The 144,179-nt window shown below is 44.3% G+C and overlaps 4 protein-coding genes across 10 annotated transcripts in view; 2 read left to right on the forward strand and 2 right to left on the reverse strand.

Moving 5' to 3' along the window:
* The window catches only part of Tbce (Tubulin-binding cofactor E), a 34,535-nt gene extending 19,282 nt beyond the window's left edge, over window positions 1-15,253 (forward strand). For 2 of the 3 annotated variants that reach the window (XM_053795599.2, XM_053795600.2), the window contains exons 10-15: window positions 1-116; window positions 1,386-1,515; window positions 3,385-3,504; window positions 8,785-8,956; window positions 9,412-9,638; window positions 12,137-15,253. The exon at window positions 1-116 is cut by the window's left edge and continues 15 nt beyond it. In XM_053795599.2, coding sequence (XP_053651574.2) covers window positions 1-116; window positions 1,386-1,515; window positions 3,385-3,504; window positions 8,785-8,956; window positions 9,412-9,638; window positions 12,137-12,232 — 861 coding nt within the window. In that variant the 3' untranslated portion in view covers window positions 12,233-15,253. The remainder of the gene's footprint in view (window positions 117-1,385; window positions 1,516-3,384; window positions 3,505-8,784; window positions 8,957-9,411; window positions 9,639-12,136) is intronic. The other variant, XR_011394725.1, reaches the window with a different exon arrangement.
* Nt5b (5' nucleotidase B) overlaps window positions 1-20,008 on the reverse strand; it is a 226,901-nt gene extending 206,893 nt beyond the window's left edge. Inside the window, exon 1 of one of the 2 annotated variants that reach the window (XM_053795598.2) lies at window positions 19,777-20,008. In XM_053795598.2, the coding sequence (XP_053651573.2) occupies window positions 19,777-19,784 (8 nt within the window). In that variant the 5' untranslated portion in view covers window positions 19,785-20,008. The remainder of the gene's footprint in view (window positions 1-19,776) is intronic. The other variant, XM_070105030.1, reaches the window with a different exon arrangement.
* Window positions 20,009-61,644: 41,636 nt separating this feature from the next.
* On the reverse strand, window positions 61,645-113,931 carry Polr3F (RNA polymerase III subunit F). Of its 4 annotated transcripts, XM_070105044.1 has the most exons (10): window positions 113,890-113,906; window positions 87,870-87,952; window positions 83,377-83,423; window positions 80,228-80,345; window positions 78,741-78,842; window positions 74,674-74,844; window positions 71,411-71,538; window positions 68,679-68,802; window positions 65,399-65,569; window positions 61,645-63,668 (listed from the first exon to the last, which is right to left on the reverse strand). In XM_070105044.1, the coding sequence occupies exons 3-10, from the start codon at window positions 83,412-83,414 to the stop codon at window positions 63,591-63,593; spliced, it is 930 nt and encodes a 309-aa protein (XP_069961145.1). In that variant the 5' UTR covers window positions 83,415-83,423; window positions 87,870-87,952; window positions 113,890-113,906; the 3' UTR covers window positions 61,645-63,590. The 4 variants fall into 4 exon arrangements, with proteins under 4 accessions (XP_069961145.1, XP_069961144.1, XP_069961146.1 ...); XM_070105043.1 differs by lacking the exon at window positions 87,870-87,952 and having other exon boundaries at window positions 113,890-113,931; XM_070105045.1 differs by lacking the exons at window positions 87,870-87,952; window positions 113,890-113,906 and adding an exon at window positions 85,912-86,024 and having other exon boundaries at window positions 74,674-74,823.
* Arp6 (Actin-related protein 6) lies at window positions 86,991-100,319 on the forward strand. The gene is made up of 8 exons (XM_053795596.2): window positions 86,991-87,132; window positions 88,342-88,459; window positions 89,375-89,567; window positions 91,111-91,303; window positions 92,803-93,022; window positions 97,255-97,400; window positions 98,188-98,304; window positions 99,289-100,319. Exons 1-8 carry the CDS (start codon window positions 87,059-87,061, stop codon window positions 99,416-99,418), a joined length of 1,191 nt encoding a protein of 396 aa, XP_053651571.1. The 5' UTR covers window positions 86,991-87,058; the 3' UTR covers window positions 99,419-100,319.
* Window positions 113,932-144,179: the final 30,248 nt, after the last annotated feature.

The raw sequence follows: 144,179 nt of genomic DNA on the forward strand, positions 1-144,179 counted from the left end.
TTGAAAGAACTAGGGCCAATTCCCGATGGTCTGTTTGATTCTCTACAAGAGCTAGATATCGGCGCCAATCCTATTGTCTCTTGGGAAGATCTCTGCTGTTTGGGCTCACTTCCAAGGTTAGTGTCAGTTGTCTGGAAGTTATATATATATAGCACTCTGAAGGATGGGTGGAGACATTATATATATGTAGCACTCTGAAAGATGGGTGGAGATATGTTACAGTTTTTGAACTGTAGTATTGGCACACCTCTGGCAAGGCAGTGATGGAGTGATGATGAAAGTGTTTCTTCTTTTTCGGGTCGTCCTGCTTCGGTGGGAAACATTTGGCGTGTTAAACAAAATATGTAGTTCAATATAACTGATATACAAGTCAAATACATTTTGAATTCTTGTCAATATTGTTGTCTTGAGAATTGTACAATATTACAGTGCCTCTTCTCTTTGCCAGACATGAAGGATAAGTTCCACAAATACAGCGGTTGCAACAATTCATAGCCCTTTTGTATAATTAAGAAATCCTACTAAATAATCTATATCTATATCCATATCCAGCGCACGTGCGTGAGCGTGTTAGATAGTGAATGGAGACGAATGATACTTGGGACCTGACGATCTGTTGGAGTGTGAGCAGGGTAATATTTAGTGAAGGGATTCAGGGAAACCGGTTATTTTCATATAGTCGGACTTGAGTCCTGGAAATGGGAAGTACAATGCCTGCACTTTAAAGGAGGGGTTTGGGATATTGGCAGTTTGGAGGGATATGTTGTGTATCTTTATATGTGTATGCTTCTAAACTGTTGTATTCTGAGCACCTCTGCAAAAACAGTGATAATGTGTGAGTGTGGTGAAAGTGTTGAATGATGATGAAAGTATTTTCTTTTTGGGGATTTTCTTTCTTTTTTGGGTCACCCTGCCTCGGTGGGAGACTGCCGACTTGTTGAAAAAAAAAAAAAAAAAAAAAAAAATCTAGTTCTTAGACATTCAGGGGCACATGACTTTGTAAATGGTCCAAGTCAGACCAAAACATTGTCATAAGCTCCTCTCTCCTATGTGCAGGTTATTGTGTGTTGTTCCAGTCACGGCATTGTGCCTCTTTGTTCTTTAAGGGGCACGTAAGTTTCCCTGTCTTCTAATAACATGTTAATTTACTACTATAATCTACTTTGTCCACAATAGCTATAACATTTTCTTCGTCTGCTCTCCTGAAGTTAAGTCTGGGATCTTTCCGTAATCATGGTATGACTTAACAAATCTTTAAGCACAGTTTGGTTTCACAGGGAAACTTACTTGCCTCTTAACTTTGAATACAGAGAAGAGTATCCTACACCAAACACAATATTGATATACGGTTTGTCAATACTTGCATTTTAAAACTTTTCTTACAGACTCGAGAGCTTGAATGCAAACAGCTGCAAATTGATGGAAATCACATTCCCCTGTACGCCTGCAACAGAGAAAACCACAATGTTCCCAAGCCTCAAGCAGTTAACACTTGCTAACAACACTTTAGATACAGTAAGTTCTCTCTTGCTTTGAGTGATGAGTTTGTCTAATTTGTTTTTGATATAATTTGGTTGTATATTTTTTGTATTTCACTCATACCCGAAATGTCTCGCATAATAAGAGGCTTACTCTAGTTTATATATGTCAGTCACCCTAATTGTGTAATATACTGTACTCCACATTATAACAGTGTGTGTATATTGTTGTGTTGCATCCTTGCTCTCCCACTTGTCAAATGCACTATTTTTGCCTTTACGTCAATATTTCAACAGTTTTTATTTTGTATAGTCCTGAATATAATTCTATTTCCATTACATTTTGGCTTAATTTGATCAGGCTATTAGCAACATTAGCAAGACATTTCAGTTTTACCCACTCAAGAGTACATTCACGTATCATATCTGGCATTATGTAGGTATACGAGGGCCTGTTAGTATGGCTCTTGGGTTCCTGACGCTGTACGGTAAGCGAAAATCACTAGTGGGTGGAAAAGAGCAGTTTTTTCATCATTGAATGCATCTAAAACATCTGATAACATATTTACACTAATGTATATTAAGTGCTCAATACAGCTAGGCAAAAAAAAAAAAGATAAAAATTAAATAAATTCAGGAAGGCCACACTTACGCAGCACCTATTTTTGGTGTTCCATGTTTCTGTTGACTTTCAGTTGAACCATTGTTTATGATCGGTGTTTTTACTGCTGCACCATTGTTATCGCCATATTCATACAGCAGTTGCAACTGGCTCCATGTTTCTTACTGTATAAATGGGTCCATCCTGTACACAGTACATACGGTACTTACCTTAAAATATAGGCACTAGTTGCCCTTCCCATATGCAGCTGTTGTATGAAAACGGCAGAAAAGCGGCAAAAGCACTGAACTTAATGAACAATGACTCTGTTAAAAACCACAGACTGCAGGGCTGTCCTGTACTGTATATGGAGGACTGTCCTGTACTCTATATGGGGGGGCTGTCCTGTACTCTATATGGGGGGGCTGTCCTGTACTCTATATGGGGGGGCTGTCCTGTACTCTATATGGGGGGGCTGTCCTGTACTCTATATGGGGGGGCTGTCCTGTACTCTATATGGGGGGGCTGTCCTGTATGTACGGGGCCGTCCTGTATACAGCACTGATATTGCCTCAATTCTTGCCTTTCTTCATTATTTCCACATCATTGAGCAAATTAATTTTCTTCTTCTGTTGCATATATTACAAAATTATGCTGCGACAAGTATATTATTATTTTCTCTTAAACTATTCGGCTTTATTTTTAATAGTAATTTTTTTTTTAATCAAACCGGCCACATCCCACTGAGGCAGGGTGACCTAAAAAGAAAAAAACGAAAGTTTCTCTTTTTAAATTGAGTAATATATACAGGAGAGGGGGTTACTGGCCCCTTGCTCCTGGCATTTTAATCACCTCATACAACACGCATGGCTTATGGAGGAAGAATGGTGTTCCACTGTTCCACTTCGCCATGGAGATAAGAGGAAATAAGAACAAGAATTATTAAGAAAATAGAATTAGACCCAGAGGGGTGTGTGTATATATATATGCTTGTACATGCATGTGTAGTGTGACCAAAGCATAAGTAGAAGTAGCAAGATATATCTGCTATGCTGCTTGAGACAGGAAAAAAGTCACCAGCAATCCTACCATCATGTAAAACAATTACAGGCTTCCATAACACACTTGACTTGGCAGGATGCTAGTACCTCCCTGGGTGGGTGCTGTCTACTAACCTACTTCCTAGGTCTGTATAAATTACTAAATTTAAAAACTTTTTTCTTTTTAGGTCACCCTGCCTCAGCGGGATACTGCCAGTGTGTCGAAACAAAGAACGAACATTTAAAATATATATTTTTTTTTCAGTGGAAATGTACCGGAGAGCTGAACAAGTTGCCCAGCTTGGAAGATTTGGTTATCAGCTACGATGCAACGACTTCTCCGTTTTTCCAGGAGTTCACTTTTGCTCGGATTGCTAATCTTATGGTAATGTCTGTGTTCTTATAAGTGCTAAGGATTGCTAATCTTAAGGGAATGGAACAGACCTTTTAAGTGGTAAGGATTGTTAATCCTAAGGTATTGGTCTGACTGAACTGCATCTTGACTCAGGAAATCGTAATGACATGATTGCAAACAAACCATACCATACTGCATCTTGTCTTTATTTGAATCTTTGTGTGGTGTTCACATCTGTATTATTGGTATTTTTTAGTGTTTAATCTATGTTTTCTAGTGTTAAATACATCATCTTTCAACAAACTGGCTGTATCCCACCGAGGCATTTTATAGGTGTTAAATTTATTATACATCAAAGATACATATGACACCTGGGTGTAACACCTGGGTGTAACACCTGGGTATCTTTATTTGAGAGATGTTTCACTCTTCAGGAGTGAAACATCCACTCAAGATACACAAGTGTTGTTCACTTGTCTCATGCACCAGTACTGGGCCGAGATGAAAATGAAAATACATTTCGCTGCAGAGCTTACAATGTGTGGTTTACATATTATAAAATTAATTACCAAGAAGGCCACAAGCATGCCTAGGCATTTCGGGCAGACTAATACTAATTCTTACTCTATGTTGACACAGGTTATGGAGCTGTACGTTTTAATATACATAATTGCATACCGATATGAAAGTTAGGTATTTGAAGTGATTATCATTAACTAGACAATAATGAGGTAAAAACATATACAGTGGACCCCCGGTTAATCATAGTTTTTCATTCCAGATGTATGTTCAGGTGCCAGTACTGACCGAATTTGTTCCCATAAGGAATATTGTGAAGTAGAGTAGTCCATTTCAGACCCCCAAACATACATGTACAAATGCACTTACATAAATACACTTACATAATTGGTCGCATTGGGAGGTGATCGTTAAGCGGGGGTCCACTGTAACAGTATTACATTTAGTAATGGGAATGGTTTTATCTCAGCATGATACACTATTTCTATATCGATCTATATTGTTTCTATATTGGACACCTTGGGTAGACTTATATTATGGCATTGTTTCGGACTGTCTCCAAGGCGTAATAAAATAAATTGTATACTATATACTTTATTTTCAAGCACTGAATGTGACAATATTTTAAGTTCCTTCCTATGTAATTTTTAATAGTAAACAGTACAGTGGACCCCCGCTTTACGATCAGCTCTCAATGCGACCAATTATGTAAGTATTTATGTAAGTGTGTTTGTACATGTATGTTTGGGGGTCTGAAATGGACTAATCTAATTCACAATATTCCTTATGGGAACAAATTCGTTCAGTAATGGCACCTGAACATACTTCTGGAATGAAATAATATCATAAACCAGGGGTCCACTGTATTTTATAAGTTTTTTTTTTTCTGGCTTTGTGTTTTTTAGCACTAGTTATAGGTCAGTGCCCCGGGCAGCTACCCGGCTGGGCTGCTCCAATAATCCGGCTTTGTTATACGTATATCACAGCTGATTTTAGCCTTTTAAACCTGTTTAAATAGCACATTTTTTGGACTTTATAATATGGTGCAATTTTAAGTATGTGTACAGTGGAACCTAGATTTTCGTATGCCCCTAGTTTGTATGTAAAACTATAGTTTTTTTTTTTTTTTTTTTTCAACAAGTCGGCCGTCTCCCACCGAGGCAGGGTGACCCAAAAAAAAAAGAAAATACTTTCATCATCATTCAACACTTTCACCACACTCACACATAATCACTGTTTTTGCAGAGGTGCTCAGAATACAACAGTTTAGAAGCATATATGTATAAAGATACGCAACATATCCCTCCAAACTGCCAATATCCCAAACCCCTCCTTTAAAGTGCAGGCATTGTACTTCCCATTTCCAGGACTCGAGTCCGACTTTATAAAAAAAAACGGAAAAACTATAGTTATTCTCTATAAAATGTATTTTTTGTTAATATTTTTGGGTGTCTGGAATGGATTAATTGGATTTATATTATTTCTTATGGGAAATATTAACAAAAAATACATTTTATAGAGAATAACTATAGTTTTACATACAAACTAGGGCGTATGAAAACCCAGGTTGCCCATAGTTGAAAAAGCATCGAAAATTGAATTGCATGTACGTGAAAGACAGAGCCTTTTATACCAACAGTGGGTGTCCCACAAGGTTCTTGTCTTAGTCCAATTCTCTTCAACATTTGGTTGAGTAAGGTCATTCACATAGAGTTTAATGATACAATTATAACACAGTTTGCAGATGATGTTATCCATGTCGTCTCATCAACTCCGGTAACAGGAAAATGCAAGTATGAGAGTGTCATAGAAAAAACGAATATTGAACTTCGTCGAACATCTAATTGGGAAAAGAAATGGAGAATTACGACTAATCCTGACAAGGTCCTTGTTAGCACGATAGGATGTTTTGCATCAACCATTGAAGATAAAGGGGGTATCTCCATCAGAGGTACACCTGTAGCCATTAGAAACCCTAACAAGATCTTGGGATATGAAATAGACAGACTGCTCCACTCAACATCTCATGTAACTAAAAAGATCAACATAGCCAAAGCCGGTCTTAGCAGTCTCTTTTGATTCAATCAAGCCCCTCCACATGTCAAAAAACATCTATATAAAATGATAATAAGACCTATACTCGAATACCCATGTGTCCCAATGACATTAACAACAAAGACCAACATGCTACGGTTACAACGGGTCCAGAATAGAGCTCTTCGCTTCATTACGGGTACCAGGAGGAGAGAGAGTTAACCCTTTCAGGGTCCAAGGCCCAAATCTGGAGTCACGCACCAGTGTCCAAGAATTTTCAAAAAAAAATTTGTTATTTTTTCTTATGAAATCGTAGAGAATCTTTTTGTGAAGGTAATAAAACAAAAAGTACGAAATTTGGTGGAAAATTGACGAAATTATGCTCTCGCGAATTTTGATGTGTCAGCGATATTTACGAATCGGCGATTTTGCCGACTTTGACTCCCATTTTAGGCCAATTACATTATTCCAATCAACCAAATTCTTAGCTATTTCACTAGTATTACTTCTATTCTATCGATTGAGCACAAGAAATCGCCAAGTCAACTGATTCAACTACAAAATAAAGTGATCGGAAATTGTTAATTTGGCCAATTTAACACAAAGTTCAAAATATTCCAATTTCAAAATAGGGTCCAGAATGAATAATGTAGGCATTCCTGGCACTAAACTAACATTTCCTCTGTTCATTAGTTATGTTTTGAGGCTTTACAAATAAATTCCATTTTTATTTTTTATTCACATAATGAATTTTTATTCACACCAAAAAATAGAAGATTTACTGTTATGCAATACTGTAATAATTGTATAAATATCATCACCATATTTGTGAATGTATATTAGACCCACCAGCTGACGTGTATTAGACGTATGAGGTCGTTTGTTTACTCTTGAATATCGGCAAAAATTTAACATTTCTCCTACTTTGAGCTCAGTTTCAAGCCATTTCCAGTGCTAAAACCAATCAAAATCATCTCAATTTCTGTAATATGTCTTCCATTCTATCAAATGAGACCAAGAAATTGCAAATACAACTATAAAAAACATACGAAAAAACACTGCAAAGTTGCTGTTTTAATCGAAAAATCATGATTTCATTTTTTTTCTCTCATTATACACAGTGTGCTGCAGGATCTGTTTTATGTGGTGCACACATACCACATAGATGTATTCTCTCATATCTAGGCCCAAATGTACCACTCACAGTTTATCAGAGTGAGCTGAGCTCATGGCGTAGATCTACGGTTTGGACCCTGAACATAAAGCCGTAGATCTACGGGACGGACCCTGAAAGGGTTAAAATGGCAGATTTACACGTACAACAAGATATAACCGCTTTAAATGTATGCCTTGACACCCTGAAAAAGAAACAACTCTATACAATGCAAGAACTATACATGCCAGATAGAGAACATCCTCTACAAGTTGAAAATACCACGGATTATATCATCAATACTCCTCACAGGACTCAAAGAATGACTCTCCCACAGAGGGTCCGTCGTTTTATCCATAAAGATGATTACCATCGACCCATAATATTGAGCAACCTCCCTGATGAAGAAGATTGGGTAACACCAGAACCCTTCTATGTTTACTGAGAAAATCATCGCCCCCAATTAGGGAGACATCTTATATAACAATCTACTGTAAAAATTATGCTATATTTACTATGGTGGGACACCACCTGTAAGAAGACATTGTCAAGTAATTCTTTATAAACTGGCCAGGAAATTATTGCCTTCATTGTCGCTTAAATATCCGTTGTGCAATCGAAAAAAAAAAAAGGCAATTGCAACTTGTATATTTACTACCAATTCAGAGTCATGTACTTATATATCTGTTATATCTATGTGACTCTGATGGGTTAGCATTATACCCCTTTAAGAATATCTTATTATCTCACATACACTTTTTAAATTACACCAAAGTGGTTGGGCCACTTACCTTTTATATCCTACCTCTCTCCCCCCTCCCACCCTTTTCCAATATTTCTATCCTTACCCATCATTCTTCCTTACCCATCCTTCTTCCTTACCCATCTTACCAAAGCTCTGGTCATAAGAAGAAGAAGAAGAAAGACTTTTCACATCCTATTCAATTTTGGATGCAATTTTCCAATCGCATTTACAAAAAATTCACTTATATAGAGCTTTATAAAAAAGTTGACTGTCTTATGTCTTAGTATATTACTGATGTGTATAATACCCACAAGATGATAAATTAGACACTTTTAACATCTGGGTATCTTTATTATAGAGACGTTTTGTTGACCAGTGTCTTCGTTAATACAGTAGAGAAGACTGGAAAGGTAGAAGGTAAAGAATCCCTCAATCTAGCAGCAGGTGTCCAGTACCAGCCTTGATAAATCTCAAGATTCTTCAAGGCTTCAGTAATCAGATTTTTCAAGACTACAGTAATTAGATTCATCAAGACTGTGGTACTGAACACCTGTTGCTAGACTGAGGGACTGATTACCTTATCCTCTACCTTTCCAGTCTTCTCTATTGTACTGATAAAGCCACTGGTTTGCCAAACATCTACAGAATAAATACCCAGATGACTCATGAAATTGTAATGACATGATTGCAAACAAACCATACCATGGGTGGGGTTAGAACCCATGATCAGGGAATCTCAAAACTCCGGACTCTCCGATCGCGGGTTCTAACCCCACTCATGGTACGGTTTAGATATCTTAGTGTAGCTGCTCATAATGCTAAGTGCAGCAGCTTAATGCTTACAGGTGTATCATTATAGGTGCTAAATCGGGCACGAATAACGCTGAAGGAGAAGAGAGACTGCGAGTTGTTTTACCTGAAGTCCTTCAGTAACGAGTACTTCAGCAGCGGGGGCACCGAAGATGCCCGCACTGATCACCTCACTCAAGACTTCATCCAAAAGCATCCTATGTATGCCCAGCTTGTAAAAAGTAAGCAAAATAATTCTACAGAATCGAGAAATCAGTTTTATTTTAGAAAGGATAAAGCACAGTACTGTGACTGGAACAGTTTACAAATAACTCAAACTTAGGAGACTGAAACGTGACAACGTTTCAGTCTCTAAGTTCAATCTCATAGGTTGCATTCTCTTAAATGCAGGTTAACTGTGTACTGTTTTATTTTAGCAAGTTTTTTTTTTTTTACATCTCTCAGTATATTTATTCTCACACAAATCTTTCTCTTTCAAATATATATTTTATTTATTTTTTCTTTTGGTTCCAACCATTCAGGCAGGAACTACCATCCTGTCATGCAAATGTAAGATTAGGTTAGTAAGGTTTGTATTGTGTTGTGTTCCAGCTCATGGGCTGTCCATGGATGAGACCAGCAGCACTGTCTTATCATGTTTAATGTGTGTTATCTAGTTTAATGTGTTATGTTCCAGCTCATGGGCCACCCATGGATGAGACCAGCAGCAACAACCAGAAACATCAGAAACTAAAAGATCTCAAGATTGAGTTGAAGGTTGTCACCCCTGATCATCCCGAGAGAGAACCTTTTACCAAACCATTTTTGCCGACGACCAAGGTGGCAAAAGTAAAAATGATGCTTAAAAGGCATTTCAAAATCAATCCAGCAATTGCAGTGAGGCTCAGTTACTCTAGTGTGAAGGTAAACATGGGAATTGTTTTAAATAACAGTACCAAGGGACCATTCCATGGGGAATGGGGAAGAATCCTTCCTCCGTAAGCCATGCTTGTTGGGTCTCCTTGTAATTCATAAATTTATTGTGTATGAATCCTTTGAGACTGTATATATTTTTTCTTTCAACACACCGGCCATATCCCACCAAGGCAGGGTGACCTAAAAGGAAAAACGAAAGTTTTCCTTTTTTAAATTTAGTAATTTATACAGGAGAAGGTGCTAGTAACACCTATATACATTACTAAATGCCAGGAGCAAGGAACTAGTAACATCACATCCTGTATAAATTACTAAATGTAAAAAGATAGTACGTTGGTAGACAGCAGCCGCACAGGTACATACTACCGTACACAAATAACCCACACATAGAGAGAAGCTTACAACGACGTTTCGGTCCGACTTGGACCATTGTCAATGGTCCAAGTCGGACCGAAACGTCGTCGTAAGCTTCTCTCTTATGTGCGGGTTATTTGTGTATCGTTCCAGTCACGGTATTGTGCCTTTTTTTGTTATTTGTTACATACTACAGTCCTGCCAAGTGAGTGTAAAACGGAAGCCTGTAATTGTTTTACATGATTGTAGGATTGCTGGTGTCTTATTTTGTCTCAAACATGCAAGATTTCAGGTACATCTTGCTACTACTACTTACACTTAGGTCACATTACACATGCATGTACAAGCATATACAGCCTCTCCTCACTTAACAATGGAGTTCTATTCCTAATACTGCGTCGATAAACGAATTTGTCGCTAAATGAGGAGCATACTATAATGGTAGTGGGTTTGTGTCAACTATCTTTGATATTTCTTTAACATCACCTTTGCACTATTTATAACATTTCTGGTATATTTTTAAATGCTTGTACAGTAGTGTACTGTATATTGTAATAAACAGGATAGAGGAAATCAGCTCTAATACACATTATTTAGGCATGCACGCTGGTCAGAGAGCCCGTCGTAAGTCCGAGGCGTCGGTAAACGAGTATGTCGCTAAGTGAGGAGACGCTGTATATACACACCCCTTTGGGTTTTCTACTATTTTCTTACTAGTTCTTGTTTATTTCCTCTTATCTCCATGGAGAAGTGGAACAGAATTGTTCCACCATAAGTCATGCATGTCGTAAGAGGCGACTAAAATGCCAGGAGCAAGGGGCTAGTAACCCCGTTTTCTGTATACATTATTAAATTTATAAAGAGAAACTTTTATATTCCTTATTGGACCAGTTAGTTTAATATGTTTATTATGCACCCCATACCCATCCTGTGGGTGGTAGTCAAAAGATTACAGAGGTACATAATGGGTCCAGGGACTGGGCCTCAAAGTTTTGATAGTTTATTGGACCACCCCGCCTCGGTGGGATATGGCTGGTGCGTTGAAAGAAAGAAAAGCTTGGAGATTTTAGTTGTTTGTATGGAAGCTTTTGCACAAAATTACTAAGCTTCTTATCAGTTTAATGGTTTTGCAAAAATTTCATATGAATTGAGAGCAAATCTTCGTGAAAAAAAATTTCAGTGTATTAGAATTGTTACATGAAAGTACCATATACGTATGTACAAAAACATTTATTAGTAAACTAGAAACAATGGTATGTTCCACTTCATCCAACATTTACATACTGACTGGCAGTTTGTTCTGCCTATGTATTTTTTTAAGTTTTTAAACACGTCGGCCATCTCCTATTGAGACAGGGTGACCCAAAAGAGAAAAACACTTCATCATCATTCACACAATCACTGTCTTTGCAGAAGTGCCCAGATACGACAGCTTAGATGTCATATCTAAATTTGTCCCATATGAAATCATTATGAGTTTTTTGAAAGGAAATAATTCTGATAGAAAGAGGAATGATAAAGTTATCCTGTGTTTTTAAGGCATTTATATCCATTCTATATATTTTTTTAACATGCCGGCCGTCTCCCACCAAGGCAGGATGACCAAGCAAATAAGAAATGAAAGTTTTTTTTTTTTTTTTTTTACAGCCACCTCTTATGACACGCATGACTTACGAAGGATTCTTCTCCATTAACATGGCGACCAAAAATATCTTACACATACTCTTAATGAGGCTGTACCATTAACGTTTACAGTACAGCGATACCTCGAGTTACGAACTTAATTCGTTCCAGAAGGCTGTTCGAGTGCCGATACCGAATGAATTTGTTCCTATAAGTAATAATGGGAATTAGATTAGTCTGTTTCAGACCCCCAAAAATACACTTACAAAAGCATTTACAAAAATACACTTACATAATTGTTCGAGTTGGGAGCTGTTCGAAACTTGACGTACCACTGTGTTTTTAATATTGTGATTTTAGTTACTTATACACTACAGTACCTCTTAATTCTATATTTCTGCTGTTAAGGATTTTATTTGGTATAAACAATGCAACAAAAATAAAATTGACCAGGAAATTTATATATTAAAAATCAGTAAATATAATTAAATTTTCTCTTTGAATTTCAGGGTGGAAAGACGTTTGAAATTCCAATGGATAATGATATGCAAGAAATGGCGTACTATTCCATACGAACGGGAGATACACTACTACTTAGGTGGTAATATTAGCACCACCCCTTAACACTTAGGTGGCAGTATTAGCACTACCCCTTAACTATTAAGTGGTAACACTTGCCTCACCCCATTAACTTGGTCATGTTATGTATAAGCACTATCCAAATTTCACAAACTTAGCAACATGCAATGTATGGGGGGCAACATATGTAATGTTGAATATTGCAATAAAGTTCAGAATTATTATTGTTTTAAGACATATGGCTATGCATAAACAAAACTAATGACCAGAATACATGGCAGCACTGGCAAAACAGTGATGGAGTGAGTGATGGTAAATGCGTTTCTTCTTTTTGGGTGACCCTACCTCGGTGGGAGATAGCTAGTGTGTCGAAAAGAAAAATTTATATAAATTAGCATAAAGAATTATCTGATTCACATTTTCTTGGACTAGGATCTAGATTCATTTTTTTTTTCAAGATCTCATTATTTTTATTTTGTAATAAGACACATGTGCAACACGTAGGTACCTACGACACATGTGCAACACGTAGGTATCTACGACACGTGCAACACGTAGGTACCTACGACACATACACAGCAGGTAGGCATCTTGATTGTGAAACATTTGGCCTATACAGTAGGCTTCTTGCATTTCTACTTTGTATTCATTTCAGTTAGGCTGATTCCAGGCTTTATTTATGATAGTACAGTACGTATTTATCAATAAAGAGCTTTGCACATGGGGACTGCAGTCCCCATGGTGGTTTTGAGAGTCATGTACTGTGCTGTATTATACTGTGTACAGTACTGTAGTGTGTACAGTACTGTAGAGTGTACAGTATGTATGCTTAGGCATTGCCGTCATGGTTTAAGGTTGCTGCTTACCATAACCCCCTTCCCCACCCAAGTCATTTTCACATTCTGTATGGCGAATTTCAACATTATTCAGCTGATAAGTACTAAGGTTATGAATATTCCTGAGCTTCAGAACTTTGCATTTATCTACATTGAACTGCATCTGCCACTTTTCTGACCACGAATTGAGTTTGTCTGAATCCTCCTGCAGTTCCGTGACATCTATGTCTGAACCAGATGCTGCCTGTACACAGTACAGGCAGCAGCTGGATTCTCTTATTTACTAATACTCTTTAAAATTCAACCTTAAGAAAATCAAATAAGTCTATAATTTGTGACCAAAAAATTTGAATCCATGTGGTTAAAAAAAAAAAAAGAGAGAAATATATTTAAAATTTCTTTTTAAATAATTGAAAGCATCGAAACTATAGATCAATGTTTGTTATTATTTGGTTCAAAGTGCCTCGTCAGTAATGCAAAACATCAGAAGTCGGAAAAGTGCAAGTTAGGACCCACTAAATAATGATACATAATTATTCTGATGCTTGAGGTGTATACCTGGAGTATACTTGGAGAGGGTTTTGGGGGTCAATGCCCCCCATGGCCTGGTCTGTGACCAGGCCTCATGGTGGATCAGCCTGATCAGCCATGCTGTTACTGTTGGCCGCATGTAAGCCAACGTGTAATAAGACTTGAGAAGTGATCAGGGAAGAGGTCTGTAAAGCTACGACAATGGGGATATAACTCACAATCCACTAGAGAAGGAAAACTTCTCTTTACCATGAAGACTAACAACTTGCTTTGTAAGAGTCGACCCTTGTGGGTTTAGTGCTTAACTATGATTATAATTTGTAAGAGTTACGGCAAGAGATCATTAAGAGGATACATATCGTAAATATGTTTCCCCTCCGTAAGCCATGTGTGTCGTAAGAGGCGACTTACATGCTGGGAGTAGGGGGCTAGTAACCCTTTGGTATAAATTACCTTATGTAAAAGGAAAAACATACATTTTTCGTTTTTAGGTCACCGTGCCTCAGTGGGAGACAGCCAGCGAGTTGAAAAAAAAAATATTATCTTGAAGTTTTGCAGTTATGACAGAAAATAGATGTGTATATATTTTTGCATTGTAATTTTAACAACACTTGTCACTGACATAGCTCCAGTGTGTTTATTGTAAATGTTCACTGAAAGGTGTGTAAATATGTACCCGATACACGAGCACACTGCTCAGTGCTCGTGTGGAAAATGAAAACGAGGTATAGGCACAGTCGTGGACAGAATTGTAGTCACATACGCATTTACATAACTACTTGAGCTTATTCGGTACTCAGTAAAACTATGAACATGTATGACTCCTGTGGGTTTAGCACCTAATTGTTCTTCTTTCAACAAACTGACCATATCCCACCATAGCACTTAGTAACATGACTATTTGTCCCTGGCTCGGCATGTATGAGCAACACTCATTAACAAAATAGAACGTTTAAAAAAAATTTTAATCATTTATTGCTGAAAATTTCTTTAAACACAGTAATATAATTTATGCATACACTGTGTTGGGAGTATATAATATAAGAGCTGCCTTCTGTGTTGGAGGTATATAATGTAAGTCGTCTTCACCGGTAAGACTTGATACTCAGAGGTGTAGATCACTGCAGTAATACTTTTAGATAAGTAAACTGTGCCTGACATTGATATCTTATCTTTACTGATATCATTAAAGATAATTGTCGCCCATGTGTCTTATTCATCTAATTGCCAGTATTGTGTAACATTAATGTAATGATGTATACAGTGGACCCCCGGTTAACGATATTTTTTCACTCCAGAAGTATGTTCAGGTGCCAGTACTGACCGAATTTGTTCCCATAAGGAATATTGTGAAGTAGATTAGTCCATTTCAGACCCCCAAACATACACGTACAAACGCACTTACATAAATACACTTACATAATTGGTCGCATTGGGAGGTGATCGTTATGCGGGGGTCCACTGTATTTTAAACATGTCGGTCATATTCCACCGAGGCAGGGTGACCTAAAACGAAAAATGAAAGTTTTTATTTTTAAATTTAGTAAGTTATACAGGAGAAGGGGTTACTAGCCCCTTGCTCCCGGCATTTTAGTAGCCTCTCATGACTTTTTTCTTTTAACACATATGCTGTCTTCTACTGAGGCAGGGCGACCCAGAAAATAAACACTTTAACCATCATTCACACAATCACTGTCTTTGCAGAGGTGCCCAGATACAACAGTTCAGATGTTATTCCAAACAGCTAATATCAAACTCCTCCTTTAAAGTGCAGGCATTGTACTTCCCACCTCCAGGACTCAAGTCTGGCTAACCGGTTTCCCCGAATCCCTTCACAAAATATTACCCTGCTCACACCAACAGCTCGTCAAGTCCCAAAAACTATTAGTCTACATTCACTCCTATCTAACACATTCACACATGCCTGCTGTATGTCCAAACCTCTTTTACCCTCCCCTCCCTCCATCCTTTCCTAGGCCAACCCCTACCCCTCCTACAGATTTATATACCCTCCAAGTCATCTTATATTACTCCATCCTCTCTAAATGACCAAACCACCTCAACAACCTCTCCTCAGCTCTGAATAATACTTTTATTATTTCTGATCTATAGATCTGAACTTGTGCTCCAATTCATTCAAGTTGGACCTGAATGCCTTTCAGGGGTCCAGGGTCTGTATTGCCCCCTGCCCTCTCTATCCCTATTGGTCTGATATGACTCTTAACAAATTACAGTCTACCAAACTAAGTTTAGGTTTCTGGCCTTCTTGTCATCGATGCCGAGGTTGGGAGGCAACACACTCCCGTCTTCGCATCGGACACTTGTCTTACTTATGGGTATCTCATGGAGAGGTGCCCTGTTCCACTAAGAATTGTCAGGTTCCAATTTCAGTTTGCAGGCCACGGCGCCCTGTGGCCGGGTGGCTAAAGCTCTCGCTTCACATGGAGAAAATCCAGGTTTGATTCCCGGTCAGGGTAGAAACATTGGGTGTGTGTGTTTACACCAGTTGTCTATGTTCCCCATCAGTAAAATGGGTACCTGGGTGTTAGTGGACTGGTGTGGGTCACATCCTGGGACAAAACTGACTTAATTTGCCTGAAATGCTCTGCATAAAAGGCAGCTTTCTCTGTAGTAGTATGTCATTGATGTCAGCTATGGTCTGTATACCTTGTATATGCACTTCTAGAAATAAAGATATTATTATTCTGTTGGACTGTCCCGTCTTTCGAGCATGCAGAATTTACCTTGAACATTGTCACCACTCATACATCCTTACTTTATCTTCCCTCCTCGCTGACGACACCACCTTGATACAGACTCCCTCTTTGACTTTTTGACACCAACAGATTACACAAACTTGGATAATACTTCCTTTAGCACTCCACACAGCCCTTTCTAACTACCTCTGAAATCCTCTCCCGGTGGCCTGGTGGCTAAAGCTCCCGCTTCACACACGGAGGGCCCGGGTTCGATTCCCGGCAGGTGGAAACATTTCGACACGTTTCCTTACACCTGTTGTCCTGTTCACCTAGCAGCAAATAGGTACCTGGGTGTTAGTCGACTGGTGTGGGTGGCATCCTGGGGGACAAGATTGAGGACCACAATGGAAATAAGTTAGACAGTCCTCGATGACGCCCTGACTTTCTTGGGTTATCCTGGGTGGCTAACCCCCCGGGGTTAAAAATCCGAACGAAATCTTATCTTATCTTACTACTCTGTGCACCAACACCCCCTGCCCTGCAGCACTGTATGGCCCTGGTGGGTTTAGTGCTTCTTTTTGATTATAACATATCTAGAAAGTTTTTGATATAGATCAAGTTGATATTATTTTTGTCAAGTTAGCATTCCCCCAGGATGCCACCCACACCAGTTGCCTAACACCCAGGTACCTACTTACTGCTAGGTGAACATGGACAGCAGGTGTCTTAACATTTCCACTCATACTGGGGATCTAACCATGAACCTCAGTGTGTGAGTTGAGTGGGTAGCCCAGCCATGGGGATTCCATTTTCTTGGATTTACTTATTACCTCCCAATTCCCTTGGCACTGTATGGCCCTTATGGGTTTGGTGCTTTCCACTGTAATATTACATTCATAACTAAGTGCTGAAGCCACAAGGGTTCCTTTAAATGTACAATAGTATAAGCTTTAAATGCAAACTATTAAAGTTTCTGCTTCTGCTGTTTGCACACAAGTTACTATTTTCTTTAATACAAAATTCTCCAGTGTCTAACAAAAATGGAATCGTTTATCCTCAAAAATTGTCATTTCTGTAATGATATATTTCCTGTTTTCTATAATAAAAATGGAGTAGTTTACCCTCGAAAGTTGTCATTTTCTTTGCTATATTTCACATTTTCTATAATCCAAAAAATGTATTAGTTTACCCTCAATTTGCCATTTTCTTTAATGCTATGTTTCCCATTTTCTATAAACCAAAAATGTAATAGTTTCCCCTCAGAAACTTGACATTTTGTTTATTGCAAGATTATCCATTTTGTATAACAAACTGTAGCAGCTAGACATCAATATTCTGTTCTCTGTAATAATATCTATTTACTACAAGTACATGTACAAGGTGAGAGTCGCTTGTTATGCTGAGCATTTCGGGCAAATTAGGTCAGTTTTGTCCCAGGATGCTACCCACACCAGTCCACTAACACCCAGGTACCCATTTTACTGATGGGTGAAGATAGACAACCAGTGTAAGGGAACACGCCCAATGTTTCTACCCTCGCCGGGAATCGAACCCGGACTCTCACCATGTGACGTGAGAGCTTTTGCTGCCTGGCCACAGAGCACTGTAAGATTACAAAGTGCCTGGGGGGGGGATGTGGAAGGTATTCAGGTTTAATTCAGGAAACTGGAGCACAGATCCAATTCCCTAGATCAAGAGCCCGTCACCAGCATCAAGGAACCTCCCTTGACGGGTCTTTAATGTAAAAGTTATGATTTTCCATAATACAAAATAAAATGGTTGACCCTCAAATTAAGTCATTTTTTCTGAGAAATTAAGTCGTTTATGGGAGAAATTACGCAGGTAAATTTACAGGTAATATCCTAAATTAACATTTCAGGCCCATAATGGTGGATAAACTTTGGTACATCAGACAATTTACACTGATATTGATGTATCTCAGTGTCAAGTGGAACTCTAAGGTCACCTCACAATGTCCCACCTTCATGTCCACTTCCTTTATCACGTCTCACACACGTCTTAGGATCTTAAATTATTATTTCGACATATAATTCTTAAAATTTAAAAGTTTATGGCAGTAACACTGATTTGTAGATGAATGGTTCAGGGAACCGACATGTTGATAAATTAGACACATGTGCAACTCTTGGGTATCTTTATTGAGGAAACGTTTCGCCACACAGTGGCTTCATCAGTCCATACGTAGGAGAAACTTGAAGAACAGGAGGAGAATGAGGTAATCAGTCCCTCAACCTTGAGTCGATGTGGTCAGTCCATCAATCTTGAATAGAATTTTATTCAAGATTGATGGACTGAACACATCGACTCAAGGTTGAGGGACTGATTACCTCATTCTCCTCCTGTTCTTCAAGTTTCTCCTACGTATGGACTGATGAAGCCACTGTGTGGCGAAACGTTTCCTCAATAAAGATACCCAAGAGTTGCACATGTGTCTAATTAATCAGTAACACTGATAAATTATGCCTAGGATCCCAATGGAAATTTAAGGATCCCAATGGAAATTTGAGGATCCACTGGAAATTTAAGGATACCAGTGGAAATTTGAGGATCCCAGTGGAAATTTGAAGATCCCAGTGGAAATTTGAGGATCCCAGTGGAAATTTGAGGATCCCAGTGGAAATTTGAGGATCCCAGTGGAAATTTGAGGATCCCAGTGGAAATCTGTGGATCCACTGGAAATTTGAGGATCCACTGGAAATTTGAGGATCCACTGGAAATTTGAGGATCCCAGTGGAAATTTGAGGATCCCAGTGGAAATTTGAGGATCCCAGTGGAAATTTGAAGATCCCAATGGAAATTTGAGGATCCCAGTGGAAATTTGAGGATCCCAGTGGAAATTTGAGGATCCCAGTGGAAATTTGAGGATCCCAGTGGAAATCTGTGGATCCACTGGAAATTTGAGGATCCACTGGAAATTTGAGGATCCACTGGAAATTTGAGGATCCCAGTGGAAATTTGAGGATCCCAGTGGAAATCTGAGGATCCACTGGAAATTTGAGGATTCCAGTGGAAATTTAAGGATCCCAGTGAAAATTTAAGGATCCCAGTGAAAATTTAAGGATCCCAGTGGAAATTTAAGGATCCCAGTGGAAATTTAAGGATCCCAGTGGAAATTTAAGGATCCCAGTGGAAATTTAAGGATCCCAGTGGAAATAAGTCACTAACTTTTTTGGGATATCCCAGGTTGTCTACATATATTCTGCTATGTATGATAATCTATGTAACTATTTATGTATACCTGAATAAACTTGACCCGAGTTATTTGGGTAATTATATATAGATGTAAATCAGTATTCAATTAATAATATAAAGAACGTACTAGATTACTCACCAGATTAATATTTTGGTTGGTTGAAACAATGGTTATAATTACGACCATAATTTTTAAAGTGGTGGAGGGGTAAGCCAGTGGAAGGTCTCTGTCAGATGACCAAAACCTCCAGTTGTGGGTCATCATATATTCTGTTTCCTGACGAATCTTACCTATTCATACTGGCCAATATAGTTGATCTGAAGATTTGGCAGATTTCCAGATTCCTTGAGAGAGCTAAATCCACATCTGTCGACGGCCACCTGGGCTGTAATTGCTCAAATTCGGTTTTCCTTTTATGACCTCTTCGCTGGGGTCATATTAAGAACCGACACGACCAGTGGTCAACCCCACACACCTGTGTCACCAACACTGTCACCTGCCAGCTACACACCTGTGTCACCAACACTGTCACCTGCCAGCTACACACCTGTGTCACCAACACTGTCACCTGCCAGCTACACAACCTCTTCCCCCAACTCAGAGAGTATTCGCTGCCTGACCATGGTCGAGTGAGGTTGTGCGCTGCACCCCTCTGCTGTTCAGGCGAGCTACCTTGTATCAACATGGCGCTGAGTGTGAGGAGGCGCGTAAATACCATAGGTATTGAGCTGCTTCGTGGGGCGATTTCACCCTCTTCAGTGCAAGTCTTACTCCCAACAATCATTAGGGAGACCTATGGAATCCAGGACGATGAGGTGTATGGTGTAGCCCTGAATGGGGCTTATAGAATCTTCGTCAAACTGAATTCCACGTCCGTGTATGAGTCTTTGGTGACGAGGTTCCAAGACGTGAGTCTTGACGCTACTCCAGCTGTGAAGGTGCGTTTGATCGACGTATCTCGCCACTTTACGTGGGTTAAGATACGTAATGTCCCATTTGAGGCAGATGAGGCTGACATAAGGAGTGTTTTTGAGACATATGGAACCGTACATCTGGCACAAAAGGGCAAGTGGACGGCAGGTGCTTACATGGGACGTCCGGAGGGTACCTTTTCCCTGAAGATGACTCTGAGACATCCCATACCGTCTTACGTCGTGTTGGAGGACTTCAGGACGCAAGTTATGGTATCGTATGCCGGACAGAGACGTACGTGCAGAATATGTGGGGCGTACGACCATATGGCGGCAGAGTGCGTGAAGCTGAGGAGGGCGCCAGCGCAAACTGGTGAAGCACCAGTTACCAGCGTGATAGCTGTTGAGAGCCCAGTGCGCAAGCAAGGGCCTGGGCGCTTGTGGAGTGAAGAGGTGGAGGATTCCAAAGAGGAGAATGGCATGTGTGAGGTAAGCTGTGATGTAAAAGGATCTGTTACTACTCACAGGAAAAGTACAGAAGTGCAAGTGCAGGAGGAGGTGCAGGCTCTAGAGGAAGAGCTTCAGGAAGTGTTAAGGACATTGACACCGCCTGCAGTGGACGTTGTTCCTGAGCTGGTGAGAGACACGGCGGTGCCTGTAGAGGAATGTAAGGATAAAAAACATAGCAGGGTTGACGGGCCAACTAGTAAGAGAGAGTTGTCGCCGTGTGCTGTGGTACGGGGCGTGGTGGAGGTAGAGGTTCATCGTGAGGGAACCTCTGAAGATAACATGGAAGTGGAGGGCATCACGAGGAAGAGAGCGGCGGCGTCAGACTCAGATGATGTCCTGACGCCGGCGCAGAGGTCTGGGAGGAAGGAAGAGCAATGTCGAAGCAGTCACGATAAGAGGCATCGCAAAAAAGGGGGAGGGGTTGATGGTGTGAAGCCTTGTGCTGGCTCTGGGGCAGGAGGCCCTGGGATGAATGAAGAGAGGAGGAAGGGTTGGAAACTATAAAGAGGCCTTAGGTGTATGACTGTGAACGTAAATGGACTGTGTAATAGTGTGAAGAAGGAATGGTTTCGAATGTTTCTGTATAAATATAGGGTGGATGTAGTGTTCCTGCAAGAACACAATTTCAAGGAGGGAAGAGTGCTCGAGGTGGAGGGGTTTCAGGTCATGACTCTGCCATCTGCACGTCTGAAAGGTGGTGTGGGTATATTGATCAGGGAGGCAAGCCCGTTTGTGTTGCTAAGAAGTGAGGGGGGGGGGAGGGGGAAGAGTATTGCGCGTGGATGGGTGGTGGATGGGACAGCGGGTATCCTTTGTATGTGTGTATGCACCAGCGGAAAATGATGTGAGGGTAAAAAGGGATTTTGTATGTGAAGAACTAGTTTTCTTCTTACGTGGTTTACCTGCAGTGGCCATCGTTGGTGGCGACTGGAACTGCGTTATTAGGAGGGCTGACGTGGAACCAAAAGGGGCGGGGCACGTGTCGGCGGCCTTGCGAGATCTTTTGAGGGATATTCAGTTGCGGGATGCGGTTGGAGGAGGGGCGTGGGAGGTAGAGCACACTTTTGTAAGACGGGGTTACGCTGCTAGGTTGGATAGGCTGTATATATCTCAAGGGGTTGGGTTGACATTTTTCCGTACAATAGAAGTAGCTTATTCGGATCATCGGGCGGTAGTAGCAGAGGTGGCGTGGGAGTCACTAGCAGGTATATCTAGGGGATATTGGAAATTAAATACAAGTGTGTTAGGTGATGAGGAGGGGATAGAGGGATTTGCGACGCTGTGGGAGGGGTTACGTGCAGAGATAAAAGGGGTAGAGGATGTGGTGATGTGGTGGGATGGTGTGGCTAAAGAACGGATTAAGCAATATTACGTAAAGGAAGGGAAACGTATCAATTCTTTAAAATATGGGCTTGCTAACTATTTGGAGGATAGATTACGGGGTTGTTATGCGAGGGGGGCGGTGGCGGGCACTTATCCAATGGATGAAATTATGGCAATTAAAGGGAGGCTGCGTGAGGTACAGGATGAGAGGTTCCAAGCGGTGAGGGTACAGGCGGGGGTGGAAGAGGTGTTATGGGGCGATAGACCTTCATCGTGCGTATTGCGTAGGCAGAAACAAAGACAGCAGGCAATGACTATTCCATGGTTGGAGGTTCATGAATCGATAGGAGGGTACAGGGAGGGGCAGGTCATACAAGCTACGGAAGGAATGGGGGCGTTTGCTGACAAGTGGTATGAGAAGTACTGGCAACGAGAAGGGGTAGAGGATGGGGTTTTAGAACAGGTGTGTGGGAGTGTGGTATGTCAGTTGCGTAACAGTGATAGGGAAGCACTGGGTGGGGAAATAACTGAGGGGGAAATATGGAGGGCTTTAAGTGGAATGCGAAAGGGCAAAGCACCGGGAATTGATGGACTCCCGGCAGAGTTTTATCAGCAGCATTGGGAATTATTGAGGCATTTTCTGGTTAGGTTATTAAATTGCATGAAGGAGAGAGGTGAGCTGGGTGAGAAGCAGGCAACGGCTGTCGTTGTATTGGTACCGAAGGGTAAGGGGCAGCATACGCTTCGGGATTATCGGGCGATCTCGTTGTTATGCGCAGATTATAAATTGTTTGCGAAGATTTTGGGAAATCGGGTCAAGTGTGTGGTAGGGCGGGTAGTATCAAAAACTCAGTTTGGTTTGCCAGGGAGGTCTATGGTGGAGGGGCATGGGTTACTTAGGGATTTCGTGGAGGCAAAAGGGGGGGGGAGGGAGGGAGGTTTGGTGGCGCTCGATTGGCAAGGGGCATACGATAGAGTGGATCGGAAAGCATTGAAAGCCATCCTCAGGGGTCAGGGGTTTGGGGAAGAAATAGTGGGCTGGGTTGAGGCGTTGTATGGAGGTGCAATGGCGAGGGTACAGATTAATGGTCGATTGGGTGGGAAGATTGTAATGGGTAGGGGACTTAGGCAGGGGTGTCCTATGTCACAAGTATTGTTTGCGTGCGTACAGGACCCCTTTTATAGATTGATGGAGCAGCGTATGGGTCACGTAGAGGGACCAGGGTGTGAGGTTGCGAGGGTTTGGCCAGTTTTAATTGGGTATGTGGATGATACAACTGTTCTGATCAGGGAGGGGATGTCAATGGACACATTAGACGGGGTAGTACAAATGTTCGCAGGGGCAACTGGTATGAGGGTAAATTCAGATAAATCGATGGTCATGGGGTTAGGAGCTTGGGCGGGTAGGGTTGATTGGGGTAGTGCAGTTGTGAGGAGGCAGGTGCATTCGTTAAAAATCTGCGGTCTTATTTATGCAGACGATCTACCTGTGGCACGCATGGAAAACTCGCTTAGGATGGTAGAAAGGATTCAGGGACGCTTGGGTGCATTGCGACCTTATCATTTGACCCTTGTGCAGCGTGCCATTGTTGTTAATATCTTACTGTATAGCAAAGTATGGCACGTGGCAGCCGTGTTCCCATTAACTGGGCCAGCAATAACGAACATACTTAGGAAGGTTTTTAAATTCTTGTGGGGTTCGAGCTGTGATTGGATTAAGAGGGATGTGGTAATGTTACCTGTAAGTAAGGGGGGGCTGGGATTGCTGGACTTAAAGCGGAGGGTCAAATGTGTCTTCATTAAAAGGGAGGTGATGAGGGAAAGTGTGGGTGGGGGGGGTTTGGCCAGGATCCATAACAGATTGCAACGGATGTATACAGGCGTTGAGTTGCATGAGTGTGAAACTGTGTTGAGGGCTCTGGCGTGGGATCGAGAGCCAGCAAAGGTTAAAATAGGTAGGTTGTGTAGATTGTTAGCCGGGAGGGTTGTAGCGCCTGTAGAGGGAATTTTCCCCATGTATGCATGGGGAAGTATATGGAATAGGTTGAGTAGGATGAGGTTGCAACCTCGTGTTCGGGATGTAATGTATCGTTTTCTGCATGGCATTTTACCGTCGGGTGTGGTTCTACGGGATAGACGAGTCGTTGACGGGGGGGAGTGTGGGATATGTGGTGGGGAGGAGTCGGCTTTTCATGTAGTATATTGATTGTCTGCATCGCTATTGGGCCGTGCAGACCCCCTTGCCTGACGCTCCTCAGTAACCTGACAGCAGTGGTACGAGGAGGTGTTGTGCATTCGCTGCCTGGATGAGGTAGAGTGCGGACGTGCTTTGCACCCCTCTACTGTTTCCCAGACGAGCTAATCAGTCAACGACATGGCGCCAGGTGTTCGCAGGAGAGTGAATACTGTGGGCATTGAACTTATTAGTGGGGCTTTAACACCTACGTCAGTCGATGTGTTATTGCCCAAAATTATACGAGAGACATATGGCATCAGAGACGAGGATTTATATGGAGTGGCACTGAACGGTGTATATAGAATTTTCGTGAAAGTGCTAACTGCTCAAGTATACGAGGCTTTGGTTGATCGTTACCAAGATGTCTGCATTACTGTAACACCGGCAGTGAGGGTCAAGTTGATTGATGTCTCACGACATTATTCGTGGGTTAAGCTCCGCAACGTGCCTTTTGAGGCTGATGAGGTAGATATTCGAAATGTTTTCGAACGTTATGGAACTGTACATCTGGCCCAACCTGGCAAATGGGTAAAAGGTGCTTACACAGGATTTCCTGAGGGTTCTTTTAATCTCAAGATGACGCTTAGGCATCCTATACCCTCGTATGTATATCTCGAAGAGTTTAGAACCCAGGTAATGGTAGCGTATGCGGGGCAGAGGCGTACGTGCCGACTGTGTGGCGAATTTGACCATATGGCGGCAGACTGTGGCAAGCGGAGTATGGCTCCTGGGCCGGCAAGGGGCGGAGCACCTGCGCATGAGCACCCAATGCCTAAGGAAGAACGGGGGCAAGGAGGAGGGCGTGGTCGCATGTGGAGTGAAGAGGTAGTGGCTCCTCCAGTGGAATCGGAAGAAGTGGTGATCCATGACTCACCTGGCCCATCAACAGTGGCTCCTGGGCCGGCAAGGGGCGGAGCACCTGCGCATGAGCACCCAATGCCTAAAGAAGAACGGGTGCAAGGAGGAGGGCGTGGTCGCATGTGGAGTGAAGTGGTGGTGGCTCCTCCTGGGGAATCGGAAGAAGTGGTGATCCATGAATCACCTGCCCCATCAACAGTACAGTTGTCAAGTGAGGAGGTACAGGAGGGCGCAGCAGTGAAGGCTATTGAGGAGGAGTTGGAGACGGTGATACAGGCTATGTTACAGTCTACGGAGGGGGAGAGTTACAGCGAACAAGACCCTGGGATCAGGGTAGAAGGTGTGTGTGGGGAAGGGGAGGATCAGGTGGCACCTGTGGTGGACAGTGCGAGTGCCATGGAGGGGCATGGAGGCGGATTAAGGGTGGTAGAGGTGGAAGTCCATTGTGCTGGCTCCCAGGACTCAGATATGGAAACTGAGGGAGCTACAAGGAAAAGGGCAGCAGCGTCAGATTCGGACGATGTTCTGACACCGGCGCAAAGGCCGGGGAAAAAGACATGGGGTTCTGGTACCCAGAGTGACTCTGCGAGAGGGCCACAACAGAAGGGGGGGGGGATGGTTGGGAAGGAGGGGGGAAAATGTGGCAAAGGCACAGTCCAGGGGAACAGTCTGAAAGGGAAGAATCTTGACATGAGGCGGGGAAGGAAACCTTAAGCTGGCCTCAGGTGTGTAACAATAAATATTAATGGTCTGTGTGATGGTGTTAAACGGGAGTGCTTCAGGATGTTTTTGAATAGGTATAAGGTTGACGTAGCTTTTGTGCAGGAGCACAATTTTAAGCTTGGTCGTGAATTAGTGGTCCCTGGGTTTCAGGCTTATGTGTTGCCGTCTGAGCGTTTAAAAGGAGGAGTGGGTGTGTTGATCAGGGAGGCGAGCCCGTTTGTATTGCATAGGAAAGAGGGGGGGGGGAGGGGGGAGAGTTTTACGTGTGGAAGGATGGTGGATGGGAGAGAGAGTGGCGTTTGTGTGTGTGTATGCCCCAGCAGAAAGTGACGTGAAAGTGAAGATGGATTTTGTGCGGGAGGAGCTCGTGTATTACCTACGCACGTTACCGTCTGTCGCGATTGTGGGGGGGGATTGGAATTGTGTAATTAAGAAGACAGACGTGGAACCCAGAGGAGCGGGATATTTTTCCTCAGTCTTGGGGGGCCTGCTTAGAGATCTTCAGTTACGTGATGCATTCGGGGGAGGTCTGTGGGAGGTGGAACATACGTTTATAAGAAGGGGATATGCGGCTCGTTTGGACAGGTTATATTTATCTCGGAGGGTTTTGGTAGAGTCTTTTAAAACTATAGAGATGGTGTCTTCCGATCATAGGGCGGTATTAGTGGAGGTGGGATGGGATGCTTTGGCTCGTAGGCAGGGAAGTTATTGGAAACTGAACACGATGGTTTTGGGGGATAGGGAGGGAGTGGAAGCGTTTGCAACATTTTGGGAACAGCTCTGTGCCGACAGAAGAACTGAGGAAGACGTGGTAGGATGGTGGGATAGTGTGGCTAAGTTACGAATACGTCATTTTTATGTGAGGGAGGGCAAACGCATTAATCAATTGCGGTATGGCTTGTCAAATTACTTAGAATCTAGATTACGGAATTGTTACGAGGGGGGGGCGGTGGCCGGGGTGTACCCGGTGGAGGATATACACATGTTGAAGGACAGAATACGGGATTTGCAAGAAGAACGTTTTGCAGCTGTACGGGTACAGGCGGGGTTAGACGAAGTACTCTGGGGCGACAAGCCATCAGCTTGTGTGCTGCGAGGACAGAAGGTACGACAGCGAACGACTACAATACCAGGTTTGCAAGTCATATCTTCTGTGGGGGGTTTTAGAGAGGGTCAGGTATTAAGGGACACCAAGGGGATGAGTGCATATGCAGATAGATGGTTTGAGGAATACGGGAAAAGTAGTGGGGTGGATGGTGAGGTTCTTGGGAAGGTATGTGAGTATGTGCCGTGCAAACTGGGGAGGAGTGATCGGGAGGCACTGGGTGGGGTCATTGAGGAGGGGGAAATATGGAGAGCCCTTATGGACATGAGGAAGGGTAAGGCACCCGGGATCGATGGTTTACCTAGCGAATTTTATGTACAGCACTGGGGTCTGCTTAGGGGTTTCCTAGTAAGGTTAATGAATGCCATGAAAGACGGAGGTAAGATGGGAGAATCTCAGGCAACGGCGGTGGTGGTGTTGGTCCCAAAGGGTAAACAGCAGAGTACCCTTCGGGATTATCGAGCCATTTCATTGCTTTGTGCTGATTATAAATTATTTGCGAAAATTCTTGGGAATCGGCTTAAATGTGTTGTGGGGAGGGTCGTGTTTGAGTCTCAGTTTGGTTTACCTGGTAGGTCAATGAGCGTGGGCCACGGGATTATCAAGGGGTTCCTGGAGGACATGGAAAGGGAAAGAGGAGCGTTGGTGGCGTTGGATTGGCAAGGGGCTTATGATAGGGTGGAAAGAAAGGCTTTGAGGGATATTCTCCTACGACAGGGGTTTGGCGAAGAAATAGTGGGGTGGGTGGATACGCTGTACTCAAATGCGAAGGTAAGGGTGCAAATCAATGGGTGTGTGGGGGGGGGTGTCAACATGGAGCGGGGTCTTCGGCAGGGATGTCCTTTATCACAAATATTGTTTGCATGTGTTCAGGATCCCTTTTATAGGATGGTGGAGGATCGTCTAAGGCCGGGGGGGAGGGATGGTGAGCTGAAGCCGTGGCCTGGTTTGGTGGGCTATGTTGATGATACCACTATTTTGGCAAGTGAGGAGACACGGTTAGGACTTTTGGGGGAAGTTGTACACACTTTTGGGAGAGCTACTGGGATGAAGGTAAATCTGGAAAAGTCAATGATCATGGGGCTGGGAGAGTGGACAGAGAGATTAGAGTGGGGATGTGATGTTGTGCAGCGGAGGACCGGGAGTCTGAAAATCTGCGGTGTCATGTATGAGGCTGACCTGAGTGCTGCAAGGGTTAGCAATTCGAATAGGATGGTGGAACAGGTGCAGCGACGTTTGGGAATGCTGCGACCTCACCATTTAACCCTTAGGCAGCGTGTAATTGTCATCAATGTATTACTATATAGTAAAGTCTGGTTTGTTTCGGCTGTGATGCCGTTAACAGGAACGGCGATCACGAGTATTCTTAGAACGGTGTTCAAATTTTTGTGGGGTTCAGGGTGCAACTGGTTGCGAAGGGAGGTAGTGACATTGCCGGTATGTAGGGGAGGGTTGGGTTTGTTGGACTTGAGAAAGCGCGTGAAATGTGTGTTTATTAAGAGGGAAGTGATGAGTGCAGGTGGATGGAGGGAGGGTCAGCTAGATAAGGTACATGCTCACCTGAGGAAATGGTATGGAGGGGCGGAAATGAAGGAATGCGAGACAGTGTTACGCGCCTTAATGTTAGCCAGGGAACCAGGAAAAGTAAAGGTGGGAATGTTGTGTAAATTGTTAGAGAAACATGTAGTGGCGCCGGTTGAAGGGATCTACCCCATGTATGCATGGGATGTAATATGGCGAAGGTTTAGTACATTAAGGATACGACCTAGGGCGCGTGAGGTTATGTACCGTTTCCTGCATGGGATTTTGCCAACGGGAGCGATGCTCCGAGACAGGAGGGTTATTGAGGGTGGGGGGTGTGGCAGATGCAGTGGGGAAGAGACTGCGTATCATGTCGTCTATTTTTGTGAAGGTTTGGAGTGCATCAGGGTATGGATGCGTAAGGTAGTGGTGAGGGTGGGGGGCCAAGGTGTGGCGGTATTGCGAGCGTTGAGTCTTGATATGAGTGGTGTGGAGGAGAGTGTGGTAAGAGGTTTAGCATATGTCATCGTGGACTACATATATGTTTTATGGGGTATGAGGGGGAAGGTGGGTGGGGATGTGCTGAGAAGGACTTTGGCGGCGACGTTTTATCGTACTTTGTGTCGCAACAGAGACATTTTTGGGAAAAGGTGGGAAGAGTATTTTTCTGAAGGTTATAGAGGACTAACAATAGGGATTTTATTGGCGTTATAAGGGGCTTTAACTGCCGGGGTGAGTGGGTTGGTAAAAGGGGGGGGGGGGGGTCAGGGGATTTCAACGGGCTCACCTCCTTGGGAATGCAGTGATGTGGTTGGGTGTGATTGGAGGTACTAGTGTGTGACCAGATGAGAGGTTGTGCAAGATAAGTTTTGCTTAGTGCCCTTGATGGGGAAGGTGTAAGGAGCAGATTAAATATATAACATGTATTAATGTATAACCTATAAATTATATAACATGTATATTTCTTTGGTAGCGTATTATGTTCCACTTACACTGGTATTGCAATTGAATTTGAATTTTCTTGAGAGGGTTTTCCTTTCACTATTTCCTTGAAGCACTGAGTTATTTTTGTTTTATTGTAACGTGGGCCAGCATCAGTTTTGGTAGTAATTACCTATTATTATTGTTCTTATTTAAGGTATTGTAATTTTGGTAGTCCTGTACCATTCATGGTTGTAAATAATGCTTCCTCAAGTGACATGTGACATAATAATCCTAAATTGAGGATAATTAATGTCATGATTATTCAGGTTGGTGATAGGGTTAGTTTTCAATGTGTATGTGTGAGTGGGGGGGGGATGATGGGTCACCTGTGTTGCAGCACAGGTTTCTTAATAAGGCATATTGTAGGTCTGGTGTATTTGTTGAGGGAGGTATTATGGGTGATTGTCATTAAGCTTGGAGCATTATTGTGTGGAGGTTGTAATTTTAGGAGTTTTCTTAATAGCCATTTTGTGGCCTTTGTTATTATAACTTTATTCCTTCTTAAATTGTGATATGTTATAAAAACTTGTATATAGTAGACTGGCAGATGTTGCCTGGATTGTTTTGTGTTTATATATTGATTTACTGATGTTGTCCTTGATCATTTTTTTGTATATGTACCTATTAATATCTGTACATGAAGTCTTTAAATAAAATATAAAAAAAAAAAAAAAAGTATATTTTTGTGATGGACTGAGGAGTGTCAAGGGGTGGTTAAATAGGGTGATAAATAGGATAGGAGGTAAAGGAATTTCTGTATTGAGAGCATTAAGTCTCGACGTGGGGGGTTGGGAGGAAAGTGTAATCAGAGCTGTGGGGTACATTATGGCAGATTATATCTATATAGTGTGGGGATTGCGGGGCAAACAGGTTACTGAGGTGAAGAGGAGGGTGTTAGCGTTAACGTTCTATAAAACGGTATGTAGAAATAAGGAAATTTATGGGAGGAGGTGGGTGAAGGATTTTTCAGAGGGATATAGGCAACTTACGTTACAGGTTTTATTAGACTTGTAATAGACGAGGGAGGGGAGGGTATGATTGGAAAGTGTTGCTGGGGTAGGGAAGTCAGGGGTGAAAACAGGGTTGCCTCCCTGGTAATGGATAACAAAAGTTTTGCGAGAGTGTTGGATGAGTGATGCATGAGTGAATATATGTGGACCACGGGTGCGCACCTGTGGAGCTGGCCAGTTTTTGTGTGACTGGACTTTATACTTATTATACATATTGTGTGTGGTAATATTGATTTACGGTAATGACATTGTAATTTGGAGATTTGCTATAATAATTGCATGTATTTGCTCCAACTTGTTTTCTAGGTGCCTTGCACTGCATAGTGTTGATGCTGTGATCATGCACGGTGTCCAGAGATATGATGTGATATGTTTGTATTAATGTCTGTGCATTATTGTTCGTCACTGGTGTTCTGCAATTCAGTTTTGTTTTGAGAGTAAAGAGGTTAATGCACGTCAGATAGTGTAATAAAGTTGGGCAACAGTGGTGTTATAGGTTTTTGTGGTTAGGTGCGTGCTAGGCACAGTCTTTATGTGTTACTTATGTCATGGTTATATTTTATGTTGTATTGTACTGTTGTCAATAGTACTATGTAATGTCCATATAAGCTGTATAGAGCTTGAATGTCATAGTTGAAGCTGTGTTATTGTTTTAACACTGGAATTGCATGTTTAAATGTGTAAAGGCTTACATGTGTTGGATTTTGAGACTAAGTTTATTCTTATGGTTTTGTAGTAATTTTGTATGTCTTTGTGACTTTTCTATATCACCATTGTTATGTAATACATATTGTTATGTAACTGAACCATTAGGACAATTACATAAATTAACGTTGAATCATTGCTGTGTGACTTTAGATTAGGCAACATTCATTGTTTATAGTATGTTAGGTTGTAAATAGTGGGGTGGTTGGATAACCACGGAGGGGGGGGGTAATATGTCTGTATAATATGTTCAGTGCAATGCATTGTATGGTCTGTAGTCGATTATTAAGTACCATTTCGAGGGATGTGTATATAAAAGTGTTGTTCATATCATGTAATTCTGTTGGGTAGCTCCAACAGGTTTGGGTTAAGTGATAGGATGAGGGAGCAGGGAGGGGGGGGTGTACCCACACGGAGTTGTAAGTGTGGTGTGTAATATTAGCTGTAGGGAGGATTGTGTTAATTATCGACTTAAATGAGTTTTACATATTATATTTTGTAATGTCATGGTTTAAATAAAATATAAAAAAAAAAAAAAACTCAGAATCACTCCCTCGCTTCCTCACAAGTAATTTGGTAGTTTAACTACCATTAATACGCCATATTTATATTACCGCTTAGTATAATAATACCTTTATTTACTACCAGTACATGTACAAGGTATACAAGTACATGTACAAGGTATACAAGTACATGTACAAGGTACACAAGTACATGTACAAGGTATACAAGTACATGTACAAGGTACACAAGTACATGTACAAGGTATACAAGTACATGTACAAGGTATACAAGTACATGTACAAGGTATACAAGTACATGTACAAGGTATACAAGTACATGTACAAGGTATACAAGTACATGTACAAGGTACACAAGTACATGTACAAGGTATACAAGTACATGTACAAGGTATACAAGTACATATACAAGGTATACAAGTACATGTACAAGGTATACAAGTACATGTACAAGGTATACAAGTACATGTACAAGGTATACAAGTACATGTACAAGGTATACAAGTACATGTACAAGGTATACAAGTACATGTACAAGGTACACAAGTACATGTACAAGGTATACAAGTACATGTACAAGGTATACAAGTACATGTACAAGGTATACAAGTACATGTACAAGGTATACAATTACATGTTTACCTGGAGTTTACCTGGAGAGAGTTTCGGGGGTCAACGCCCCCGCGGCCCGGTCTGTGACCAGGCCTCCTGGTGGATCAGCCCCTGATCAACCAGGCTGTTGCTGCTGGCTGCACGCAAACCAACGTACGAGCCACAGCCCGGCTGATCAGGAACTGACTTTAGGTGCTTGTCCAGTGCCAGCTTGAAGACTGCCAGGGGTCTGTTGGTAATCCCCCTTATGTGTGCTGGGAGGCAGTTGAACAGTCTCGGGCCCCTGACACTTATTGTATGGTCTCTTAACGTGCTAGTGACACCCCTGCTTTTCATTGGGGGGATGGTGCATCGTCTGCCAAGTCTTTTGCTTTCGTAGTGAGTGATTTTCGTGTGCAAGTTCGGTACTAGTCCCTCTAGGATTTTCCAGGTGTATATAATCATGTATCTCTCCCTCCTGCGTTCCAGGGAATACAGGTTTAGAAACCTCAAGCGCTCCCAGTAATTGAGGTGTTTTATCTCCGTTATGCGCGCCGTGAAAGTTCTCTGTACATTTTCTAGGTCGGCAATTTCACCTGCCTTGAAAGGTGCTGTTAGAGTGCAGCAATATTCCAGCCTAGATAGAACAAGTGACCTGAAGAGTGTCATCATGGGCTTGGCCTCCCTAGTTTTGAAGGTTCTCATTATCCATCCTGTCATTTTTCTAGCAGATGCGATTGATACAATGTTATGGTCCTTGAAGGTGAGATCCTCCGACATAATCACTCCCAGGTCTTTGACGTTGGTGTTTCGCTCTATTTTGTGGCCAGAATTTGTTTTGTACTCTGATGAAGATTTAATTTCCTCATGTTTACCATATCTGAGTAATTGAAATTTCTCATCGTTGAACTTCATATTGTTTTCCGCAGCCCACTGAAAGATTTGGTTGATGTCCGCCTGGAGCCTTGCAGTGTCTGCAATGGAAGACACTGTCATGCAGATTCGGGTGTCATCTGCAAAGGAAGACACGGTGCTGTGGCTGACATCCTTGTCTATGTCGGATATGAGGATGAGGAACAAGATGGGAGCTAGTACTGTGCCTTGTGGAACAGAGCTTTTCACCGTAGCTGCCTCGGACTTTACTCTGTTGACGACTACTCTCTGTGTTCTGTTAGTGAGGAAGTTATAGATCCATCGACCGACTTTTCCTGTTATTCCTTTAGCACGCATTTTGTGCGCTATTACGCCATGGTCACACTTGTCGAAGGCTTTTGCAAAGTCTGTATATATTACATCTGCATTCTTTTTGTCTTCTAGTGCATTTAGGACCTTGTCGTAGTGATCCAATAGTTAAGACAGACAGGAGCGACCTGTTCTAAACCCATGTTGCCCTGGGTTGTGTAACTGATGGGTTTCTAGATGGGTGGTGATCTTGCTTCTTAGGACCCTTTCAAAGATTTTTATGATATGGGATGTTAGTGCTATTGGTCTGTAGTTCTTTGCTGTTGCTTTACTGCCCCCTTTGTGGAGTGGGGCTATGTCTGTTGTTTTTAGTAACTGAGGGACGACCCCCGTGTCCATGCTCCCTCTCCATAGGATGGAAAAGGCTCGTGATAGGGGCTTCTTGCAGTTCTTGATGAACACAGAGTTCCATGAGTCTGGCCCTGGGGCAGAGTGCATGGGCATGTCATTTATCGCCTGTTCGAAGTCATTTGGCGTCAGGATAACATCGGATAGGCTTGTGTTAATCAAATTTTGTGGCTCTCTCATAAAAAATTCATTTTGATCTTCGACTCTCAGTCTGGTTAGCGGCTTGCTAAAAACCGAGTCATATTGGGACTTGAGTAGCTCACTCATTTCCTTGCTGTCATCTGTGTAGGACCAATCTTGTTTAAGTAGGGGCCCAATACTGGACGCTGTTCTCGACTTTGATTTGGCATAGGAGAAGAAATACTTTGGGTTTCTTTCGATTTCATTTATGGCTTTTAGTTCTTCCCGCGATTCCTGACTCCTAAAGGATTCTTTTAGCTTAAGTTCGATGCTTGCTATTTCTCTGACCAGTGTCTCCCTACGCATTTCAGATATATTGACCTCTTTTAGCCGCTCTGTTATTCTTTTCCGTCGCCTGTAAAGGGAGCGCCTGTCTCTTTCTATTTTACATCTACTCCTCCTTTTTCTTAGAGGAATAAGCCTTGTGCATACATCGAGTGCCACCGAGTTAATCTGTTCTAGGCATAAGTTGGGGTCTGTGTTGCTTAGTGTATCTTCCCAGCTTATATCGGTTAGGACTTGGTTTACTTGGTCCCACTTTATGCTTTTGTTATTGAAGTTGAATTTGGTGAATGCTCCCTCGTGACTAGTCTCATTTTGTCGGTCTGGGGCTCCACGCATACATGTCTGAACCTCAATTATGTTGTGATCTGAGTATATTGTTTTTGATATGGTGACATTTCTTATCAGATCATCATTGTTAGTGAAGATGAGGTCTAGTGTATTCTCCAGTCTAGTAGGCTCTATTATTTGCTGGTTTAAATTGAATTTTGTCCAGAGATTTAAAAGCTCGTGTGAGTGTGAGTTTTCATCAGAGCTGCCTCCTGGTGTTATTACTGCAACAATATTATTTGCTATATTCCTCCATTTTAGGTGCCTTAAGTTGAAATCCCCCAGGAGCAAGATGTTGGGTGCAGGAGCTGGAAGATTTTCCAGACAGTGGTCAATTTTTAACAGCTGTTCCTGGAATTGCTGGGATGTTGCATCCGGAGGCTTGTAGACTACCACAATGACTAGGTTTTGGTTCTCGACCTTTACTGCTAAAACTTCCACTACATCATTTGAGGCATTTAGCAGTTCTGTGCAAACAAGTGACTCAGCAATGTACAGGCCAACCCCCCCCCCTTTTGCCTGTTCACTCTGTCACATCTGTATAGGTTGTAACCTGGGATCCATATTTCGTTGTCCAAGTGATCCTTTATGTGGGTCTCAGTGAAAGCCGCGAACGTTGCCTTTGCCTCTGCAAGCAGTCCACGGATGAAAGGTATTTTGTTGTTTGTTGCTGGCTTTAGACCCTGTATATTTGCAAAGAAGAATGTTATCGGACTGGTGGTATTGTTGGTACTGGGGGGGGATTTTTTTTCCGGGGTGCACAATAAACTAGCCACTTCGGTGGCAAAATCTAAGATCTAATCTACACATATGCTGCTATGTATGATAATTCTATGTAACTGTATTTGTGTATACCTGAATAAACTTACTTACTCTGGTCTGCCATCCCCGCCCCAAGGGGGCTAATGGGAATGAAAGTCTTGTGAGCTGAAAGCTCGGGCTCAGGCACCTATCCTACCCTAGAAGGGCTGGGCATGGTGTCGATGAAACATAGCTTAACTCTTTGGCAACACAATGGTACCAGAATGAATGTTCTACGACGTTTCTACAAGAATTTATAGTAATTTATATCAGGTAAGGTGACTGTGATGTGGGTAGCGCGTCTGCTCACAACCCATATATTTTTTGGAAATTTTTCCTTGTTTTTTATCTCTTCTTCTTGCATTATTCTTTCTAATATAATAACTGACTATTTGGCGTCATAAAACAGTAGGCGGAGCTTATCCGTAGACTTTGAGCCTACCAGGCCTACCACCGCTCTTAAAGTGATTTCTCCTGGCACTCATTATTACGCTTATATCAGCTTATATAACAACTCTACGGCTTATTTATCTATCAGAATTGATCTAATATGATATAATAAACACTATAAATAACATACAAACATGTTATACACTCTAGACTGAATAAAATAAGCCATAATATGGCGAGAGACCATCGGGAATATTTCGATATAAATGAGTTACTCCTCTCCATGTCGTCTTTGAATAAGAGAAAACGGTGTTTTGAAGAGGGTAACTGCACTAGAACATCAGTTTACCAAGATTATTATTATAATCAAAAAGAAGCGCTAAGCCACAAGGACTATACAGCAGTTTACCAAGAAATACACCCAAACAGACGCGATTTTCGCTATTTTTTTTTTTTAGAGAAGGGGGGACCGGCCGGCGCTCCCGGCCAATATCTCGGAAGTAACTTATTCACTTATTGGCCACGATTCTTCCTTTATTACTTAATTAAATGGAATAATATTCACAGAAATTGCAAAATAATGATTTCTCTACTTACTTCTGGAATATTTTGGGAAATATTCCAATTATTTTGGGATTTATGTGGGAGTAAAGGGCAGATATTTTGCAACATTCCAAGAACTAACAAACTTGATTTTTTTGTGAAATAAAGATATTTAGAGGAAACTAATCCACCAGGAATACGTATAAGCATTATTCTCTCGGCACCAAGTGTCCAAACAACCTTACGTCGCCCCATATAGGAAAAAAGTTTACCTCAAGGGCATTTTCAGTAAATCAGTCCTTTTTCAGTCTTTTCTCAGTTGTTGTTTGAGGTATATTTTTGATAAATATTTTCAAGAAAGAGTGAAAACACTTTGTCTTGTACACCAAAACTGGAGGAAATCGGACGGTAAACAAAAAAGTTATAAACCATACCCCCGGCCGGGATTGAACCCGCGGTTCAAAAAAATGACCGCGGGTTCAATCCCGGCCGGGGGTATGGTTTATTTGCAATCGTGTCATTACGATTTCTTGAGCCAAACAAGTTATATTTTTTTGAAACACGGCCACCTTTAGCCACCAGGCCACCGGACCACAAGAACCTAAAAATCCTACCCTCAACCCTTCGTATCACCACGGTAGTTTAAGGTCACACGGCTGCTACATAGCATACTTTACTGTACAGGAGGGTGGTCCGGTGGGTGAAGCTCCCGCTTCACACTCGGAGGTCCCGGGTTCGATTCCCGGTGGGTGGAAATATTTCGACACGTTTCCTTACACCTGTTGTCCTGTTCACCTAGTCGACTGGTGTGGGTGGCATCCTGGGGGACAAGATTGAGGACCCCAAATGGAAATAAGTTAGACAGTCCTCGATGACGCACTACACAGATGACAGCAAGGAAATGAGTGAGCTACTCAAGTCCCAATATGACTCAGTTGTTAGCGAGCCGCTAACCAGACTGAGAGTCGAAGATCAAAATGAATTTTTTATGAGAGCCACAAAATTTGATTAACACAAGCCTATCCGATGTTATCCTGACGCCAAATGACTTCGAACAGGCGATAAATGACATGCCCATGCACTCTGCCCCAGGGCCAGACTCATGGAACTCTGTGTTCATCAAGAACTGCAAGAAGCCCCTATCACGAGCCTTTTCCATCCTATGGAGTGATTATGTCGGAGGATCTCACCTTCAAGGACCATAACATTGTATCAATCGCATCTGCTAGAAAAATGACAGGATGGATAATGAGAACCTTCAAAACTAGGGAGGCCAAGCCCATGATGACACTCTTCAGGTCACTTGTTCTATCTAGGCTGGAATATTGCTGCACTCTAACAGCACCTTTCAAGGCAGGTGAAATTGCCGACCTAGAAAATGTACAGAGAACTTTCACGGCGCGCATAACGGAGATAAAACACCTCAATTACTAGGAGCGCTTGAGGTTTCTAAACCTGTATTCCCTGGAACGCAGGAGGGAGAGATACATGATTATATACACCTGGAAAATCCTAGAGGGACTAGTACCGAACTTGCACACGAAAATCACTCACTGCGAAAGCAAAAGACTTGGCAGACGATGCACCAACCCCCCAATGAAAAGCAGGGGTGTCACTAGCACGTTAAGAGACCATACAATAAGTGTCAGGGGCCCGAGACTGTTCAACTGCCTCCCAGCACACATAAGGGGGATTACCAACAGACCCCTGGCAGTCTTCAAGCTGGCACTGGACAAGCACCTAAAGTCAGTTCCTGATCAGCCGGGCTGTGGCTCGTACGTTGGTTTGCGTGCAGCCAGCAGCAACAGCCTGGTTGATCAGGGGCTGATCCACCAGGAGGCCTGATCACAGACCGGGCCGCGGGGGCGTTGACCCCCGAAACTCTCTCCAGGTAAACTCCAGGAGAGGGAGCATGGACACGGGGGTCGTCCCACAGTTACTAAAAACAACAGACATAGCCCCACTCCACAAAGTTGGCATTAAAGCAACAGCGAAGAACTACAGACCAATAGCACTAACATCCCATATCATAAAAATCTTTGAAAGGGTCCTAAGAAGCAAGATCACCACCCATCTAGAAACACATCAGTTACACAACCCAGGGCAACATGGGTTTAGAACAGGTCGCTCCTGTCTGTCTCAACTATTGGATCACTACGACAAGGTCCTAAATGCACTAGAAGACAAAAAGAATGCAGATGTAATATATACAGACTTTGCAAAAGCCTTCGACAAGTGTGACCATGGCGTAATAGCGCACAAAATGCGCGCTAAAGGAATAACAGGAAAAGTCGGTCGATGGATCTATAATTTCCTCACTAACAGAACACAGAGAGTAGTCGTCAACAGAGTAAAGTCCGAGGCAGCTACGGTGAAAAGCTCTGTTCCACAAGGCACAGTACTCGCTCCCATCTTGTTCCTCATCCTCATATCCGACATAGACAAGGATGTCAGCCACAGCACCGTTTCTTCCTTTGCAGATGACACCCGAATCTGCATGACAGTGTCTTCCATTGCAGACACTGCAAAGCTCCAGGCGGACATCAACCAAATCTTTCAGTGGGCTGCAGAAAACAATATGAAGTTCAACGATGAGAAATTTCAATTACTCAGATATGGTAAACATGAGGAAACTAAATCTTCATCAGAGTACAAAACAAATTCTGGCCACAAAATAGAGCGAAACACCAACGTCAAAGACCTGGGAGTGATCATGTCGGAGGATCTCACCTTCAAGGACCATAACATTGTATCAATCGCATCTGCTAGAAAAATGACAGGATGGATAATGAGAACCTTCAAAACTAGGGAGGCCAAGCCAATGATGACACTCTTCAGGTCACTTGTTCTATCTAGGCTGGAATATTGCTGCACACTAACAGCACCTTTCAAGGCAGGTGAAATTGCCGACCTAGAAAATGTACAGAGAACTTTCACGGCGCGCATAACGGAGATAAAACACCTCAATTATTGGGAGCGCTTGAGGTTCCTAAACCTGTATTCCCTGGAACGCAGGAGGGAGAGATACATGATTATATACACCTGGAAAATCCTAGAGGGACTAGTACCGAACTTGCACACGAAAATCACTCACTACGAAAGCAAAAGACTTGGCAGACAATGCAACATCCCCCCAATGAAAAGCAGGGGTGTCACTAGCACGTTAAGAGACCATACAATAAGTGTCAGGGGCCCGAGACTGTTCAACTGCCTCCCAGCACACATAAGGGGGATTACCAACAGACCCCTGGCAGTCTTCAAGCTGGCACTGGACAAGCACCTAAAGTCAGTTCCGGATCAGCCGGGCTGTGGCTCGTACGTTGGTTTGCGTGCAGCCAGCAGCAACAGCCTGGTTGATCAGGCTCTGATCCACCAGGAGGCCTGGTCACAGACCGGGCCGCGGGGGCGTTGACCCCCGAAACTCTCTCCAGGTAAACTCCAGGTTATCCTGGGTGGCTAACCCTCCGGGGTTAAAAATCCGAACGAAATCTTATCTTATAATTCATTACCTTTGTAACGTGACTTCATTGCCTTTGTACCTTGTTCAGATATCAAAACTTTGGGGCCCAGTCCCTGGACCCATTATGTACCTCTGTAATGTTGAGGTACAGTCCCTGGACCCATTATGTACCTCTGTAATGTTGAGGTACAATCCCTGGACCCATTATGTACCTCTGTAATGTTGAGGTACAGTCCCTGGACCCATTATGTACCTCTGTAATGTTGAGGTACAGTCCCTGGACCCATTATGTACCTCTGTAATGTTGAGGTACAGTCCCTGGACCCATTATGTACCTCTGTAATGTTGAGGTACAGTCCCTGGACCCATTATGTACCTCTGTAATGTTGAGGTACAGTCCCTGGACCCATTATGTACCTCTGTAATGTTGAGGTACAGTCCCTGGACACATTATGTACCTCTGTAATGTTGAGGTACAGTCCCTGGACCCATTATGTACCTCTGTAATGTTGAGGTACAATCCCCGGACCCATTATGTACCTCTGTAATGTTGAGGTACAATCCCTGGACCCATTATGTACCTCTGTAATGTTGAGGTACAGTCCCTGGACCCATTATGTACCTCTGTAATGTTGAGGTACAGTCCCTGGACCCATTATGTACCTCTGTAATGTTGAGGTACAGTCCCTGGACCCATTATGTACCTCTGTAATGTTGAGGTACAGTCCCTGGACCCATTATGTACCTCTGTAATGTTGAGGTACAATCCCTGGACCCATTATGTACCTCTGTAATGTTGAGGTACAGTCCCTGGACCCATTATGTACCTCTGTAATGTTGAGGTACAGTCCCTGGACCCATTATGTACCTCTGTAATGTTGAGGTACAGTCCCTGGACCCATTATGTACCTCTGTAATGTTGAGGTACAATCCCTGGACCCATTATGTACCTCTGTAATGTTGAGGTACAGTCCCTGGACCTATTATGTACCTCTGTAATGTTGAGGTACAGTCCCTGGACCCATTATGTACCTCTGTAATGTTGAGGTACAATCCCCGGACCCATTATGTACCTCTAATGTTGAGGTACAGTCCCTGGACCCATTATGTACCTCTGTAATGTTGAGGTACAGTCCCTGGACCCATTATGTACCTCTGTAATGTTGAGGTACAGTCCCTGGACCCATTATGTACGTCTGTAATGTTGAGGTACAATCCCTGGACCCATTATGTACCTCTGTAATGTTGAGGTACAGTCCCTGGACCTATTATGTACCTCTGTAATGTTGAGGTACAGTCCCTGGACCCATTATGTACCTCTGTAATGTTGAGGTACAGTCCCTGGACCTATGATGTACCTCTGTAATGTTGAGGTACAGTCCCTGGACCCATTATGTACCTCTGTAATGTTGAGGTACAGTCCCTGGACCCATTATGTACCTCTGTAATGTTGAGGTACAGTCCCTGGACCCATTATGTACCTCTGTAATGTTGAGGTACAATCCCTGGACCCATTATGTACCTCTGTAATGTTGAGGTACAGTCCCTGGACCTATTATGTACCTCTGTAATGTTGAGGTACAGTCCCTGGACCCATTATGTACCTCTGTAATGTTGAGGTACAGTCCCTGGACCCATTATGTACCTCTGTAATGTTGAGGTACAGTCCCTGGACCCATTAGGTACCTCTGTAATGTTGAGGTACAGTCCCTGGACCTATTATGTACCTCTGTAATCTTTTGACTACTGCCCACAGGATGGGTATGGGGTATATAATAAAGATATTAAACTAAACACCCAAGCCACTGTCTAGGCGGCAAATAGACAACTAGATATACACCTTGCAGTGTATATGCAGTGGAAGGCGTATGTCTCTCATTGTATACTAAGTCAGTTAGTTTATTGACCTGCAGATTTAACGACCCTCGTGTAGTAGTAGGCGTGTTAATCGAGCGTCAAGCTAGCTTGTGATTGGCCAGGGTGGTGGTGGTAACTTCCAGATGATTGGTCAAGGTCATAGTGTAGGTGGTGAGGCAGTGTGTAGTGGAAGAGAGGCAGTATATAACCACCTCAGTCGTCAGTGCACAATGGCAGGCAGGATAGTATTTGTAGTGCTCCTGCTGGTGCCAGCCTCCATAGGTCTGCCCTTCACACTGTTCAAAACGGCCATCTCCATGACCTACAAACTGCTACCCTGGGGTTTAGACACTGCCTCCCCCAGCAGTGATGAAATGTGCTCGTGTACGCAGTTTAACCAGCCGTGTGCAGTAATGATTCTTCACGAAGAGGAACATCTTCACTGCCCCTTGTTCACTAGGTACTGCTGTAAGCAGGAACCCCTGTACAACCTCCTGTTGAACCCCAGCAACCTAACTGAACCCTCTGAAAGTAGCAGCAACAGCAGTAAGCCACTACCAGAAAGCCTCCCCAGACTACACCATCCCTGTGGCTGTCAACTCTTCTCTCGACGCTGTCAAGTTCAACTTCAAGGAGATGTCACCTTCCACTGTCCTCTCTACCACCGCTACTGCTGTCCTGACAGTGTCTTCACCGAGGTTCTACTGCCGGCTGTCACTGCCCACAACGACAAAAACACCGACTGGCTGCCCTCCTGGATCTGGGGGTAGACGTCAACACATTTTTAACATGACTCTGAACCTCGACTGCTATTTTTAACGAGGTTCTAAGAACGTTAACACTTCAACTGATAATTTACCTTAACTATCAGATAAGTCTTAGAACCTTGTTAAATATCAAGAAGTTTAGTCTGATATTTTAAGAGACTGCTCCTTTTTCATCATTAAAATTATTTTTAATAAGGTTCTGGCTTTGCTTGTATAACAAATAAACAAACTGTTTTATTAAATGTGGTCACTTAGTACTATTATCACTGGGAAGCGCTAAACCCGTAGGAATATACAGCGCCTGTGGGGGTAGGGGGAATGGAAGGTATTCAGGCTTAATTCAAGGTACTGGAGAACATTAAATTCCCTAGATCAAGAGCCCCTGACCAGCATCAAGGATCCTCCCTTGAGGGGCACATAGTACTAGCCTAATACTGTCAAGCTTTGTAATAGCTCGTTAATAAGGGAATAGGCTTCCCTATTCCCTCTTAGCGCTTCTTTGATCATAATAATTATAATTCCCTATGCATTAAGTTTTATACACCCCTTGCCATCCAGGGGGGTCCTCTGCGCCCCAGGATCCTCCATCCTGGGGTGTAAAGGCACTACACTTCCCTTCTACGTAGGTTGAGCACCACTACTACAATTCTGTGGGTGGTAAAGCCAGCTAACACCCATTCTGTGTGGGGGTCAAGGCGCCCTATTCCCATCCTTGGGGTGACGTAATTATCCTGGAGGATAGTGTAGCCACTTGCATAACCATCCTGGGGGTGGTGGAAACTATCCTGTGGGTTGTATACCCATTCTGGTGGCAGTGGTACAGCCTCTGTACAAGTGAGAGCCCCTGACATTATCACTACCAGGTCCTAAATATTAGTTTCTCGTCCCATTGTGTGGTTGAAATTTGTCCAATATTCCGAAAGTTTTTAATTTAGTTTTCCATATCGGGGGAATTGAAATTTCTATTCATTGAACTTCATATTGTTTTCTGCGGCCCATTTAAAGAGTTGGTTGACGTCCACCTGGAGTCTTGCAGTGTCTTTGATGAATGAGTCAACAAATTCTGGTATCACAAGCAAAAGACACGGTGCTGTGGCTTACATCCCTATTGTCAGGTAAAAGGATGAGGAACAGGATGGGGGCCAGTACTGTGCCTTGTGGAACACTGGCAGCCAGTACTGTGCCTTGTGGAACACTGGCAGCCAGTACTGTGCCTCGTGGAACACTAGTAGCCAGTACTGTGCCTTGTGGAACACTGGCAGCCAGTACTGTGCCTTGTGGAACACTGGGGGGGGGCCAGTACTGTGCCTTGTGGAACACTGGGGGGGGGGCAGTACTGTGCCTTGTGGAACACTGGGGGGGGCCAGTACTGTGCCTTGTGGAACACTGGGGGGGCCAGTACTGTGCCTTGTGAAACACTGGGGGGGCCAGTACTGTGCCTTGTGGAACACTGGGGGGGCCAGTACTGTGCCTTGTGGAACACTGGGGGGGCCAGTACTGTGCCTTGTGGAACACTGGGGGGGCCAGTACTGTGCCTTGTGGAACACTGGGGGGGCCAGTACTGTGCCTTGTGGAACACTGGGGGGGGCCAGTACTGTGCCTTGTGGAACACTGGGGGGGGCCAGTACTGTGCCTTGTGGAACACTGGGGGGGCCAGTACTGTGCCTTGTGGAACACTGGGGGGGCCAGTACTGTGCCTTGTGGAACACTGGGGGGGCCAGTACTGTGCCTTGTGGAACCTGGAGTTCACCTGGAGAGAGTTCCGGGGGTCAACGCCCCCGCGGCCCGGTCTGTGACCAGGCCTCCTGGTGGATCAGAGCCTGATCAACCAGGCTGTTGCTGCTGGCTGCACGCAAACCAACGTACGAGCCACAGCCCGGCTGATCCGGAACTGACTTTAGGTGCTTGTCCAGTGCCAGCTTGAAGACTGCCAGGGGTCTGTTGGTAATCCCCCTTATGTGTGCTGGGAGGCAGTTGAACAGTCTCGGGCCCCTGACACTTATTGTATGGTCTCTTAACGTGCTAGCGACACCCCTGCTTTTCATTGGGGGGATGGTGCATCGTCTGCCAAGTCTTTTGCTTTCGTAGTGAGTGATTCTCGTGTGCAAGTTCGGTACTAGTCCCTCTAGGATTTTCCAGGTGTATATAATCATGTATCTCTTCCTCCTGCGTTCTAGGGAATACAGGTTTAGGAACCTCAAGCGCTCCCAATAATTGAGGTGTTTTATCTCCGTTATGCGCGCCGTGAAAGTTCTCTGTACATTTTCTAGGTCGGCAATTTCACCTGCCTTGAAAGGTGCTGTTAGTGTGCAGCAATATTCCAGCCTAGATAGAACAAGTGACCTGAAGAGTGTCATCATGGGCTTGGCCTCCCTAGTTTTGAAGGTTCTCGACTACTCTGTGTTCTGTTAGTGAGGAAATTATAGATCCATCGACCGACTTTTCCTGTTATTCCTTTAGCACGCATTTTGTGCGCTATTACGCCATGGTCACACTTGTCGAAGGCTTTTGCAAAGTCTGTATATATTACATCTGCATTCTTTTTGTCTTCTAGTGCATTTAGGACCTTGTCGTAGTGATCCAATAGTTGAGACAGACAAGAGCGACCTGTTCTAAACCCATGTTGCCCTGGGTTGTGTAACTGATGGGTTTCTAGATGGGTGGTGATCTTGCTTCTTAGGACCCTTTCAAAGATTTTTATGATATGGGATGTTAGTGCTATTGGTCTGTAGTTCTTTGCTGTTGCTTTACTGCCCCCTTTGTGGAGTGGGGCTATGTCTGTTGTTTTTAGTAACTGTGGGACGACCCCCGTGTCCATGCTCCCTCTCCATAGGATGGAAAAGGCTCGTGATAGGGGCTTCTTGCAGTTCTTGATGAACACAGAGTTCCACGAGTCTGGCCCTGGGGCAGAGTGCATGGGCATGTCATTTATCGCATGTTCGAAGTCATTTGGCGTCAGGATAACATCGGATAGGCTTGTGTTCATCAAATTTTGTGGTTCATAAAAAATTCATTTTGATCTTCGACTCTCAGTCTGGTTAGCGGCTTGCTAAAAAATGAGTCATATTGGGACTTGAGTAGTTCACTCATTTCCTTGCTGTCATCCGTGTAGGACCCATCTTGTTGAAGTAGGGGCCCAATACTGGACGTTGTTCTCGATTTTGATTTGGCATAGGAGAAGAAATACTTTGGGTTTCTTTCGATTTCATTTATGGCTTTTAGTTCTTCCCGCGATTCCTGACTCCTAAAGGATTCTTTTAGCTTAAGTTCGATGCTTGCTATTTCTCTGACCAGTGTCTCCCTACGCATTTCAGATATATTGACCTCTTTTAGCCGCTCTGTTATTCTTTTCCGTCGCCTGTAAAGGGAGCGCCTGTCTCTTTCTGTTTTACATCTACTCCTCCTTTTTCTTAGAGGAATAAGCCTTGTGCATACATCGAGTGCCACCGAGTTAATCTGTTCTAGGCATAAGTTGGGGTCTGTGCTGCTTAGTATATCTTCCCAGCTTATATCGGTTAGGACTTGGTTTACTTGGTCCCACTTTATGTTTTTGTTATTGAAGTTGAATTTGGTGAATGCTCCCTCGTGACTAATCTCATTATGTCGGTCTGGGGCTCCGCGCATACATGACTGAACCTCAATTATGTTGTGATCTGAGTATATTGTTTTTGATATGGTAACATTTCTTATCAGATCATCATTGTTAGTGAAGATGAGGTCTAGTGTATTCTCCAGTCTAGTAGGCTCTATTATTTGCTGGTTTAAATTGAATTTTGTGCAGAGATTTAAAAGCTCGCGTGAGTGTGAGTTTTCATCAGAGCTGCCTCCTGGTGTTATTACTGCAACAATATTATTTGCTATATTCCTCCATTTTAGGTGCCTTAAGTTGAAATCCCCCAGGAGCAAGATGTTTGGTGCAGGAGCTGGAAGGTTTTCCAGACAGTGGTCAATTTTTAACAGCTGTTCCTGGAATTGCTGGGATGTTGCATCCGGAGGCTTGTAGACTACCACAATGACTAGGTTTTGGTTCTCGACCTTTACTGCTAAAACTTCCACTACATCATTTGAGGCATTTAGCAGTTCTGTGCAAACAAGTGACTCTGCAATGTACAGGCCAACCCCCCCCTTTTGCCTGTTCACTCTGTCACATCTGTATAGGTTGTAACCTGGGATCCATATTTCGTTGTCCAAGTGATCCTTTATGTGGGTCTCAGTGAAAGCCGCGAACATTGCCTTTGCCTCTGCGAGCAGTCCACGGATGAAAGGTATTTTGTTGTTTGTTGCTGGCTTTAGACCCTGTATATTTGCAAAGAAGAATGTTATCGGACTGGTGGTATTGTTGGTACTGGGGGGGGATTTTTTTTCCGGCATTAGTATCTGTATCTGTTGGTTTGGAGTGGAGGCCATCGACTGTGGTTCCACTCCAGGAATGACTGGATTTGGTGTACGATTTCTGCCATTTCCTGCCAGTTTTTTTTCCTTCCTGGCACTAAAAAACCTCTCCTTCTTGAGTGGCTGTGGCTACCCAGGTTTTCCCATGGCCTGGATGTTTTGTATCTTTTTGTCCCCTTTAGATGGTATGCCTGGCAATTTAAGTTATAGCACAGTCTTTCCTGTACTGAAGAGGTACACAGTTCAGGGTGAAAAAGCTTACAGGAAGGGAGTTTGCATTTTCCTGTTGTCAGTACTGTGCCAGTACTGTGCCTTGTGGAACACTGGGGGAGCCAGTACTGTGCCTTGTGGAACACTGGGGGGGCCAGTACTGTGCCTTGTGGAACACTGGGGGGGCCAGTACTGTGCCTTGTGGAACACTGGGGGGGCCAGTACTGTGCCTTGTGGAACACTGGGGGGGCCAGTACTGTGCCTTGTGAAACACTGGGGGGGCCAGTACTGTGCCTTGTGAAACACTGGGGGGGCCAGTACTGTGCCTTGTGAAACCCTGGGGGGGCCAGTACTGTGCCTTGTGGAACACTGGGGGGGGCCAGTACTGTGCCTTGTGGAACACTGGGGGGGCCAGTACTGTGCCTTGTGGAACACTGGGGGGGCCAGTACTGTGCCTTGTGGAACACTGGGGGGGCCAGTACTGTGCCTTGTGGAACACTGGGGGGGCCAGTACTGTGCCTTGTGGAACACTGGGGGGCCAGTACTGTGCCTTGTGGAACACTGGGGGGGCCAGTACTGTGCCTTGTGGAACACTGGGGGGCCAGTACTGTGCCTTGTGGAACACTGGGGGGCCAGTACTGTGCCTTGTGGAACACTGGGGGGCCAGTACTGTGCCTTGTGGAACACTGGGGGGCCAGTACTGTGCCTTGTGGAAAACTGGGGGGCCAGTACTGTGCCTTGTGGAACACTGGGGGGCCAGTACTGTGCCTTGTGGAACACTGGGGGGCCAGTACTGTGCCTTGTGGAACACTGGGGGGCCAGTACTGTGCCTTGTGGAACACTGGGGGGCCAGTACTGTGCCTTGTGGAACACTGGGGGGCCAGTACTGTGCCTTGTGGAACACTGGGGGACCAGTACTGTGCCTTGTGGAACACTGGGGGGCCAGTACTGTGCCTTGTGAAACACTGGGGGGCCAGTACTGTGCCTTGTGGAACACTGGGGGGCCAGTACTGTGCCTTGTGGAACACTGGGGGGCCAGTACTGTGCCTTGTGGAACACTGGGGGGCCAGTACTGTGCCTTGTGGAACACTGGGGGGCCAGTACTGTGCCTTGTGGAACACTGGGGGGCCAGTACTGTGCCTTGTGGAACACTGGGAGGCCAGTACTGTGCCTTGTGGAACACTGGGGGGCCAGTACTGTGCCTTGTGGAACACTGGGGGGCCAGTACTGTGCCTTGAACACTGGGGGGCCAGTACTGTGCCTTGTGGAACACTGGGGGGCCAGTACTGTGCCTTGTGGAACACTGGGGGGCCAGTACTGTGCCTTGTGGAACACTGGGGGGCCAGTACTGTGCCTTGTGGAACACTGGGGGGCCAGTACTGTGCCTTGTGGAACACTGGGGGGCCAGTACTGTGCCTTGTGGAACACTGGGGGGCCAGTACTGTGCCTTGTGGAACACTGGGGGGCCAGTACTGTGCCTTGTGGAACACTGGGGGGCCAGTACTGTGCCTTGTGGAACACTGGGGGGCCAGTACTGTGCCTTGTGGAACACTGGGGGGCCAGTACTGTGCCTTGTGGAACACTGGGGGGCCAGTACTGTGCCTTGTGGAACACTGGGGGGGCCAGTACTGTGCCTTGTGGAACACTGGGGGGCCAGTACTGTGCCTTGTGGAACACTGGGGGGCCAGTACTGTGCCTTGTGGAACACTGGGGGGCCAGTACTGTGCCTTGTGGAACACTGGGGGGCCAGTACTGTGCCTTGTGGAACACTGGGGGGCCAGTACTGTGCCTTGTGGAACACTGGGGGGCCAGTACTGTGCCTCGTGGAACACTGGGGGGCCAGTACTGTGCCTCGTGGAACACTGAGGGGCCAGTACTGTGCCTCGTGGAACACTGGGGGGCCAGTACTGTGCCTCGTGGATCACTGGGGGGCCAGTACTGTGCCTCGTGGAACACTGGGGGGCCAGTACTGTGCCTCGTGGAACACTGGGGGGCCAGTACTGTGCCTTGTGGAACACTGGGGGGCCAGTACTGTGCCTTGTGGAACACTGGGGGGCCAGTACTGTGCCTTGTGGAACACTGGGGGGCCAGTACTGTGCCTTGTGGAACACTGGGGGGCCAGTACTGTGCCTTGTGGAACACTGGGGGGCCAGTACTGTGCCTCGTGGAACACTGAGGGGCCAGTACTGTGCCTCGTGGAACACTGGGGGGCCAGTACTGTGCCTCGTGGAACACTGGGGGGCCAGTACTGTGCCTCGTGGAACACTGGGGGGCCAGTACTGTGCCTCGTGGAACACTGGGGGGCCAGTACTGTGCCTTGTGGAACACTGGGGGGCCAGTACTGTGCCTTGTGGAACACTGGGGGCCAGTACTGTGCCTTGTGGAACACTGGGGGCCAGTACTGTGACTTGTGGAACACTGGGGGCCAGTAATGTGCCTTGTGGAACACTGGGGGCCAGTACTGTGCCTTGGGGAACACTGGGGGCCAGTACTGTGCCTTGTGGAACACTGGGGGCCAGTACTGTGCCTTGTGGAACACTGGGGGCCAGTACTGTGCCTTGTGGAACACTGGGGGCCAGTACTGTGCCTTGTGGGACTCTGGGGGTCAGTACTGTGCCTTGTGGAACTCTGGGGGCCAGTACTGTGCCTTGTGGAACTCTGGGGGGCCAGTACTGTGCCTTGTGGAACTCTGGGGGCCAGTACTGTGCCTTGTGGAACTCTGGGGGGGCCAGTACTGTGCCTTGTGGAACTCTGGGGGGCCAGTACTGTGCCTTGTGGAACTCTGGGGGGCCAGTACTGTGCCTTGTGGAACTCTGGGGGGCCAGTACTGTGCCTTGTGGAACTCTGGGGGGCCAGTACTGTGCCTTGTGGAACTCTGGGGGGCCAGTACTGTGCCTTGTGGAACTCTGGGGGGCCAGTACTGTGCCTTGTGGAACTCTGGGGGCCAGTACTGTGCCTTGTGGAACTCTGGGGGCCAGTACTGTGCCTTGTGGAACTCTGGGGGCCAGTACCACCTGTCCGATGACATTCTTCTTTGCAAATATACAGGGTCTAAAGCCAGCAACAAACAACAAAATACCTTTCATCCGTGGACTGCGTGCAGAGGCAAAGGCAGTGTTTGCGGCTTTCACTGCGACCCACAAAAAGGATCACTTGGACAACGAAATATGGATCCCAGGTTACAACCTATACAGATGTGACAAAGTGAACAGGCAAATGGGGGGGGGGGTTGACCTGTACATTGCAGAGTCACTTGTTTGCACAGAACTGCTAAATGCCTCAAATGATGTAGTGGAAGTTTTAGCAGTAAAGATCGAGAACCAAAACCTAGTCATTGTGGTAGTCTACAAGCCTCCGGATGCAACATCCCAGCAATTCCAGGAACAGCTGTTAAAAATTGACCACAGTCTGGAAAATCTTCCAGCTCCTACACCCAACATCTTGCTCCTGGGGGATTTCAACTTAAGGCACCTAAAATGGAGGAATATTGCAAATAATATTGTTGCAGTAATAACACCAGGAGGCAGCTCTGATGAAAACTCACACTCACGCGAGCTTTTAAATCTCTGCACAAAATTCAATTTAAACCAGCAAATAATAGAGCCTACTAGACTGGAGAATACACTAGACCTCATCTTCACTAACAATGATGATCTGATAAGAAATGTCACCATATCAAAAACAATATACTCAGATCACAACATAATTGAGGTTCAGACATGTATGCGTGGAGCCCCAGACCGACATAATGAGACTAGTCACGAGGGAGCATTCACCAAATTCAACTTCAATAACAAAAACATAAAGTGGGACCAAGTAAACCAAGTCCTAACCGATATAAGCTGGGAAGATATACTAAGCAACACAGACCCCAACTTATGCCTAGAACAGATTAACTTGGTGGCAGTCGATGTATGCACAAGGCTTATTCCTCTAAGAAAAAGGAGGAGTAGATGCACAATAGAAAGAGACAGGCGCTCCCTTTACAGGCGACGGAAAAGAATAACAGAGCGGCTAAAAGAGGTCAATATATCTGAAATGCATAGGGAGACACTGGTCAGAGAAATAGCAAGCATCGAACTCAAGCTAAAGGAATCTTATAGGAGTCAGGAATCGCGGGATGAACTAAAAGCCATAAATGAAATCGAAAGAAACCCAAAGTATTTCTTCTCCTATGCCAAATCAAAGTCGAGAACAACGTCAAGTATTGGGCCCCTACTTAAACAAGATGGGTCCTACACAGATGACAGCAAGGAAATGAGTGAGCTACTCAAGTCCCAATATGACTCAGTTTTTAGCAAGCCGCTAACCAGACTGAGAGTCGAAGATCAAAATGAATTTTTTATGAGAGAGCCACAAAATTTGGTTAACACAAGCCTATCCGATGTTATCCTGACGCCAAATGACTTCGAACAGGCGATAAATGACATGCCCATGCACTCTGCCCCAGGGCCAGACTCATGGAACTCCGTGTTCATCAAGAACTGCAAGAAGCCCCTATCACGAGCCTTTTCCATCCTATGGAGAGGGAGCATGGACACGGGGGTCGTCCCACAGTTACTAAAAACAACAGACATAGCCCCACTCCACAAAGGGGGCAGTAAAGCAACAGCAAAGAACTACAGACTGATAGCACTAACATCCCATATCATAAAAATCTTTGAAAGGGTCCTAAGAAGCAAGATCACCACCAATCTAGAAACCCATCAGTTACACAACCCAGGGCAACATGGGTTTAGAACAGGTCGCTCCTGTCTGTCTCAACTATTGGATCACTACGACAAGGTCCTAAATGCACTAGAAGATAAAAAGAATGCAGATGTAATATATACAGACTAAAGGAATAACAGGAAAAGTCGGACGATGGATCTATAATTTCCTCACTAACAGAACACAGAGAGTAGTCGTCAACAGAATAAAGTCCGAGGCAGCTACGGTGAAAAGCTCTGTTCCACAATGCACAGTACTCGCTCCCATCTTGTTCCTCATCCTCATATCCGATATAGACAAGGATGTCAGCCACAGCACCGTGTCTTCCTTTGCAGATGGCACCCGAATCTGCATGACAGTGTCTTCCATTGCAGACACTGCAAGGCTCCAGGCGGACATCAACCGAATCTTTCAGTGGGCTGCAGAAAACAATATGAAGTTCAACGATGAGAAATTTCAATTACTCAGATATGGTAAACACGAGGAAATTTAATCTTCATCAGAGTACAAAACAAATTCTGGCCACAAGATAGAGCGAAACACCAACGTCAAAGACCTGGGAGTGATCATGTCGGAGGATCTTACCTTCAAGGACCATAACATTGTATCAATCGCATCTGCTAGAACAATGACAGGATGGATAATGAGAACCTTCAAAACTAGGGAGGCCAAGCCCATGATGACACTTCAGGTCACTTGTTCTATCTAGGCTGGAATATTGCTGCACACTAACAGCACCTTTCAAGGCAGGCGAAATTGCTGACTTAGAAAATGTAGAGAACCTTCATGGCGCGCATAACGGAGATAAAACACCTCAATTACTGGGAGCGCTTGAGGTTCCTAAAACTGTATTCCCTGGAACGCAGGCGGGAGAGATACATGATTATATACACCTGGAAAATCCTAGAGGGACTAGTACCGAACTTGCACACGAAAATCACTCACTACGAAAGCAAAAGACTTGGCAGACAATGCAACATCCCCCCAATGAAAAGCAGGGGTGTCACTAGCACGTTAAGAGACCATACAATAAGTGTCAGGGGCCCGAGACTGTTCAACTGCCTCCCAGCATACATAAGGGGGATTACCAACAGACCCCTGGCAGTCTTCAAGCTGGCACTGGACAAGCACCTAAAGTCTGTTCCTGACCAGCCGGGCTGTGGCTCGTACGTTGGTTTGCGTGCAGCCAGCAGCAACAGCCTGGTTGATCAGGCTCTGATCCACCAGGAGGCCTAGTCACAGACAGGGCCACGGGGGCGTTGACCCCTGGAACTCTCTCCAGGTAAACACTGGGGGGGGCAGTATTGTGCCTTGTGGAACACTGGGGGGGGCCAGTACTGTGCCTTGTGGAACACTGGGGGGGGCCAGTACTGTGCCTTGTGGAACACTGGGGGGGGCAGTATTGTGACTTGTGGAACACTGGGGGGGGCCAGTATTGTGCCTTGTGGAACACTGGGGGGCAGTGCTGTGCCTTGTGGAACTCTGGGGGCCAGGACTGTGCCTTGTGGAACTCTGGGGGCCAGTACTGTGCCTTGTGGAACTCTGGGGGCCAGTACTGTGCCTTGTGGAACTCTGGGGGCCAGTACTGTGCCTTGTGGAACTCTGGGGGCCAGTACTGTGCCTTGTGGAACTCTGGGGGCCAGTACTGTGCCTTGTGGAACTCTGGGGGCCAGTACTGTGCATTGTGGAACTCTGGGGGCCAGTACTGTGCCTTGTGGAACTCTGGGGGCCAGTACTGTGCCTTGTGGAACTCTGGGGGCCAGTACTGTGCCTTGTGGAACTCTGGGGGCCAGTACTGTGCCTTGTGGAACTCTGGGGGCCAGGACTGTGCCTTGTGGAACTCTGGGGGCCAGTACTGTGCCTTGTGGAACTCTGCGGGCCAGTACTGTGCCTTGTGGAACTCTGCGGGCCAGTACTGTGCCTTGTGGAACTCTGGGGGCCAGTACTGTGCCTTGTGGAACAATGGGAGAAAATACTGTGCCTTGTGGAACACTGGGGGGCCAATACTGTGCCTTGTGGAACACTGGGGGTGCCAGTACTGTGCCTTGTGGAACACTGGGGGGCCAGTACTGTGCCTTGTGGAACACTGGGGGTGTCAGTACTGTGCCTTGTGGAACACTGGGGGGGGGGCCCAGTGCTGTGCCTTGTGGAACAGAAATCGAACACCAAATCCAGTCATTCCTGGAGTGGAACCACAGTCGATGGCCTCCACTCCAAACCAACAGATACTAATGCCGGAAAAAAAAAATCCCCCCCCCAGTACCAACAATACGACCAGTCCGATGACATTCTTCTTTGCAAATATACAGGGTCTAAAGCCAGCAACAAACAACAAAATACCTTTCATCCGTGGACTGCGTGCAGAGGCAAAGGCAGTGTTTGCGGCTTTCACTGAGACCCACAAAAAGGATCACTTGGACAACGAAATATGGATCCCAGGTTACAACCTATACAGATGTGACAAAGTGAACAGGCAAATGGGGGGGGGGGGGGTTGACCTGTACATTACAGAGTCACTTGTTTGCACAGAACTGCTAAATGCCTCAAATGATGTAGTGGAAGTTTAATCAGTAAAGATCGAGAACCAAAACCTAGTCATTGTGGTAGTCTACAAGCCTCCGGATGCAACATCCCAGCAATTCCAGGAACAGCTGTTAAAAATTGACCACTGTCTGGAAAATCTTCCAGCTCCTACACCCAACATCTTGCTCCTGGGGGATTTCAACTTAAGGCACCTAAAATGGAGGAATATAGCAAATAATATTGTTGCAGTAATAACACCAGGAGGCAGCTCTGATGAAAACTCACACTCACGCGAGCTTTTAAATCTCTGCACAAAATTCAATTTAAACCAGCAAATAATAGAGCCTACTAGACTGGAGAATACACTAGACCTCATCTTCACTAACAATGATGATCTGATAAGAAATGTCACCATATCAAAAACAATATACTCAGATCACAACATAATTGAGGTTCAGACATGTATGCGTGGAGCCCCAGACCGACATAATGAGACTAGTCACGAGGAAGCATTCACCAAATTCAACTTCAATAACAAAAAACATAAAGTGGGACCAAGTAAACCAAGTCCTAACCGATATAAGCTGGGAAGATATACTAAGCAACACAGACCCCAACTTATGCCTAGAACAGATTAACTTGGTGGCAGTCGATGTATGCACAAGGCTTATTCCTCTAAGAAAAAGGAGGAGTAGATGTAAAATAGAAAGAGACAGGCGCTCCCTTTACAGGCGACGGAAAAGAATAACAGAGCGGCTAAAAGAGGTCAATATATCTGAAATGCATAGGGAGACACTGGTCAGAGAAATAGCAAGCATCGAACTCAAGCTAAAGGAATCTTATAGGAGTCAGGAATCGCGGGATGAACTAAAAGCCATAAATGAAATCGAAAGAAACCCAAAGTATTTCTTCTCCTATGCCAAATCAAAGTCGAGAACAACGTCCAGTATTGGGCCCCTAGTTAAACAAGATGGGTCCTACACAGATGACAGCAAGGAAATGAGTGAGCTACTCAAGTCCCAATATGACTCAGTTTTTAGCAAGCCGCTAACCAGACTGAGAGTCGAAGATCAAAATGAATTTTTTATGAGAGAGCCACAAAATTTGGTTAACACAAGCCTATCCGATGTTATCCTGACGCCAAATGACTTCGAACAGGCGATAAATGACATGCCCATGCACTCTGCCCCAGGGCCAGACTCATGGAACTCCGTGTTCATCAAGAACTGCAAGAAGCCCCTATCACGAGCCTTTTCCATCCTATGGAGAGGGAGCATGGACACGGGGGTCGTCCCACAGTTACTAAAAACAACAGACATAGCCCCACTCCACAAAGGGGGCAGTAAAGCAACAGCAAAGAACTACAGACTGATAGCACTAACATCCCATATCATAAAAATCTTTGAAAGGGTCCTAAGAAGCAAGATCACCACCAATCTAGAAACCCATCAGTTACACAACCCAGGGCAACATGGGTTTAGAACAGGTCGCTCCTGTCTGTCTCAACTATTGGATCACTACGACAAGGTCCTAAATGCACTAGAAGATAAAAAGAATGCAGATGTAATATATACAGACTAAAGGAATAACAGGAAAAGTCGGTCGATGGATCTATAATTTCCTCACTAACAGAACACAGAGAGTAGTCGTCAACAGAATAAAGTCCGAGGCAGCTACGGTGAAAAGCTCTGTTCCACAATGCACAGTACTCGCTCCCATCTTGTTCCTCATCCTCATATCTGATATAGACAAGGATGTCAGCCACAGCACCGTGTCTTCCTTTGCAGATGGCACCCGAATCTGCATGACAGTGTCTTCCATTGCAGACACTGCAAGGCTCCAGGCGGACATCAACCGAATATTTCAGTGGGCTGCAGAAACCAATATGAAGTTCAATGATGAGAAATTTCAATTACTCAGATATGGTAAACACGAGGAAATTAAATCTTCATCAGAGTACAAAACAAATTCTGGCCACAAGATAGAGCGAAACACCAACGTCAAAGACCTGGGAGTGATCATGTCGGAGGATCTTACCTTCAAGGACCATAACATTGTATCAATCGCATCTGCTAGAACAATGACAGGATGGATAATGAGAATCTTCAAAACTAGGGAGGCCAAGCCCATGATGACACTTCAGGTCACTTGTTCTATCTAGGCTGGAATATTGCTGCACACTAACAGCACCTTTCAAGGCAGGCGAAATTGCTGACTTAGAAAATGTAGAGAACCTTCATGGCGCGCATAACGGAGATAAAACACCTCAATTACTGGGAGCGCTTGAGGTTCCTAAAACTGTATTCCCTGGAATGCAGGCGGGAGAGATACATGATTATATACACCTGGAAAATCCTTGCACACGAAAATCACTCACTACGAAAGCAAAAGACTTGGCAGACAATGCAACATCCCCCCAATGAAAAGCAGGGGTGTCACTAGCACGTTAAGAGACCATACAATAAGTGTCAGGGGCCCGAGACTGTTCAACTGCCTCCCAGCATACATAAGGGGGATTACCAACAGACCCCTGGCAGTCTTCAAGCTGGCACTGGACAAGCACCTAAAGTCTGTTCCTGACCAGCCGGGCTGTGGCTCGTACGTTGGTTTGCGTGCAGCCAGCAGCAACAGCCTGGTTGATCAGGCTCTGATCCACCAGGAGGCCTGGTCACAGACCGGGCCGCGGGGGCGTTGACCCCCGGAACTCTCTCCAGGTAAACACTGGGGGGGGGCGAGTATTGTGCCTTGTGGAACACTGGGGGGGGGCAGTATTGTGCCTTGTGGAACACTGGGGGGGGCAGTATTGTGCCTTGTGGAACACTGGGGGGAAGGCCAGTACTGTGCCTTGTGGAACACTGGGGAGGGCAGTATTGTGCCTTGTGGAACACTGGGGGGGCCAGTATTGTGCCTTTTGGAACACTGGGGGGCAGTACGATGGTGATGCACATTCAGTATTGTATGTTTTGAAAGGATGAGCTTGTATTCATTTATCTGCTTTTCAGTACTATTATTTAGTTCTTTTTTCAACGCACCAGCCGTATCCTGCCGAGGTGGGGGCGGCCCAAAAGGAAAAAAACGAAAGTTTCTCCTTTTAAATTTAGTAGTGTGCACAGAAGGGGTTACTAGGATCTTACTCCCGGCACTGTAGTCGCTTGTTACGACACACGTGGCTTACGGAGGAAGAATTCTGTTCCACTTCCCCATGGAGATGAGAGGAAATAAAGAACAAGAACTATCAAGAAAACAGAAAAAAAACCAGATGGGTATGTATATATCTGCTTGTCAATGCATGTGTAGTGTTACGCAAGTGTAAGTAGAAGTAGCAGGATATACCCGTGTGGTGGATATTTCTTTCTTTTTTTTTTTTTTTTTCAACAAACCGGCCGTCTCCCACCAAGGCAGGGTGGCCCAAAAAGAAAAACGAAAGTTTCTCTTTTTAAATTTAGTAATTTATACGGGAGAAGAGGTTACTAGCCCCTTGCTCCCAGCATTTTAGTTGCCTCTTACAACACTCGTGGCTTACGGAGGAAGAATTCTGTTCCACTTTCCCATGGAGATGAGAGGAAATAAACAAGAACTAGAAAGAAAATAGAAGAAATCTCAAGAGGGGTGTGTATATATATGTGTAGTGTGACCTAAGTGTAAGTAGAAGTAGCAAGACGTACCTGAAATCTTGCATGTTGATGAGACAGACAAAAGACACCAGCAATCCTACCATCATGTAAAACAATTACAGGCTTTCGTTTTACACTCACTTGGCAGGACGGTAGTACCTCCCTGGGCAGTTACCTACTACCACAGGACAGTAGTACCTCCCTGGGCAGTTACTATCTACCACAGGACAGTAGTACCTCCCTGGGCAGTTACCTACTACCACAGGACAGTAGTACCTCCCTGGACAGTTACCTACTACCACAGGACAGTAGTACCTCCCTGGGCAGTTACCTACTACCACAGGACAGTAGTACCTCCCTGGGCAGTTACCTACTACCACAGGACAGTAGTACCTCCCTGGGCAGTTACCTACTACCACAGGACAGTAGTACCTCCCTGGGCAGTTACCTACTACCACAGGACAGTAGTACCTCCCTGGGCAGTTACCTACTACCACAGGACAGTAGTACCTCCCTGGGCAGTTACCTACTACCACAGGACAGTAGTACCTCCCTGGGCAGTTACCTACTACCACAGGACAGTAGTACCTCCCTGGGCAGTTACCTACTACCACAGGACAGTAGTACCTCCCTGGGCAGTTACCTACTACCACAGGACAGTAGTACCTCCCTGGGCAGTTACCTACTACCACAGGACAGTAGTACCTCCCTGGGCAGTTGCCTACTACCACAGGACAGTAGTACCTCCCTGGGTAGTTACCTACTACCACAGGACAGTAGTACCTCCCTGGGCAGTTACTATCTACCAACCTACTACCACAGGACAGTAGTACCTCCCTGGGCAGTTACCTACTACCACAGGACAGTAGTACCTCCCTGGGCAGTTACCTACTACCACAGGACAGTAGTACCTCCCTGGGCAGTTACCTACTACCACAGGACAGTAGTACCTCCCTGGGCAGTTACTATCTACCAACCTACTACCACAGGACAGTAGTACCTCCCTGGGCAGTTACTATCTACCAACCTACTACCACAGGACAGTAGTACCTCCCTGGGCAGTTACCTACTACCACAGGACAGTAGTACCTCCCTGGGCAGTTACCTACTACCACAGGACAGTAGTACCTCCCTGGGTGGTTACCTACTACCACAGGACAGTAGTACCTCCCTGGGCAGTTACCTACTACCACAGGACAGTAGTACCTCCCTGGGCAGTTACCTACTACCACAGGACAGTAGTACCTCCCTGGGTGGTTACCTACTACTACAGGACAGTAGTACCTCCCTGGGTGGTTACCTACTACCACAGGACAGTAGTACCTCCCTGGGCAGTTACTATCTACCAACCTACTACCACAGGACAGTAGTACCTCCCTGGGCAGTTACCTACTACCACAGGACAGTAGTACCTCCCTGGGCAGTTACCTACTACCACAGGACAGTAGTACCTCCCTGGGCGGTTGCTGTCTAATATTATACATTATTATTATTATTATTATTATTATTATTATTATTATTATTATTAACAAGTTAAGAAAGCCTAGAGAACAAATGGATTTGTCAGTTAAAAATAGGAGAGGAGAGTTATTAAATGGAGAGTTAGAGGTATTGGGAAGATGGAGGGAATATTTTGAGGAATTGTTAAATGTTGATGAAGATAGGGAAGCTGTGATTTCGTGTATAGGGCAAGGAGGAATAACATCTTGTAGGAGTGAGGAAGAGCCAGTTGTGAGTGTGGGGGAAGTTCGTGAGGCAGTAGGTAAAATGAAAGGGGGTAAGGCAGCCGGGATTGATGGGATAAAGATAGAAATGTTAAAAGCAGGTGGGGATATAGTTTTGGAGTGGTTGGTGCAATTATTTAATAAATGTATGGAAGAGGGTAAGGTACCTAGGGATTGGCAGAGAGCATGCATAGTTCCTTTGTATAAAGGCAAAGGGGATAAAAGAGAGTGCAAAAATTATAGGGGGATAAGTCTGTTGAGTGTACCTGGTAAAGTGTATGGTAGAGTTATAATTGAAAGAATTAAGAGTAAGACGGAGAATAGGATAGCAGATGAACAAGGAGGCTTTAGGAAAGGTAGGGGGTGTGTGGACCAGGTGTTTACAGTGAAACATATAAGTGAACAGTATTTAGATAAGGCTAAAGAGGTCTTTGTGGCATTTATGGATTTGGAAAAGGCGTATGACAGAGTGGATAGGGGGGCAATGTGGCAGATGTTGCAAGTGTATGGTGTAGGAGGTAGGTTACTGAAAGCAGTGAAGAGTTTTTACGAGGATAGTGAGGCTCAAGTTAGAGTATGTAGGAAAGAGGGAAATTTTTTCCCAGTAAAAGTAGGCCTTAGACAAGGATGTGTGATGTCACCGTGGTTGTTTAATATATTTATAGATGGGGTTGTAAGAGAAGTAAATGCGAGGGTCTTGGCAAGAGGCGTGGAGTTAAAAGATAAAGAATCACACACAAAGTGGGAGTTGTCACAGCTGCTCTTTGCTGATGACACTGTGCTCTTGGGAGATTCTGAAGAGAAGTTGCAGAGATTGGTGGATGAATTTGGTAGGGTGTGTAAAAGAAGAAAATTAAAGGTGAATACAGGAAAGAGTAAGGTTATGAGGATAACAAAAAGATTAGGTGATGAAAGATTGAATATCAGATTGGAGGGAGAGAGTATGGAGGAGGTGAACGTATTCAGATATTTGGGAGTGGACGTGTCAGCGGATGGGTCTATGAAAGATGAGGTGAATCATAGAATTGATGAGGGAAAAAGAGTGAGTGGTGCACTTAGGAGTCTGTGGAGACAAAGAACTTTGTCCTTGGAGGCAAAGAGGGGAATGTATGAGAGTATAGTTTTACCAACGCTCTTATATGGGTGTGAAGCATGGGTGATGAATGTTGCAGCGAGGAGAAGGCTGGAGGCAGTGGAGATGTCATGTCTGAGGGCAATGTGTGGTGTGAATATAATGCAGAGAATTCGTAGTTTGGAAGTTAGGAGGAGGTGCGGGATTACCAAAACTGTCGTCCAGAGGGCTGAGGAAGGGTTGTTGAGGTGGTTCGGACATGTAGAGAGAATGGAGCGAAACAGAATGACTTCAAGAGTGTATCAGTCTGTAGTGGAAGGAAGGCGGGGTAGGGGTCGGCCTAGGAAAGGTTGGAGGGAGGGGGTAAAGGAGGTTTTGTGTGCGAGGGGCTTGGACTTCCAGCAGGCATGCATGAGCGTGTTTGATAGGAGTGAATGGAGACAAATGGTTTTTAATACTTGACGTGCTGTTGGAGTGTGAGCAAAGTAACATTTATGAAGGGATTCAGGGAAACCGGCAGGCCGGACTTGAGTCCCGGAGATGGGAAGTACAGTGCCTGCACTCTGAAGGAGGGGTGTTAATGTTGCAGTTTAAAAACTGTAGTGTAAAGCACCCTTCTGGCAAGACAGTGATGGAGTGAATGATGGTGAAAGTTTTTCTTTTTCGGGCCACCCTGCCTTGGTGGGAATCGGCCAGTGTGATAATAAAAAAAAAAATTCACAACAAATAAAATATAATATTCTGGTATTTACAAAAACATTGAATATCACAGGAGATAAATACAATGCTACAGAAAGTTCATTTGCAAAACATATTTCAAAAACAAATCCTGAGTTTTGTGAATCTATGTCAACCTGAAACAAATCCGCAACAAACATCTGCCTCAAACATACAAATCAACAACTAACATCTGCCTCAAACATACAAGTCCATAGCAAACATCTGCCTTAAACACAAATCCACAGCAAACATCTGCCTCAAACATACAAGTCCATAGCAAACATCTGCCTCAAACACAAATCCATAGCAAACATCTGCCTCAAACATACAAATCCACAGCAAACATCTGCCTCAAACATACAAGTCCATAGCAAACATCTGCCTCAAACACAAATCCACAGCAAACATCTGCCTCAAACATACAAATCCACAGCAAACATCTGCCTCAAACATACAAATCAACAACAAACATCTGCCTCAAACATACAAATCAACAACAAACATCTGCCTCAAACATACAAATCAACAACAAACATCTGCCTCAAACATACAAATCAACAACAAACATCTGCCTCAAACATACAAATCAACAACAAACATCTGCCTCAAACATACAAATCCACAGCAAACATCTGCCTCAAACATACAAATCCACAGCTGGAGAAATGCATTTAAAATCTACAGTATATATGTCAGAATTATAATATGGATGAGAGATTATCACTCTCACAGTCATCATTCTACTCATTCTTGTGAGGTCACCAGTCCTTGATTCTTGATAAGAGGTCACTATTCTTTCAGTCTTAATGAGGTCACTATTCTTTCAGTCTTAATGAGGTGACTATTCTTTCAGTCTTAATGAGGTCACTATTCTTTCAGTCTTAATGAGGTCACTATTCTTTCAGTCTTAATGAGGTGACTATTCTTTCAGTCTTAATTAGGTCACTATTCTTTCAGTCTTAATGAGGTCACTATTCTTTCAGTCTTAATGAGGTCACTATTCTTTCAGTCTTAATGAGGTCACTATTCTTTCAGTCTTAATGAGGTCACTATTCTTTCAGTCTTAATGAAGTCACTATTCTTTCAGTCTTAATGAGGTCACTATTCTTTCAGTCTTAATGAGGTCACTATTCTTTCAGTCTTAATGAGGTCACTATTCTTTCAGTCTTAATGAGGTCACTATTCTTTCAGTCTTAATGAGGTCACTATTCTTTCAGTCTTAATGAGGTCACTATTCTTTCAGTCTTAATGAGGTCACTATTCTTTCAGTCTTAATGAGGTCACTATTCTTTCAGTCTTAATGAGGTCACTATTCTTTGCCTTAATGTCACTATTCTTCTCAGTTTTAATGAGGTTGCCATTCCTTTTGTTTTAATTGAGGTGACCATTGCTACAGTCTTGACGAGAGGTGACCATTGCTACAGTCTTGACGAGAGGTGACCATTGCTACAGTCTTGACAAGAGGTGACCATTGCTGCAGTCTTGACGAGAGGTGACCATTGCTGCAGTCTTGATGAGAGGTGACCATTGCTGCAGTCTTGACGAGAGGTGACCATTGCTGCAGTTTTGACGAGAGGTGACCATTGCTGCAGTCTTGACGAGAGGTGACCATTGCTGCAGTCTTGACAAGAGGTGACCATTGCTGCAATCTTGACGAGAGGTGACCATTGCTGCAGTCTTGACGAGAGGTGACCATTGCTGCAGTCTTGACAAGAGGTGACCATTGCTGCAATCTTGACGAGAGGTGACCATTGCTGCAGTCTTGACGAGAGGTGACCATTGCTACAGTCTTGACGAGAGGTCACCATTGCTACAGTCTTGACGAGAGGTCACCATTGCTACAGTCTTGACGAGAGGTGACCATTGCTACAGTCTTGACGAGAGGTCACCATTGCTACAGTCTTGACGAGAGGCCACCATTGCTACAGTCTTGAGGAGAGGTCACCACTGTAACCACTCCTTCATATACCTACACTTGACCGGGGTCACATTACCCACATCATCACACTCTTTGATGAGCTGGAATAAGAAAAATAATCAAAATATATTACAAATAAAGGCCTCGAAGTCACATATTTGAAGCTGATTAAGAGTTTTAATTCAAGGAACTGGAGCTGCCACCCTCTATCATGAATCAAATCTGATTAATATCTCTCATGTAAAGGTGATCTTCAGCTTGCAATATTTTGACTTTACAATGACTCAAAAAACACTTACTTTAGAGATGAAATTTGAGATAATTACCCCAGCATGAAGGCGGCAAATCCGTAACTTGTATTTCTTCTTTTCTTTCAATACACTGGCCGTATCCCAATGAGGCAGGGTGGCCCGAAAGGAAACACGAAAGCTTCTCCTTTTGAATTTAGTAATATATACAGGAGAAGGGGTTACTAGCCCCTTGCTCCTGGCATTGTAGTTGCCTCTTACGATGCGCATGGCTTATGGAGGAAGAATTCTGTTCCACTTCCCCATGGAGATAAGTGGAAATAAACAAGAACAAGAACTAGTAAGAAAAATAGAAGAAAACCCAGAAGGGTGTGTATATATATGCTTGTACATGCATGTGTAGTGTGACCTAAGTGTAAGTAGAAATAGCAAGACATACCTGAAATCTTGCATGTTGATGAGACAGAAAAAAGATACCAGCAATCCTACCATCATGTAAAACAAATACAGGCTTCTGTTTTACACTCACTTGGCAGTACTGTAGTACCTTCCTTGGCAGTTGAGTGGAGGGGTTAAAGGAGGTTTTGTGGGTGAGGGGCTTGGACTTCCAGCAAGCATGTGTGAGTGTGTTAGATAGGAGTGAATGGAGATGGATGGTGTTTGGGACCTGATGAGCTGCTGGCATGTAAGCAGGGTAATATTTTGTAAAGGGAATCAGGGAAACCAGTTAGCCAGGCTCAAGTCCTGGAAATGGGAAGTACAATGCCTGCATTTTAAAGGAGTTTAGGATATTGGCAGTTTGGAGAGATGTCTAAACTGTCGTATCTGAGCGCCTCTGCAAAGACAGTGATAATATATGAGTGATGGTGAAAGTTTTGAATGATGAAAGTTTTTTCTTTCATTTTGGATTTTTGGGTCACCTGCCTTGGTGGGAGATGGCTGACGTCCTAAAAAAAAAAATTCAAATCTGACTTACGATGAATTTGTCGGAATGTAACCCCATTTTAAGTCAGGGACTACCTGTAAATATTATAGTATAATTACTATAATTCTAGGTAGTAGGTTGGTAGACAGCAACCACCCAGGGAGATACTACCATCCTGCAAAGTGAGTGTAAAACAAAAGGCTGTAATTGTTTTACATAATGGTAGGATTGCGGGTGTCCATTTTTCTGTCTCATAAACATGCAAGGTTTCAGGTACGTCTTGCTACTTCTACTTACACTTAGGTCACACTACACATACATGTACAAGCATATATATACACACCCCTCTGAGTTTTCTTCTATTTTCTTACTAGTTCTTGTTCTTGTTTATTCTTCCTCCGTAAGCCATGCGTGTTGTAAGAGGAGACTAAAATGCCAGGAGCAAGGGGTTAGTAACCCCTTCTCCTGTATACATTACTAAATGTAAAAAATGTAAAAGGAGAAGCTTTTGTTTTTCCTTTTGGGCCACCCCGCCTCGGTGGGATATGGCCGGTGTGTTGAAAGAAGAAAGAATTACTATAATAGTATTTACTCCATTACTGTCTTGCCAGACGCAAGATGTGGTGTCTTAACATAAAATCAAAATAGAGAAACTTACTGGACAAACCCCACAAGGAATGGTCATTAGAGTGGGTGTGGGCAAGAAAGAGGTGACAGCTCGGTAAATCTTAATACCCTGACTCCCTTCAGTCGCTACCGATCTTTCTGCCTTCCCGTCGAACACCAGAGTTTCCAAGATAGTCTCTATGTCATCTATACTTAGCTGTACCTGGAATATATAAATAATTTGAGATTACACCCCAAAAACAGCAATTAAAGGCAAACTTTAGTAAAGTTTACTTAAGTACAGGTAAAGATAAGTACAATTATCATTACACAGTAACACACATACAAAATAATCACTATGAAAAAAATGGTGAATTTCCATTTTTTCCCCACATTGGTTATTTTTCATATTGTGATATCACTTGTTTATTGTGACCTTTCTGTATAACAGATATTCAGATTATCTAAGATAATAACAAAGTCAAAGCGACTTATTTCCATTGAGATCTCTTGTATTATGAGTCCATCTTCGGTGTTAACATGGAAAACATTATCTAAAGTGACCTGCTTATCTAGATTACAATTAGCATTCATATTTGTGTATATTTTTATTTTTTTTACACAGTGGCTGTCTCCCACTGAGGCAAGGTGAACCCCCTAAAAAAAAGAGGAAATACAGTCACCATCATTCATTCAATCACTGTCTTGATAGAAACATGCTGACATCACAGAATACAACACCTTGGAGCAACAAAGTTTACAACAGAATACAATACATTCCAGCAAACATAGTTGACAACAGAATACATTCCGTGAATGAGTCTCAAAACCCTGTCAATATATGCCAAATTTCTGACATATACCCTAACTCCACTGAACTCTGAAAAAACCATTGACAACATGTCCATGCACTAGCTCCAGGCCCAGACTTGTGGAACTCCATGTTCATTAAGAACTCCAAGAAACCCCTTTTGCATGCCTTAACCCGTAAACGGTCCAAATGTATATACAGTGGACCCCCGCTTAACGGTCACCTCCCAATGCGACCAATTATGTAAGTGTATTTATGTAAGTGCATTTGTACGTGTATGTTTGGGGGTCTGAAATGGACTAATCTACTTCACAATATTCCTTATGGGAACAAATTCGGTCAGTACTGGCACCTGAACATACTTCTGGAATGAAATAATATCGTTAACCGGGGATCCACTATATACGTTTTTTCAACATTTGAAAGTATGTAAAAAAAGTAGATCTTCTTTTTGTTTTTTTTACATTTGAAAATGTGTAAAAAAAACTTTGATCTACTTTTTTCTTTGTTATAATTGAAAATATGTAAAAAAAACGTAGATCTACTTTTGTAGCACTACACATGTGAACGTAGATCTGCTTGGACCGCTTACGGGTTAAGTATGCTATGGAAAGGGAGCATAGTCACTTAAAACAATGGATGGTGGCCTGGTGGTTAACGCTCTCGCTTCACACGGTGAGGGCCTGGGTTCGATTCCCAGCCAGAGTAGAAACATTGGACGTGTTTCTTTCCACCTGTTGTCTATGTTCCCCATCAGTAAAATGGGTACCTGGGTGTTAGTCGACTGGTGTGGGTCGCATCCTGGGACACTGACCTAAGGAGGCCTGGTCACAGACCGGGCCGCGGGGGCGTTGACCCCCGGAACTCTCTCCAGATAATCTCCAGATAATCTCGACTCCATAAACAGGGCAGCAAAGCAATAGCTAAGAACTATAGACTAGTTTTAATGTCCCACATCATATAAATCTTTGAATGAGTTTAAGGAAGCATGATTGCAAATCACTTGGATTCCCAACATTGCAAAATACAGGACAACATGGGTTCAGAGCAGGTTGATCCTTCCTCTCACAACTACTGGACCACTATGATATGGTCTTGGATGCACTGGAAAACAAACAGAATGCAGATGTAGTATACATAGATTTTGTAAAAGCCTTTGACAAGTGCAATCATGGTGTAATAGTGCACAAAATGTGCACTAAAGGGATAACTGGCAAAGTGGGCAGATGGATCTTCAGCTTTCTAACCAATTAAACACAAAGAGTAGTGGTAAACTGAGTTAAATCAGAGGCTGCCACACTGAAAAGCTCTGTTCCACAAGGCACAGTACTGGCCCCCATCCTGTTCCCATTCTCATATCAGACAGACAGAGATGTAAACCATAGCACTGTATCATCCTTTGCAAATGATACTAGGATGTGCATTAAGGGTGTCATCCATTGTGGACACGATAAATCTTCAAGCAGATATAAAACAATTTTTCTAACAGAAAACAGAAAACAATATAATGTTTAATGGGGACAAATTTTAACTGCTCCATTATGGAAAACTGGAGGAAATAATAACTAGAACTGAGTATACTACAAACTTTAATCACACAACAGAGCTGAAAAGCAGTGTGAAAGACCTGGGAGTGGTAATGCCAGAGGATTTCACCTTCAAGAATCATAACAGTGTCACTATCACATCTATGAGGAAAATGATAGGTTGGATAATAAGAGCCTTCAAAATAAGAGATGCCAAGCCAATGATGATCCTTTTTAAATCACTTGCTCTCTCTAGGCTGGAATACTGCTGTACATTAACATCTCCCTTCAAGGCAGGTGAAATTGCAGATCTAGAGAATGTACAGAGAACCTTTACTGCATATATAAGTTCTATCAAATACCTTAACTACTGGAAATGCTTGGAAGCACTTAACTTGTACTCACTGGAGTGCAAGCGAGAGAGATACATCATAATCTATACCTAGAAAATCCTAGAGGGACTGGTCCCTAATCTGCACACAGAAATCACTCCCTATGAAAGCAAAAGACTTGGCAGGTGGTGCAACAAACCCCCAGTGAAAAGTAGGGGCGCCACTGGTACACTACGAGAAAACACAATAAGTATCCGGGGCCCAAGACTGTTCAACAGCCTCCCACCAGCCATAAGAGGAATTACCAATAGATCCCTGGCTGCCTTCAAGAGGGAGCTGGACAGATACCTAAAGTCAGTGCTGGATCAGCTGGGCTGTAGTTCGTACACTGAACTACTTGCGGCCAGCAGTAACAGCCTGGTTGATCAGTTTCTGGTCCACCACGAGGCCTAATCATGGACAGGGCCACAGGGGCATTGACCCCTGGAACACCCAGGGGCCAACAACCTCCAAGTACAAGCAGCAAGAAGCAACACAGTTTACAACAGAATACAATATCTTCCAGCAACACACAAAAGTTTACAACAGAATACGAAACAATTCCGAAACACAGTTTTCCCCGAGAACCCTCGACGTCAGGAGTAAATCTGAATGGACGTTTACCTTGGTGATGCCCAATTCGGTGATGTGTTTCAAGACATCCTTGGAAGCAACGTACGATGCGTTTCTGACAGCTATGGGGCCGCCAGCCACCTGTCTGGCTCGCACTGCTCTCTGCTCCAGGAACCTGTGGTGAGGAATTGGTGTGAAAATTAGTATGAAGGTTACTGAACGGAATCTTACTAAATGTAGAAAGTTATTAAATATGAAAACTTAAACATAAAAATTACTAAATGAAAGAAGCAGGATGATTTACAAAAGCTAAAATATCACTGATAAAAGTTGAAATACAGCCTCTCCTCACTTAGCGACGAATTCATTTAACAATGTGGTCTGGTCTTAGGAACAGAACTCCGTCATTAAGTGAGGAGAGGCTGTAGTATTTAAAAAGAGAGAAATTGAAACTGAAAAACAAGGTATGAAAAAGACTGACATACGGGAGTCTGGAAACAAAAACTGATCAATGCTTTTGCATCAATTCAAAGAGGCAAACGACAACTTCGACAACGTTGGAAATGTTGCAAATGTCGATGAGGAACAATATGCATCGAGAGCCAAGTAAACGACCCAGACCATTTATGACCCAGTCGATCTTATAGCGTTCACAACACGTTATCCTTCTAAAATTAGGCCTAAATCAAATTTAATTTAGGCCTGGTTTACTAAAGAAATAATTACTAACATATTCAGTATTAAACACTGCATAATTATATTTTGTGGGATAAAAATAAACTGGAGAGTGACTATCACAACTATCAGAGAAAATAGTCAACTTCCATATAAGGGAGTTTTATAGTTAATGTACAGCATACACTGGGTAAGTTGTACCTTTACCTTCTTTATTATTTATATTTATTACAATATAAAATCTCCTCCAACACTGCTGGTTTAACACCCACCTCCAACACTGCTGGTTTAACACCCACCTCCAACACTGCTGGTTTAACACCCACCTCCAACACTGCTGGTTTAACACCCATCTCCAACACTGCTGGTTTAACACCCACCTCCAACACTGCTGGTTTAACACCCATCTCCAACACTGCTGGTTTAACACCCATCTCCAACACTACTAGTTTAACACCCACCTCCAACACTGCTGGTTTAACACCCACCGTCAACACTGCTGGTTTAACACCCACCTCCAACACTGCTGGTTTAACACCCACCTCCAACACTGCTGGTTTAACACCCATCTCCAACACTGCTGGTTTAATACCCACCGTCAACACTGCTGGTTTAACACCCACCTCCAACACTACTAGTTTAACACCCACCGTCAACACTGCTGGTTTAACACCCACCGTCAACACTGCTGGTTTAACACCCATCTCCAACACTACTAGTTTAACACCCACCTCCAACACTGCTGGTTTAACACCCACCGTCAACACTGCTGGTTTAACACCCACCTCCAACACTGCTGGTTTAACACCCACCTCCAACACTGCTGGTTTAACACCCACCTCCAACACTGCTGGTTTAACACCCACCTCCAACACTGCTGGTTTAACACCCACCTCCAACACTGCTGGTTTAACACCCACCTCCAACACTGCTGGTTTAACACCCATCTCCAACACTGCTGGTTTAATACCCACCGTCAACACTGCTGGTTTAACACCCACCTCCAACACTACTAGTTTAACACCCACCGTCAACACTGCTGGTTTAACACCCACCGTCAACACTGCTGGTTTAACACCCACCTCCAACACTACTAGTTTAACACCCACCGTCAACACTGCTGGTTTAACACCCACCGTCAACACTGCTGGTTTAACACCCACCTCCAACACTGCTGGTTTAACACTCACTTCCAACACTGCTGGTTTAACACCCACCTCCAACACTGCTGGTTTAACACTCACTTCCAACACTGCTGGTTTAACACCCACCTCCAACACTGCTGGTTTAACACCCACCTCCAACACTGCTGGTTTAACACCCACCTCCAACACTGCTGGTTTAACACCCATCTCCAACACTGCTGGTTTAACACCCATCTCCAACACTACTAGTTTAACACCCACTGTCAACACTGCTGGTTTAACACCCACCGTCAACACTGCTGGTTTAACACCCACCGTCAACACTACTGGTTTAACACCCACCTCCAACACTGCTGGTTTAACACTCACCTCCAACACTGCTGGTTTAACACCCACCTCCAACACTACTAGTTTAACACCCACCTCCAACACTACTAGCTTAACACCCACCGTCAACACTGCTGGTTTAACACCCACCTCCAACACTACTAGTTTAACACCCACCTCCAACACTACTAGTTTAACACCCACCTCCAACACTACTAGCTTAACACCCACCGTCAACACTGCTGGTTTAACACCCACCTCCAACACTGCTGGTTTAACACCCACCTCCAACACTGCTGGTTTAACACCCACCTCCAACCCTGCTGGTTTAACACCCACCTCCAACACTGCTGGTTTAACACCCACCTCCAACACTGCTGGTTTAACACCCACCTCCAACACTGCTGGTTTAACACCCACCTCCAACACTGCTGGTTTAACACCCACCTCCAACACTGCTGGTTTAACACCCACCTCCAACACTGCTGGTTTAACACCCACCTCCAACCCTGCTGGTTTAACACCCACCTCCAACACTGCTGGTTTAACACCCACCTCCAACACTACTGGTTTAACACCCACCTCCAACACTGCTGGTTTAACACCCACCTCCAACACTACTGGTTTAACACTCACCTCCAACACTGCTGGTTTAAAACTTCAACAAACTCAGAGTCAAAGTGCTGGTCAGAGTACCAGGCTCCACCAGTCAGGGAGCGGTCTGGCTCCAGGTTATACAGCAAATACGTCTTCTTCTTCGGCGCCTAAAATGAAAAACGTTTGTTAGGCGTTGCAGTCCAAGATTGCAATCATGAGACACAGGATGATATTATTGATGTCATTGATGATATTATTGATGTCAGTGATGATATTATTGATGTCACTGATGATATTATTGATGTTACCAATGACATTTTCGATATTATTGATGATATTACTGATGTCATTGATGATATTATTGATGTCATTGATGATATTATTAATGTCATTGATGATATTATTGATGTCAGTGATGATATTATTAATGTCATTGATGATATTATTGATGTTACCAATGATATTTTTTATATTACTGATGTCATTGATGATATTACTGATATCATTGATGTTATTACTGATGTTACTGATGATATTACTACCCAGAGGTCAGTGACACTACCCAGAGGTCAGTGACGCTACCCAGAGGTCAGTGACGCTACCCAGAGGTCAGTGACGCTACCCAGAGGTCAGTGACACTACCCAGAGGTCAGTGACACTACCCAGAGGTCAGTGACGCTACCCAGAGGTCAGTGACACTACCCAGAGGTCAGTGACACTACCCAGAGGTCAGTGACACTACCCAGAGGTCAGTGACACTACCCAGAGGTCAGTGGCACTACCCAGAGGTCAGTGACACTACCCAGAGGTCAGTGACACTACCCAGAGGTCAGTGACACTACCCAGAGGTCAGTGACACTACCCAGAGGTCAGTGACACTACCCAGAGGTCAGTGACACTACCCAGAGGTCAGTGACACTACCCAGAGGTCAGTGACACTACCCAGAGGTCAGTGACACTACCCAGAGGTCAGTGACACTACCCAGAGGTCAGTGACACTACCCAGAGGTCAGTGGCACTACCCAGAGGTCAGTGGCACTACCCAGAGGTCAGTGACACTACCCAGAGGTCAGTGACACTACCCAGAGGTCAGTGACACTACCCAGAGGTCAGTGACACTACCCAGAGGTCAGTGACACTACCCAGAGGTCAGTGACACTACCCAGAGGTCAGTGACACTACCCAGAGGTCAGTGACACTACCCAGAGGTCAGTGACACTACCCAGAGGTCAGTGACACTACCCAGAGGTCAGTGACACTACCCAGAGGTCAGTGACACTACCCAGAGGTCAGTGACACTACCCAGAGGTCAGTGACACTACCCAGAGGTCAGTGACACTACCCAGAGGTCAGTGACACTACCCAGAGGTCAGTGACACTACCCAGAGGTCAGTGACACTACCCAGAGGTCAGTGACACTACCCAGAGGTCAGTGACACTACCCAGAGGTCAGTGACACTACCCAGAGGTCAGTGACACTACCTAGAGGTCAGTGATGCTACCCAGAGGTCGGTGATGCTACCCACATGTCAGTGACACTACCCACAGGTCAGTGACGCTACCCACAGGTCAGTGACACTACCCACAGGTCAGTGACGCTACCTACAGGTCAATGATGCTACCCACAGGTCAGTGACACTACCCACAGGTCAGTGACACTACCCACAGGTCAGTGACACTACCCACAGGTCAGTGACGCTACCCACAGGTCAGTGACACTACCCACACGTCAGTGACACTACCCTGAGGTCAGTGACACTATGCAGAGGTCAGTGACACTATCCACAGATCAGTGACACTACCCACAGGTCAGTGACACTACCCACAGGTCAGTGGCACTACCTACAGGTCAGTGACACTACCCACAGGTCAGTGACACTACCCACAGGTCAGTGACACTACCCACAGGTCAGTGACACTACCCACAGGTCAGTGACACTACCCACAGATCAGTGACACTACCCACAGATCAGTGACACTACCCTGAGGTCAGTGACACTATGCAGAGGTCAGTGACACTACCCACAGGTCAGTGACACTACCCTGAGGTCAGTGACACTACCCACAGGTCAGTGACACTACCCTGAGGTCAGTGACACTACCCACAGGTCAGTGACACTACCCTGAGGTCAGTGACACTACCCACAGGTCAGTGACACTACCCACAGGTCAGTGACACTACCCACAGGTCAGTGACACTACCCACAGGTCAGTGACACTACCCACAGGTCAGTGACACTACCCACAGGTCAGTGACACTACCCACAGGTCAGTGACACTACCCACAGGTCAGTGACACTACCCACAGGTCAGAGACACTACCCACAGAACAGTGACACACTACAAGAGGACCACAACATGTTTCATACAGGAAGTCAAAGTCATCTATTATATTTTAGATTTTGCCAAGAAAGTTGCTAGTTCATTGTGTACCTCATATCCATCCTGTGGATGGTAGCACATGCGGATACACAATAGGCCTAGGAACTAGTCCTGAAAAGGGTTTACAGGAGTGCATCTGGATTTATATCTACAGTTCACTTATATGTTACAAGCCAAGCCATTATAGGTAATCTGCATAATATATCTGTCATCTTACTGTCATTAATAAGATATCTTGACATGTCACATTGGTTGTTATACTATCTCTATATAATACTGTCTATCTCTTATTATATTGTCTATCTGTATATTATAGTGTCTATCTCTATATTCCTCAATAGGTGGACAATTAAACACATAATGTTCAAGACAGTGACCATAGGACTGACTACATACTTTACATTTGGCTTGATTATCATGTGTGTTTGTCAAACTGTCAGAAGTACTTGTAACCAAGACTAAGCCAGGCTACTACAACATGACACTGTCAGAAGTACTTGTAACCAAGACTAAGCCAGGCTACTACAACATGACACTGTCAGAAGAACTTGTAACCAAGACTAAGCCAGGCTACTACAACATGACACTGTCAGAAGTACTTGTAACCAAGACTAAGCCAGGCTACTACAACATGACACTGTCAGAAGTACTTGTAACCAAGACTAAGCCAGGCTACTACAACATGACACTGTCAGAAGTACTTGTAACCAAGACTAAGCCAGGCTACTACAACATGACACTGTCAGAAGTACTTGTAACCAAGCCTAAGCCAGGCTACTACAACGTGACACTGTCAGAAGTACTTGTAACCAAGCCTAAAAGTGGCCACTACAACATCATAACCAAGCCTAAAAGTGGCCATTACAACATCAATGTTCACATTGCAAGTTGCGCCATAAACATCCTTATCTAGCACTTACCGCGACTGAATTAAAGCTCTTGATAAGCTTCTTGCTCTCCAGCTTCCTCAGCACTTTCTCCACGGTGTTGAGGTGGAGGTTGCTCCTGGAGCGTATCTCCCGGGCCCATATGCCTTGCGTCCCGCACTCTTCGATTATCTTGTAGACAACCTGAGCATAAAAAAACAGAATCTTTTGAGGAATGAGACATCTTTTGCTCCCAATCCTATTAAAAGATAATTTAGTATGGGGGAAAATGTGAGAGGTTGTAATGTTAAGGTAAGCTTAAGCTTGCCCAAATACTCTGCATATTGTTATAATCATGGGGAAGCGCTAAAACCGTAGGATTATACAGCGCCTGTGTGTGTGTATGGGGGGCGGGATGGAAGGTATTCAGGCTTAATTCAGGGAACTAGAGCGCAAATCTAATTCCCTAGATCAAGAGCCCCTCACCAGCATCAAGGAACCTCCCTTGAGAGGAATGCTCTGCATAACCATGAACTTTCTGCGTACATTCGTGTCAATCATTCCTATATAAACGATGTATCATGTGGAAATAAGCTTGAATTTGACAAAGAGCTATTGATTGAATGATGGTGAATATGTTTCATTCTTCAGGTCACCCTATGGTGGTGGGAAATGACCGATGTAGTAAAATGAAAATGTAATGAGTCATCAGACTCAGCTAAGTGTATATATGAGGACCATGCATTTTCAGCACCTCTTTTCAGTGTTCCATAATTTTCATTTGTTTTCAACTGAGCCATTGTTCATTATTAAATAACAAAAAACGGCACAATACCGTGACTGGAACGATGCACAAATAACCCGCACGTAGAAGAGAGGAGCTTACGACGACGTTTCAGTCGAAACGTCGTTGTAAGCTCCTCTCTTCTATGTGCGGGTTATTTGTGTATTGTTCATTATGTTCGGTGCTTTTACCGCTTTTCCACCATTTTTGTACAACAGTTGTGTAAGGGAAGGGTGACCGGCGCCATATTTTAAAGGTAGGTATTGTATGTACTGTGCATTTATTTTACTTCCGTATCTCTTTTTTTTACAACTAGCTGTATTGAGCACTTAATATATAATAGTATAGACACATTATCAGGTGTATTAGATGTACAGTGAACCCTCACCTAACGATATTAATTGGTACCCGAGAACGAATATCGTTAGGCGAGTTTTTTAGTGTTAGCCGAGGCAAAAGTTAGTGTTAAAATGTATCGTTAGGCGAATTTAACGTTATGCGATGCGTTCGTTAGGCGAGGGTCCACTGTATTTGGTAATGAAAAAACTCTCTTTTCTAGCCGCTGATGATTTTTGCTTGCCAGACGGGGTCAGGAGCTCAAGAACTGTACAAACGGGGTCATCCTGTGTGTATATTAATGCCACTCTGAGAAAATGGTGTAATAAAAAATTAATTGAATTTACAAGTATTATAAATGTACTGACTCATAAAATCATAATACCACAAGTGCAAACAAACTACAGAACAAGAGGGGTTTGAAACCAAGGCAAGTGAGTCATGAAGTTTCAGGATTCCCTAACCATGAGTTCAATCCCCACCTGTTCCATGGTTTCATAAATGTATTCGTTGTCTGAAAAATATCACGTACAGTGGTACCCCGATTTTCGGACACAGTTCATTCCAGAAGGCTGTTCGAGTGCCGTTACCGAATGAATTTGTTCCCATAAGGAATAATGTAAATTAGATTAGTCCGTTTCAAACCCCTAAAAATACACTTACCAAAGCACTTACAATAATACATTTACATAACTGTTCGAGTTGGGACCTGTTTGAAACTCGGGATACCACTGTATTTAACACTTGTTTGGTTTCAAAACTTACAAATATGCAAGCATACTTCAAAGTTAACTTAATTATAACATTGCAAATTAAACTCGCAGTAAAATCCACCATTTAGTGAACTTCGGAAATCCGGAACAAAATCCGGCGAGTCGAGAGATTCAGAAATGATGGAGATAGTTGTCTGGTCACAGAATTATTCATTACATTAAGTTCTCAACTTACAAACACATTAAGAATTTCCTGTATTGTTTATAATTTTTTTTTATTAACACATTGGCTGATTCCCACCAAGGCAGGGTGGCCCGAAAAAGAAAAACTTTCATCATCATTCACTCCATCACTGTCTTGCCAGAGGAGTGCTTTACACTACAGTTATAAAACTGCAACATTAACACTCCTCCTTGTGTATATCCTTATTATATCATTAGTGTGTATAATATCATTATTATATTACTACAGTACAGTGGACCCCCGCTTAACGATCACCTCCAAATGCGACCAATTATGTAAGTGTATTTATGTAAGTGCGTTTGTACGTGTATGTTTGGGGGTCTGAAATGGACTAATCTACTTCACAATATTCCTTATGGGAAAAAATTCGGTCAGTACTGGCACCTGAACATACTACTGGAATGAAAAAAGTTCGTTAACCGGGGGTCCACTGTATATGCAGTATAATAAAATAATAATGGTAATGGTTATAATAATATAATAATGATAGTTACATTATTATGCCCAGTACGTATATTCATAAGTTGAGGACTTCCTGTATTGCTAAACTTACAGCAAAAAACAATTAAACTATATGTCTATAAAGAGGCTACAGTACATTACACAATCAAGGTCACTGTCATATATAAACTATAGAAAGCTCCTTATTGGTCAGTTATTGAGAGGGATGACTGGAATATACACGTGGTCCTTGACTTACTATGCGGTTACATTCTGACAAATTCATTATCAGTCAAAAATATCCTAAGTCGAATATGAATACGTGCTAAATAAGTAACTACTGTCACCGAATAAGTAAATAAATAATTACCGTAACTAGCTAAATGTAAGTTTATGTAGGTATACACAAATACAATTAACAGATTATCATACATAGCAGCATATGTGTAGAGAAACTGGGATAACCCAAAAAAGTGAGACAAAGTACAGCCTCTCCTCACTTAACGACGGAATTAGGTTCCTAAGACCACATCAGTAAATGAATTCGTTGCTAAGTGAGGAGCATAGTATAATGGTAGTGAGTTTGTGTCAACCATCTTTGATACTGTTTTAATGTTACCTTTGCACCATTTATAATATTTCTGGTATATTTTAAATGTTTGTACAGCAGTGTAGCGTATATTGTAATAAACAGAATTGAGGAAATCAGCTCTAATATACTACATTATTTAGGTATAAATACTGGTCAGAGAGCCTGTCCTAAGTCTGAGGCGTCGGTAAATGAGTACGTCGCTAAGTGAGGAGAAGCTGTAGTTTATTTCCAAGTTAGGGATTTGCCACCTTCATGCTGGTTAATTATCTTAAGGTTCATCTCCGCAGTAATTACTTTTGCACCATTGTAAAGTCAAAATAAGTCGAGAAGCACCTGTACTGAAAAGTACATAAATGAATACAAGTTTATCCTATCAATAAACGAACAGCACTGTACTATACAGTACAAAAAAGTTTTACAGTACAAAAAAGTTTTACAGTACAAAAAAGTTTTACAGTACATTGATTTGATTACCCAAGGATGATTACTGAATGTGCATTGCTACTGTACCATTGGAAAGTTGAAATATTCTTAGCTGAACCATTGTACGTAGAGGGGTGCCTGTATATAAATTTAATATTATTAAAAAATGGTTTTAAAAACTAGTCAGAGGCATTTTCTGACATGCACGTACTTCTTTTTTTGAGCTAAAATATGGGGAAGTGGAACAGAATTCTTCGGTAAACCACGTGTGTCATAAGAGGCGGCTAAAATGCCAGGAGCAAGGGACTAGTAACCCCCTTCTCCTGTATACATTACTAAATTTAAAAGAAGAAACTTCAGTTTTTCCTTTTGGGCCACCCCGCCTCGGTGGGATACGGCCGGTGCGTTGAAAGATGTTGATTATTACACTTTTAATCGTATATGAAGATAATTTACAATTTTTTGAACTAGTTCCTGCTTTTCACTAAAACTAAAATATTCTGACCTAAAATCCATTACACCCATGGGGTTAAAACTGAAGGATAAAGCTGAGGAATAAATGATAATTACAAAAATAATGATAATTACCTGCTCTTCCGGCTCGGCTCCCTTAATTCTGTGGACGCTGCCCGGGTCCCGGAGCTTGAACACCAACACATCGTCGTCTTTCTTTAGCATGTCTATACGACACTGAAAAGCAATATTCAGGGTGAAACAATACTGTCAGTGTGTTATTTAACTAACAAAATTAAAAATATTTAAACACATTACGAATCCTGTATAGCCTGGAACCTAACCTGCTGTATAAGAGAGGCCCTACAGTAGTCTGGAACCTAACCTGCTGTATAAGAGAGGCCCTACAGTAGTCTGGAACCTAACCTGCTATATAAGCATGGCCCTACAGTAGCCTGAAACCTAACCTGATGTATAAGCATGGCCCTACAGTAGTCTGGAACCTAACCTGCTGTATAAGAGAGGCCCTACAGTAGTCTGGAACCTAACCTGCTGTATAAGAGAGGCCCTACAGTAGTCTGGAACCTAACCTGCTGTATAAGAGAGGCCCTACAGTAGTCTGGAACCTAACCTGCTATATAAGCATGGCCCTACAGTAGCCTGAAACCTAACCTGATGTATAAGCATGGCCCTACAGTAGTCTGGAACCTAACCTGCTGTATAAGAGAGGCCCTACAGTAGTCTGGAACCTAACCTGCTATATAAGCATGGCCCTACAGTAGCCTGAAACCTAACCTGATGTATAAGCATGGCCCTACAGTAGTCTGGAACCTAACCTGCTGTATAAGAGGGGCCCTACAATACTCTGGAACCTAACCCGCTGTATAAGAGGGGTTCTACAATACTCTGGAACCTAACCTGCTGTATAAGAGGGGCCCTACAATGCTCTGGAACCTAACCTGCTGTATAAGAGGGGCCCTACAATACTCTGGAACCTAACCTGCTGTATAAGAGGGGCCCTACAGTACCCTGGAACCTAACCTGCTGTATAAGAGCGGTCCTACAGTAGCCTGAAACCTAACCTGATGTATAAGCATGGCCCTACAGTAGTCCGAAACCTAGCCTGCTGTATAAGCATGATCCTACAGTAGCCTGGAACCTAACTTGCTGTATAAAGATTCAGATTGTTTATTTCAGAATAATACAATATTTATACAGAGACGGGTGACATTTAGATGTGCATGCAGGAAGCCCCTTACTATGCAGAATATTTCAGGCAAACTTAAGCCTATCTTAAGATTAACAGGGCAATAATTAATTGATTGCTTATATATACGGTCTCTAAGCAGCTGTAGCAATAAGTTTGGAATTACAATTAACGCTTTTATTGTTAATTTTTTTTAAGGATGACGGGTTGGCTTATTATTACAGGTAATGAAGATTCTAACATATTTTGAATACGTTCAATAATGAGAATAAGAGGTCTGCCTGTATATTAAGAGGATAGACACGTGTATAATAGGCGTTTCTTCTTTTCAGGTCACCCTACCTCGGTGTGTCAAGAAAAGATTTATTTTCTTAACATACCCTGCCTGGTGTGTTAAGAAATCATTAATACTTACATTTGCTAAAAGTTTATTGATGACTTCAACAATCTGTGCAAGCTTTAACTCAGGCATGTCGTTCTGGATGATCTGGTAGGTGATCCCTTGCTTAAACTCCTCGCACAACTGGATCACTCTGCAACAAGTACGTCTCTCATCGTAGGTGTCACCTCAAGCTATTTTTATTTGCTTAATATATACCTTAATATATACCTTAATATACCTTAATATATACCTTAATATACCTTAATATATACTCTACATACCTTAAGCAACTTCTGCTTCTAACACTGACATTGCTTTTGTTACTCTGTAGACCTTAAGCAACTTCTACTCTCCTAACATTGATAATGTTTTTGTTACTCTATATACTTACTGTATTTTCCAGCATATAAGGTGCACGAGCATACAAGACGACATTTGAAAGCAGTTATAACACAACGTTAGTAAACAACCGCTGAAGCGTAACACAAAGTCTACCCTTGACCCTCACCTTGAGCATACAAGGTGCATGATGATTTACCAAGACTTTTTTGTGTGGAAAAATGCATGCTTTATATGCAACAAAACACAGTAGGTCATTTGCTAAATGTAAACTATTTAGATTAGGTTAAAAGTTAATCTTAAGTAACCAAGTTTAATGAATTATAACATTCATCACTGGGAACAATGCACAGAGGCTTGATTTTATTTTTGTGTACCATGAATAATGCATAAATGAGTGTAAAGAATGTTTATACAGCAGTGTACTGTACAGTGGACCCCCGGTTAACGATTTTAATCCGTGCAAGAGGGCTCATCGTTATGCGAAATAATCGTTATGCGAATGAATTTTCCCCATAAGAAATAATGGAAATAAAATTAATCCGTGCAAGACGCCCAAAAGTATGAAAAAAAATTTTTTTTACCACATGAAATGTTAATTTTAATACACACAAACTGAAAAAGGCATGCACAATTAAATGACACTTACTTTTATTGAAGATCTGGTGATGATTGATGGGATGGGAGGAGGGGAGAGCATTATCTTCTTACTGTTTAGAAGGGGAATCCCCTTCCATTAGGACTTGAGGTAGCAAGTCCTTTTCTGGGGTTACTTCCCTTCTTCTTTTAATGCCACTAGGACCAGCTTGAGAGTCACTGGACCTCTGTCGCACAACAAATCTGTCCATAGAGCTCTGTACCTCCCGTTCCTTCAAGACTTTCCTAAAATGGGCCATAACATTGTCATTGAAATAGTCACCAGCACGGCTTGCAACAGCTGTGTCAGGGTGATTTTCATCTATAAAGGTTTGCAGTTCAACCCACTGTGCACACATTTCCTTAATCTTTGAAGTAGGCACAATGGATTCCACAACTGGCATAGGCTTCTCAGGGTTAGCCCCAAACCCTTCAAAATCTTTCTTAATTTCCATACTAATTCTCACCCTTTTTACCACAGGGTTGGCACTAGAAGCTTTCTTGGGGCCCATGGTCACTTATTTTCCAGAAACAGCACCGAAAACACTGTAATAATACGAAATATTCCGAGTGTATGCTTGGATGTTACCGCGGAGGCTGGCTGGTAAACAATGGGACGGCCGGCACATGTGAGGGCACATTGGACGCGTCTCGGACGAAAATCGGTAAGCGGGTTTTTAATCGGTATGCGCGGCAAAAATTTTGCGATAAAAGTAATCGGTATGCGGAAAAATCGCTATGTGATGCCATCGTTATGCGGGGGTCCACTGTATATTGTAGTAAACAGAGTTGAGAAAATCAGCTCTAATACACATTATTTAAGTATAAATACAGGTCAGAGAGCCTGTCATAAGTCCGAGGCGTTGGTAATCGAGTACGTCGATAAGTGAGGAGAGGCTGTATATAAATATATATATATATATATATATATATATATATATATATATATATATATATATAGGAGGGGTGTTGATATATTACTGTTTCTTAACCGTACTGTCGACACGCCTCTGGGAAGACAGTGATGGAGTGAGTGATGATGAAAGTGTTTCTTCTTTTTTCAGGTCACCTGCCTTGGCAGGAAACAACCGATGTGTTAATAAAAAAATTAATAAAAGAATCCGAAACACACAAATATGAAGATGGCAAAGAGTTACCAAAGAAAAAAATCGGAGGGGTTATGAGCAGTTGTTAAACCAGTATCTTATATAGGATTAAGTTTATTTAGGTACAGGTCCATGTAAGTACAGTATAATTATCATACGTAGTAACATGGCATAACAAGTTAGTCAGTGACTTATTTCTACTGGTGTATACCTGGAGAGGGTTTTGGGGGTTAATGACCCCTGTGGCCTGGTCTGTGACCAGGCCTTGTAGTGGATCAGAACATGATCAACCAGGCTGTTACTGTTGGCCACACGTAAACCAACATAGGAACCACAGCCCGTCTGGTCAGGTACTGCCTGTGTGTGTCTGTCCAGTTCCCTCTTGAAGACAGACAGGGGTCTTGAAGACAACCAGGGGTCTTGAAGACAGCCAGGGGTCTTGAAGACAACCAGGGGTCTTGAAGACAGCCAGGGGTCTTGAAGACAGCCAGGGGTCTTGAAGACAACCAGGGATATACAGTGGACCCCCGGTTAACGATATTTTTTCATTCCAGAAGTATGTTCAGGTGCCAGTACTGACCGAATTTGTTCCCATAAGGAATATTGTGAATTAGATTAGTCCATTTCAGACCCCCAAACATACACATACAAACGCACTTACATAAATACACTTACATAATTGGTCGCATTGGGAGCTGATCGTAAACCGGGGGTCCACTGTATTTGTAATCACCCTTATGTATGCTGGGAGGCAGATAAACAGTCTTGGGCCTCTCAGTGTACTCATGGCACCCATGCTTTACATTGGAGGGATGCTGCTCTGCCTTGTAATGTCTAATATTATTCCACCCATGACTTTATCACGGATCATTTGAGAACAATATAACAATGTCACTCCATGGAGAAGTGGAACAGAATTCTTCCTCCGTAAGCCATGCGTGTTGTAAGAGGCGACTAAAATGCCAGGAGCAAGGGACTAGTAACCCCTTCTCCCGTATAAATTACTAAATTTAAGAGAAACTTTCGTTTTTCTTTTTGGGCCACCCCGCCTTGGTGGGATACGGCCGGTGTGTTGAAAGAAAGAAAATAACAATGTCATACCTTTGTTCAATTTCCGAAGCTATGTCAGATGCTGCCATTTTGAGAATCTAGAATGGAAAGCAATATTAATAATACTGACACTTTAAGGCTTCCTATAAATATCAAAGATGCAAGAAATATTTAACCCGTAAACGGTCCCAGCAGATCTACGTTCACATGTGTAGAGCTACAAAAGTAGATCTACGTTTTTTTTACATATTTTCAAATGTAAAAAAAAAAAAAAAGTAGATCAAAGTTTTTTTTTTACACATTTTCAAATGTAAAAAAACAAAAAGAAGATCTACTTTTTTACATATTTTCAAACATTGAAAAAACGTATATATACGTTTGGACCGTTTACGGGTTAAATATTAACTAGAATATTTCCTCTAAGGCATAAAATGGCTCGAGTGAGAACGGTCAAATGATGACAGCTTCTGCAGCCTCTTCTAACATAGCATAACCTTCTAACCTACACTAATGTTCTAACTGAACCTAGTCTAACCTAACCTTCTAGTCTAACCTTAACCTTTTAACCTAACCCAACCTTCTAACGTAACTTTCAAACCTAATATATTTGTACACGTGCCAAGAAGCTCAATGTTATGAGTATTATGCAAACTGGAAAGCACTAAATGTGTACGAGTCATACAGCACTAGGAGAACATGAATTAAATACTTAAAAAAAAAAGACATTAAAAGTACAATAAAATCTCAGAAGATTAGAAACTTTGCCTCCAAAATAATAGATTTTTCAGTCAAAATATTTTAATTTTAGCGGTAAGCGGGAAACTGTCAAAAAAAAGTAAATCATTAACAGTTTTGATAATAAATGAGTATTAGTTTCGATCCATTACCTTGGATGATGAGCCTTTCATTGACATGATGGGACAGCCACTTACAAATGACAAAATGGTACAGTAAATATAATTAGCTTAATAAATTACCCTCAAAACGTGAATTATAATTAAAATTGAGTTTACGTATACCTAAGTTGACTCCTTATTTGGACTAAGTCACGTAAGAAGGTATTATGGGACACATTGACATCAATAACTTGGATTACATAGTGCCTGAGGAATAAGATAAGATTTGTTTGGAGTTTTAACTCAGAGGGTTAGCCACTGAGGATAACCCAGGAGGGGGGTTAGCCGCCCACACCAGTCCACTAACACCCAGGTACCTACTTACTGCTAGGTGAACAGTGACAGCAGGTGTACGGTAACTAACACCCAGGTACCTACTTACTGCTAGGTGAGCAGTGACAGCAGGTGTAAGGTAACTAACACCCAGGTACCTACTTACTGCTAGGTGAGCAGTGACAGCAGGTGTAAGGTAACTAACATCCAGGTACCTACTTACTGCTAGGTGAGCAGTGACAGCAGGTGTAAGGTAACTAACACCCAGGTACCTACTTACTGCTAGGTGAACAGTGACAGCAGCTGTAAGGTAACTAACACCCAGGTACCTACTTACTGCTAGGTGAACAGTGACAGCAGGTGTAAGGTAACTAACACCCAGGTACCTACTTACTGCTAGGTGAACAATGACAGCAGGTGACCCAGGTACCTAATTACTGCTAGATAAACAGGTTCAATGCCTGTGCCCGAGACTGAACCCTGGACACTCCACAACCTGGAGTTTACCTGGAGAGAGTTCCGGGGGTCAACGCCCCCGCGGCCCGGTCTGTGACCAGGCCTCCTGGTGGATCAGAGCCTGATCAACCAGGCTGTTGCTGCTGGCTGCACGCAAACCAACGTACGAGCCACAGCCCGGCTGATCAGGAACTGACTTTAGGTGCTTGTCCAGTGCCAGCTTGAAGACTGCCAGGGGTCTGTTGGTAATCCCCCTTATGTGTGCTGGGAGGCAGTTGAACAGTCTTGGGCCCCTGACACTTATTGTATGGTCTCTTAACGTGCTAGTGACACCCCTGCTGTTCATTGGGGGGATGGTGCATCGTCTGCCAAGTCTTTTGCTTTCGTAGTGAGTGATTTTCGTGTGCAAGTTCGGTACTAGTCCCTCTAGGATTTTCCAGGTGTATATAATCATGTATCTCTCCCTCCTGCGTTCCAGGGAATACAGGTTTAGGAACCTCAAGCACTCCCAGTAATTGAGGTGTTTTATCTCCGTTATGCGTGCCGTGAAAGTTCTCTGTACATTTTCTAGGTCGGCAATTTCACCTGCCTTGAAAGGTGCTGTTAGAGTGCAGCAATATTCCAGCCTAGATAGAACAAGTGACCTGAAGAGTGTCATCATGGGCTTGGCCTCCCTAGTTTTGAAGGTGAGTGCGCTCGCAACACAACCTGTAAGGGTCATACAGTGCCTGGAGGCAATCCATGAACAGAGTAGCTCCAATCCCTTGGATCAAGACCCTGACAATCAAGGGAAGGAGAGGTAAACTCGTATGGGCGGCCAATCACATGACAAGAGGCAGGTACCTCCCCGGAGAGGGGTTTATATTATACATTATTTAACCCAAAATTACTCAAAAATTTGTAAAAATATATATATTTCTGAAAATAGAAATTGTTAATAGATGTCCCAGTGATAACTTACGCTATATAGAATTTGTATCTAGCGTCAGAGGAGGAAATAAGAGAAAAATCCGGATGGAAAAGGAAAATGGAGCCAAGTGTTGTTGTTGTTGGGGTTGTTAAGGGACACCGGAGTTGACGCCTTATTGAAACCTTTTTTCGGGTACCAGAAAAAAATTATTGGTAAGTATGGAAGATAAGATAAGATTTCGTTCGGATTTTTAACTCCGGAGGGTTAGCCACCCAGGATAATCCAAGAAAGTCAGTGTGTCATCGAGGACTGTCTGACTTATTTCCATTGGGGTCCTCAATCTTGTCCCCAGGATGCCACCCACACCAGTCGACTAACACCCAGGATGCCACCCACACCAGTCTACTAACACCTAGGATGCCACCCACACCAGTCCACTAACACCCAGGATGCCACCCACACCAGTTCACTAACACCCAGGATGCGACCCACACCAGTCCACTAACACCCAGAATGCCACCCACACCAGTCCACTAACACACAGGATGCCACCCACACCAGTCCACACCAGAGCCTGGTGGCTAAAGCTCTCGCTTCACACACGGAGGGCCCGGGTTCGATTCCCGGCGGGGTAGAAATATCCTGTTCATCTTGCAGCAAATAGGTACCTAGGTGTTAGTGGACTGGTGTGGGTGGCATCCTGGGTGTTAGTGGACTGGTGTGGGTGGCATCCTGGGTGTTAGTGAAGTGGTGTGGGTGGTATCCTGGGTGTTAGTGGACTGGTGTGGGTGGCATCCTGGGTGTTAGTGGACTGGTGTGGGTGGCATCCTGGGTGTTAGTGGACTAGTATGGGTGGCATCCTTGGTGTTAGTGGACTGGTGTGGGTGGCATCCTGGATGTTAGTGGACTGGTGTGGGTGGCATCCTTGGTGTTAGAGGATTGGTGTGGGTGGCATCCTGGGTGTTAGTAGACTGGTGTGGGTGGCATCCTGGGGACAAGATTGAGGACCACAATGAAAATAAGACAGACAGTCCTCCATGACGCACTAACTTTCTTGGGTTATCCTGGGTGGCTAACCTTCCCAGGTTAAAAATCCGAAGAAAATCTTATCTGACCATGCTGGTGTACGGTAATGTGTGTGCGGCTCCTCTCTCTCTCCCTCTGACAACCCTTAACACCCAACAATAACAATAACAACATGGCTAATGTTTTCATCCTGGATAATGGCGCTTACTCTATTAAAGGAGGATTTTCCAACCAAAATGAACCCAGGTACAACTTATTTTGTTGTTTTTGTTGTAGTTTGTCTTAGTTTAGTTGTTTTTTGTTGGGATAAAGTTGCTGGTACCGTTTATGAGGTGACTCGTGGCTCGGCTCTGTGGAGAAGCTGGCCTCTTAATCCAAGGAATTGGAGCTTATATGATATTGTTTTGGCCCATATGGGTTTAGCACCTCATGACATCACTATAACACAATTGTGGCTCAATGGAAGCTGCCAGATTCAATCCTGGGGCGGGTTGAAATGTCTCGTAACAATTACCCCATACCTGACATTAATAATAATAATAATAATAGACAACAGGTGTCTTATGGAAACACGTCGTAATGTTTTCCAGTCGTACCGGAGATTCGAACTCCGGACCTCATTGTGTGAGCTGAATGAGTTAGCAATGACCCGTGTGGGTTGAGTGCTTAGTTATGATTATAATAATTTACCTGCGTCTGGGATTGATCCTGGACAGTGAGTGTGTGAGCTGAGGATGCTACCGACCAGGTCACAAGCACCGCAGTGAAACAGCAGTGTTAAAGGTTATTTCGTGGATTATCACATCAAGGACTAGCGGTAAAACAGCAAAAATAAAACAAGTGAGAAATAAAAACAGCTACGTTATTAATATTGCTGCTGTTCACTGTGGTTGTATCGTATATTAAAATATTGTTCATGTGTGTGTGTGTGCGTTCGTTTGTGCATTCATGTGTGTGTGCGTGCACATTGTGTGTGAACTCACCTAAGTGTGGTTGCAGGAGTCGAGACATAGCTCCTGTCCCCCTTAATAATGTCCTCAGAGTGATGACGTCAGTCCTTCAAAGCCTAAGAGAAGCCACAAAGTGTTTCCCATCAGTGAAAAAGTGGTAATTCTCCATTTATTTTTTGTGCATAATTTATCAATTAAACTTTATAATAGGTATGTATACAACTTATATATAGAGTTCGCTACTGTTCGTGATTTTTATATCCATGGCAGGTCCTTTGAATGTATCCCCCGCAGATATGGGAGTCCTACTGTATAAACAAAGCCTTTTAGTGGACAGCGGAGAACAACGCGAGACATTGAACAGTCACAGGATATCATAAGGACCCCAATGGAAACAAGTCACTTCGTCTGACTTATTTTTGACTTATGCTGGATGGTAATTTACACTATGTATGATAATTATACTTACGTGTACCTGTACCTAAATAAACTTACTTATCAACAGAATAATGCCCAATGCAATCATGAAGGCCAAGAGTGAGAGGAGACGACCTTTTATAGCAGACCAAGTGGAAGATTGTAGAGATGCTTCTGGTCTCTTCTACATTCTACCTTTCCAGAAGGTGAGCAATGGTGAAATACAGGTGCTCCTTGACTTACGATGGGGTTACATTCCAACGAACCATTATAAGTTGAAAATATCGTAAGTTGGATGAGAAGGAGGGGTGTTAATTTTGCGGTTTTATAACTTTAGTGTAAGCGCGCCTCTGGCAAGACAGTGATGGAGTGAATGATGGTGAAAGTTTTTCTTTTTTGGGCCACTGTACCTTGGTGGGATATAAACCCTACCATGGGCGGGGTTAGAACCTGTGAAGATTTCCCCAAAAAGACTTAAATTTCAGATAATATAGTTAGATCAATAGATGGAAGAAATACTTTGACAGATGTATACATGTATATATATTGTTATTTTAGTGGTATACTATACTGACAGATTGATGAGTGAAATGTGTTATACTTTGGTATATTTAGTGAAAATATGATAATGGTATATGATGCCAGCAAGTTGATAAGTTAGACACATGTGCAACAGTTAAGTAACTTGGTTCTGAAATGTTTCACCTACACAGTTGGCCTCTTCAGTCGAATACAGAGGTGACGGCAGAAGCAGTAGAGACATAAAGATGATGTAATCAGTCCATCACCCTGGTAGATGTAGTTTTGAGGTAGCCAGTCCCTCAGCCTGGAGAAGAGTTCTGCTTCATAGACAAGAGAGTTAACCTGGAAATAGATTATTAAAGGTGATCAGTCTCTCCTCAAGGCTGAGGGACTGATCACCTCATTGTAGACAACAGAATTACCAAGAAATAGGTGTAAGATGATGAGTCTCTTCTCCTGGCTGAGGGACTGATCACCTTATATCAAACTCTACCCTGTTACCTCCAGCATTTAGCCACCTCTGCATTTCAACTTAGGAAGCCTGCTGAGCAGGCAGAACAATCTCAGCAGTAGAGAAACTAAATATATCTTCCTCTCAGGGATATTTGGTCAACTGGGACATTCAAAAAACTATATGGGACTACATGTTTGGTAAAGACGTGTTCAACGTAAACCATTCCAACACCACGATGATCATCACCGAACCTTACTTTAACTTCACCAGCACACAGGAGGCACTAAGTGAAATATTTTTCGAAGAATACGATGTCGATGCCTTGCTTAGAATTAATGGTATGTTTTGTCTGTGTGAATTGTGATATTAGCACACTTCTTCCAAGATTTTGATCAAGTGAATGATGGTGAATGTGTTTCCTCTGTTTTGGTTACCCTACCTTGGTGGGAGATGGCCAGTGTGTAACATTTTTCTCATTTTAGATTAAATATGAAGGTGGTCCTTGACTTACAGTGGGGTTATGTTCCGACAGACCATCGTAAACTGAAAATATTGCACGGTACATAAAATATGAATTATGGTATGCTAAATAAATAAGTAAATAAATACACCTACCATCCGACTTACGACCGAGTTCAGTTCCGAGAAACCAGTCGTAAGTCGAAATGGTCGTAAATCGAACTTTACTACTGAATATCAACATAACATTTTTGTAATGACTATATTTTATTGTTTTATTTTGGTATTTCATGTTTTACTTTACTTTTTATGTTGTTAGTACTGTATTTTATACTGTAAGGTTTAGGATAAACACTGTACAACACAAATAGTTGTTTATTTCCCAGAAATTTGGCATAAAAAACACGGTCGTAAGTCGAGTGGTCGTAAGTCGAGCAGGTGGTAAGTCGGTTGGTAAGTGTAACTACTGTCACTGAATAAGTAAATAAACAAATACTTACTGTAACTAAATATCTTACAGCTTACTACTGTACATGTACTGATATTATTATTATTTTTTTAATGCACCGTCTCCCACCGAGGCAGGGTGGGAGACGGCTGTAATTCATACAGGAGAAGGGGTTACTAGCCCCTTGCTCCTGGCATTTTAGTCGCCTCTTAAGATACGCATGGCTTATGGAGGAAAAATTCTGTTCCACTTATTATGATTCATGGGAGGTGCCAAACATGTAGAAATCATACAGCAGCTGGGAATGAGAGGTAATTGGGTGAATAAATGTAAATAAGGTGAATAAATGTAAATAAGGTGAATAAATCCTCCATATACATGACATTATCACTGTAGCCATCATCCTCAAAGTACAGTATAGGTGAGGTTTAAAGCCATAATGAGTAGTAGGCCTCTGGGGCAGTGCTCTAACCACTGAACTACCTGGCTACAATAAGATTCATCCAACTAGGCATATTTCCATACACCTTAGGGAGGTTAGCATGGGCCATCACTGTGGCCACAAATGCAGGATTTTACAAATGAATCCTATTCAGTGGTGACCTATGCTAACCTCCGTAAAGTGTATAGAAATATACCTAGTTGGATGAATCTTATTGTAGCCAGCTGGCCCAGTGATTAGTGCATTGGCCCCTGAGTTTAACCACCCGCCATTGGTTCAAACCCCACCTGTTCCATGGTTCGTTTGCAATCCTGTTACAGTAAGTCCTCTATTTACTAATACGTTGAGAATCATCTGTATTGTGTATATCATTATTATACGCAATACAAAAGGTCCCCAATGTGTTCACAAGTTGAAGACTTCTTGTATTGTGAATATTATTTACACTACAGGAGGTCCCCAATGTGCTCATAAGTTGAGGACTTACTGTGATTTCATGAATCATCGTCCTCAAAGTTTTCCCGACTTGCAGCTGGCGACCTGTCTGTCCACAAATACCATCGGGACCGACCTCGGGAGTTGTGCTGTTTACTGGTGGAGTCGGGCTTCAGTTTTACACACATTGTGCCTTACATCCAAGGCAAGAAGCAGAAGGATGCCATTTTGAGAGTTGATGTGGGTGGTAAAGTGCTCACCAACCATCTTAAAGAAATCATATCTTACAGGTAAGAGCGTGACGCAAGATGTCACAAGACAGATGTACAGGTGGTCCTCGACTTACAATGGGGTTACGTTCCGAAGAACCCATCGTAAGTTGAAAATATCGTAAGCCGAATATGAACATGATAATAATAATAATAATAATAATAATAATAATTATAATAATAATATCTTTATTTCTACAAGTACGTGTACAAGGTATACAGGCCGAGCTGACATCAATGACATACTATTATATAGAAAGCTGCTTGTTATTACCTGGAGAGAGAGTTCCGGGGGTCAATGCCCCTGTGGCCCGGTCTGTGCCCAGGCATTTCAGGTAAATTATGTTAGTTTTGTCCTAAGATGCAACCCAAACCAGTCGACTAACACTCTGTCTTTTTTGGGTTATCCCAGGTTCTCTACACATATGCTGCTATGTATGATAATTCTATGTAACTGTATTTGTGTATACCTGAATAAACTTACTTACTTATTCCAGCCGTACTGGAGATTCGAACTCTGGACCTCAGTGTGTGAGCTGAGTTCACTAGCTCACAAATAATTACTGTAACTAAATACCAGTACAGTGGACCCCCGCTTAACGATCACCTCCAAATGCGACCAATTATGTAAGTGTATTTATGTAAGTGCGTTTGTACGTGTATGTTTGGGGGTCTGAAATGGACTAATCTACTTCACAATATTCCTTATGGGAAAAAATTCGGTCAGTACTGGCACCTGAAAGTACTACTGGAATGAAAAAAGTTCGTTAACCGGGGGTCAACTGTATTATAAAGTAAACAAGTTATGAACTTGTCACTTTCATGCTGAACAATTATCTCAAATTTCATATCCAGAATAATTGCTGTTGGACTATTGTAAAGTCTAAATATCATGTCAAACCTTTGTAAAGTGAGGAGCGTCTGTATTCATTTACAGTCATTTATTGTAACTTAAATTGAGTTCATGCAGTTATATATTTATTTAGCATATTATATTCGACTTAGGGTATTTTCAACTTACGATGATTTTGTTGGAAAGTAACCCCACCGTAAGTCAGGGACCCCTTGTGTGTTTGGTGCTTTTTGACGCTTTTCTGCTGTTTTCACACAACAGTTGTGTAAGGAAAGGGCGACCAGTGCCACATTTTAATGTAAGTATTGTATGTACTATGTATTTATTTTACTTTATCTGTTCTTATGCCTAGCTATATTGAGTGCTTAATATATGATAGTTTAAACACATTATATGATAGTTTAAACATGAAAAAAAATTATCTTTTCCACCTTCTGGTGACTTTTGCTTATTGCCAGGGGTTTGAAATCTAAGAGCCATACATACAGTTCATTCCTGTATAGGGAGCATAGTAATGTGAAAGGTTAGGTAAGGAATGTTGAATAGAAGTTAGATCTGAGAAAGACCTGCCCAGCATGGGTCGGTAAATCCATGCCGTGCATTCTGTGATTACAAAAGTTAAGCTTTAATTAATAATTGATAACTAACCTTGTTATTATATCGGCAGACAGCTGAACGTTATGGACGAGACGTACGTGATCAACCAGGTCAAGGAAGATGCGTGTTATGTTTCTCAGGACTTTAATGCGGACATGGCAATAGCCAGAGGCAACAAACAGGAAAATACAATCTTAAGAGACTATGTGCTGCCAGATTTTACAACCATAAAACGTGGTTATGTCAGATCGCTGGAGGAATCCACAGGGAAAGCTACTGGGAGCGAACAGGTGAGTTTGGTATGAATCATTACACTGAACCCTTGATATAACAAGACTGTATAACATTTTGGAAATCTTTCTTTCAATGCACCAGCCATATCCCACCGAGGAGGGGTGGCCCAAAAGGACAAACGAAAGTTTCTCCTTTTAAATTTAGTAATATATACAGGAGAAGGGGTTACTAGCCCCTTGCTCCCGGCATTTTAGTCGCCTCTTACGACACACTTTCTCACGGAGGAAGAATTCTGTTCCAATTCCCCATGGCGCTTCCGACCGGGTGTGGCACCAGGGCCTCTTAGCAAAACTTCAAGCACTGGGAATTGCAGGCTCTACGCTATGTCTCCTCAGTGATTACCTTCATGGTAGATCTCTAAGTGTAGTTCTCAATGGAATGGAATCAGCAAGACATCTTATTGGGGCAAGTGTTCCACAAGGAAGCGTGCTGGGTCCATTGTTATTGAATGTCTACTTCAACGACCTTCTTCATCTTATCCCAGAATCACATGCATATGCAGACGACTGTACACTGACATTCACTTATCCAAGAGAAGAAATGCCAGCTGCTCTAAGCTACATCAATCACCAGCTGAGAGCTATATCAGATTGGGGAAATAGATGGCAAGTAACATTTGCACCTGAGAAAACGCAAATGATGATCGTCTCTAGGCACCATGATGGTAATGCTGGTGCAGTAGTAAGGATGAATGGGAGGGTGTTGGCACCTGGAGAAGAAGTTGATATCCTTGGGGTGAAATTTGACTCCAAACTAACCATGAAGAACCATGTTGTAAATCTTGCAAACAAGGCAGCCAGGAAGCTTACAGCACTTCGCCGTATCTCGCATCTGCTTGACAGTAGGGGTTGCAAGATCCTGTACGAGGCACAAGTACGCTCACACCTTGAGTATGCTCCACTTTCTTGGTTTGCCTGCCCCCCCCCCCTCTCATCTGCGACTGCTTGACAGAGTAGAGAACAGAGCAAGACGTCTCATCTCTCGCCTGGACCCATCCTGGATAGATCTGTCATTTCAGCAGAGCCTTCAACATAGGAGGGATGTGGGTGGCCTTACTGTTATGTACAAGGCCAATATTGTCAAAATACCACACTTGGATCCACTTCGAGGACAGCGTGAAACAAGCTTTTATGGCACAAGACGGGCAGAAAGCAGCAACTTCACTCTGGCTGTACCCTTCTCCAGAACATCACTCCATCTGAGATCATACATACCCAGGATGACTCAAGTATGGAACACATTCGTACAGCATAATGATGTCAACGATATAAAGTCAGTTGATCAAATGAAAATGCTGGGCCACAGATGGCTCCATCTTCATCCTGTTCCCTACTTGTATGTCTCATAACAATAAAAATGCTTTCAAATGAGCTGATGTAGGTAACAGCTCTTAGCTTGCCAATAAAGTTAGGAATCCTTAACCTGTAAATAGCTTGTCAATAAAGCTAGGGATCCTTAACCCTTTCAGGGTCCAAGGCCAAAATCTGAAGTGGTGCCCCAGTGTCCAAGAATTTAAAAAAAAAAAATTGTTATTTTTTTCTTATGAAATGGTAGAGAATCTTTTTGTGAATGTAATAAAACAAAAAGTACGAAATTTGATGGGAAATTGACGAAATTATGCTCTCGTGAATTTTGATGTGTCAGCGATATTTACGAATCGGCGATTTTGCCGACTTTGACTCCCATTTTAGGCCAATTACATTATTCCAGTCGACCAAATTCTTAGCTATTTCACTAGGATTCCTTCTATTCTATCGATTGAGCACAAGAAATCGCCAAGTCAACTGTTTCAACTACAAAATAAAGTGACCGGAAATTGGTAATTTGGCCAATTTAACACAAAGTTCAAAATATTCCAATTTCAAAATAGGATCCAGAATAAACAATGTAGGTATTCCTGGCACTAAACTAACATTTCCTCTGTTCATTAGTTACGTTTTGAGGCTTTACAAATAAATTCCATTTTGATTTTTTATTCACATAATGAATTTTTATTCACACCAAAAAATAGAAGATTTACTGTTATGCAATATTGTAATAATTGTATAAATATCATCACCACATTTATGAATGTATATTAGACCAACCAGCTGGCGTGTATTAGACGTGTGAGGTCGTTTGTTTACTCTTGAACATCGGCAAAAATTTAACATTTCCGCCACTTTGAGCTCAGTTTCAAGCCATTTCCAGTGCTAAAACCAATCAAAATTATCTCTATTTCTGTAATATGTCTTCCATTCTATAAAATGAGACCAAGAAATCACAAATACAACTATAAAAAACATAACGAAAAAACACTGCAAAGTCGCTGTTTTAATCGAAAATCACGGTCTCAGTTTTTTTCCTCTCATTATACACAGTGAGCTGCAGGATTTGTTTTATGTGGTGCACACATACCACATAGATGTATTCTCTCATATCTAGGCCCAAATTTACCACTCACAGTTTATCAGAGTGAGCTGAGCTCATGATGTAGATCTACGGTTTGGACCCTGAACATAAAGCCGTAGATCTACGGGACGGACCCTGAAAGGGTTAACCTTGTCAAACCCTGTGTAAAAAAAAAAAAAAAAAAAAAAATAGTAAGAAAATAGAAGAAAACCCAGAGGGGTGTGTATATATAAGCTTGTACATGTATGTGTCATGTGACCTAAGTGTAAGTAGAAGTAGCAAGACATACCTGAAACCTTGCATGTTTATGAGACAAAAATGGACACCAGCAATCCTACCATCATGTAAAACAATTACAGGCTTTCGTTTTACACTCACTTGGCAGGACAGTAGTACCTTCCTGGGCGGTTGCTGTCTACCAACCTACTACCTATATTTTGGAAATATAGAATGAAATTCATTGCATCAGTTGAATTAGCATAGGCACAAAATTCACTGGATCAGTTGAATTAGAATGGACATGAAATTCACTGCATCATTTGAATTGGAATGGACAAAATCCATCGGTAGCAGGATTGTCCGCTGTTGTTAGTATCACAGCACAACCTCTTCTCTGTCCGCCACAACTCCAATTACCAGCCGCCCGCTTACCCTCCATTGGTTGGTTAAATCGAGGGCTGACTGATCATTAGGCTTAAATAGCATTTGTCAGCTATAATAATATACAGTACTATAATATAATACACTAATATTAATATAGTGAGCTCTCTTATAAGGCTTCTCCATATAGTGCACATTTTTTGCAAATGCAGTTGCAACAAGTCCATTAAAATTAAATAAGTGAAAATGCCTTCATAGTTGGTGCTAGTCAGTTCTGATTGCATGTCTTCAATCACAGTTGCAAAAATGAAATTTCACTTTATAGAAGGACTTTATAAGAGAGCTTACTGTATTTACTACTTTATTTAAGAATAACGTCCTTGTGGTGTTCATACGGTAGTTTTAATTTACATTAAAACGTATTAAATCTGGCATTGTTTAGAAATTGCTAGACGCATTATTATTATTATTTATTTATCTATTTTAACCCGTAAACGGTCCAAGCAGATCTACGTTCACATGCGTAGTGCTACAAAAGTAGATCTACGTTCTTTTTACATATTTTCAAATATAACAAAAAAAAAAAGTAGATCAAAGTTTTTTTACACATTTTCAAATGTAAAAAAAAACAAAAAGAAGATCTACTTTTTTTACATACTTTCAAATGTTGAAAAAACGTATATATACGTTTGGACCGTTTACGGGTTAAGAATAACGTCCTTGTGGTGTTCATACGGTAGTTTTAATTTACAGTAAAACTTATTAAATCTGGCATTGTTTAGAAATTGCTAGACACATTAATATTATTATTTATTTATTTATTTTAAACACACCAGTCATATCCCACCAAGGCAGGGTGACTGATAAAAAAAAAAAAAAAGTCTTCATAATTTTAGTAATTTATACAGGAGAAGGAGTTACTTGCCCCTTGCTCCCAGCATTTTAGTCACCATAAGAGGAAACACTTGTCCTGTTTCCTGACAGACCTTACCTAACCTGTACCTGTACCGGAGTTATCACATGTACAGTGGACCCCCAGTTTACGATATTATTTCATTCCAGAAGTATGTTCAGGTGCCAGTACTGAACGAATTTGTTCCCATAAGGAATATTGTGAATTAGATTAGTCCCTTTCAGACCCCCAAACATACACGTACAAATGCACCTACATAAATACACTTACATAATTGGTCGCATTGGGAGGTGATCGTAAACCGGGGGTCCACTGTATTTTCAGATCGTTCGTCTGAACAATGAACGTGTGAGTGTTCCAGAGCTGTTGTTCTACCCAAGTGACGTTGGTATCCAGGAGATGGGCATCACCGAGGCTATAGTTCATTCTATTAACAAATGCCCGGAAGAAACAAGGCCTCATTTATACAGGTATGTACAGTGTATGTACTGGTAAGATTACTGTTATATAGTATATCAGGTGTGTACATTGTATATACTGGTAATACCACTCTTGTTATACGTTATATCAGGTGTGTATATTGCACGGTTCCCACCTTGAAGCCTTGAAAATCATAGACATATTTTCCAGTCACATTACAGTTAGTAATAGAATTGTATAGTCATTACAGATGGTGATAGTCATTACAGATGGTGATAGTCATTTCAGATGGTGATAGTCATTTCAGTTGGTGATAGTCATTACAGATGGTGATAGTCATTACAGATGGTGATAGTCATTACAGATGGTGATAGTCATTACAGATGGTGATAGTCATTACAGATGGCGATAGTCATTACAGATGGCGATAGTCATTACAGATGGCGATAGTCATTACAGATGGCGATAGTCATTACAGATGGCGATAGTCATTACAGATGGCGATAGTCATTACAGATGGCGATAGTCATTACAGATGGCGATAGTCATTACAGATGGCGATAGTCATTACAGATGGTGATAGTCATTACAGATGGTGATAGTCATTACAGATGGTGATAGTCATTACAGATGGTGACAGTCATTACAGTTTATAATATACTGTATCTGATTTTTTCATTGATGGTTAAATTACCTCTATCGTTATTTCATTATCCTTGGAGAGAACTCTCATGTCTTTTCTGCTATGATACGTCTTGTCTCTTATTGATATCCATATCATTATTTACAGTGCTCGTTTATCAGCAGTTTTAGTAATACGTTATTTTTTTTTTTCAGAAATATTCTACTGACTGGTGGTAACTGCAATTTTCCCGGGTTTAAAGACAGAGTTTATAAGGATGTTCGGTCTATGTCTCCTGATGAATACGACATTAATGTAACTATTGCAAAGAAGTAAGTTCTTAAAAAGAAGAGTTTTTTTTTTAACACATCGGCTGTCTTCCACCTAGGCAGGGTGACCCCCCAAAAAAAAAAAAAATTTTCACCATCACTCACTCCATCACTATCTTGCCAGAATGGCATTGATACTACAGTTCAAAATTGCAGGTATCCCTTCTTCAATGTACAGACACTGTACTTCACACCTCCAGTACTGCAATATCCCCACCCATTCTTCACAGTACAGGCACTGTACTTCACACCTCCAGTACTGTAACATCCCCTCACATTCTCAGAGTGCAGGCACTGTACTTCACACCTCCAGTACTGTAACATCCCCTCACATTCTCAGAGTGCAGGCACTGTACTTCACACCTCCAGTACTGTAGCATCCCCACCCATCCTTTAGAGTGCAGGCACTGTACTTCACATCTCCAGTACTGTAACATCCCCACCCATCCTTTAGAGTGCAGGCACTATATTTCACACCTCCAGTACTGTAACATCCCCACCCGTTCTTCAGAGTACAGGCACTGTACAGTACCTGCATTGCAGGTTAGGTTAAGGAAAATCAGTTTTGTGATTAAAGATGGAGGATCAGATACTGAGGATATTTGATGGTAATGCTGAAAGTCCAGGGATCCTTGTCATTCCATACACAGGGCCGAGAAACACAATATAGGTTACACGACCCCTCAAGGGAGGTTCCTTGACGCTGGTGAGGGGCTCTTGATCAAGGGAACTGTATCTGTGGTCCAGTTCCCTGAATTAAGCCTGAATGCTATCCCCTCCCACAGGTGCTGTATAATCCCATAATAGTATAGGGGAAATGTGAGGTAGGCTGGAATTTAGAGAGATCCAGTGATATCAGCTGTTGTGATCTCAACTATTGCGAGATTACCAGGCGGAAGCGTAAGTGTCTGAATATTTGTTTTTAAGCACAGCTTGTGGGTGTTCTGTACTGTGCCAGATTGTCACCTTTATGTTTCTCTTTTCCAGTCCGACCACATATGCCTGGAGAGGCGGCGCTGCCATCAGCAGATCTGCACACTTTCCAGAGATGCTGGTGACAAAGAGAGAGTGGGAAGAAGATGGTTTTACCATCTGTCAAGAGAGGTTTAATGTATAAACCCTGGGTGGTTTACTGTTTGAACTCTTAAGAGGTTTAAATTCAAGAGGACACCACATGAACGGGAATTATGGCTAATGAAGAGAATTTCACTGCCTGTTGCATCATGGCCGGAATAATTTATCCTCTCCTGTTAAATGCAAGTTGCAGCTTGACAATGATCTGCAACATGTTAAAACATTTTGCATGGTGATGTTGACTAGATGTGAAAAAAGAAACGTGTACAGTTCTGGATATTTATTATAGGAAATATTACTCTGTGAGTGGCTCCTTCAGCCATAATGAAGACAAATGGCTTTATTATGACTGTAGAAGACAAATGGCCTCATTATGACTGTAGAAGCCAAGTGGCCTCATTATGACTGTAGAATCCAAGTGGCCTCATTATGACTGTAGAATCCAAGTGGCCTCATTATGACTGTAGCAGCCAAGCAGTTTCATTATGATTGTAGAAGCCAAGTGGCCTCATTATGACTAGAATCCAAGTGGCCTCATTATGACTGTAGAACCCAAGTGGCCTCATTATGACTAGAATCCAAGTGACCTCATTATGACTGTAGAAGCCAAGTGGCCTCATTATGATGTTAGAATCCAAGTGGCCTCATTATGATGTTAGAAGCCAAGTGGCCTCATTATGACTATAGAAGCCAAATGGCTTCATTACAACTGTAGAAGTCACTCCTGGTGAAGCATTTAATCTAATAAGTGTCTCGAAGTGTGCATAAATTTTTTTCCCCACAAAACACTCAGCATTTCCTCGTATAGATTATTTGTTGAGGGAAGTTATGGTATACTGTGATGTCCCTGTTGGTACCTGCATGATAATTACTATTAAGGGACTACCATGAAGTACACACAAGTGTGTACAATGTACCTGAATTTTCAATAAACATTATTATTAGATACAATATTTTAATTATCCTTGTTTTTACACAGATAACCCCCTCAAGGAAGGTTCCTTGATGTTGGTGAGGGGCTCTTGATTTAGGGAATTGGATCTGTGCTCCAGTTCCCTGAATTAAGCCTGAATGCCTTCCACATCCCCCCCCAGGCGCTGTATAATCCTCCAGGTTTAGCGCTTCCCCCTTGATTATAATAATAATAATAATACACAGATAACCCACACAGAGGAGCTTAAGACAGCGTTTCGGTCGGACCAAAGCGCTGTTGTAAGTTCCTCTCTCCTATGTGCGGGTTATTTGTGTATTCTTCCAGTCACGGTATTGTGTGTTTTTGTTCTATCCTTATTTTTCTGAGAATTGGGAGTAAGAGCGGGAGATCACATGCCCTTCAACGGGGTGCCATTGGTGGTGGTATTGAAAAGATTTGAGATCCAAGAAAGTGGAGCTATTCTCACCATCGACTAAACTTGATTCCTGCCTGTTACCCAAGGGTTCAATGCTTAATATTAATATTATAGTGGACCCCCGGTTTACGATCACCTCCCAATGCGACCAATTATGTAAGTGTATTTATGTAAGTGCGTTTGTACGTGTATGTTTGGGGGTCTGAAATGGACTAATCTAATTCACAATATTCCTTATGGGAGCAAATTCGGTCAGTACTGGCACCTGAACATACTTCTGGAATGAAATAATATCGTAAACCGGGGGTCCACTGTACATTCATTTTTTTTTTATTAACACATCGGCTGTTTCCCACCAAGGCAGGGTGGCCCGAAAAAGAAAAACTTTCATCATCATTCACTCCATCACTATCTTGCCAGAGGTGCACTTACACTATGGTTATAAAACTTCAACATTAATACCCCTCCTTCAGAGTGCCGACACTGTACTTCCCATCTCCAGGACTCGAGTCCGGCCAATATCTAACTTACCATTGTTATCCAAAATTTTTTGAAAAATAAGAGATTGTACTTCCTTATGGCATCATTCGCTGTATGACCCTGGTGGGTTTAGCACTTGGTTTTGATAATAATAATAATATAGCATTCGATATACTTAGTACCTGACAGTTTGGTTTCAGACCAGGAAAAAGTACAAACGATGCAATTATAAAAATGCAACCTTCTTAACATAGTTCTTGAATATAATGAATATCCACTAGGCCCCTTCATTGATCTTAGCCCTTGATCTTAGTCCTTGATCTTAGTCCTTGAAGCTGGTGAGGGGCTCTTGTTCTAGGGAATTGGATCTGTGCTCCGGTTCCCTGAATTGAGCCTGAATACAGTGGACCCCCGGTTAACGATATTTTTTCACTCCAGAAGTATGTTCAGGTGTCAGTACTGACCGAATTTGTTCTCATAAGGAATATTGTGAAGTAGATTAGTCCATTTCAGACCCCCAAACATACACGTACAAACGCACTTACATAAATACACTTACATAATTGGTCGCATTCAGAGGTAATCGTTATGCGGGGGTCCACTGTACCTTCCATCCCCCCCCACCACATGAGCTGCATAATCCTACGGGTATAGCGCTTCCCCATGATTGTAATAATAATATTGATCTTAGGAAAGCTTTTGATACTATAGACCACAGCATCCTGCACCTCATTACAGTATCAAAGGTCATGCACTTCCATCAAGTCTTAATTTACTAAGACAGTAATATATCTCTAAAGATACAACTTTTTTTTAAAAATATGCTCTTGTGCTACCGTCCACAGGATGGATATGGGGTGCACAATAAACTAGCCACTTCGGTGGCAAAATCTAATCTAATCTGTTCTAAAAGACCTGCGGACATTGGTGTTCCACAGGGAAGCATCCTTGGTCCTCTACCTTTCCTCTTATACATCAGTGATCTTTCAAATATATCACAACAACTTACAAATGTTCTCTTTGCTGGAGACACAACTTTTGTCATCTCCCACCCAAATGTAAGTTCTTTCAATGACATAATTGTCAATAAACTCACACTTAACACCAACAAGACTTTCTACATTATGTCTGGGAGCAGAGGAAGTAATGGCCAACTAAACATTATGATTAACAATACTCTTATTGCTAAATATAATGGGGGAAAATTCTGGGTCTGCACCATGACACCCACATCCAACACAAAGAAAAAAAAGTGTCGAAAACAGTTGGGATCCCCTCAAAGACAACTTATTATGTACCACAAACACCCCCCTACTCTTCAATCACCTAAACCTACTCACTGTATAGCAGCATTCTATGACCCTTGAGGGTTTAGTGCTTGATTTTAATAATAATAAACTCTATATAAAACATTCACTTATAGTACTGCACAGCCTACATATACAGAACAATAAATACAGTGGACCCCCGGTTAACGATATTTTTTCACTCCAGAAGTATGTTCAGGTGCCAGTACTGACCGAATTTGTTCCCATAAGGAATATTGTGAAGTAGATTAGTCCATTTCAGACCCCCAAACATACACGTACAAACGCACTTACATAAATACACTTACATAATTGGTCGCATTCGGAGGTAATCGTTATGCGGGGGTCCACTGTATTAATTTTGATCCGACCAGAAGCTTCATGATACTGTAGTTGCGACACGACCCGTAGACACAAAAATCTCTATGATATACCTGTGTCCAGCTTAACCTTTATAATAAGATAAGATAAGATAAGATTTCGTCCAGATTTTTAACCCCGGAGGGTTAGCCACCTAGGATAACCCAAGAAAGTCAGTGCGTCATCGAGGACTGTCTAACTTATTTCCATTGTGGTCCTTAATCTTGTCCCCCAGGATGCGACCCACACCAGTTGACTAACACCCAGGTACCTATTTGCTGCTAGGTGAACAGGACAATAGTGTAAGGAAACGTGTCGAAATGTTTCCACCCGCCGGGAATCGAACCCGGGCCCTCCGTGTGTGAAGCGGGAGCTTTAGCCACCAGGCCACCGGGCTACAATAATAATAATAATAATAATAATAATAATAATTATAATAATCTTTATTTACTACAAGTACATGTACAAGGTATACAGATCATAGCTGACATCAGTGACATACTACTATATAGAAAGTCCCTTGTTATGGTGAGCATTTACCTACTTACTACTAGGTGAACAGTGACAGCAGGTGTAAAGGTGACTAATATCCAGGCACCTACTTACTGCTAGGTGAACAGTGACAGCAGGTGTAAAGGTGACTAATATCCAGGTACCTACTTACTGCTATGTGAACAGTGACAGCAGGTGTAAAGGTGACTAATATCCAGGTACCTACTTACTGCTAGGTGAACAGTGACAGCAGGTGTAAAGGTGACTAATATCCAGGTACCTACTTACTGCTAGGTGAACAGTGACAGCAGGTGTAAAGGTGACTAATATCAAGGTACCTACTTACTGCTAGGTGAACAGTGACAGCAGGTGTAAAGGTGACTAATATCCAGGTACCTACTTACTGCTAGGTGAACAGTGACAGCAGGTGTAAAGGTGACTAATATCCAGGTACCTACTTACTGCTAGATGAACAGTGACAGCAGGTGTAAAGGTGACTAATATCCAGGTACCTACTTACTGCTAGGTGAACAGTGACAGCAGGTGTAAAGGTGACTAATATCCAGGTACCTACTTACTGCTAGGTGAACAGTGACAGCAGGTGTAAAGGTGACTAATATCCAGGTACCTACTTACTGCTAGGTAAACAGTGACAGCAGGTGTAAAGGTGACTAATATCCAGGTACCTACTTACTGCTAGGTGAACAGTGACAGCAGGTGTCTTAAGGAAACCTCAATAAAGTTGGATGCCAGGAGCATTTGGTGTGTCCAGGTGGTCACCCATCCAAGTACTAACCACACCCAAAGTTTCAAGTCTACCAGTAGCAACATTCCCTAGTTATAGTTTCTAAAGAAACTCTAACCTACACAGGTAGAACACAGTTTCAACACTAGGCAATAATTGAACGATTAATGTCTTATTGTGTGTGTGTGTGCTGACCTATTTGTGGTAGCAGGGGTCGATTCACTGCTCCTGGCGCCGCCTCTTCACTTTATCCCTGCTCCATGAGCTTTATCATACCTCTTCTTAAACCTATGTATGGATCCTGCCTCCACTACATCGCTTCCCAGGCTATTCCACTTCCTGACTACTCTGTGGCTGAAGAAGTACTTCCTAACTTCCCTTTGATTCATCTGTGTCTTCTACTTCCAACTGTGTCCTCTTGTTGCTGTGTCTCATCTCTGGAACATCCTGTCTTTGTCTACCTTGTGTCTCCTTGTTGCTGTGTCTCCTTGTTGCTGTGTCCCCTTGTTGCTGTGTCCCCTTGTTGCTGTGTCCCCTTGTTGCTGTGTCCGCTTGTTGCTGTGTCCCCTTGTTGCTGTGTCCGCTTTTTGCTGTGTCCGCTTTTTGCTGTGTCCCCTTGTTACTGTGTCCCCTTGTTGCTGTGTCCCCTTGTTGTTGTGACCTCTTGTTGCTGTGTCCCCTTGTGACTGTATCCCTTGTTGCTGTGTTCCTTTGTTGATGTGTTCCCTTGTTGCTGTGTATCCTTGTTGCTGTGTCCCCTTATTGCAGTGTCCCCTTGTTGCTGTGTCCCCTTTTTGCTGTGTCCCCTTGTTGCTGTGTCCCCCTGTTGCTGTGTCCCCTTGTTGCTGTGTCCTCTTGTTGCTGTGTCCCCTTTTTGTTGTGTCCCCTTGTTACTGTGTCCCCTTGTTGCTGTGTCCCCTTGTTGTTGTGACCTTTTGTTGCTGTGACCTTTTGTTGCTGTGTCCCCTTGTGACTGTATCCCTTGTTGCTGTGTCCCCTTGTTGCTGTGTCCCCTTGTGACTGTGTCCCCTAGTTGCTGTGTCCCCTTTTTGCTATGTCCCCTTATTGTTGTGTCTCCTTGTTGCTGTGTCCCTTTGTAGTTGTGTCGCCTTGTTGTTGTGTCCCCTTGTTGTTGTATCCCCTTGTTGTTGTGTCCCCTTGTGACTGTGTCCCCCTGTTGCTGTGTCCTCTTGTTGCTGTGTCCTCTTGTGACTGTGTCCCCTAGTTGCTGTGTCCTCTTCTTGCTATATCTCCTTGTTGCTGTGTCCCCTTGTTGCTGTGTCCCCTTGTGATTGTGTCTCCTAGTTGCTGTGTCTTCTTGTTGATGTATCCCCTTGTTGCTGTGTCCCCTTGTTGCTGTGTCCCCTTGTTGCTGTGTCCCCTTGTTGTAGTGCCCTCTTGTTGCTGTGTCTTCGAGTTGCTGTGCATCCTAGTTGCTGTGTCCCCTTGTGATTGTGTCTCCTAGTTGCTGTGTCTTCTTGTTGATGTATCCTCTTGTTGCTGTGTCCCCTTGTTGCTGTGTCCCCTTGTTGCTGTGTCCCTTTGTTGTAGTGTCCTCTTGTTGCTGTGTCTTCGAGTTGCTGTGCATCCTAGTTGCTGTGTTCCCTTGTTGCTTTGTCCCCTTGTTGCTGTGTCCCCTTGTTGCTGAGTTCCCTTGTTGCTGAGTTCCCTTGTTGCTGTGTCCCTTTGTTGCTGTGTTCCAATGTTGCTGTGTATCCTTGTTGCTGTGTCCCCTTATTGCTGTGTCCTCTTGTTATTGTGTCCCCTTCTTGCTGTATCCCCTTGTTACTGTGTCCCCTTGTTGTTTTGTCCCCTTGTTGTTGTGTCCTCTTGTTGCTGTGTCCCCTTGTGACTGTATTCCCATGTTGCTGTGTCCCCCTGTTGCTGTGTCCCCGTGTGTGACTGTGTCCCCTAGTTGCTGTGTCCCCTTCTTGCTATGTCCCCTTGTTGTTGTGTCTCCTTGTTGCTGTGTCCCTTTGTAGTTGTGTCGCCTTGTTGCTGTGTCCCCTTGTTGTATCCCCTTGTTGTTGTGTCCCCTTGTTGTTGTGCCCCCTTGTTGCTGTGCCCTCTTGTTGCTGTGTCCCCTTGTTACTGTGTTCCCTAGTTGCTGTGTCCCCTTCTTGCTATGTCCCCTTGTTGTTGTGTTCCCGTGTTGCTGTGTCCCCTTGTTGCTGTGCTCCCTTGTTGCTGTGTCCCCTTGTGATTGTGTCTCCTAGTTGCTGTGTCTTCTTGTTGATGCGTCCCTTTGTTGCTGTATCCACTTGTTGCTGTGTCCCCTTGTTGCTGTGTCCCCTTGTTGCTGTGTCCCCTTGTTGCTGTGTCCCCTTGTTACTGTGTCCCTTTGTTGTTGTGTCCCCTTGTTGCTGTGTCCCCTTGTTGCTGTGTCTTCTAGTTGCTGTGCCTCCTAGTTGCTGTGTCCCCTTGCTGCTTTGTCCCCTTGTTGCTGTGTCCCCTTGTTGATGTGTCCCCTTGTTGCTGTGTCCCCTTGTTGCTGTGTCTCCTTGTTGCTGTGTCTCCTTGTTGCTGTGTTCCTTAGTTGCTGTGTCCCTTTGTTACTGTGCCCCCTTGTTGCTATGCCCCCTTGTTGTTGTGTCCCCTTGTTGCTGTGTCCCCTTGTTGCTGTGTCCCCTTGTTGCTGTGTCCTCTTGTTGCTGTGTCCCCTTGTTGCTGTGTCCCTTTGTTGCTGTGTCCCCTTGTTGCTGTGTCCCCTTGTTGCTGTGTCCCCTTGTTGTTGTGTGCCCTTGTTGCTGTGTCCCCTTGTTGCTGTGTCCCCTTTTTGCTGTGTCCCCTGTTACTGTGTCCCCTTGTTGTTGTGTCCCCATGTTGTTGTGTCTCCATATTGCTGTGTCCCCTTGTTGCTGTGTCCCCTTGTTGTTGTGTCTCCATATTGCTGTGTCCCCTTGTTGTTGTGTCCCCTTGTTGCTGTGTCCCCTTGTTGCTGTGTCGCCTTGTTGCTGTGTCCCCTTGTTGCTGTGTCCTCTTGTTGCTGTGTCCCCTTGTTACTGAGTTCCCTAGTTGCTGTGTCCCCTTGTTGTTGTGTCCCCTTGTTGCTGTGTCTCCTTGTTGCTGTGTCCCCTTGTTGCTGTGTCCCCTTGTTACTGTGTCCCCTTATTGCTGTGTCCTCTTTTTGCTGTGTCCCCTTGTTACTGTGTCCCCTTGTTACTGTGTCCCCTTGTTGCTATGTCCCATCTCTGGTACATCCTGTCTTTGTCTATCTTGCCAATTCCTCTCAGTATTTTATATGTTGTTATCATGTGTCCTCTATCCCTCCTGTCCTCCAGTGTCGTTAGTTCAATTTCCCTTAACCTCTCCTCGTAGGACATACCCCTTAGCTCTGGGTCTAGTCTTATTGCAAACCTTTGGAGTTTTTCTAATTTCCTAATGTGGTTGACCAGGTGTGGGTTCCAAACTGGTGCTGCGTACTCCAGTATGGGCCTGACGTTCACGGTGTACAGTGTCTTGAACGATTCCTTACTAAGGTATCGGAACGCTATTCTCAGGTTTGCCAGGCGCCCATATGGTGCAGCAGTTATCTGGTTGATGTGTGCCTCCGGAGATGTGCTCGGTGTTATACTCACCCTAAGATCCTTTTTCTTGAGAGAGGTTTGCAGTCTTTGGCCCCCTAGACTGTACTCGATCTGCGGTCTTCTTTGACCTTCCCTGATCTTTGTGACTTTGCACGTGGTGGGGTTGAACTCCAGGAACCAGTTGCTTGACCAGGCCTGCAGCCTGTCCAGGTCCCTTTGTAGTCCTGCCTGATCCTTCTATTTAATTTTTCGCATGAAATTCACATCAACTACAAACAGGGACACCTGTAAATGCATCCCCTGTCATGTCAGTGGCATACACCAGAAACCTAGTCCTAGGGCTGACCCTTGTGGAAGCCCGCTCGTCACAGGCGCCCACTCTGACACCTCGTCACGTACCATCACACGTTGTTGCCTCCCTGGCAAGTATTCTCTGATCCATTACATCATCTTCCCTGTTTTACCTGTCTGATCTTCCAGTTTTTGCACTAATCTCTTGTGTGGAACTGTGTCAAACACATTCTTACAGTCCAATCTACCCATCCGTCTCTCTCTCTTGTCTTACTGCTGTCACCTTGTCATAGAACTCCAGTAGGTTTGTGACACAGGATTTCCCATCCCTGAAACCGTGCTGGTTGTCGTTCATAAGTTCACTCCTTTCTAGGTGCTTCACCAGTCTTCTAGGTGCTCCACCAGTCTTCTAGGTGCTCCACCACTCTTCTAAGTGCTCCAACAATCTTCTAAGTGCTCCACCAGTCTTCTAGGTGCTTCACCAATCTTCTAGGTGCTCCACCAGTCTTCTAGGTGCTCCACCAGTCTTCTAGGTGCTCCACCAGTCTTCTAGGTGTTCCACCAGGCTTCTAGATGCTCCACCAGTCTTCTAGGTGCTCCACCAGCCTTCTAGGTGCTCTACCAGTCTTCTAGGTATTCCACCAGTCTTCTAGGTGCTCCACCAGTCTTCTAGGTGTTCCACCAGTCTTATAGGTGTTCCACCAGTCTTATAGGTGTTCCACCAGTCTTCTAGGTGCTCCACCAGTCTTCTAGGTGCTCCACCAGTCTTCTAGGTGCTCCACCAGTCTTCTAGGTGTTCCACCAGTCTTCTAAGTGCTCTACCAGTCTTCTAGGTATTCCACCAGTCTTCTAGGTGCTCCACAAGTCTTCTAGGTGTTCCACCAGTCTGCTAGGTACTCCACTAGTCTTCTAGGTGCTCCATCAGTCTTCTAGGTGTTCCACCAGTCTTCTAGGTGCTCCACCACTACATTTTCTGTCTTCCATACCTAAGGTATCGCCCTGTTTCGATAGATGTGTTGAAGATTGTTGTTAGTGGCACACACAGTGCCTCTGCTCCCTCTTTCAGGACTCATGGAGAGATGTTGTCTGGTCCCACCACCTGTGAGGTATCTAGTTCACTTAGTAGCCTCTTCACCTCCTCCTCGGTTGTGTGTAGTGTGTACAGCACTCGCTGGTGCACCCATCCATTCCTGCTTACTGGAGTCCTTTCTGTCTCCACTGTAAATACTTCCTTAAGCCTCATGTTGACCTCCTCACATACTTCTCGATCTTTCTTGTGATCTCTCCTCCTTCCTTCCTCAGTCTGATTACCTGGTCCTTGACTGTTGTTTTCCTCCTGATGTGTGTGTGTGTGTGTGGGTCGAGTCTCAGCTCCTGGTCCGTAAGGCACTACTATATGTTTCACACTACTTGACCTAAGCCCCATCCCCCTGAGGACTGACCGAGAAAGCTCTCTGGGGAGACATGATCACGATATACGAGATACTAAGAGGATCCGAGAGGGACAGGAGAGAGAGAGAGAGAGAGAGAGAGAGAGAGAGAGAGAGAGAGAGAGAGAGAGAGAGAGAGAGAGAGAGAGAGAGAGAGAGAGAGAGAGAGAGAGAGAGATAAAGAAAAGTGGGATTTACCAGAATTGCTCTCAATACACAGCTTGAAGAGTAGGCACGACTAGAAGAGGCCAGGAACCAACAGCGTCGGCCCAGGAGCTGAGTCTCAACACATCTACTACACCAATATGGAGATACTTTTTTAAAGCGGAACGAAAAAGCTATTACGGAGTTTTAAAAGGTGACACCCAGCGTTGTTATTAAAATTCTGATTATTGAAAAACCACCACCAGCTGTCACGTGACATTGTTTACCGTGACCAGCTGTCACGTGACACTGTTTACCGTGACCAGCTGTCACGTGACACTATTTACAGTGACCAGCTGTCACGTGACATTGTTTACAGTGACCAGCTGTCACGTGACATTGTTTACCGTGACCAGCTGTCACGTGACATTGTTTGCCGTGACCAGCTGTCACGTGACACTATTTACAGTGACCAGCTGTCACGTGACATTGTTTACAGTGACCAGCTGTCACGTGACATTGTTTACCGTGACCAGCTGTCACGTGACACTGTTTACAGTGACCAGCTGTCACGTGACACTGTTTACATTGATCATCTGTCACGTGACATTGTTTACAGTGACCAGCTGTCACGTGACATTGTTTACATTGATCATCTGTCACGTGACATTGTTTACAGTGACCAGCTATCACGTGACATTGTTCATATCGATCAGCTGATCGATATCAACAATGCCACGTGGTCAGCCAGTGTTTACACTGATCAGCTGATCGATATCAACAATACCACGTGACCAGGCAGTGTTTACATTGATCAGCTGTCACGTGACATTGTTTACATTTATCAGCTGATCAATATCAACAATATCACGTGGTCAGCCGGAGTTTACATTTATCAGCTGATCAATATCAACAATACCACGTGGCCAGCCGGTGTTTACATTTATCAGCTGTCACGTGACATTGTTTACATTGATCAGCTGTCACGTGACATTGTTTACAGTGGCCAGCTGTCACGTGACACTGTTTACAGTGACCAACTGTCACGTGACATTGTTTATAGTGGCCAGCTGTCTCGTGACATTGTTTATATCTATCAGCTGATCGATATCAACAATGCCACGTGGCCAGCCAGTGTTTACACTGATCAGCTGCTCGATATCAACAATACCACGTGACCAGCCAGTGTTTACATTGATCAGCTGTCACGTGACATTGTTTACATTGATCAGCTGATCAATATCAACAATACCACGTGGCCAGCCGGTGTTTACATTGATCAGCTGACTCTCCCGGCCTCCTAAAATCCATGTTGTAAGAGAATTGAAATATAACCAGGGAAGTTCCCCCGACTTACAGCCGCTAATTACGTCGCTAAGAAGCAGAAGATAGAAGAGGGAGCAGCCGAAAGAGCCAGAAATAAAGAGAAGGGTAATATTTACCCACCTCTTAACTCCTCCGAAAATTTACACCTAAGACTGCTCCTGTGTGTTACACAACTGTGTAAATCCCTTTGAATTGTGGGACGAGGGGGAAGCTAGGGGAGGGGAAGGAGAGGGGTGGATAGCAGGCGTGGGGGGATGGGAGGGGGGGGGTGGCTAATATATCCATCATACCCACACGGCCGTAAATCTGAAAGCAATTTTATGCTCTGCACAAACATTTATCCAGGGTGGGCCATTTAACCTGTGTGTGTGTGGCGTGGGCCCGGCCTTCTCCCTTCCCTGCATATACCCCATTTCAATTTTACATTCCCAATTTAATTTAGAGTATAGAATCTCAATCGAGGTGGGCCCGATATTGGATATTTATGTAAATTGGGCGGTGGAGCCGCTGGGGGAGGGGGAGGGGAGGGAGGGGGAGGTGGAGGCAGGGGGGGGCATTGATTTCATATTGTTTGGTGGAGGGTAGACCAGTGTTGTTGTATTGGAGTGACTGACATCTGCAACATTGGTGGGTGCAACACTGGTGGTTACAACACTGGTACTTACAGCACTGGTACCTTCAACACTGGTACCTACAGCACTGGTGCCTTCAACACTGATACCTACAGCACTAGTACCTTCAACACTGGTACCTACAGCACTGGTACCTTCAACACTGGTACCTACAGCACTGGAACCTTCAACACTGGTACCTACAACACTAGTACCTACAGCACTGGTACCTTGAACACTGGTACTTTCAAAACTGGTACCTACAGCACTGGTGCCTTTAACACTGGTACCTACAGCACTGGTACCTTCAACACTGGTACATGCAGCACTGGTACCTTCAACACTGGTACCTACAACACTGGTACCTACAGCACTGGTACCTACAGCACTGGTACCTTCAACACTGGTACCTACAGCACTGGTACCTTCAACACTGGTACCTACAGCACTGGTACCTACAGCACTGGTACCTTGAACACTGGTACTTTCAACACTGGTACCTACAGCACTGGTGCCTTCAACACTGGTACCTACAGCACTGGTACCTACAGCACTGGTACCTTCAACACTGGTACCTACAGCACTGGTGCCTTCAACACTGGTACCTACAGCACTGGTACCTACAGCACTGGTACCTACAGCACTGGTACCTACAGCACTGGTACCTACAGCACTGGTACCTTGAACACTGGTACTTTCAACACTGGTACCTACAGGACTGGTGCCTTCAACACTGGTGCCTACAAAACTAGTACCTACAACACTGGTATCTATAACACTGGTACCTACAACACTGGTGCCTACAATGGTACCTACAACACTTGTACCTACAACACTTGTACCTACAACACAGGCACCTACAACACTGGCACCAACAACATAGGCACCAACAACACTGGCACCAACAACACAGGCACCAACAACACTGGCACCAACAACACTGGCACCAACAACACTGGCACCAACAACACAGGCACCTACAACACTGGCACCAACAACACAGGCACCAACAACACTGGTACCAACAACACAGGCACCAACAACACTGGCACCAACAACACAGGTACCTACAACGCTGGCACCAACAGCACAGGCACCAACAACACTGGCACCAACAACACAGGCACCAACAACACTGGCACCAACAACACAGGCACCTACAACACTGGCACCAACAACATAGGCACCAACAACACTGGTACCAACAACACAGGCACCAACAACACTGGCACCAACAACACTGGCACCAACAACACAGGTACCTACAACGCTGGCACCAACAGCACAGGCACCAACAACACTGGCACCAACAACACTGGCACCAACAATTAGTTATAATGAATCAATAACGTGGTCACGACCTCAGCCCCTGGAATCGGGACCAACAGTAACCATTAATATAATAAAGAATAACTTAACCTCTGGAAGAGGCGTTAAAATAAAGTAATCAGGGCAGGGAAATACACCTCTGTGAATGTATTCTGTGGCCAGACTGAGTAATATTGGTGAGGAAACACGGCCAGTGTTAGCAGACTCTGCTCTTGTGATATTCTGTCCAGTTGGTGGAACATTGTGGTCACAGGACCCCTATGGTAATGAGTCAAGGACCACGATGGTAGTAAGTCAAGGCCCACGATGGTAGTAAGTCAAGGCCCACGATGGTAGTAAGTCAAGGCCCACGATGGTAGTAGGCTAAGGCCCACGATGGTAGTAGGTCAAGGCCCACGATGGTAGTAAGCCAAGGCCCACGATGGTAGTAAGTCAAGGACCACGATGGTAGTAAGTCAAGGCCCACGATGGTAGTAAGCCAAGGCCCACGATGGTAGTAGGTCAAGGTCCACGATGGTAGTAGGCCAAGGCCCACGATGGTAGTAGGTCAAGGCCCACGATGGTAGTAAGCCAAGGCCCACGATGGTAGTAAGTCAAGGACCACGATGGTAGTAAGTCAAGGCCCACGATGGTAGTAAGCCAAGGCCCACGATGGTAGTAGGTCAAGGTCCACGATGGTAGTAAGCCAAGGCCCACGATGGTAGTAGGTCAAGGCCCACGATGGTAGTAAGCCAAGGCCCACGATGGTAGTAAGTCAAGGACCACGATGGTAGTAAGTCAAGGCCCACGATGGTAGTAAGCCAAGGCCCACGATGGTAGTAGGTCAAGGCCCACGATGGTAGTAAGCCAAGGCCCACGATGGTAGTAGGTCAAGGCCCACGATGGTAGTAAGCCAATGCCCACGATGGTAGTAAGCCAAGGCCCACGATGGTAGTAAGCCAAGGCCCACGATGGTAGTAAGCCAAGGACCACGATAGTAAGCCAAGGCCCACGATGGTAGTAAGCCAAGGCCCACGATGGTAATAAGTCACTTTATCTCACTTTTTGGGTTATCCTGGAATGTTAATTTACACCTTGTCTGATAGCTACCTAAATGTACTTATAAACAAACATTGTAACTTACATAAGAGCTGGTCTTCCACTGGCTTACTACTCCTCACTTTAAAAAAAATTAACAAAATAAGAATCACTATTGGAATTCTTAATTATCAATATTACATTCGAAACGCGAACACAATTTCGTTATGCTAGTATTACTTTAAAAACGAATTTAATAATATATTCTCATAAGGAAGACTTGTGATATTATTATTACTTTATAATCATATAAATAATAATCTTTGTTCACTTATCTGGGCGCCAGAATGTTCATTTTTATGCAATTTTTTTCCCCGCTTTGATATCGAGCCTCCATCTTGTTTTATGACGTCTTCTGCCAGTCAATCATCGCGCCAGACATTTTTTATGTTATTTCCAAATTAATAAGTGATAGCAAAGGACTCACGAGCGATAAATGTTGAAGAATAAAGGAATTTTTCGTTTTGGGTAAGTTTGGTTAATTAATTTAGCGAAGAATGTCGCAATCAGGTAAAAATGTTTGAAGTTTATATTAGTATCTCCTTGAAGGTAAATAAAAGAAAATGGGAATATATATATATATATATATATATATATATATATATATATATATATATATATATATATATATATATATATATATATATATATATATATATCTTTGGCTGGTAAAGCACCTAAAAAGGAATGAGCTTATGAACGACAACCAGCACGGTTTCAGGGACGGGAAATCCTGTGTCACAGACCTACTGGAGTTCTATGACAAGGTGACAGCAGTAAGACAAGTGAGAGAGAGGGATGGGTAGATTGCATTTTCTTGGACTGTAAGAAGGCTTTTGACACAGTTCCACACATGAGATTAGTGCAAAACCTGCAGGACCAGGTAGGGGTAACAGGAAGGGCACTGCAATGGATCAGAGAATACCTGACAGGGAGGCAACAACGAGTCATGGTACGTGACGAGGTGTCACAGTGGGTGACTGTGACGAGCGGGGTCCCACAGGGGTCAGTCCTAGGACCAGTGCTATTCTTGGTATATATGAACGACATGATAGAAGGGATAGACTCAGAAGTGTCCCTGTTTGTTGATGATGTGAAGTTAATGAGGTGAATTCAGGTGGACGAGGATCAGGCAGGATTACAAAGGGATCTGGACAAGCTGCAAACCTGGTCCAGCCACTGGCTCCTGGAGTTCAACCCAGCCAATGGCAAAGTCACGAAGATCGGGGAAGATCAAAGAAGACCGTAGACGGAGTACAGTCTAGATGTCCAAAGGCTGCAAACATCACTCATGGAATAGGATCTTGGGGTGAGTATAACACCGAGCACATCTCCTGAGGCACACATCAACCAGATAACTGCTGCAGCATATGGGCGCCTGGGAAACCTGAGAATAGCGTTCCGATACCTCAGTAAGGAATCGTTCAGGACCCTGTAACCCGTCCAGATGAGGCACTGTACACTGTGTACATGAGACACTATACACAGGGTATGTCAGGCACTGCACATTGTGTACGTCAGGCACTATACACCATGTACGTTAGACATTGTACTCCGTGTACGTCAGGCCCATATTGGAGTATGCAGCACCAGTATGGAACCCACACTTGGCCAAGCATGTCAAGAAATTAGGGAAAGTGCAAAGGTTTGCATCAAAACTAGTTCCAGAGCTATGGGGCATGTCTTACGAGGACAGGTTAAGGGAAATCAACCTGACGACACTAGAGGACAGGAGAGATAGGGGAGATATGACAACGACATATAAAATACTAAGAACAATCAACAAGGCGGACAGAGGCAGGATGTTCCAGAGATGGGACACAACAACAAGGGGACACAACAACAAGGGGACACAACAACAAGGGGACACAACAACAAGGGGACACAACATCAAGGGGACACAGCAACAAGGGGACACAGCTACAAGGGGGCGCAGCAACAAGGGGACAGCAAAAAGGGGACACAGCAACAAGGGGACACAGCAACAAGGGGACAGCAAAAAGGGGACACAGCAACAACGGGATACAGAAGCAAAGGAACACTGCAACAAGGGGACACAGCAACAAGGGGACACAGCAACAAAGGGTCACAGTTGGAAGATGAAGACTCAGATGAGTCACAGGGATGTTAGAAAGTATTCCTTCAGTCACAGAGTTGTTAGGAAGTGGAATAGTCTGTGAAGTAATGTAGTGGAGGCAGGATTCATACATAGCTTTAAGAAGAGGTATGATTAAGCTCATGGAACAGGAAGAGCGACGTAGTAGCGATCAGAGAAGAGGCGGGGCCTGGAGCTGTGACTTGGCCCCTGCAATCATATATAGGCGAGTACAAAAACACACACACACACACACACACACACACACACACACACACACACACACACACACACACACACATCAATACCACCACAACATAAGCCCCGTCATAACCAGACTAAGACCAGTTCTAAACACGTACATACAAGGAGCGTGTATATATACGAGCCAGGAGATACAAGAGCTCTCCTCTGCTCTTTAGGGAAGCTCAACCAGGATAGAGCGCCTCTATAGCAAGATAGAGCACAAGTAAAGCTCTTTTAAGCTCCATAGAACCCAGATATTACCAGCTGTTTCAATATTAACATCAGTGTTCCTGATATATTCAACTGTTATTATTATTATTATTATTATTATTATTATTATTATTATTATTATTATTATTGTGAATATTATTATATTATTAGAGCAACAAGGGGACACAAAACAAGGGGACACAAAACAAGGGGACACAAAACAAGGGGACACAAAACAAGGGGACACAAAACAAGGGGACACAAAACAAGGGGACACAAAACAAGGGGACACAAAACAAGGGGACACAAAACAAGGGGATACAAAACAAGGGGATACAAAACAAGGGGACACAAAACAAGGGGACACAAAACAAGGGGACACAAAACAAGGGGATACAAAACAAGGGGATACAAAACAAGGGGACACAAAACAAGGGGATACAAAACAAGGGGACACAAAACAAGGGGACACAAAACAAGGGGACACAAAACAAGGGGATACAAAACAAGGGGATACAAAACAAGGGGACACAAAACAAGGGGACACAAAACAAGGGGATACAAAACAAGGGGATACAAAACAAGGGGACACAAAACAAGGGGATACAAAACAAGGGGACACAAAACAAGGGGACACAAAACAAGGGGATACAAAACAAGGGGACACAAAACAAGGGGACACAAAACAAGGGGACACAAAACAAGGGGACACAAAACAAGGGGACACAAAACAAGGGGATACAAAACAAGGGGACACAAAACAAGGGGACACAAAACAAGGGGACACAAAACAAGGGGATACAAACACAAAACAAGGGGACACAAAACAAGGGGACACAAAACAAGGGGATACAAAACAAGGGGACACAAAACAAGGGGACACAAAACAAGGGGATACAAAACAAGGGGACACAAAACAAGGGGACACAAAACAAGGGGAAACAAAAAAAGGGGATACAAAACAAGGGGACACAAAACAAGGGGACACAAAACAAGGGGATACAAAACAAGGGGACACAAAACAAGGGGATACAAAACAAGGGGACACAAAACAAGGGGACACAAAACAAGGGGACACAAAACAAGGGGACACAAAACAAGGGGACACAGCAACAAGGGGACACAAAACAAGGGGACACAAAACAAGGGGATACAAAACAAGGGGACACAAAACAAGGGGACACAGCAACAAGGGGACACAAAACAAGGGGACACAAAACAAGGGGACACAAAACAAGGGGACACAAAACAAGGGGACACAGCAACAAGGGGACACAAAACAAGGGGATACAAAACAAGGGGACACAAAGCAAGGGGACACAAAACAAGGGGACACAAAACAAGGGGACACAAAACAAGGGGACACAAAACAAGGGGACACAAAACAAGAGGACACAAAACAAGGGGACACAAAACAAGGGGACACAAAACAAGGGGACACAAAACAAGGGGACACAAAACAAGGGGACACAAAACAAGGGGACACAAAACAAGGGGATACAAAACAAGGGGACACAAAACAAGGGGATACAAAACAAGGGGACACAAAACAAGGGGACACAAAAAGGGGGACACAAAACAAGGGGACACAAAACAAGGGGACACAAAACAAGGGGACACAAAACAAGGGGACACAAAACAAGGGGACACAAAACAAGGGGACACAAAACAAGGGGACACAAAACAAGGGGACACAAAACAAGGGGACACAAAACAAGGGGATACAAAACAAGGGGACACAAAACAAGGGGACACAAAAAGGGGGACACAAAACAAGGGGACACAAAACAAGGGGACGCAAAACAAGGGGACACAGCTACAAGGGGACACAAAACAAGGGGACACAAAACAAAGGGACACAGCAACAAGGAGACACAGCAACAAAGGGACACAGCAACAAGGGGACACAGCAACAAGGGGACACAGGAACAAGGGGACACAGCAACAAGGGGACACAAAATAAGGGGACACAGCAACAAGGGGACACAGCAACAAAGGGACACAGCAATAAGGAGACACAGCAACAAGGGGACACAGCAACAAGGGGACACAGCAACAAGGGGACACAAAACAAGAGGACACAGCAACAAGGGGACACAGCAACAAGGGGACACAAAACAAGGGGACACAGCAACAAGGGGACACAGCAACAAGGGGACACAACAACAAGGGGACACAAAAAAAGGGGACACAGCAACAAGGGGACACAGCAACAAGGGGACACAGCAACAAGGGGACACAAAACAAGGGGACACAGCAACAAGGGGACACAGCAACAAGGGGACAGAAAACAAGGGGACACAGCAACAAGGGGACACAAAACAAGGGGACACAAAACAAGGGGACACAAAACAAGGGGACACAAAACAAGGGGACACAAAACAAGGGGACACAAAACAAGGGGACACAAAACAAGGGGACACAAAACAAGGGGACACAAAACAAGGGGACACAAAACAAGGGGACACAAAACAAGGGGATACAAAACAAGGGGACACAAAACAAGAGGACACAAAACAAGGGGACACAAAACAAGGGGATACAAAACAAGGGGACACAAAACAAGGGGACACAAAACAAGGGGACACAAAACAAGGGGACACAAAACAAGGGGATACAAAACAAGGGGACACAAAACAAGGGGACACAAAACAAGGGGATACAAAACAAGCGGACACAAAACAAGGGGACACAAAACAAGGGGACACATAACAAGGGGACACAGCAACAAGGGGACACAAAACAAGGGGACACAGCTACAAGGGGACACAAAACAAGGGGACACAGCAACAAGGGGACACAAAACAAGGGGACACAAAACAAGGGGATACAAAATAAGGGGACACAAAACAAGGGGACACAGCAACAAGGGGACACAGGAACAAGGGGACACAGCAACAAGGGGACACAAAACAAGGGGACACAAAACAAGGGGACACAAAACAAGGGGACACAAAACAAGGGGACACAGCAACAAGGGGACACAGGAACAAGGAGACACAGCAACAAGGGGACACAAAACAAGGGGACACAGCAACAAGGGGACACAGCAACAAGGGGACACAAAACAAGGGGACACAGCCACAAGGGGACGCAGCAACAAGGGGACACAACAACAAGGGGACACAAAACAAGGGGACACAGCAACAAGGGGACACAAAACAAGGGGACACAGCAACAAGGGGACACAGCAACAAGGGGACACAACAACAAGGTGACACAAAACAAGGGGACACAGCAACAAGGGGACACAAAACAAGGGGACACAGCAACAAGGGGACACAAAACAAGGGGACACAAAACAAGGGGATAGAAAACAAGGGGACACAAAACAAGGGGACACAAAACAAGGGGACACAAAACAAGGGGACACAAAACAAGGGGACACAAAACAAGGGGACACAAAGCAAGGGGACACAGCAACAAGGGGACACAAAACAAGGGGACACAGCAACAAGGGGACACAGCAACAAGGGGACACAGCAACAAGGGGACACAAATCAAGGGGACACAGCAACAAGGGGACACAGCAACAAGGGGACACAAAACAAGGGGACACAGCAACAAGGGGACACAGCAACAAGGGGACACAACAACAAGGGGACACAAAACAAGGGGACACAGCAACAAGGGGACACAGCAACAAGGGGACAGAAAACAAGGGGACACAGCAACAAGGGGACACAGCAACAAGGGGACACAAAACAAGGGGACACAGCAACAAGGGGACACAGCAACAAGGGGACACAGCAACAAGGGGACACAAAACAAGGGGACACAGCAACAAGGGGACACAGCAACAAGGGGAGACAAAACAAGGGGACACAGCAACAAGGGGACACAGCAACAAGGGGACACAGCAACAAGGGGACACAAAACAAGGGGACACAGTAACAAGGGGACACAGCAACAAGGGGACACAGCAACAAGGGGACACAAAACAAGGGGACACAGCAACAAGGGGACACAGCAACAGGGGGACACAACAACAACGGGACACAAAACAAGGGGACACAGCAACAAGGGGACGCAGCAACAAGGGGACACAAAAGAAGGGGACACAGCAACAAGGGGACACAGCAACAAGGGGACACAGCAACAAGGGGACACAAAACAAGGGGACACAGCAACAAAGGGACACAGCAACAAGGGGTGAAAGCAACAAAGGGACACAGCAACATGGGGACACAGCAACAAAGGGACACAGCAACAAAGGGACACAGCAACAAAGGGACTCGGCAACAAGGGGACACAGCAACAAGGGGACACAGCAACAAGGGGACACAACAACAAGGGGACACAAAACAAGGGGACACAGCAACAAGGGGACACAGCAACAAGGGGACGCAAAACAAGGGGACACAGCAACAAGGGGACACAGCAACAAGGGGACACAACAACAAGGGGACACAAAACAAGGCGACACAGAAACAAGGGGACACAAAACAAGGGGACACAGCAACAAGGGGACACAAAACAAGGGGACACAAAACAAGGGGATACAAAACAAGGGGACACAAAACAAGGGGACACAAAACAAGGGGACACAAAACAAGGAGACACGAAACAAGGGGACACAAAGCAAGGGAACACAGCAACAAGGGGACACAAAACAAGGGGACACAGCAACAAGGGGACACAGCAACAAGGGGACACAGCAACAAGGGGACACAAATCAAGGGGACACAGCAACAAGGGGACACAGCAACAAGGGGACACAAAACAAGGGGACACAGCAACAAGGGGACACAGCAACAAGGAGACACAACAACAAGGGGACACAAAACAAGGGGACACAGCAACAAGGGGACACAGCAACAAGGGGACAGAAAACAAGGGGACACAGCAACAAAGGGACACAGCAACAAAGGGACACAGCAACAAGGGGACACAGCAACAAGGGGACACAGCAACAAGGGGACAGAAAACAAGGGGACACAGCAACAAAGGGACACAGCAACAAAGGGACACAGCAACAAAGGGACACAGCAACAAAGGGACACAGCAACAAGGGGACACAGCAACAAAGGGACACAGCAACAAAGGGACACAGCAACAAAGGGACACAGCAACAAGGGGACACAGCAACAAGGGGACACAGCAACAAGGGGACAGAAAACAAGGGGACACAGCAACAAAGGGACACAGCAACAAAGGGACACAGCAACAAAGGGACACAGCAACAAAGGGACACAGCAACAAGGGGACACAGCAACAAAGGGACACAGCAACAAAGGGACACAGCAACAAGGGGACACAGCAACAAAGGGACACAGCAACAAGGGGACACAGCAACAAGGGGACACAGTAACAAGGGGACACAGCAACAAGGGGACACAGTAACAAGTGGACACAGCAACAAGTGGACACAACAACAAGTGGACACAGCAACAAGTGGACACAGCAACAAGGGGACACAGCAACAAGGGGACACAGTGGAAATAAATGGTATAAAATACCGACACAATGGCAATATAAACACAAATGCAGTATAATGTGATCCTTTATTGACTACGTTTCGCCCACACAGTGGGCTTTTTCAAGTCACAAACAGAACTACCTGGGATCAGGATCGGACTCACAGGTAAGTACCCACGAGGGGCGAGGGGCAAGTGGGGACAGTGCGAAGAATAGACGGGGAGAGGAATGTCTTGAGTCGAAGAGAGAAGAGTCAGGACTAAACCCAACTGCTAAACTACCTGGGGTGGAAGGAACGCGAGTATTTATAGTCCGGCTGAGGTCAGGTGAAGAATGCTGCATCTGATGATGTACCGAGTTGGGTTGTAGAGTCTAAAAACTTGGGTAGCTTGGAAAGGAGACTGGACAAGTTTGTGAGCAGACCTTCTACAGTGTTCTTATGTGGGATAGCGATGAAGAAGTTTCTTGGCAAGTGGTTCTGCTATGTTATAGAAGCCACTATTCTGGTTGAAGTTGTCGGATATAGAAATAAGTGATGATTCCAGGATTCTTCGGTATTGAGTGTTGTCTTCTGTGGCGATAAGTCTTGAGTTTCTGTAGTTTATCAAGTGGTTGTGTGAATTACGGTGTTGTACGCAGGCATTCCTTGTGTCGTCAGACCTGCTTGCGTATTGGTGTTCTGAAATACGTGTTTGGAGGTCCCTTGATGTTTCGCCCACGTATAACTTGTTGCAGTCATTACAAGGGATTATGTATACCCCTGCAGAGGATGGAGGCTTGTCCTGCCTACTACTGGTGATGTCTTTGATGGTCGTGGTTGTGGAGGTAGATACTTGGAATGATGTTTTGGCAAAGATGTTGGAAACATGTTTGGCAATGGAGTTGGTGGGAAGGACTATGTATCTCTTCTCGGCAGTGTCTTCTCTGGGTGTGTTGAAGATGTTTAGTGCTCGCCGTCTGCAGTCTCTGATGAAGTGACGAGGATAGTGGAGTTTGGAAAATACCTGTTCAATTATAGTGCATTCTTCCTCAAGGAACTCGTTGCTGCAGATTCTGAGTGCACGCAGGAAGAAGCCTATAATTACACCACGTTTGGTTTTGGTGTCGTGGTGAGAGTAGAAGTGGAGAAGATCGTTTTGGTTGGTGGGTTTTCGATAGACTTTAAAACGAAGTTCGTGGTCAGCTTTGCAGAGTAGAACATCAAGGAAAGGAAGAGTGTTGTCGACCTCTTCTTCAAGTGTGAACTGGATTGAAGGCTCGACCTGGTTGAGCTTGTCTTGGAGAGCTTGAACGTTGAAGCGTTTAGGAGTTATGAGGAGAATGTCGTCAACATAACGGAGCCAGGTGACAGACGAAGGAATAATGGTGGAGAAACGTTCGGCTTCTAGATGTTCCATGTATAGGTTCGCTAGGACTGCACTGAGTGGCGAACCCATGGGTAGTCCAAAAGTCTGCTGAAAGAGGTGATTTTCAAAAGAGAAACACGTAAAGCCAACACATAGTTCAACCAGGTCGATGAAGTCGCTGGCTGGAATGGGAAGATCAAGTGAATCGTCAATTTTCTTGCGCAAGAGATCGATGGCTTGTTTAGTAGGTACTTTAGTGAATAGGGAAGTCACGTCAAGGCTGGAAAGTTTCTTGTTCCTGATGTTGATGTTGCGAATGCGATTGAGAAGATCACCTGAGTGTTTGAGATGTGCTGGACTGATAGTGCCCAAGAGTTTCGAGAGGTGTTTGGCGAGAATTCCTGAGAGCTTGTGGGGAGCACTGCCTATTCCCGAGGATATGGGCCTCAGTGGGATACCAGGCTTGTGAGCCAGAACACTAGGCACAACACTCCGGGGCAACATGAACAGACGCACCGCCGAAATCATTCGCAGCAGAGTTACCACAGCGAATGTTCAACAGAAGATCAGACTTACTAGGAAACTACAAAGTCTCTGCGATAATAGTAATTGGAAAAGTTTAGGAAGACCTGAAATTATTCAAAATCTTTCATCTCGTCCACTGTCAACCACAGAAACTGAAGCCCTCAGCTTAGGCCTCAAATTCGCAACAGGAATTACGAAACCAAAACAAGACCTCAATTTCATCGCCAAAAACTACAGACACAATGACTCCGACTTCCAAAAAGGCTATCTTCAAGGCATCATCTCAGCAGCCATCTCAACACGCAGCTCCCCAGTCATACCCCGACGTTACATCAATGCACTCAAAGGTTTAGCAGAAGACACGACCATCAGGGTCACCACCGCTGATAAAGGAGGTGGTGTTGTTATCATGAACACTGACGATTACAGGAACAAAATGCTCAATCTACTTAACGACCCAGATACCTACAAACCTCTCACAACTAACCAAGTGGACAACCTTACTAAAACTTTTCTTCAAAGGACTCGCCGCATTCTGAGGAGCTCAGAACAAGGGAAGAAACTTCTGCACACCATGCCCAGCAACCCCAGACCTGCCAGAATGTACGGCCTGCCAAAGACTCACAAGCCTGGTATCCCACTGAGGCCCATATCCTCGGGAATAGGCAGTGCTCCCCACAAGCTCTCAGGAATTCTCGCCAAACACCTCTCGAAACTCTTGGGCACTATCAGTCCAGCACATCTCAAACACTCAGGTGATCTTCTCAATCGCATTCGCAACATCAACATCAGGAACAAGAAACTTTCCAGCCTTGACGTGACTTCCCTATTCACTAAAGTACCTACTAAACAAGCCATCGATCTCTTGCGCAAGAAAATTGACGATTCACTTGATCTTCCCATTCCAGCCAGCGACTTCATCGACCTGGTTGAACTATGTGTTGGCTTTACGTGTTTCTCTTTTGAAAATCACCTCTTTCAGCAGACTTTTGGACTACCCATGGGTTCGCCACTCAGTGCAGTCCTAGCGAACCTATACATGGAACATCTAGAAGCCGAACGTTTCTCCACCATTATTCCTTCGTCTGTCACCTGGCTCCGTTATGTTGACGACATTCTCCTCATAACTCCTAAACGCTTCAACGTTCAAGCTCTCCAAGACAAGCTCAACCAGGTCGAGCCTTCAATCCAGTTCACACTTGAAGAAGAGGTCGACAACACTCTTCCTTTCCTTGATGTTCTACTCTGCAAAGCTGACCACGAACTTCGTTTTAAAGTCTATCGAAAACCCACCAACCAAAACGATCTTCTCCACTTCTACTCTCACCACGACACCAAAACCAAACGTGGTGTAATTATAGGCTTCTTCCTGCGTGCACTCAGAATCTGCAGCAACGAGTTCCTTGAGGAAGAATGCACTATAATTGAACAGGTATTTTCCAAACTCCACTATCCTCGTCACTTCATCAGAGACTGCAGACGGCGAGCACTAAACATCTTCAACACACCCAGAGAAGACACTGCCGAGAAGAGATACATAGTCCTTCCCACCAACTCCATTGCCAAACATGTTTCCAACATCTTTGCCAAAACATCATTCCAAGTATCTACCTCCACAACCACGACCATCAAAGACATCACCAGTAGTAGGCAGGACAAGCCTCCATCCTCTGCAGGGGTATACATAATCCCTTGTAATGACTGCAACAAGTTATACGTGGGCGAAACATCAAGGGACCTCCAAACACGTATTTCAGAACACCAATACGCAAGCAGGTCTGACGACACAAGGAATGCCTGCGTACAACACCGTAATTCACACAACCACTTGATAAACTACAGAAACTCAAGACTTATCGCCACAGAAGACAACACTCAATACCGAAGAATCCTGGAATCATCACTTATTTCTATATCCGACAACTTCAACCAGAATAGTGGCTTCTATAACATAGCAGAACCACTTGCCAAGAAACTTCTTCATCGCTATCCCACATAAGAACACTGTAGAAGGTCTGCTCACAAACTTGTCCAGTCTCCTTTCCAAGCTACCCAAGTTTTTAGACTCTACAACCCAACTCGGTACATCATCAGATGCAGCATTCTTCACCTGACCTCAGCCGGACTATAAATACTCGCGTTCCTTCCACCCCAGGTAGTTCTGTTTGTGACTTGAAAAAGCCCACTGTGTGGGCGAAACGTAGTCAATAAAGGATCACATTATACTGCATTTGTGTTTATATTGCCAAGGGGACACAGTAACAAGGGGACACAGCAACAAGGGGACACAGCAACAAGTGGACACAACAACAAGGGGACACAGCAACAAGTGGACACAGCAACAAGTGGACACAGCAACAAGGGGACACAGCAACAAGGGGACACAGTAACAAGGGGACACAGCAACAAGGGGACACAACAACAAGGGGACACAGCAACAGGGGGTAACAAGTGGAAGTTGAAGACTCAGATGAGTCACAGGGATGTTAGGAAGTATTTCTTCAGTCACAGAGTTGTCAGGAAGTGGAACAATCTGGAGAGTGATGTAGTGGAGGCAGGATCCATACATAGCTTTAAGAAGAGGTATGATAAAGCTCTTGGAATAGGGAGAGAGAGTGGACCTAGTAGCGACCAGTGAAGAGGCTGGGTCAGTAACTGTGACTCATCCCCTGCAACCACAATCAGGTGAGTACAATTAGGTGAGTGTACACGCACACCCATGCACACACACTCACACACACACGCACACACACACACACACACACACTCACACACACACACACACACACACACACACACACACACACACACACACACACACACACACTATACCTGTGTCACAAACCTGCTGGAGTTTTACGACAAGGTGGCAGAAGGCAGGAAACAAGACGGATGGGTTTACTGCATTTTCTTGGACTGTAAGAAGGTGTTTGACACAGTTCCACACAAGAGATTAGTGCGAAAGCTGGAGGATCAGACAGGTATAACAGGGAAGATGCTGTAACGGATCAGAGAATACCTGACAGGGAGGCAACAACGAGTCATAGTACATGACGAGGTGTCAGAGTGGGCAACTGTGACGAGCGGGGTTCCACAAGGGTCAGTCCAAGGACCGGTGCTGTTTCTGGTATTTGTGAATGACATGACAGAAGGAATAGACTCAGAAGTGTCCCTGTCTGTAGATGATGTGAAGTTAATTAATGAGGAGAATACAAGTGGATGAGGATCAGGCAGGAGTACAAAGGGATCTGGACAAGCTGCAAGCCTGGTCCAACAACTGGCTCCTGGAATTTAACCCACCATGTAGAAAGTCATGAAGATCGAGGAAGGTCAAAGAATACCGCAGACGGAGTACAGTCTAGGTGGCCAAAGACTGCAAACCTCACTCAAGGTAAAGGATTTTGGGGTGAGTATAACACCGAGCACACCTCCTGAGATGCACATCAACCAGATAACTGCTGCAGCATACGGGCGCCTGGCAAACCTGAGAATAGCGTTCCGATACCTCAGTAAGGAATCGTTCAAGACACTGTACACCGTGTACTTCAGACATTGTACACCGTGTACGTCCCCTCCTCACACACACACACACACACACACACACACACACACACACACACACACACACACACACACACACGCACACACACACACCACACCTCCCACACCCCTCTCACCCCACACCTGCTAAGGTAGCTGGTAGCCCCACCTCATAGAGTCACTAAGATGCCATACCTCACGCCATTAACCTCCACTACTCACCAAGCCATTAAGTCCGCTAAAAGGTTTGAGCAGTAAAAGGTGTCAAGCACTAAACTTCAACAGTGTATGGCAGGTCCTGCCAACGGCACCCAGAAAACAGTATACCTGCCAACGGATTCTTTACTGTTGTGACCGTTGCTCGTGCAACAGGAGCCGGCTAGCAACATCTGGCCAGTAAATTGTAACAGGTTTGGCAAAATTCACGTCCTAGAATAGCTGTTGAAAAGCGATTTTTTGGGGAGCCATTCTGTTCAACGGCCGTTTGTTTACGTGGCCGTTGTATCGGTCATTTCCCCCGTCTCCAACGGCTTGCTAAAAGGCCACCCCCTCTTCGATACCCGTGATAACGCTATCCCAAGACCCACCGGAAGCACAGCGCTTCCGGTGCCTAATTCCCATACACCGTTACCCCCAACAAACAACGGCGATTAAACGGAAGAGCGAAAAACGGGAAGACGGAAGCCAGGTATAGCTTTTCTATAAGAGAGTCGTAAAGAACAGGTGTGGGCCAGGCAGCGTATCATATAGATTTGTTCAATCTTGTAGTTATTTTCGCCACGATAGCTCTCTTTCCTCTCATATCAGAAATTCATTTCACTGGTGCTATAAATCTTGTTGTGGTGGTGGTTTTGGTGGGATTGTGGTGGTGTGGTAGTGGTGGTGTGGTGGTTGGGGATGTTGGTGTTGTGTTGGACCTCATCCTCGCCACTACAAGTGAATGATGTGGTGGATGTTGATGGATGTAAGTGGTGGTGGTGGGTGTGTTGTGGTGGGGGAGTGGATATTGTGGTGTTGTGGTTGTGGTGGGGTTGTGGTGGTGGTAGTGTGATGGTTGGGGATGTTGGTGTTATGTTGGATCACATCCCCACTACTGCAAGTGAATGATGTGGTGGATGTTGACGGATGTTCACAAAGCACAACTCTCCCCCACAATCTCACACTCACATCCATCCTCCACATTTCCACTCACACTTTTATATTTTTCACAATGTCGTAGAAATATCGGGTGTTATTCTGTTTTTCATCAGATTTAGAGCAATAGAAAAAAGATGTCAGCCTAAATATATATTTTTTTACTAGGACGTGACTCTGGCAGAAGTGTGTGTGTGTGTGTGTGTGTGTGTGTGTGTGTGTGTGTGTGTGTGTGTGTGTGTGTACTCACCTATTTGTGGTTGCAGGGGTCGATTTACAGCTCCTGGACCCGCCTCTTCGCTGGTCACTACTAGGCCCACTCGCTGCTTCGTGAGCTTTATCATACCTCTTCTTAAAGCTATGTATGGATCCTGCCTCTACTACATCACTCTCCAGATTGTTCCACTTCCTGACAACTCTGTGACTGAAGAAATACTTCCTAACATCCCTGTGACTCATCTGAGTCTTCAGTTTCCAGTTGTGTCCCCTAGTTGCTGTGTCCCCTTATTGCTGTGTCCCCTTGTTGCTGTGTCCCCTTGTTGCTATATCTCCTTGTTGCTGTGTCTCTTTGTTGCTGTGTCCCTTTGTTGCTGTGTCCCCTTATTGCTGTGTCCCTTTATTGCTGTATCCCCTTGTTGCTGTGTCCCCTTGTTGCTATATCTCCTTGTTGCTGTGTCTCTTTGTTGCTGTGTCCCTTTGTTGCTGTGTCCCCTTGTTGCTGTGTCCCTTTGTTGCTGTGTCCCCTTGTTGCTGTGTCCTTTTGTTGCTGTGTCCCCTTGTTGCTGTGTTCCCTTGTACCAATTTCTCTCGGAATTTTATATGTCGTTATTCCTCCCCTGTTCCCCAGTGTTGTCAGGTTGATTTTCCTTAACCTCTCCTCGTAGGACATGCCCCTTAGCTCTGGAACTAATCTTGATGCAAACTTTTGCACTTTCTCTAATTTTTTGACGTCTTTGACCAGGTGTGGGTTCTTTACTGGTGCTGCATACTCCAGTGTGGACCTAGCATACACGGTGTACAGTGACTGACGTTCACAGTATACAGGGTCTTGAATCATTCCTTACTCGGGTATTGAAAAGCTGTTCTGAGGTTTGCCAGGCGCCCATATGCTGCAGCAGTTATTTGGTTGATGTGCGCCCCAGGATATGTATTCCGTATTATACTCACCCCAAGATCCTTTACCTTGAGTGAGGTTTGCAGTCTTTGGCCACGAAGACTGTACTCTGCCTGCGATCTTCTTTGCCCTTCCCCGATCTTCATGACTTTGCATTTGGTGGGGCTAAATTCCAGGAACCAGTTGCTGGACCAGGCCTGTAAACTGTCCAGATCCCTTTGTACTCCTGCCTGATCCTCATCCACTTGTATTCTCCTCATTAACTTCACATCATCTACAAACAGGGACACTTCTGAGTCTATTCCTTCCGTCATGTCATTCACATATACCAGAAACAGCACTGGTCCCAGGACTGACCCTTGTGGAACCCCGCTCGTCAGAGTCTCTCACTTTGACACCTCGTCATGTACCATGACTCACTGTTGTCTTCCTGTCAGGTATTCTCTGATTTATTGTGGTGCCTTCCCTGTTATCCCTGTCTGGTCCTCCAGCTTTTGTACCAATCTCTTGTGTGAAACTGTGTCAAATGCCCTTTTACAGTCCAAGAAAATGCAATCTACCCATCCTTCTCTCTCTTGTCTTACTGTTGTCACCTTGTTCTAGAACTCCAGTAGGTTTGTGACACAGGATTTCCCGTCCCTGAAGGGGAAATCTTGTGTATGTGTGTGTGTGTTACAGTGTGTTACCATGCATTATAGTGTATCGTTCTTCACGTGGTGGGATACAAGGGCTGCATACGGTGCAAGCTGTCACCTGCCCTATAAACCCTCAACAGGAAGCAAAATACAAAAGCAATACACAAATACACACACACACTCACACACACACCAACTTACATTCTTAAGACCAGTAAAACGTCAAGAAACCAACGTTGTAAGCAGAGAAAACGTCGAGAAACGAACGTAATAAGCAGAGACCAGACGGCCGGACTAAGGCCAAAGTCGTCACCACACCTGGAAAGCTATAAGGGCAGCATACGGTACAAGCCGTCACTCGCCCTATAAACCCCCCCAGTAAAACCCGCCAGACTTCACCGGTGGTCACTTCCACTTCGTTATATACGGATTACATTACAAGGATGACGGTATCCCAGACAGGGATTACATTACCCAGACAAGGATGACGTTGCCTGAGACAAGGATTACACTGCTGAGGTAAGGATTACATTGCTGAGAAAGGATTACATTGCTGAGTGAGTCGACGGCAGAATTTTAAACCTGACAAAACCTCTAAAACGCGGCTGGTTTTTTTTTTTATCTTCTTACTCTCTTTTTCCATTTGTCTTTTATGGCATTCAGTAGGGGCTCTTGATCCCAGGAACTGGCACAAGCCTCCTCATACAAGCAATGATGATAACCTAATAATAATAATAATAATAATAATAATAATAATAATAATAATAATAATAATAATAATAATAATGACATGACCATGAACGAGAACATGTCAGGGCAGGGGGCTGCTAGGGCAGGGGGCTGCGAGGGTAGGGGGCTGCAGGAGTAATGGGCTGCCGGGGTAGAGGACTGCGTGGGTAGGGGCGGCGAGGGCAGGGGGCTGCTAGGGTAGGGGGCTGTGAGTGTAGGCGGCTGCGGAAGTAGGGGGCTGAGTGTAGGCGGCTGCGGAAGTAGGGGGCTGCGATGGTAGGGGCTGCAAGGGTAGGGGGCTGCCAGGGTGGGGGTTGCAGGGATAGGGGGCTCCGGGGGGCGGCAGCGGACGGGGTAGAAGCGAGGTATATCTGTAGGTGACGAGGAAACTAGCAGGTGAAAATTGGCGAGGAAACTAGCAGGTGAAAATTGGCGAGGAAACTAGCAGGTGAAAATTGGCGGGAAAACTAGCTGGTGAAAAATAGCGGGAAAACTAGCAGGTAAAAATTTGCGGGAAAAAACTGCGGGAAAAACTGGCGGGAAATATGGGCGGGAAATATGCGAGGGGAATATGGGCGGGAAGTATGGGCGGGAAATATGGGCGGGAAGTATAGGCGGGAAATATGGGCGGGAAGTATGGGCGGGAAATATGGGCGGGAAGTATAGGCAGGAAATATGGGCGGGCTTGCAGGGTGGTGAGTTATATGGGCGTACATAATCCTCCTGGGAGGGCGTATGTGGACTTCCATGCGGCCACACGCCCGTGTGGACCCCCATGCATGTGGGCGCCCGCACGCCCGTGTGCACGCCCACACGGGCGTGAAGGTAAAGGAGCAGTGACGGGGCAGAGGGGAAACGGACAACTTGATCCTTGTTTGTAGGAAGGCGGTAATGAGGCAGTAATCCCTGCACTGCTCCCGCCATGCCGCCGCCAATATTTCTAGCGGGATTTTGGCGGACTTGAGATTCTGGCGGCGGGGATTTGGCGCCCTGGGGGGGATTTGGCACCCCTGGGGGATTTATCCCTCTTTCCTTCTGTATATTCTACCTGTGGGAAGGATAACTGAAGAATGGAGAGGGGGTGATAGAAAGTGGGATAAATGGGGGGAATGAGGTGGAAGAGGGGAGGAATGGGTGAGGGAGGAAGGGGGTTATTGGGAGATGGGGTGGGGGTGGTTGGGGAGATGGTTGGGGTGGTTCCTCTGTGTCTTCCTTCTGGGAGACCAATATTACCATTGTCACTGCGTCTTAGAGAGCTTAGTGTTCTCTCCCCTGACCTCTGGGGAGGATCCTGGGGAGGGGAAGGTGCTGATGGCGGGGGGGGGGGGGGTGGTCTTCGAGGATGGTGGGGTGGGGAGGGGAGGTTGGTGGGGTAGGGGAGATTAGTGGGGAAGTTAGGGGGGAGGTTAGTGGGGAGGTTAGTGGAGAGGTTAGTGGGGAGGTTAGTGGGGAGGTTAGTGGGGAGGTTAGTAGGGAGATTAGTGGGGAGGTTAGTGGGGAGGTTAGTGGGGAGGTTAGTGGGGAGGTTAGTGGGGAGGTTAGTGGGGAGGTTAGTGGGGAGGTTAGTGGGGAGGTTAGAGGGGAGGTTAGTGGGAAGATTAGTGGGGAGGTTAGCGGGGAGGTTAGTGGGGAGGTTAGTGGGGAGGTTAGTGGGGAGGTTAGTGGGGAGGTTAGAGGGGAGGTTAGTGGGGAGGTTAGTGGGGAGGTTAGTGGGGAGGTTAGTGGGGAGGTTAGTGGGGAGGTTAGTGGGGAGGTTAGTGGGGAGGTTAGTGGGAAGGTTAGTGGGGAGGTTAGTGGGGAGGTTAGTGGGGAGGTTAATGGGGAGGTTAGTGGGGAGGTTAGTGGGGAGGTTAATGGGGAGGTTAGTGGGGAGGTTAGTGGGGAGGTTAGTGGGGAGGTTAGTGGGGAGTTTAGTGGGGAGTATAGTGGGGAGGTTAGTGGGGAGGTTAGTGGGGAGGTTAGTGGGGAGGTTAGTGGGGAGGTTAGTGGGGAGGTTAGAGGCGAGGTTAGAGGGGAGGTTAGTGGGGAGGTTAGTGGGGAGGTTAGTGGGGAGGTTAGTGGGGAGGTTAGTGGGGAGGTTAGTGGGGAGGTTAGTGGGGAGGTTAGTGGGGAGGTTAGTGGAGAGGTTAGTGGGAGGTTAGTGGGGAGGTTAGTGGGGAGGTTAGTGGGGAGGTTAGTGGGGAGGTTAGTGGGGAGGTTAGTGGGGAGGTTAGTGGGGAGGTTAATGGGGAGGTTAGTGGGAAGGTTAGTGGGGAGGTTAGTGGGGAGGTTAGTGGGGAGGTTAGTGGGGAGGTTAGTGGGGAGGTTAGTGGGGAGGTTACTGGGGAGGTTAGTGGGAAGGTTAGTGGGGAGGTTAGTGGGGAGGTTAGTGGGGAGGTTAGTGGGGAGGTTAGTGGGGAGGTTAGTGGGGAGGTTAGTGGGGAGGTTAGTGGGGAGGTTAGTGGGGAGGTTAATGGGGAGGTTAGTGGGAAGGTTAGTGGGGAGGTTAGTGGGGAGGTTAGTGGGGAGGTTAGTGGGGAGGTTAGTGGGGAGGTTAGTGGGGAGGTTAGTGGGGAGGTTAGTGGGGAATATTTTAACCACATCTTAGGCCAATAAAGATGGTCTGGGCGGGGGGCGCTGGGCGGGGGGCGCTGGGCGGGGGGCGCTGGGCGGGGGGCGCGGGGCGGGGGGCGCGGGGCGGGGGGCGCTGGGCGGGGGGCGCTGGGCGGGGGGCGCTGGGCGGGGGACGCTGGGCGGGGGGCGCTGGGCGGGGGACGCTGGGCGGGGGACGCTGGGCGGGGGACGCTGGGCGGGGGGCGCTGGGCGGGGGGCGCTGGGCGGGGGGCGCTGGGCCGGGGGGCGCTGGGCGGGGGGCGCTGGGCGGGGGGCGCTGGGCGGGGGACGCTGGGCGGGGGACGCTGGGCGGGGGGCGCTGGGCGGGGGGCGCTGGGCGGGGGGCGCTGGGCCGGGGGGCGCTGGGCGGGGGGCGCTGGGCGGGGGGCGCTGGGCGGGGGGCGCTGGGCGGGGGGCGCTGGGCGGGGGGTGCTGGGCCGGGGGCGCTGGGCGGGGGGCGCTGGGCGGGGGACGCCGGGTGGGGGACGCAGGACGCGGGGCAGGGGACACGGGGCGGTGGACGCGGGACGCGGGTACCCTCATCACCTCAACCCTAAACAGGTGAAGACAAGGAGCAGCAGTAGGTCTACTGGCCCATGCTAGGCTAGTCCAACTCCTCCACCAAACCACACCTTACCACATCCTCTCTAAATCTAAATTTCTTCGACTTTGAACCATCACTACTAGTCTTGTCTAAGCTTATGGCTTAGCTAATATTGAAGATAGGTTAGACAAATATTTCTGTTAGTTGGGTAGGGTTTAAGGAGGACCTGCCTAGTATGGGCCAGTAGTGCAGTGCTTCTCCTAACCTAACCTAACCTAACCTTATCTAATTACTCCCTCTCTTCCACTTACACACTCCCTCAATGAAAAGCAGGGAGTGTGTAAGTGTCAGGGGCCCAAAACTGTTCAACTTCCTCCCAGTATACATAAGGGGGATTACCAATAGACCCCTGGCTGTCTTCAAGACCCCTGGCTGTCTTCAAGATCCCAGGATGTCTTCAAGACTAAATAACAAAAAGACACAATACCGTGACTGGAACGATACACAAATAACCCGCACATAAAAGAGAGAAGCTTACGACGACGTTTCGGTCCGACTTGGACCATGAAGATTTAATTTCCTCATGTTTACCATATCTGAGTAATTGAAATTTCTCATCGTTGAACTTCATATTGTTTTCTGCAGCCCACTGAAAGATTTGGTTGATGTCCGCCTGGAGCTTTGCAGTGTCTGCAATGGAAGACACTGTCATGCAGATTCGGGTGTCATCTGCAAAGGAAGACACAGTGCTGTGGCTGACATCCTTGTCTATGTCGGATATGAGGATGAGGAACAAGATGGGAGCGAGTACTGTGCCTTGTGGAACAGAGCTTTTCACCGTAGCTGCCTCGGACTTTACTCTGTTGACGACTACTCTCTGTGTTCTGTTAGTGAGGAAATTATAGATCCATCGACCGACTTTTCCTGTTATTCCTTTAGCACGCATTTTGTGCGCTATTACGCCATGGTCACACTTGTCGAAGGCTTTTGCAAAGTCTGTATATATTACATCTGCATTCTTTTTGTCTTCTAGTGCATCTAGGACCTTGTCGTAGTGATCCAATAGTTGAGACAGACAGGAGCGACATGTTCTAAACCCATGTTGCCCTGGGTTGTGTAACTGATGGGTTTCTAGATGGGTGGTGATCTTGCTTCTTAGGACCCTTTCAAAGATTTTTATGATATGGGATGTTAGTGCTATTGGTCTGTAGTTCTTCGCTGTTGCTTTACTGCCCCCTTTGTGGAGTGGGGCTATGTCTGTTGTTTTTAGTAAATGTGGGACGACCCCCGTGTCCATGCTCCCTCTCCATAGGATGGAAAAGGCTCGTGATAGGGGCTTCTTGCAGTTCTTGATGAACACAGAGTTCCATGAGTCTGGCCCTGGGGCAGAGTGCATGGGCATGTCATTTATCGCCTGTTCGAAGTCATTTGGCGTCAGGATAACATCGGATAGGCTTGTGTTAATCAAATTTTGTGGCTCTCTCATAAAAAATTCATTTTGATCTTCGACTCTCAGTCTGGTTAGCGGCTTGCTAAAAACTGAGTCATATTGGGACTTGAGTAGCTCACTCATTTCCTTGCTGTCATCTGTGTAGGACCCATCTTGTTTAAGTAGGGGCCCAATACTGGACGTTGTTCTCGATTTTGATTTGGCATAGGAGAAGAAATACTTTGGGTTTCTTTCGATTTCATTTATGGCTTTTAGTTCTTCCCGCGATTCCTGACTCCTAAAGGATTCTTTTAGCTTAAGTTCGATGCTTGCTATTTCTCTGACCAGTGTCTCCCTACGCATTTCAGATATATTGACCTCTTTTAGCCGCTCTGTTATTCTTTTCCGTCGCCTGTAAAGGGAGCGCCTGTCTCTTTCTATTTTACATCTACTCCTCCTTTTTCTTAGAGGAATAAGCCTTGTGCATACATCGAGTGCCACCGAGTTAATCTGTTCTAGGCATAAGTTGGGGTCTGTGTTGCTTAGTATATCTTCCCAGCTTATATCGGTTAGGACTTGGTTTACTTGGTCCCACTTTATGTTTTTGTTATTGAAGTTGAATTTGGTGAATGCTCCCTCGTGACTAATCTCATTATGTCGGTCTGGGGCTCCACGCATACATGACTGAACCTCAATTATGTTGTGATCTGAGTATATTGTTTTTGATATGGTGACATTTCTTATTAGATCATCATTGTTAGTGAAGATGAGGTCTAGTGTATTCTCCAGTCTAGTAGGCTCTATTATTTGCTGGTTTAAATTGTATTTTGTGCAGAGATTTAAAAGCTCGCGTGAGTTCAGAGCTGCCTCCTGGTGTTATTACTGCAACAATATTATTTGCTATATTCCTCCATTTTAGGTGCCTTAAGTTGAAATCCCCCAGGAGCAAGATGTTGGGTGCAGGAGCTGGAAGATTTTCCAGACATTGGTCAATTTTTAACAGCTGTTCCTGGAATCGCTGGGATGTTGCATCCGGAGGCTTGTAGACTACCACAATGACTAGGTTTTGGTTCTCGACCTTTACTGCTAAAACTTCCACTACATCATTTGAGGCATTTAGCAGTTCTGTGCAAACAAGTGACTCTGCAATGTACAGGCCAACCCCCCCCCCTTTTGCCCGTTCACTCTGTCACATCTGTATAGGTTGCAACCTGGGATCCATATTTCGTTGTCCAAGTGATCCTTTATGTGGGTCTCAGTGAAAGCCGCGAACATTGCCTTTGCCTCTGCAAGCAGTCCACGGATGAAAGGTATTTTGTTGTTTGTTGCTGGCTTTAGACCCTGTATATTTGCAAAGAAGAATGTTATCGGACTGGTGGTATTGTTGGTACTGGGGGGGGGATTTTTTTTCCGGCATTAGTATCTGTATCTGTTGGTTTGGAGTGGAGGCCATCGACTGTGGTTCCACTCCAGGAATGACTGGATTTGGTGTACGATTTCTGCCATTTCCTGCCAGTTTTTTTTCCTTCCTGGCACTAAAAAACCTCTCCCTTTTGAGTGGCTGTGGCTACCCAGGTTTTCCCATGGCCTGGATGTTTTGTATCTTTTTGTCCCCTTTAGATGGTGTGACTGGCAATTTAAGTTATAGCACAGTCTTTCCTGTACTGAAGAGGTACACAGTTCAGGGTGAAAAAGCTTACAGGAAGGGAGTTTGCATTTTCCTGTTGTCATATGGGCATGGCATTTTCTGGGGTGGTCATAGTTGCACGTCCCATCTGTTTTTCCAGATTTCCCATGCCAGCAGATACCGAGTGCACAGTATGTGCACAGGCTTGGTTTCCGTTTGCCTTGGGTTTCTGTGACTGTATTCCCCGTTGGTGCATGTTTCCCTGTCTTACTTCTATCCTCCCTAGCACCAACAATGGAACTCCCACCAGTTGTTTTTGGTAATATATCCTCACTATTGCTAGTGGAGTCCTCTTGTTTGCTATTTCCTGCGGTATTTCTAGTTTGTAATATTGGTTTTATCTTATCTTTGACTACACTTGTTTCCCTACTATGGCTCCTGTCCCCTATGAGGTCATTTATATGTATTCCTTTCTGCGTATAATTCCCGACTACCTGGACAAAATCTCCAGCTTCACCATTACTGTCTCCCAGGACAGCATCTCCAGCTTCACCATTACTGTCTCCCAGGACAGCATCTCCAGCTTCACCATTACTGTCTCCCAGGACAGCATCTCCAGCTTCACCATTACTGTCTCCCAGGACAGCATCTCCAGCTTCACCATTACTGTCTCCCAGGACAGCACCTCCAGCTTCCCCATTACTGTCTCCCAGGACAGCACTATCAGCCCCACATTTACTGACTACCAGGACATCATCTTCAGCCTTACAGTATCTGACTACATGGCCAGTATCAAGGGCAGTACCATTCAGCCCAGACTTTTTATGTTCCCATCTGTTGTAGAAAGCTTCCAGGTTTTCTATGAAAGCAGCTTTGATGTTGACCTCTTTTAATACCCTTGTGATTTTAGTCCACAGATTTATCTCATTTGGGCATACCCAAAAACACTTCCCTGTTTTAATACTGCCTGTAGCTAGTTCTTGGATATCTGCACAAGGGGCGTGACACCAATTTCCACAAAAATGACAATTTATGCATGTGGAAGCCCGTTTGTTTGACTGACCACAGACTACACACAGCTTCATAGTGATTTGAATGGTTGATTTACTGTAATTCTACTAGCAACCTCTTGAATATTCTATTAATAACCTCCTTAAATGAAGCTCTAGCTATTTGTATTTCTGTTTCTAATTGTTTTTGTATATTGGACAGCTTACCGTGCACGTTCCTGATATATATTTAATGTTTGTGTTTATAAGGGCGCCTACAACCGCATCCGTTTACAGTCTGCTTTATTGTCCAACGAAACCGTTTGAAAGCAGTCCCGGGTTCGGACCAGTCAAGGGTTCGGACCAGTCGATCTGATCTGATCAGTGGGTCACTTATTTAAACCATACTGGTCAGTGATTTGAGCTAACACATGAAGGATCTACTGGAAATTATCTACCCGAGTAATATGTGATTTGATTGATACAAAAGTATAACTTGCGTGTTGAAGAGCCGGTGACTGCTGGCACTCCTACAATGACGAACGGTCGACCTCAACCCTTGTTTATCAATCGCTGTATCTAGCTTTTCTATTTTTTTTCCGTCTCCACCACAATAAATGCTATATTATCACTATAGTTGACTGGTGCAAATTTTGGAGGAAGGACGCTTTTTCTGGAGTAATAATTGCTTCTCGTTGTGTATATTGCGACCGCTGGTAACTACAGGTTATATGAAATTCACAGTATATGTCTGGCATTTCAAGAAAAAAGAAACTAATGAAAGTCACTCCACTCCACTAAGTACCATTATAATACTGGTTAGTTGCTACTACAACACTGTATTCTGCTATTCACTGGTATCACTAGATTATATGCGAGTACACTAGCAGGCCAGGAAGATTATTAAAAACAGCTGACCTGTGGTAAGTTTCTGGCGACTTCTGGCACCTGCCTCTATAGGCTTATCACTTCATTTACAAATTCACCTGTTTTCAAATGACACTTTAGCCTTTATCATCAATATACTAGGGAGCCACTGTAGTATACAGTATACACTATGTATACTCAATGTTATCAGGGAGACTTTCTTTCCTCTGACACAAAGTTCAATTATTATTATTTTTCCAAACGGGACACAGGCCTATGATTCCCCTCTGGCAGTAAACTCTGCTAGGTAGTGCACACTAATTCTCCTTTTTTGACTCAGTATATAATGTTTTCCGGCCAAGATTGGTTCCAGGCGCTAGAGGGATGTATCGTATAGGATTGATGACACAAATTAAAGTTCTAGCACGTAAGAGCGACCGTGAAAACACGAGATAACCCGGAGCACAACGAGGCACGCTGACACTGACTACAGATGGCCCGTTGACTCAAGACCCTTGACTATCTTCAAGACCCCTGGCTGTTTTCAAGACCCCTGGCTGTTTTCAAGACCCCTGGCTGTTTTCAAGACCCCTGGCTGTTTTCAAGACCCCTGGCTGTTTTCAAGACCCCTGACTGTTTTCAAGACCCCTGGCTGTTTTCAAGACCCCTGGCTGTTTTCAAGACTCCTGACTATCTTCAAGACCCCTGGCTGTCTTCAAGACCCATGACTGTTTTGAAGACTCCTGACTGTCTTCAAGACTCCTGACTGTCTTCAAGACTCCTGACTGTCTTCAAGACCCCTGGCTGTTTTCAAGACCCCTGGCTGTTTTCAAGACTCCTGACTATCTTCAAGACTCCTGACTGTCTTCAAGACTCCTGACTGTCTTCAAGACCCCTGACTGTCTTCAAGACTCCTGACTGTCTTCAAGACTCCTGACTGTCTTCAAGAGAGAACTGGACAGACACACCAGCCAGGCTGTGGCTCCTACTTTGGTTTACGTGCCACTAGCAGTAACAGCCTGGTTGATCAGGTCCTGATCCACCACGAGGCTTGGTCATGAACCGGGCCTCGGGGGCGTTGACCCCCGAAATATCCCCCACGTCTCTCCGTAGAATTCAAAACCATTCCCATGTCTTCAGTGACTTGAAGTCCTCTTGTACAAATCAAGACATCTAAACTGATACCTGGTATCAGTTTTAATTCCCCAAGACTGATTCTCCCCAGTGGAACCTCTGATCACGACAACAATTCGTTCCAAAACTCTGGTCGCAATCCAATTTGGTCGTGACCCGAACCTAATTTTCTGGTCGTGAACGGATTCGTTTGTGTTCGGAAGCGTTCATGACCAGAGGTTCCACTGTATGTGACTTCCTAGTGGAGGATTATATACAAATTTTCTCCAAATTTCCGAACACATCGACTCCAGGCCGACCCGTCGAATTTATTCTGACGAGGACGCTAGAGTGCTCCAGGAGATCTGTGTAGACTGACGCAGTGGTTGGAGAACTGATGCAGTGGTACGAGAACTGATGCAGTGGTACGAGAACTGCCGCAGTGGTCGGAGAACTGACACAGTGGTCGGAGAACTGACGCAGTGGTCGGAGAACTGACGCAGTGGTCGGAGAACTGACGCAGTGGTCGGAGAACTGACACAGTGGAGAATAGATTGAAGGCCCTGTCTAGTCTACGAGGATAGACTGGGGGCCATTAATCTCCACTCTCTAGAAAGGCGTAGAATTAGGGGGGATATGATTGAGGTGTATAAATGGAAAAGAGGAATAAATAAAGGGAATGTAAATAGCGTGCTAAAAATATCTAGCCTAGATAGGAATCGCAGCAATGGTTTCAATTTTGAAAAAATTAGATTTAGAAAGGATATAGGAAACCACTGGTTTGGTAATAGAGTTGTGGATGAGTGGAACAAACTCCCGAGTACTGTCATTGAAGCTAAAACCTTGTGTAGTTTTAAAAATAGGTTAGATAAATATATGAGTGGATGTGAGTTGGACCTGACTAGCCTGGTCCAGCAGCTTAGGCTGGTAGGTTATTTGGACCTGACTACCATGGGTCAGTAGCTTAGGCTGGTAGGTTACTTGGACCTGACTAGCATGGGTCAGTAGCTTAGGCTGGTAGGTTATCTGAACCTGACTAGTATGGGCCAGTAGCTTAGGCTGGTAGGTTACTTGAACCTGACTAACATGGGCCAGTAGCTTAGGCTGGTAGGTTACTTGGACCTGACTAGCATGGGCCAGTAGGCCTACTGTAGTGCTCCTTCCTTCTTATGCTCTTATGTTGCCCTGGATAACTGGTACAGGTGTATTCCACAGATGTGGAATACACCTGTCAAACCTCAGACAGGTGTGTAGTGCACATGTAATGCCTCAGACAGGCGTGTAGTGCACCTGTAATGCCTCAGACAGGTGTGTAGTGCACCTGTAATGTCACAGACAGGTGTGTAGTGAACCTGTAATGTCACAGACAGGTGTGTAGTGAACCTGTAATGTCTCAGACAGGTGTGTAATGCACCTTTAATGTCCCACACCTGCATGACAGGTGTGGGACACACCTGTCATGCAGGCAGGTAATGAACTTGCCTCAGGCGACGCCCACACCTGTCACAGGTGTGGGCGTCAGTCATATCTTAATTAACGTGGGATGAATCAATGTAGTTCTTGATGAGGTGATTTAATTACTTGCTGGGGTGGGGAAGAACCTCTGTTGGTGGGGAAGAACCTCTGTTGGTGGGGAAGAAACTCTGTTGGTGGGGAAGAACCTCTGTTGGTGGGGAAGAAACTCTGTTGGTGGGAAAGAACCTCTGTTGGTGGGAAAGAACCTCTGTTGGTGGGGAAGAACCTCTGTTGGTGGGGAAGAACCTCTGTTGGTGGGAAAGAACCTCTGTTTAGTGGGAAAGAACCTCTGTTGGTGGGGATGAACCTCTGTTGGTGGGGAAGAACCTCTGTTGGTGGGAAAGAATCTCTGTTGGTGGGGAAGAACCTCTGTTGGTGGGGAAGAACCTCTGTTGGTGGGGAAGAACCTCTGTTGGTGAGGAAGAACCTCTGTTGGTGGGGAAGAACCTCTGTTGGTGGGGAAGAACCTCTGTTGGTGGGGAAGAACCTCTGTTGGTGGGGTAGAACCTCTGTTGGTGGGGAAGAACCTCTGTTGGTGGGGAAGAACCTCTGTTGGTGGGGAAGAACCTCTGTTGGTGGGGAAGAACCTCTGTTGATGGGGAAGAACCTCTGTTGGTGGGGAACAACCTCTGTTGGTGGGAAAGAACCACTGTTGGTGGGGAAGAACCTCTGTTGGTGGGGAAGAACCTCTGTTGGTGGGGAAAAACCTCTGTTGGTGGGGAAGGACCCTTGTTGGTACAGAACCCCATAAGTACCTGGGTGTTAGTTACCCTACACCTGCTGTCACTGTTCACCTAGCAGTAAGTAGGTACCTGGAAGTTAGTCACTTTACACCTGCTGTCACTGTTCACCTAGCAGTAAGTAGGTACCTGGGTGTTAGTTACCTTACATCTGCTGTCTCTGTTCACCTAGCAGTAAGTAGGTACCTGGAAGTTAGTCACCTTACACCTGCTGTCACTGTTCACCTAGCAGCAAGTAGGTGCCTGGGTGTTAGTTACTTTACACCTGCTGTCACTGTTCACCTAGCAGTAAGTAGGTGCCTGGGTGTTAGTTACCTTACACCTGCTGTCACTTCACCTAGCAGTAAGTAGGTACCTAGGTATTAGTTTCCTTACACCTGCTGTCACTGTTCACCTAGCAGTAAGTAGGTGCCTGGGTGTTAGTTACCTTACACCTGCTGTCACTTCACCTAGCAGTAAGTAGGTACCTAGGTATTAGTTTCCTTACACCTGCTGTCACTGTTCACCTAACAGTAAGTAGGTACCTGGATGTGGAAAATTACATTTATCTGAATGTAACTCATTATGTACATAACAGTAAATGATACAAAGATAATTATTATTTATCAAAGTTACATAAAGAAGTAGGAATTTGGGACACCTAGGTCGCAAAAATGTCCCCCTTCGATACCTACCACTGTCATATCCACAAGTTGCTCTGGACCTATTAATTAAATGAAATATACATCACCAGAAATGCTGGTAAATATATAAATTTGTGGACTGTATATTAAAAATAATAAATGATTATATATATATATATATATATATATATATATATATATATATATATATATATATATATATATATATATATATATATATATATATATATATATATATATGGCGTGCCGAATATGTAAAACTGGTCAATTAGCAAGAACTCATTTAAAATTAAGTCCTTTCTGAAATTTTCTCTTATACGTTTAAAGATATATATTTTTCATTAATGTTAATGTAAGAATTTTTAATTTTTCACCAAAAGAATCTTAGAAAACTTACCTAACCTTATTATAACAAGAACAATTTATTTTAGCCTAACCCAACTAAATATATTTTAGATTTATTTACAGTAATTTAGTACTAAACAAACACAGTGAAATATATTTTTTTCGTTAGGTTCAGAATGATTTTGGCGAAATTATTGCATGCACAAATTTTTACTTGTCCTATATGGCAAGATGAGCGTTGCTATTTAAGCCAAGATCGCAAGTTCTGCCTATTCGGCACGACATATATATATATATATATATATATATATATATATATATATATATATATATATATATATATATATATATATATATATATATATATATATATATATATATACACATTTATACAACAGAAGGAGAATATATCTTAATATCACTCACCAATTTGGCTGGAAATTAAGGTGTATCATACTCAGAAAACCTCACTGTCTATCTATGAAAATAACACTGGCCAGGTTACAACATAAGGCTTATCTGAGGTTCCTGGAGCTGTCTTGTCCAGTCGCCTGATGTCTCAAGTTATGCAGGAATGCACATCCAACAATTTCGTCTCCTGTTTGAGAGGTGTCAGCCCAATTTTAACCTCTAGAGCACGAAAAATTCTTCCCATTACACCAACGTTTCTAATCCAAATTCAAACAAAATGGCGACTGACTCCCCCAGCCGCAGGTTTCCCATTTTCGATATCATACTTCTTTTAAAAATACAATATAGGGCATCTATTTACCTATAAATTTACCTATAATTTTAACCTCTAGAGCACGAAAAATCTTCACATTATTCACTAACGTTTGTTGACCAGTTTAAACAACAATGGCGACTCTTCTGCCCAGGCGCAGTTTCCCGCTTTTTATAAAATAGTTTTTATTAAATACAGTATGGCCATCTATTTAC

This window comes from Cherax quadricarinatus, chromosome 96 (genome assembly GCF_038502225.1).
Source record: "Cherax quadricarinatus isolate ZL_2023a chromosome 96, ASM3850222v1, whole genome shotgun sequence".
Classification (NCBI taxonomy): Eukaryota; Metazoa; Arthropoda; class Malacostraca; order Decapoda; family Parastacidae; genus Cherax; species Cherax quadricarinatus.

Coding starts and splice junctions, on each gene's coding strand:
- Polr3F (XM_070105043.1), bottom strand. CDS start 83,414: ATGGCAGCATCTGACATAGCTTCGGAAATTGAACAAAG. Junction 80,346..83,376: donor GCTTCGGAAATTGAACAAAG/GTATGACATTGT, acceptor TACTTGTTGCAG/AGTGATCCAGTTGTGCGAGG. Junction 78,843..80,227: donor TCAATAAACTTTTAGCAAAT/GTAAGTATTAAT, acceptor ATTGCTTTTCAG/TGTCGTATAGACATGCTAAA.
- Arp6 (XM_053795596.2), top strand. CDS start 87,059: ATGGCTAATGTTTTCATCCTGGATAATGGCGCTTACTCTATTAAAGGA. Junction 89,568..91,110: donor TGCCTTGCTTAGAATTAATG/GTATGTTTTGTC, acceptor CCCGACTTGCAG/CTGGCGACCTGTCTGTCCAC. Junction 97,401..98,187: donor ACAAGGCCTCATTTATACAG/GTATGTACAGTG, acceptor TTTTTTTTTCAG/AAATATTCTACTGACTGGTG.